Consider the following 142,170-nt stretch of genomic DNA (forward strand, 5'->3'; position numbering starts at 1 on the left):
CATAACGTAGGAGCTCCTGAGGGCACTGTGGCCTACCAACGATCCGACACACAAATCCGGTCAACAACCCACCTGAAGCAGCTGCGGCGGGGACTGGGTCCGAAGCGGTAGATCCTGATCCGCTTTTGGGGACGAACGGCGGCTGCAATCCGCACCGGCATCGTCTGACGCGGTTTGGCCTGCACTGGGGACGGCGGCACCGGACTGAAGTAAGCCTCCAGCCCCGGCGGAAGTGAGACCAGGCCGGCATACTGGTGGGGCAGACCCCCGGTGCCCAGCCGGCGCATCCGACCCACCCGCACCAGACACCAGACGTCCTCCGGGCGGTCGGAACCGGGCCTTGGGACGCAGCGGACACTGAGCCTGCCGGTGGGTGCCCCGTTGGAGGGGGAAGGGGTGTAGCCTCTCGGAGGCGGGCGACTGAAAGCACATCAGCGGACTGCGCCGGATGCCTTAGGGAGACGCGGTGCGGCTGCGGACTACAATATTTGGAACCGGACAGTGCAGTCGCTGGCCCCCCCCCCCCCTGAGATTGTCGGACAGCGAGGACTGGGGTCCGACCTGCGGAGGGACGCGGCGAGTGCCCCTGGGGGACTATTCAGCGCTTACTCAGTGGGGCAAGCTGACACGGCCGAGCAGCACTGCTCAGAGCTGCGGAGTCCGGGGTAAGCCAGAGAGCCAGAGGGAGACCTGGAGAGCCACGACTCTTCTCCGCAATAAGGACACCAATGTCAAGAGCGAAGGGGATCTGCAGTTCCTCTCGACCAGTGCAACAGACCTAAACCGCAAAACTAATTGCACAACATTAATAAGGAAAATACGATCTGAAAACATTAATGCTTTATGAAAACTGGACAATACAACGGTGCTCTTGCCACGTGCATTATAAGGCCTCTGTAACGCCCGGGACTAAGAGTTGGCTCTACGGGCACCCTGCTGAATCCCTGAACAGTCAGGCAACGAGCGTCCAGTAAGTACCCCGTAGCGACACACTAGAGCCGGGGGGTCCCGCCGGCGGACATCTTGGTGTTCGGACCGGACATTGCACGCTCCAGAGACGAAGGGAGTGTGGTGGCGCAACAGTGCACACGCATCCGGCGGCAATCCGAACGATATTGTCATCAAGCTGCACCGGGGCGACGGAGGGGCTGCTCGCAGTGAGACTAAGCCGGAGGGTCTCCTCCATCCGCGCGACAACACTTTCCTCCGTGGCACCCAACTCCGGACGCGGCCTCCTCCGTCGTCCAGGCACGGGAGGTTTGAGACCGTGTCTTGAGGACCTCCCGATATGACGGGGAAGACGAACAGGAGTGGCTCAACACAGGCCAAGCTAGACAAGTTTGCCTACAGTCAACATGCCAGATCCCAACCCGGCGGACGTACCTCCGCCGGGACAGCTCAGGAGGTGGATGAAACCGCAAAGGTAACGTTGGAGGACATCATGAGAACGCTGTCGGATGTCAAAACCACGGTTGGATCTATCTCGACTGAAGTCACACTGCTGCGAGCGGACTTTCAAAAAATGTCAGAAAGAGTGTCCCAGGTCGAGGTGGTGACGAAGTCCCTGGTGGAGGATACATCGGAGCTCCAAACGGCCATGGAACGGATGGAGAAGGTCACCAGGCTGCTGCAGGACAAGCTGGACGACCAAGAAGGACGCTCGCGAAGGAATAATGTGCGAATCCTTGGCCTTCCAGAGACGGAGGGTAAGGGAGCCATGGACCTCTACGTTGAGGATCTCATCAAGACCAAACTACAGCCGAAGGGGCTCTCCCACTTCTTCTCTGTGGAGAGGGCACACAGGGTCCCGGGCGGACCGCCCAAAACTGGTGCTGCTCCAAGGCCTGTGCTGGCGAGACTCTTCAATTTCAGGGACAGGGACGCCATCCTGCAGGCTGCGAGAGTCTCCCCCCCTGTCAAGATCCAGAACGCTACCTTGGCCTTCTTCCCGGACTACACGGCGGAGGTGGCCAGACGTCGCAAATCGTTCACGGAGGTTAAGAAAACGCTGAGGGACAGGGACCTTCCATACTCCATGTTATTCCCGGCCAAACTGAGGGTGGTCGCCGAGGGTAAGACTTGGTTTTTCGACAATCCGGAAGTGGCCCGGGACTGGCTCGACGGTTGGCGACGGACTGGACGACAACGTCGCACAAGCAGGGAACAGACCGAACACCGAAGCGGCAGCCAGCGGAATGTACAGAAGACTCCCTCACCGCGCCAAGACGGCACGGATGAAACTGATTTTGAGGCGTCGCAGAACCTCTTCGACTCGGGGCAGCCGGCCCCGGTTTAATGACTCTCTGTAGCGGACCAAGTCGAGCGGAAATGTTATGGACCTGGGTACCGCAGCAGCTGAGTAGGGTGGGCACAGCTGGTGCCTGTAAGGAACTCATCGACCCCACGAGAAAGTAAGGTGGTTGGGGAGGGACTAAAGCACTCTGCGAAGTTGGGGTCCCGGGCGGGGGTTTGTCCGGGGAGCAGGGGAGCAGGGAGGGGGGAAAGAGTTACAGTTGTGTTGTTCCTAAGAGGGACGGGTTGTTTTTTAAAGGTTACGAAATTGTTTGTTAGGAACGCATATGTACGGCCAAATACTACACCATGCCACTCGGGGGGCGTGTCGGTCCGCTTGACACAGTTGGGCACGAGGACGGAGGGGAGAAGTTGCTTTGTGCTATTCCCGCTGAGACTGTACCCATATAGGTATACACGATGTTTCCACCGTTATGGGATGCAATACACGCAGACAGGGGCCCCCGAGGCGTCTTTAGGCTCTTCACTGTGCGGTGGTGCAGCTACTGGACCACTGGTACCTCCTGAGTGCTCCATCTCGTACCTCATAGTCCCCAATGGCTAACAACATGGCACCACTAAGGGGAACGGAATCCACCGATACACAGTGCCCAACTCTGTCCTTGTTGTCCTGGAATGTACGGGGTTTGGGAGATAAGGTTAAGCGGGGGTTAGTATTGGCTGCTATTAAGCGACTGCGGCCTACCGTGGCTTTGCTGCAGGAAACTCACCTGGTAGGGGGGGCTGCAAAAGCGCTGGATAGACGGGGTTACAAAATGTGGGCTCATTCTGACTTCACGTCCGGTTCCAGGGGGTCCGGCATTCTACTAAAAAAGAACTCACAATTCATGCCTCTATCGTCCCAAACAGATGACCAAGGCTGCTTCGCGGCTGTGCATGGGCAATGGGAGGGGTCACTTTTTAATCTTGTGTCAGTATATATTCCTCCGGCATTGCACTCGGTACACCTCCCGAGACTAGGGGACTTCCTTCTGACTCTCCCGGAGGGTGAGGTTATCCTGGGGGGAGACTTCAACGCAGTCATGGACACGCAACTAGATAAACACCCACCACCGGCCCTGGCAGGGGGGGACACGTACCTGTGGCGGTTTGCAGTGGCCATGGGAATGACTGACATCTGGAGGCATTTGCACCCGGGCGCAAATCAATACACCTTTCTCTCTGCAGTGCATGGAAGCCTATCCCGCATCGACTACTTTCTGTCGATGGGCAGTGGCCTTCACCACGTAGATAACCTAGTGATACACCCTCGGGGTATCTCAGACCACTCGCCCCTCACACTAAACCTCACCATGCACACGAGAGCGCGCAAACGCATTTACCCCATTCATGCATCCTACTTTAAAGTTCCACAGGTCCGCAAGGCCCTTAAACGTGCCACAAAACATTACTTTCTTGAAAATGTGCACTCAGTACGCTCCTCAGCGACACTATGGGAAGCCTATAAGACGGTCCTGAGAGGGCAAGCAGTTAGCACGATAACCGGGTACAAGAGGCAACAATCCCAGGCACTGACTGCTTTAGAGGTGGCACTGAGAGAACGGACCACGGCTCATGAACTACACCCCTCTCCCTCCACCCTACACGCACTCACTCTCCAACAGCAGTTATATAACGACCATCTACGCGTGGTCGTTAAAGGATACATTACAGATACTCAAAATAGAATTTATGATGTGGGGGACAAAGCAGGGAAAATGCTAGCATGGCTAGATAAGCGTGAGACCACCTACAAGGGGATACAACGGCTCACGGACATGCATGGGGTGCCGCATTCAGATCCTAGGCGCATCACGGAGATACTAGCGGCCCACTTCCAACAAGTGTACACCCCGGAACGGATAGTCACATCTGAGACCGCAAGAGCTCTCTTGGCTCCAATTGAGGTCCAAACACTGTCACCAGAGGCATCAAGTGAATTGGAGGCAGATATCACTGTGGAGGAAATCCAACTGGCCATCCGGGCACTGAACCCAGGCAAGGCGATGGGACCGAATGGTATACCCATAGAATGGTACCAGGCGATGCCGGAGACCCTCAGTGTACATTTGTTGGGGATGTTCAGAGACAGTCTCGTAAAGGGCTCCCTTCCGCTGGACCAACGAGTGGCGACTATTGTGACAATTCCCAAGCCGGGTAAGCCGCCGGAGGACTGTTCCTCCTATCGACCCATTTCCCTACTAAACGCGGAAGTGAAAATCCTGGCTAAGCTCCTAGCTCAAAGGATTCTGCCCCATCTATCATCGATCATCCATCCGGATCAGTCCGGGTTTATGCCGCACAGAAACACGGCGTTAAACCTGCGACGACTACATGGGGTGCTGGCCAGGGCAGACGCCATTAACTCGCCAGCGGTGATTCTAACGCTTGACGCCAAAATGGCATTCGACCTGGTGGAGTGGGAATACTTGTTTGAGACGCTGACGCATATGGGCTTTGGCCCTCGTTTTCTTGCATGGGTCAGGCTGCTGTACACGGACCCAATGGCACACGTGGTGGCTAATGGCCATATTTCGCATGCATTCCCATTGGGCAGGGGCACGCGGCAGGGGTGCCCTCTGTCGCCCTTGCTGTTTGCCATCTCTCTGGAACCCCTTGCAACCCTCATACGAGCTTCACCCCTGGTCAAAGGCATAACATGGCCAGGGGGTTGGGAAGATCGGCTGTCGTTATATGCCGATGACATGCTAGTATACCTAACCGACCCCGATGAAGGCATACCAGCGTTGTTGCGCATCTGCGACACACACGGTAGTGTCTCAGGCTATACACTGAACTGGGCCAAGTCGGAAGTGTACGTTCTGCAGGGTCCAGCCCCGAACCTCGATAGTGCGTGCCCACTGAAGCGGGCGGGTACGTCCTTTAAATACCTAGGAATCCATGTCACTAGGGACCCGGCGGAATTCATGGATAAGAACCTGAATCCGCACCTGGTCCGGCTTAAACGAGATGTAGAATTTTGGTCGGGCCTACCGTTGACGCTCTTGGGCAGGGCGGCACTTTATAAGATGATGGCACTACCGCGGTTTTTATATGTCCTTGAGAACTCACCATATCATGTACCACCTAAGTTCTTCCAGAAAGTGGCGGCTCTGGTCTCCAACCTTCTATGGGGTAACCTCCCGGCACGAGTGGCACAATCAAAGCTACACAGAGACTGGTATAGCGGGGGTCTCGCACTACCGAATCTGAAATTGTACTACTGGGCGGCACACCTCAAGCCGATTAATCAGTGGATCCATGCGCCACATACTGACCCAGCATTTCATTCAGATAGGACACAACTGGGCGTGAATAGTTTGTTAGGTCCATTGTATGATAGCCGCAAGATACGGAAGCTACTAGGTCCCACGAAACTAACTGTTCAAATATGGCACACGGCGACGGCGGCCCTGGGTTGGAAGGGGAAGATAACCAAGATGACCCCGTTGTGGGACTCTCGAGCACTGGGCAATCTCAGAAACACCAAGGGGTTCGCACAATGGGACACGATTGGCGTCTCCACGGTAGGGGATCTGTGGGAGAGGGAGGATGTACTACCCTTTGCCCGACTACAAGAGCTGTATGATTTCAGTGACAGGGAACTTTACAGATACGTCCAAATCCGCCACGCACTGCTCACAATACTACCACCCGGCACACCTCTACCGGAGTCTTCTCCTCTGGAAGATCGCCTCCTCACTGACTACATGCTAGAGAAAGCGACGTCCCTCACATATCGTAAGTTGCTTAATAATACCCCAGATCCGACACTCCACCTAAAAGAGAAATGGGAGGGGGACATTCACGATATGGATGAACACGACTGGAACGCGGCACTTGAATCACCCAGGGTAGTGGGCATCTCTGCACGCATGAGACTAATACAATTTAAGATCCTCCACAGGGTTTACTACACGAGGACAGTGCTGCACCGCATACAGCGTGCGCCCCATCCTTACTGTTTGCGCGGATGCGGTGAGGAGGGCACATTCTTCCACACCATATGGGACTGTCCCAAAATCCAGGAGTACTGGAGACAAATACACCGCACACTCTCACAAACACTAGATCAATCCCTATTGCCTGACCCACGGAGGTGCTTACTGAATATATGGGAGCCTACTGACCTGTCCAGATATGAACAACTCTGGGTCACAGCAGGGGTCATGGTGGCGAAACGCGACTTAGCACAGCGTTGGGGGGCAGCAGACTTGCCGACTAGATCCCAGTGGTGCCGAACCATGGACAAAGTAATGTTAACCGAAAGGGCAATATATTATAGCCGAGCCTGCCCGGGGAAATGGAATAAGATTTGGCTAAAATGGAATGTATTTAGGGGAGATATTTGTGAGCCCTTGCCCGAGGACGACCAGGGCGACTCTGATGACGGAAGTGATGAGGATTGAGAAGGAGGGGAGTGGGGAGGTGGAGGCATGGGTGGGTTTCGGGCGGGGTGTGCCGTGTTGGGTCAGGCAGTGAGGGATAAGGTATTGCATGATGGACATGTTTGGGCACTAGGAAATGTGGTTCGACTTACTGTCCTCTGAAACGGCGCTCATAGCTTGCACTGTATTGTTTTGTAGCAGACCGTACTGTCATTCCTAACAGGTTAATGTTGCTAGTTTGTTGTTTTAAACAGAAAAAGCGAAAAATATCATCAAAACCGCATTTTCCGAATGTTTTATTTGCTACTACTGCACTTTTCAAACGCAGCATGTTTTGATAAATACTATTATGATCTTGGCTTAAATACGCATTCTACTGATGTAGGTTGTGAGTAACGATCTTACAATGGCGGCCGGCCCGCAGGGTTGTAGGCATTCCGCTGTGTAATGTGCAAAGTGCAATAAAGGTTTTGGGGAAAATTAAAAAAAAAAAAAAAAATTGTGTTTTTACTTCTTTTTTGGCACTGACCTGCATTATTGCCTTCCCACCGCAGCCGATTAGGTGCTGTCGGGGGGTTCTCCTCAGCCGCCATCTTAGAGGAGGATTTGGGTTGTCGGACCAGTTGCTCAGCCCTCCCGCCCTCATTAGGATAAAAGACGCGCTCCTGCCCACATGCGTAGACTAGCAGTTTGTTTATTCCTGAGGCGGAAGCTGGGAATGTAGCATAGCGGTGCGTTTTTAAAAATTGTGTTTTTACTTCTTTTTTGGCACTGACCTGCATTATTGCCTTCCCACCGCAGCCGATTAGGTGCTGTCGGGGGATTCTCCTCAGCCGCCATCTTAGGGGAGGATTTGGGTTGTGGGACCAGTTGCTCGGCCCTCCCGCCCTCATTAGGTAAAAGATGAGCTCCTGCCCTCTAGCGCAGACTAGCAGAGTTCGTTCATTCCTAAGGCGGAAGCCAGGAATGTAGCACAGCGGTACGCTTTTAAAAATTGTGTTTTTACTTCTTTTTTGGCACTGACCTGCATTATTGCCTTCCCACCGCAGCCGATTAGGTGCTGTCGGGGGGTTCTCCTCAGCCACTATCTTAGGGGAGGATTTGGGTTGTCGGACCAGTTGCTCGGCCCTCCCGCCCTCATTAGGATAAAAGACGCGCTCCTGCGTACGCGCGCAGACTAGCAGAGTTCGTTCAATCCTGAGGCGTTAGCCGGGAATGTAGCATAGCGGTACGCTTTTAAAAATTGTGTTTTTTCTTCTTTTTTGGCACTGACCTGCATTATTGCCTTCCCACCGCAGCCAATTAGGTGCTGTCGGGGCGTTCTTCTCAGCCGCCATCTTAGGGGAGGATTTGGGTTGTCGGACCAGTTGCTCGGCCCTCCCGCCCTCATTAGGATAAAAGACGCGCTCCTGCCCACTCGCGCAGACTAGCAAGGTTCGTTCATTCCTGAGGCGGAAGCCAGGAATGTAGCATGGCGGTACGCTTTTAAAAATTGTGTTTTTACTTCTTTTTTGGCACTGACCTGCATTATTGCCTTCCCACCGCAGCCGATTAGGTGCTGTCGGGGGGTTCTCCTCAGCCGCCATCTTAGGGGAGGATTTGGGTTGTCGGACCAGTTGCTCAACCCTCCCGCCCTCATTAGGATAAAAGACGCGCTCCTGCCAACATGCGCAGACTAGGAGAGTTTGTTTATTCCTGAGGTGGAAGCTGGGAATGTAGCATAGCGGTGCGCTTTTAAAAATTGTGTTTTTACTTCTTTTTTGGCACTGACCTGCATTATTGCCTTCCCACCGCAGCCGATTAGGTGCTGTCGGGGGGTTCTCCTCAGCCGCCATCTTAGGGGAGGATTTGGGTTGTGGGACCAGTTGCTCGGCCCTCCCTCCCTCATTAGGATAAAAGACGCGCTCCTGCCCAGGCGTGCAGACTAGCAGAGTTTGTTCATTCCTGAGGCGGAAGCCAGGAATGTAGCATAGCGGTACGCTTTTAAAAATTGTGTTTTTACTTCTTTTTTGGCACTGACCTGCATTATTGCCTTCCCACCGCAGCCGATTAGGTGCTGTCGGGGGGTTCTCCTCAGCCACCATCTTAGGGGAGGATTTGGGTTGTTGGACCAGTTGCTCGGCCCTCCAGCCCTCATTAGGATAAAAGACGCGCTCCTGCCTACGCGCGCAGACTAGCAGAGTTCGTTCATTCCTGAGGCGGAAGCCGGGAATGTAGAATAGCTGTACGCTTTTAAAAATTGTGTTTTTACTTCTTTTTTGGCACTGACCTGCATTATTGCCTTCCCACCGCAGCCGATTAGGTGCTGTCGGGGCGTTCTTCTCAGCCGCCATCTATGGGGAGGATATGGGTTGTCGGACCAGTTGCTCGGCCCTCCCGCCCTCATTAGGATAAAAGACGTGCTCCTGTCCACTCGCGCAGACTAGCAGAGTTCGTTCATTCCTGAGATGGAAGCCAGGAATGTAGCATGACGGTACGCTTTTAAAAATTGTGTTTTTACTTCTTTTTTGGCACTGACCTGCATTATTGCCTTCCCACCGCAGCCGATTAGGTGCTGTCGGGGGGTTCTCCTCAGCCGCCATCTTAGGGGAGGATTTGGGTTGTCGGACCAGTTGCTCAGCCCTCCGGCCCTCATTAGGATAAATGACGCGCTCCTGCCCACATGCGCAGACTAGCAGAGTTTGTTTATTCCTGAGGCAGTAGCTGGGAATGTAGCATGACGGTACGCTTTTAAAAATAGTGTTTTTACTTCTTTTTTGGCACTGACCTGCATTATTGCCTTCCCACCGCAGCCGATTAGGTGCTGTCGGGGGTTTCTCCTCAGCCACCATCTTAGGGGAGGATTTGGGTTGTCGGACCAGTTGCTCGGCCCTCCCACCCTCATTAGGATAAAAGACGCGCTCCTGCCTACGCGCGCAGACTAGCAGAGTTTGTTCATTCCTGAGGCGGAAGCCGGGAATGTAGCATAGCGGTACGCTTTTAAAAATTGTGTTTTTACTTCTTTTTTGGCACTGACCTGCATTATTGCCTTCCCACCGCAGCCGATTAGGTGCTGTCGGGGGGTTCTCTTCAGCCGCCATCTTAGGGGAGGATTTGGGTTGTGGGACCAGTTGCTCGGCCCTCCCGCCCTCATTAGGTAAAAGACGAGCTCCTGCTCATTAGCGCAGACTAGCAGAGTTCGTTCATTCCTGAGGCGGAAGCCAGGAATGTAGCATAGTGGTACGCTTTTAAAAAGTTGTGTTTTTACTTTTTTTTTGGCACTGACCTGCATTATTGCCTTCCCACCGCAGCCGATTAGGTGCTGTCGGGGCGTTCTTCTCAGCCGCCATCTTAGGGGAGAATATGGGTTGTCGGACCAGTTGCTCGGCCCTCCCGCCCTCATTATGATAAAAGACACGCTCCTGCCCACTCGCGCAGACTAGCAGAGTTCGTTCATTCCTGAGACGGAAGCCAGGAATGTAGCATGGCGGTACGCTTTTAAAAATTGTGTTTTTACTTCTTTTTTGGCACTGACCTGCATTATTGCCTTCCCACCGCAGCCGATTAGGTGCTGTCGGGGGGTTCTCCTCAGCCGCCATCTTAGAGGAGAATTTAGGTTGTCGGACCAGTTGCTCAGCCCTCCCGCCCTCATTAGGATAAAAGACGCGCTCCTGCCCACATGCGCAGACTAGCAGAGTTTGTTTATTCCTGAGGCGGAAGCTGGGAATGTAGCATAGCGGTGCGTTTTTAAAAATTGTGTTTTTACTTCTTTTTTGGCACTGACCTGCATTATTGCCTTCCCACCGCAGCCGATTAGGTGCTGTCGGGGGGTTCTCCTCAGCCGCCATCTTAGGGGAGGATTTGGGTTGTGGGACCAGTTGCTCGGCCCTCCCGCCCTCATTAGGTAAAAGACGAGCTCCTGCCCACTAGCGCAGACTAGCAGAGTTCGTTCATTCCTGAGGCAGAAGCCAGGAATGTAGCACAGCGGTACGCTTTTAAAAACTTGTGTTTTTACTTCTTTTTTGGCACTGACCTGTATTATTGCCTTCCCACCGCAGCCGATTAGGTGCTGTCGGGGGGTTCTCCTCAGCCACCATCTTAGGGGAGGATTTGGGTTGTCGGACCAGTTGCTCGGCCCTCCCGCCCTCATTGGGATAAAAGACGCGCTCCTGCCTACGCGCGCAGACTAGCAGAGTTCGTTCATTCCTGAGGCGGAAGCCGGGAATGTAGCATGGCGGTACGCTTTTAAAAATTGTGTTTTTACTTCTTTATTGGCACTGACCTGCATTATTGCCTTCCCACCGCAGCCGATTAGGTGCTGTCGGGGGGTTCTCCTCAGACGCCATCTTAGGGGAGGATTTGGGTTGTCGGACCAGTTGCTCAGCCCTCCCGCCCTCATTAGGATAAAAGACGCGCTCCTGCCCACATGCGCAGACTAGCAGAGTTTGTTTATTCCTGAGGCGGAAGCTGGGAATGTAGCATAGCGGTGCGCTTTTAAAAATTGTGTTTTTACTTCTTTTTTGGCACTGACCTGCATTATTGCCTTCCCACCGCAGCCGATTAGGTGCTGTCGGGGGGTTCTCCTCAGCCGCCATCTTAGGGGAGGATTTGGGTTGTGGGACCAGTTGCTCGGCCCTCCCGCACTCATTAGGTAAAAGACGAGCTCCTGCCCACTAGCGCAGACTAGCAGAGTTCGTTCATTCCTGAGGCGGAAGCCAGGAATGTAGCACAGCGGTACGCTTTTAAAAATTGTGTTTTTACTTCTTTTTTGGCACTGACCTGCATTATTGCCTTCCCACCGCAGCCGATTAGGTGCTGTCAGGGGGTTCTCCTCAGCCACTATCTTAGGGGAGGATTTGGGTTGTCGGACCAGTTGCTCGGCCCTCCCGCCGTCATTAGGATAAAAGACGCGCTCCTGCGTACGCGTGCAGACTAGCAGAGTTCGTTCATTCCTGAGGCGGAAGCCGAAAATGTAGCATAGCGGTACGCTTTAAAAATTGTGTTTTTACTTCTTTTTTGGCACTGACCTGCATTATTGCCTTCCCACCGCAGCCAATTAGGTGCTGTCGGGGCGTTCTTCTCAGCCGCCATCTTAGGGGAGGATTTGGGTTGTCGGACCAGTTGCTCGGCCCTCCCGCCCTCATTAGGATAAAAGACGCGCTCCTGCCCACTCGCGCAGACTAGCAGAGTTCGTTCATTCCTGAGGCAGAAGCCAGGAATGTAGCATGGCGGTACGCTTTTAAAAATTGTGTTTTTACTTCTTTTTTGACACTGACCTGCATTATTGCCTTCCCACCGCAGCCGATTAGGTGCTGTCGGGGGGTTCTCCTCAGCCGCCATCTTAGGGGAGGATTTGGGTTGTCGGACCAGTTGCTCAGCCCTCCCGCCCTCATTAGGATAAAAGACGCGCTCCTGCCCACATGCGCAGACTAGCAGAGTTTGTTTATTCCTGAGGCGGAAGCTGGCAATGTAGCATAGCGGTGCGCTTTTAAAAATTGTGTTTTTACTTCTTTTTTGGCACTGACCTGCATTATTGCCTTCCCACCGCAGCCGATTAGGTGCTGTCGGGGGGTTCTCCTCAGCCGCCATCTTAGGGGAGGATTTGGGTTGTGGGACCAGTTGCTCGGCCCTCCCTCCCTCATTAGGATAAAAGACGCGCTCCTGCCCACGCGTGCAGACTAGCAGAGTTCGTTCATTCCTGAGGCGGAAGCCGGGAATGTAGAAAGCGGTACGCTTTTAAAAATTGTGTTTTTACTTCTTTTTTGGCACTGACCTGCATTATTGCCTTCCCACCGCAGCTGATTAGGTGCTGTCGGGGCGTTCTTCTCAGCCGCCATCTTAGGGGAGGATATGGGTTGTCGGACCAGTTGCTCGGCCCTCCCGCCCTCATTAGGATAAAAGACGCGCTCCTGTCCACTCGCGCAGACTAGCAGAGTTCGTTCATTCCTGAGACGGAAGCCAGGAATGTAGCATGACGGTACGCTTTTAAAAATTGTGTTTTTACTTCTTTTTTGGCACTGACCTGCATTATTGCCTTTCCACCGCAGCCGATTAGGTGCTGTCGGGGCGTTCTTCTCAGCCGCCATCTTAGGGGAGGATATGGGTTGTCGGACCAGTTGCTCGGCCCTCCCGTCCTCATTAGGATAAAAGACGCGCTCCTGTCCACTTGCGCAGACTAGCAGAGTTTGTTCATTCCTGAGACGGAAGCCAGGAATGTAGCATGACGGTACGCTTTTAAAAATTGTGTTTTTACTTATTTTTTGGCACTGACCTGCATTATTGCCTTCCCACCGCAGCCGATTAGGTGCTGTCGAGGGTTTCTCCTCAGCCACTATCTTAGGGGAGGATTTGGGTTGTCGGACCAGTTGCTCGGCCCTCCCGCCCTCATTAGGATAAAAGACGCGCTCCTGCCTACGCGCGCAGACTAGCAGAGTTTGTTCATTCCTGAGGCGGAAGCCGGGAATGTAGCATAGCGGTACGCTTTTAAAAATTGTGTTTTGACTTCTTTTTTGGCACTGACCTGCATTATTGCCTTCCCACCGCAGCCGATTAGGTGAAGTCGGGGGTTTCTCCTCAGCCGCCATCTTAGGGGAGGATTTGGGTTGTGGGACCAGTTTCTCGGCCCTCCCGCCCTCATTAGGGAAAAGACGAGCTCCTGCTCACTAGCGCAGACTAGCAGAGTTCGTTCATTCCTGAGGCGGAAGCCAGGAATGTAGCATAGTGGTACGCTTTTAAAAAGTTGTGTTTTTACTTCTTTTTTTGGCACAGACCTGCATTATTGCCTTCCCACCGCAGCCGATTAGGTGCTGTCGGGGGGTTCTCCTCAGCCACCATCTTAGGGGAGGATTTGGGTTGTCGGACCAGTTGCTCGGCCCTCCCGCCCTCATTGGGATAAAAGACGCGCTCCTGCCTACGCGCGCAGACTAGCAGAGTTCGTTCATTCCTGAGGCGGAAGCCGGGAATGTAGAATGGCGGTACGCTTTTAAAAACTGTGTTTTTACTTCTTTATTGGCACTGACCTGCATTATTGCCTTCCCACCGCAGCCGATTAGGTGCTGTCGGGGGGGTTCTCCTCAGCCGCCATCTTAGGGGAGGATTTGGGTTGTCGGACCAGTTGCTCGCCCCTCCCGCCCTCATTAGGATAAAAGACGCTCTCCTGCCCACTCGCGCAGACTAGCAGAGTTCGTTCATTCCTGAGGCGGAAGCCAGGAATGTAGCATGGCGGTACGCTTTTAAAAATTGTGTTTTTACTTCTTTATTGGCACTGACCTGCATTATTGCCTTCCCACCGCAGCCGATTAGGTGCTGTCGGGGGGTTCTCCTCAGCCGCCATCTTAGAGGAGGATTTGGGTTGTCGGACCAGTTGCTCAGCCCTCCCGCCCTCATTAGGATAAAAGACACGCTCCTGCCCACATGCGCAGACTAGCAGAGTTTGTTTATTCCTGAGGCAGTAGCTGGGAATGTAGCATAGCAGTGCGCTTTTAAAAATTGTGTTTTTACTTCTTTTTTGGCACTGACCTGCATTATTGCCTTCCCACCGCAGCCGATTAGGTGCTGTCGGGGGGTTCTCCTCAGCCGCCATCTTAGAGGAGGATTTGGGTTGTCGGACCAGTTGCTCAGCCCTCCCGCCCTCATTAGGATAAAAGACGCGCTCCTGCCCACATGCGCAGACTAGCAGAGTTTGTTTATTCCTGAGGCGGAAGCTGGGAATGTAGCATAGCGGTGCGCTTTTAAAAATTGTGTTTTTACTTCTTTTTTGGCACTGACCTGCATTATTGCCTTCCCACCGCAGCCGATTAGGTGCTGTCGGGGGGTTCTCCTCAGCCGCCATCTTAGGGGAGGATTTGGGTTGTCGGACCAGTTGCTCGACCCTCCCGCCCTCATTAGGTAAAAGACGAGCTCCTGCCCACTAGCGCAAACTAGCAGAGTTCGTTCATTCCTGAGGCGGATGCCAGGAATGTAGCACAACGGTACGCTTTTAAAAATTGTGTTTTTACTTCTTTTTTGGCACTGACCTGCATTATTGCCTTCCCACCGCAGCCGATTAGGTGCTGTCGGGGGGTTCTCCTCAGCCACTATCTTAGGGGAGGATTTGGGTTGTCGGACCAGTTGCTCAACCCTCCCGCCCTCATTAGGATAAAAGACGCGCTCCTGCCCACATGCGCAGACTAGCAGAGTTTGTTTATTCCTGAGGTGGAAGCTGGGAATGTAGCATAGCGGTGCGCTTTTAAAAATTGTGTTTTTACTTCTTTTTTGGCACTGACCTGCATTATTGCCTTCCCACCGCAGCCGATTAGGTGCTGTCGGGGGGTTCTCCTCAGCCGCCATCTTAGGGGAGGATTTGGGTTGTGGGACCAGTTGCTCTGCCCTCCCTCCCTCATTAGGATAAAAGACGCGCTCCTGCCCACGCGTGCAGACTAGCAGAGTTTGTTCATTACTGAGGCGGAAGTCAGGAATGTAGCATAGCGGTACGCTTTTAAAAATTGTGTTTTTACTTCTTTTTTGGCACTGACCTGCATTATTGCCTTCCCACCGCAGCCGATTAGGTGCTTTCGGGGGGTTCTCCTCAGCCACTATCTTAGGGGAGGATTTGGGTTGTCGGACCAGTTGCTCGGCCCTCCCGCCCTCATTAGGATAAAAGACGCGCTCCTGCGTACGCGCGCAGACTAGCAGAGTTCGTTCATTCCTGAGGCGGAAGCCGAAAATGTAGCATAGCGGTACGCTTTTAAAAATTGTGTTTTTACTTCTTTTTTGGCACTGACCTGCATTATTGCCTTCCCACCGCAGCCAATTAGGTGCTGTCGGGGCGTTCTTCTCAGCCGCCATCTTAGGGGAGGATTTGGGTTGTCGGACCAGTTGCTCGGCCCTCCAGCCCTCATTAGGATAAAAGACGCGCTCCTGCCCACTCGCGCAGACTAGCAGAGTTCGTTCATTCCTGAGTCGGAAGCCAGGAATGTAGCATGGCAGTACGCTTTTAAAAATTGTGTTTTTACTTCTTTTTTGGCACTGACCTGCATTATTGCCTTCCCACCGCAGCCGATTAGGTGCTGTCGGGGGGTTCTCCTCAGCCACCATCTATGGGGAGGATTTGGGTTGTCGGACCAGTTGCTCAGCCCTCCCGCCCTCATTAGGATAAAAGACACGCTCCTGCCCACATGCGCATACTAGCAGAGTTTGTTTATTCCTGAGGCGGAAGCTGGGAATGTAGCATAGCGGTGCGCTTTTAAAAATTGTGTTTTTACTTCTTTTTTTGGCACTGACCTGCATTATTGCCTTCCCACCGCAGCCGATTAGGTGCTGTCGGGGGGTTCTCCTCAGCCGCCATCTTAGGGGAGGATTTGGGTTGTGGGACCAGTTGCTCGGCCCTCCCTCCCTCATTAGGATAAAAGACGCGCTCCTGCCCACGCGTGCAGACTAGCAGAGTTTGTTCATTCCTGAGGCGGAAGCCAGGAATGTAGCATAGCGGTACGCTTTTAAAAATTGTGTTTTTACTTCTTTTTTGGCACTGACCTGCATTATTGCCTTCCCACCGCAGCCGATTAGGTGCTGTCGGGGGGTTCTCCTCAGCCACCATCTTAGGGGAGGATTTGGGTTGTCGGACCAGTTGCTCGGCCCTCCCGCCCCCATTAGGTAAAAGACGAGCTCCTGCTCACTAGCGCAGACTAGCAGAGTTCGTTCATTCCTGAGGCGGAAGCCAGGAATGTAGCATGGCGGTACGCTTTTAAAAATTGTGTTTTTACTTCTTTATTGGCACTGACCTGCATTATTGCCTTCCCACCGCAGCCGATTAGGTGCTGTCGGGGGGTTCTCCTCAGCCGCCATCTTAGGGGAGGATTTGGGTTGTCGGACCAGTTGCTCGTCCCTCCCGCCCTCATTAGGATAAAAGACGCGCTCCTGCCCACTCGCGCAGACTAGCAGAGTTCGTTCATTCCTGAGGCGGAAGCCAGGAATGTAGCATGGCGGTACGCTTTTAAAAATTGTGTTTTTACTTCTTTATTGGCACTGAACTGCATTATTGCCTTCCCACCGCAGCCGATTAGGTGCTGTCGGGGGGTTCTCTTCAGCCGCCATCTTAGGGGAGGATTTGGGTTGTCGGACCAGTTGCTCAGCCCTCCCGCCCTCATTAGGATAAATGACGCGCTCCTGCCCACATGCGCAGACTAGCAGAGTTTGTTTATTCCTGAGGCAGTAGCTGGGAATGTAGCATAGCAGTGCGCTTTTAAAAATTGTGTTTTTACTTCTTTTTTGGCACTGACCTGCATTATTGCCTTCCCACCGCAGCCGATTAGGTGCTGTCGGGGCGTTCTTCTCAGCCGCCATCTTAGGGGAGAATATGGGTTGTCGGACCAGTTGCTCGGCCCTCCCGCCCTCATTATGATAAAAGACACGCTCCTGCCCACTCGCGCAGACTAGCAGAGTTCGTTCATTCCTGAGACGGAAGCCAGGAATGTAGCATGGCGGTACGCTTTTAAAAATTGTGTTTTTACTTCTTTTTTGGCACTGACCTGCATTATTGCCTTCCCACCGCAGCCGATTAGGTGCTGTCGGGGGGTTCTCCTCAGCCGCCATCTTAGAGGAGGATTTGGGTTGTCGGACCAGTTGCTCAGCCCTCCCGCCCTCATTAGGATAAAAGACGCGCTCCTGCCCACATACGCAGACTAGCAGAGTTTGTTTATTCCTGAGGCGGAAGCTGGGAATGTAGCATAGCGGTGCGCTTTTAAAAATTGTGTTTTTACTTCTTTTTTGGCACTGACCTGCATTATTGCCTTCCCACCGCAGCCGATTAGGTGCTGTCGGGGGGTTCTCCTCAGCCGCCATCTTAGGGGAGGATTTGGGTTGTGGGACCAGTTGCTCGGCCCTCCCGCCCTCATTAGGTAAAAGACGAGCTCCTGCCCTCTAGCGCAGACTAGCAGAGTTCGTTCATTCCTGAGGCGGAAGCCAGGAATGTAGCACAGCGGTACGCTTTTAAAAATTGTTTTTTTACTTCTTTTTTGGCACTGACCTGCATTATTGCCTTCCCAACGCAGCCGATTAGGTGCTGTCGGGGGGTTCTCCTCAGCCACTATCTTAGGGGAGGATTTGGGTTGTCGGACCAGTTGCTCGGCCCTCCCGCCCTCATTAGGATAAAAGACGCGCTCCTGCGTACGCGCGCAGACTAGCAGAGTTCGTTCATTCCTGAGGCGGAAGCCGGGAATGTAGCATAGCGGTACGCTTTTAAAAATTGTGTTTTTACTTCTATTTTGGCACTGACCTGCATTATTGCCTTCCCACCGCAGCCAATTAGGTGCTGTCGGGGCGTTCTTCTCAGCCGCCATCTTAGGGGAGGATTTGGGTTGTCGGACCAGTTGCTCGGCCCTCCCGCCCTCATTAGGATAAAAGACGCGCTCCTGCCCACTCGCGCAGACTAGCAGAGTTCGTTCATTCCTGAGGCGGAAGCCAGGAATGTAGCATGGCGGTACGCTTTTAAAGATTGTGTTTTTACTTCTTTTTTGGCACTGACCTGCATTATTGCCTTCCCACCGCAGCCGATTAGGTGCTGTCGGGGGGTTCTCCTCAGCCGCCATCTTAGGGGAGGATTTGGGTTGTCGGACCAGTTGCTCAACCCTCCCGCCCTCATTAGGATAAAAGACGCGCTCCTGCCCACATGCGCAGACTAGCAGAGTTTGTTTATTCCTGAGGTGGAAGCTGGGAATGTAGCATAGCGGTGCGCTTTTAAAAATTGTGTTTTTACTTCTTTTTTGGCACTGACCTGCATTATTGCCTTCCCACCGCAGCCGATTAGGTGCTGTCGGGGGGTTCTCCTCAGCCGCCATCTTAGGGGAGGATTTGGGTTGTGGGACCAGTTGCTCGGCCCTCCCTCCCTCATTAGGATAAAAGACACGCTCCTGCCCAGGCGTGCAGACTAGCAGAGTTTGTTCATTCCTGAGGCGGAAGCCAGGAATGTAGCATAGCGGTAGGCTTTTAAAAATTGTGTTTTTACTTCTTTTTTGGCACTGACCTGCATTATTGCCTTCCCACCGCAGCCGATTAGGTGCTGTCGGGGGGTTCTCCTCAGCCACCATCTTAGGGGAGGATTTGGGTTGTCGGACCAGTTGCTCGGCCCTCCAGCCCTCATTAGGATAAAAGACGCGCTCCTGCCTACGCGCGCAGACTAGCAGAGTTCGTTCATTCCTGAGGCGGAAGCCGGGAATGTAGAATAGCTGTACGCTTTTAAAAATTGTGTTTTTCCTCCTTTTTTGGCACTGACCTGCATTATTGCCTTCCCACCGCAGCCGATTAGGTGCTGTCGGGGCGTTCTTCTCAGCCGCCATCTTAGGGGAGGATATGGGTTGTCGGACCAGTTGCTCGGCCCTCCCGCCCTCATTAGGATAAAAGACGTGCTCCTGTCCACTCGCGCAGACTAGCAGAGTTCGTTCATTCCTGAGATGGAAGCCAGGAATGTAGCATGACGGTACGCTTTTAAAAATTGTGTTTTTACTTCTTTTTTGACACTGACCTGCATTATTGCCTTCCCACCGCAGCCGATTAGGTGCTGTCGGGGCGTTCTTCTCAGCCGCCATCTTAGGGGAGGATATGGGTTGTCGGACCAGTTGCTCGGCCCTCCCGCCCTCATTAGGATAAAAGACGCGCTCCTGTCCACTCGCGCAGACTAGCAGAGTTTGTTCATTCCTGAGACGGAAGCCAGGAATGTAGCATGACGGTACGCTTTTAAAAATAGTGTTTTTACTTCTTTTTTGGCACTGACCTGCATTATTGCCTTCCCACCGCAGCCGATTAGGTGCTGTCGGGGGTTTCTCCTCAGCCACCATCTTAGGGGAGGATTTGGGTCGTCGGACCAGTTGCTCGGCCCTCCCGCCCTCATTAGGATAAAAGACGCGCTCCTGCCTACGCGCGCAGACTAGCAGAGTTTGTTCATTCCTGAGGCGGAAGCCGGGAATGTAGCATAGCGGTACGCTTTTAAAAATTGTGTTTTGACTTCTTTTTTGGCACTGACCTGCATTATTGCCTTCCCACCGCAGCCGATTAGGTGCTGTCGGTGGGTTCTCCTCAGCCGCCATCTTAGGGGAGGATTTGGGTTGTGGGACCAGTTGCTCGGCCCTCCCGCCCTCATTAGGGAAAAGACGAGCTCCTGCTCACTAGCGCAGACTAGCAGAGTTCGATCATTCCTGAGGCGGAAGCCAGGAATGTAGCATAGTGGTACGCTTTTAAAAAGTTGTGTTTTTACTTTTTTTTTGGCACTGACCTGCATTATTGCCTTCCCACCGCAGCCGATTAGGTGCTGTCGGGGGGTTCTCCTCAGCCACCATCTTAGGGGAGGATTTGGGTTGTCGGACCAGTTGCTCGGCCCTCCCACCCTCATTGGGATAAAAGACGCGCTCCTGCCTACGCGCGCAGACTAGCAGAGTTCGTTCATTCCTGAGGCGGAAGCCGGGAATGTAGCATGGCGGTACGCTTTTAAAAATTGTGTTTTTACTTCTTTATTGGCACTGACCTGCATTATTGCCTTCCCACCGCAGCCGATTAGGTGCTGTCGGGGGGGTTCTCCTCAGCCGCCATCTTAGGGGAGGATTTGGGTTGTCGGACCAGTTGCTCGCCCCTCCCGCCCTCATTAGGATAAAAGACGCGCTCCTGCCCACTCGCGCAGACTAGCAGAGTTCGTTCATTCCTGAGGCGGAAGCCAAGAATGTAGCATGGCGGTACGCTTTTAAAAATTGTGTTTTTACTTCTTTATTGGCACTGACCTGCATTATTGCCTTCCCACCGCAGCCGATTAGGTGCTGTCGGGGGGTTCTCCTCAGCCGCCATCTTAGGGGAGGATTTGGGTTGTCGGACCAGTTGCTCAGCCCTCCCGCCCTCATTAGGATAAAAGACACGCTCCTGCCCACATGCGCAGACTAGCAGAGTTTGTTTATTCCTGAGGCAGTAGCTGGGAATGTAGCATAGCAGTGCGCTTTTAAAAATTGTGTTTTTACTTCTTTTTTGGCACTGACCTGCATTATTGCCTTCCCACCGCAGCCGATTAGGTGCTGTCGGGGGGTTCTCCTCAGCCGCCATCTTAGAGGAGGATTTGGGTTGTCGGACCAGTTGCTCAGCCCTCCCGCCCTCATTAGGATAAAAGACGTGCTCCTGCCCACATGCGCAGACTAGCAGAGTTTGTTTATTCCTGAGGCGGAAGCTGGGAATGTAGCATAGCGGTGCGCTTTTAAAAATTGTGTTTTTACTTCTTTTTTGGCACTGACCTGCATTATTGCCTTCCCACCGCAGCCGATTAGGTGCTGTCGGGGGGTTCTCCTCAGCCGCCATCTTAGGGGAGGATTTGGGTTGTCGGACCAGTTGCTCAGCCCTCCCGCCCTCATTAGGATAAAAGACACGCTCCTGCCCACATGCGCAGACTAGCAGAGTTTGTTTATTCCTGAGGCAGTAGCTGGGAATGTAGCATAGCAGTGCGCTTTTAAAAATTGTGTTTTTACTTCTTTTTTGGCACTGACCTGCATTATTGCCTTCCCACCGCAGCCGATTAGGTGCTGTCGGGGGGTTCTCCTCAGCCGCCATCTTAGAGGAGGATTTGGGTTGTCGGACCAGTTGCTCAGCCCTCCCGCCCTCATTAGGATAAAAGACGTGCTCCTGCCCACATGCGCAGACTAGCAGAGTTTGTTTATTCCTGAGGCGGAAGCTGGGAATGTAGCATAGCGGTGCGCTTTTAAAAATTGTGTTTTTACTTCTTTTTTGGCACTGACCTGCATTATTGCCTTCCCACCGGAGCCGATTAGGTGCTGTCGGGGGGTTCTCCTCAGCCGCCATCTTAGGGGAGGATTTGGGTTGTCGGACCAGTTGCTCGACCCTCCCGCCCTCATTAGGTAAAAGACGAGCTCCTGCCCACTAGCGCAAACTAGCAGAGTTCGTTCATTCCTGAGGCGGAAGCCAGGAATGTAGCACAACGGTACGCTTTTAAAAATTGTGTTTTTACTTCTTTTTTGGCACTGACCTGCATTATTGCCTTCCCACCGCAGCCGATTAGGTGCTGTCGGGGGGTTCTCCTCAGCCACTATCTTAGGGGAGGATTTGGGTTGTCGGACCAGTTGCTCAACCCTCCCGCCCTCATTAGGATAAAAGACGCGCTCCTGCCCACATGCGCAGACTAGCAGAGTTTGTTTATTCCTGAGGTGGAAGCTGGGAATGTAGCATAGCGGTGCGCTTTTAAAAATTGTGGTTTTACTTCTTTTTTGGCACTGACCTGCATTATTGCCTTCCCAACGCAGCCGATTAGGTGCTGTCGGGGGGTTCTCCTCAGCCGCCATCTTAGGGGAGGATTTGGGTTGTGGGACCAGTTGCTCTGCCCTCCCTCCCTCATTAGGATAAAAGACGCGCTCCTGCCCACGCGTGCAGACTAGCAGAGTTTGTTCATTACTGAGGCGGAAGCCAGGAATGTAGCATAGCGGTACGCTTTTAAAAATTGTGTTTTTACTTCTTTTTTGGCACTGACCTGCATTATTGCCTTCCCACCGCAGCCGATTTGGTGCTTTCAGGGGGTTCTCCTCAGCCACTATCTTAGGGGAGGATTTGGGTTGTCGGACCAGTTGCTCGGCCCTCCCGCCCTCATTAGGATAAAAGACGCGCTCCTGCGTACGCGCGCAGACTAGCAGAGTTCGTTCATTCCTGAGGCGGAAGCCGAAAATGTAGCATAGCGGTACGCTTTTAAAAATTGTGTTTTTACTTCTTTTTTGGCACTGACCTGCATTATTGCCTTCCCACCGCAGCCAATTAGGTGCTGTCGGGGCGTTCTTCTCAGCCGCCATCTTAGGGGAGGATTTGGGTTGTCGGACCAGTTGCTCGGCCCCCCCGCCCTCATTAGGATAAAAGACGCGCTCCTGCCCACTCGCGCGGACTAGCAGAGTTCGTTCATTCCTGAGGCGGAAGCCAGGAATGTAGCATGGCGGTACGCTTTTAAAAATTGTGTTTTTACTTCTTTTTTGGCACTGACCTGCATTATTGCCTTCCCACCGCAGCCGATTAGGTGCTGTCGGGGGGTTCTCATCAGCCGCCATCTTAGGGGAGGATTTGGGTTGTCGGACCAGTTGCTCAGCCCTCCCGCCCTCATTAGGATAAAAGACGCGCTCCTGTCCACTCGCGCAGACTAGCAGAGTTTGTTTATTCCTGAGGCGGAAGCTGGGAATGTAGCATAGCGGTGCGCTTTTAAAAATTGTGTTTTTACTTCTTTTTTGGCACTGACCTGCATTATTGCCTTCCCACCGCAGATGATTAGGTGCTGTCGGGGCGTTCTTCTCAGCCGCCATCTTAGGGGAGGATATGGGTTGTCGGACCAGTTGCTCGGCCCTCCCGCCCTCATTAGGATAAAAGACGCGCTCCTGTCCACTCGCGCAGACTAGCAGAGTTTGTTCATTCCTGAGACGGAAGCCAGGAATGTAGCATGACGGTACGCTTTTAAAAATTGTGTTTTTACTTCTTTTTTGGCACTGACCTGCATTATTGCCTTCCCACCGCAGCCGATTAGGTGCTGTCGGGGGTTTCTCCTCAGCCACCATCTTAGGGGAGGATTTGGGTTGTCGGACCAGTTGCTTGGCCCTCCCGCCCTCATTAGGATAAAAGACGCGCTCCTGCCTACGCGCGCAGACTAGCAGAGTTTGTTCATTCCTGAGGCGGAAGCCGGGAATGTAGCATAGCGGTACGCTTTTAAAAATTGTGTTTTTACTTCCTTTTTGGCACTGACCTGCATTATTGCCTTCCCACCGCAGCCGATTAGGTGCTGTCGGGGGGTTCTCCTCAGCCGCCATCTTAGGGGAGGATTTGGGTTGTGGGACCAGTTGCTCGGCCCTCCCGCCCCCTTTAGGTAAAAGACGAGCTCCTGCTCACTAGCGCAGACTAGCAGAGTTCGTTCATTCCTGAGGCGGAAGCCAGGAATGTAGCATGGCGGTACGCTTTTAAAAATTGTGTTTTTACTTCTTTATTGGCACTGACCTGCATTATTGCCTTCCCACCGCAGCCGATTAGGTGCTGTCGGGGGGTTCTCCTCAGCCGCCATCTTAGGGGAGGATTTGGGTTGTCGGACCAGTTGCTCGGCCCTCCCGTCCTCATTAGGATAAAAGACGCGCTCCTGTCCACTTGCGCAGACTAGCAGAGTTTGTTCATTCCTGAGACGGAAGCCAGGAATGTAGCATGACGGTACGCTTTTAAAAATTGTGTTTTTACTTCTTTTTTGGCACTGACCTGCATTATTGCCTTCCCACCGCAGCCGATTAGGTGCTGTCGGGGGTTTCTCCTCAGCCACCATCTTAGGGGAGGATTTGGGTTGTCGGACCAGTTGCTTGGCCCTCCCGCCCTCATTAGGATAAAAGACGCGCTCCTGCCTACGCGCGCAGACTAGCAGAGTTTGTTCATTCCTGAGGCGGAAGCCGGGAATGTAGCATAGCGGTACGCTTTTAAAAATTGTGTTTTTACTTCCTTTTTGGCACTGACCTGCATTATTGCCTTCCCACCGCAGCCGATTAGGTGCTGTCGGGGGGTTCTCCTCAGCCGCCATCTTAGGGGAGGATTTGGGTTGTGGGACCAGTTGCTCGGCCCTCCCGCCCCCTTTAGGTAAAAGACGAGCTCCTGCTCACTAGCGCAGACTAGCAGAGTTCGTTCATTCCTGAGGCGGAAGCCAGGAATGTAGCATGGCGGTACGCTTTTAAAAATTGTGTTTTTACTTCTTTATTGGCACTGACCTGCATTATTGCCTTCCCACCGCAGCCGATTAGGTGCTGTCGGGGGGTTCTCCTCAGCCGCCATCTTAGGGGAGGATTTGGGTTGTCGGACCAGTTGCTCGTCCCTCCCGCCCTCATTAGGATAAAAGACGCGCTCTTGCCCACTCGCGCAGACTAGCAGAGTTCGTTCATTCCTGAGGCGGAAGCCAGGAATGTAGCATGGCGGTACGCTTTTAAAAATTGTGTTTTTACTTCTTTATTGGCACTGACCTGCATTATTGCCTTCCCACCGCAGCCGATTAGGTGCTGTCGGGGGGTTCTCCTCAGCCGCCATCTTAGGGGAGGATTTGGGTTGTCGGACCAGTTGCTCAGCCCTCCCGCCCTCATTAGGATAAATGACGCGCTCCTGCCCACATGCGCAGACTAGCAGAGTTTGTTTATTCCTGAGGCAGTATCTGGGAATGTAGCATAGCAGTGCGCTTTTAAAAATTGTGTTTTTACTTCTTTTTTGGCACTGACCTGCATTATTGCCTTCCCACCGCAGCCGATTAGGTGCTGTCGGGGCGTTCTTCTCAGCCGCCATCTTAGGGGAGAATATGGGTTGTCGGACCAGTTGCTCGGCCCTCCCGCCCTCATTATGATAAAAGACACGCTCCTGCCCACTCGCGCAGACTAGCAGAGTTCGTTCATTCCTGAGACGGAAGCCAGGAATGTAGCATGGCGGTACGCTTTTAAAAATTGTGTTTTTACTTCTTTTTGGGCACTGACCTGCATTATTGCCTTCCCACCGCAGCCGATTAGGTGCTGTCGGGGGGTTCTCCTCAGCCGCCATCTTAGAGGAGGATTTGGGTTGTCGGACCAGTTGCTCAGCCCTCCCGCCCTCATTAGGATAAAAGACGCGCTCCTGCCCACATGCGCAGACTAGCAGAGTTTGTTTATTCCTGAGGCGGAAGCTGGGAATGTAGCATAGCGGTGCGCTTTTAAAAATTGTGTTTTTACTTCTTTTTTGGCACTGACCTGCATTATTGCCTTCCCACTGCAGCCGATTAGGTGCTGTCGGGGGGTTCTCCTCAGCCGCCATCTTAGGGGAGGATTTGGGTTGTGGGACCAGTTGCTCGGCCCTCCCGCCCTCATTAGGTAAAAGACGAGCTCCTGCCCTCTAGCGCAGACTAGCAGAGTTCGTTCATTCCTGAGGCGGAAGCCAGGAATGTAGCACAGCGGTACGCTTTTAAAAATTGTGTTTTTACTTCTTTTTTGGCACTGACCTGCATTATTGCCTTCCCACCGCAGCCGATTAGGTGCTGTCGGGGGGTTCTCCTCAGCCACTATCTTAGGGGAGGATTTGGGTTGTCGGACCAGTTGCTCGGCCCTCCCGCCCTCATTAGGATAAAAGACGCGCTCCTGCGTGCGCGCGCAGACTAGCAGAGTTCGTTCATTCCTGAGGCGGAAGCCGGGAATGTAGCATAGCGGTACGCTTTTAAAAATTGTGTTTTTACTTCTTTTTTGGCACTGACCTGCATTATTGCCTTCCCACCGCAGCCAATTAGGTGCTGTCGGGGCGTTCTTCTCAGCCGCCATCTTAGGGGAGGATTTGGGTTGTTGGACCAGTTGCTCGGCCCTCCCGCCCTCATTAGGATAAAAGACGCGCTCCTGCCCACTCGCGCAGACTAGCAGAGTTCGTTCATTCCTGAGGCGGAAGCCAGGAATGTAGCATGGCGGTACGCTTTTAAAAATTGTGTTTTTACTTCTTTTTTGGCACTGACCTGCATTATTGCCTTCCCACCGCAGCCGATTAGGTGCTGTCGGGGGGTTCTCCTCAGCCGCCATCTTAGGGGAGGATTTGGGTTTTGGGACCAGTTGCTCGGCCCTCCCTCCCTCATTAGGATAAAAGACGCGCTCCTGCCCAGGCGTGCAGACTAGCAGAGTTTGTTCATTCCTGAGGCGGAAGCCAGGAATGTAGCATAGCGGTAGGCTTTTAAAAATTGTGTTTTTACTTCTTTTTTGGCACTGACCTGCATTATTGCCTTCCCACCGCAGCTGATTAGGTGCTGTCGGGGGGTTCTCCTCAGCCACCATCTTAGGGGAGGATTTGGGTTGTCGGACCAGTTGCTCGGCTCTCCAGCCCTCATTAGGATAAAAGACGCGCTCCTGCCTACGCGCGCAGACTAGCAGAGTTCGTTCATTCCTGAGGCGGAAGCCGGGAATGTAGAATAGCTGTACGCTTTTAAAAATTGTGTTTTTACTTCTTTTTTGGCACTGACCTGCATTATTGCCTTCCCACCGCAGCCGATTAGGTGCTGTCGGGGGGTTCTCCTCAGCCGCCATCTTAGGGGAGGATTTGGGTTGTGGGACCAGTTGCTCGGCCCTCCCTCCCTCATTAGGATAAAAGACGCGCTCCTGCCCAGGCGTGCAGACTAGCAGAGTTTGTTCATTCCTGAGGCGGAAGCCAGGAATGTAGCATAGCGGTAGGCTTTTAAAAATTGTGTTTTTACTTCTTTTTTGGCACTGACCTGCATTATTGCCTTCCCACCGCAGCCGATTAGGTGCTGTCGGGGGGTTCTCCTCAGCCACCATCTTAGGGGAGGATTTGGGTTGTCGGACCAGTTGCTCGGCCCTCCAGCCCTCATTAGGATAAAAGACGCGCTCCTGCCTACGCGCGCAGACTAGCAGAGTTCGTTCATTCCTGAGGCGGAAGCCGGGAATGTAGAATAGCTGTACGCTTTTAAAAATTGTGTTTTTACTTCTTTTTTGGCACTGACCTGCATTATTGCCTTCCCACCGCAGCCGATTTGGTGCTTTCAGGGGGTTCTCCTCAGCCACTATCTTAGGGGAGGATTTGGGTTGTCGGACCAGTTGCTCGGCCCTCCCGCCCTCATTAGGATAAAAGACGCGCTCCTGCGTACGCGCGCAGACTAGCAGAGTTCGTTCATTCCTGAGGCGGAAGCCGAAAATGTAGCATAGCGGTACGCTTTTAAAAATTGTGTTTTTACTTCTTTTTTGGCACTGACCTGCATTATTGCCTTCCCACCGCAGCCAATTAGGTGCTGTCGGGGCGTTCTTCTCAGCCGCCATCTTAGGGGAGGATTTGGGTTGTCGGACCAGTTGCTCGGCCCCCCCGCCCTCATTAGGATAAAAGACGCGCTCCTGCCCACTCGCGCAGACTAGCAGAGTTCGTTCATTCCTGAGGCGGAAGCCAGGAATGTAGCATGGCGGTACGCTTTTAAAAATTGTGTTTTTACTTCTTTTTTGGCACTGACCTGCATTATTGCCTTCCCACCGCAGCCGATTAGGTGCTGTCGGGGGGTTCTCCTCAGCCGCCATCTTAGGGGAGGATTTGGGTTGTCGGACCAGTTGCTCAGCCCTCCCGCCCTCATTAGGATAAAAGACGCGCTCCTGTCCACTCGCGCAGACTAGCAGAGTTTGTTTATTCCTGAGGCGGAAGCTGGGAATGTAGCATAGCGGTGCGCTTTTAAAAATTGTGTTTTTACTTCTTTTTTGGCACTGACCTGCATTATTGCCTTCCCACCGCAGATGATTAGATGCTGTCGGGGCGTTCTTCTCAGCCGCCATCTTAGGGGAGGATATGGGTTGTCGGACCAGTTGCTCGGCCCTCCCGCCCTCATTAGGATAAAAGACGCGCTCCTGTCCACTCGCGCAGACTAGCAGAGTTTGTTCATTCCTGAGACGGAAGCCAGGAATGTAGCATGACGGTACGCTTTTAAAAATTGTGTTTTTACTTCTTTTTTGGCACTGACCTGCATTATTGCCTTCCCACCGCAGCCAATTAGGTGCTGTCGGGGGTTTCTCCTCAGCCACCATCTTAGGGGAGGATTTGGGTTGTCGGACCAGTTGCTTGGCCCTCCCGCCCTCATTAGGATAAAAGACGCGCTCCTGCCTACGCGCGCAGACTAGCAGAGTTTGTTCATTCCTGAGGCGGAAGCCGGGAATGTAGCATAGCGGTACGCTTTTAAAAATTGTGTTTTTACTTCCTTTTTGGCACTGACCTGCATTATTGCCTTCCCACCGCAGCCGATTAGGTGCTGTCGGGGGGTTCTCCTCAGCCGCCATCTTAGGGGAGGATTTGGGTTGTGGGACCAGTTGCTCGGCCCTCCCGCCCCCTTTAGGTAAAAGACGAGCTCCTGCTCACTAGCGCAGACTAGCAGAGTTCGTTCATTCCTGAGGCGGAAGCCAGGAATGTAGCATGGCGGTACGCTTTTAAAAATTGTGTTTTTACTTCTTTATTGGCACTGACCTGCATTATTGCCTTCCCACCACAGCCGATTAGGTGCTGTCGGGGGGTTCTCCTCAGCCGCCATCTTAGGGGAGGATTTGGGTTGTCGGACCAGTTGCTCGGCCCTCCCGTCCTCATTAGGATAAAAGACGCGCTCCTGTCCACTTGCGCAGACTAGCAGAGTTTGTTCATTCCTGAGACGGAAGCCAGGAATGTAGCATGACGGTACGCTTTTAAAAATTGTGTTTTTACTTCTTTTTTGGCACTGACCTGCATTATTGCCTTCCCACCGCAGCCGATTAGGTGCTGTCGGGGGTTTCTCCTCAGCCACCATCTTAGGGGAGGATTTGGGTTGTCGGACCAGTTGCTTGGCCCTCCCGCCCTCATTAGGATAAAAGACGCGCTCCTGCCTACGCGCGCAGACTAGCAGAGTTTGTTCATTCCTGAGGCGGAAGCCGGGAATGTAGCATAGCGGTACGCTTTTAAAAATTGTGTTTTTACTTCCTTTTTGGCACTGACCTGCATTATTGCCTTCCCACCGCAGCCGATTAGGTGCTGTCGGGGGGTTCTCCTCAGCCGCCATCTTAGGGGAGGATTTGGGTTGTGGGACCAGTTGCTCGGCCCTCCCGCCCCCTTTAGGTAAAAGACGAGCTCCTGCTCACTAGCGCAGACTAGCAGAGTTCGTTCATTCCTGAGGCGGAAGCCAGGAATGTAGCATGGCGGTACGCTTTTAAAAATTGTGTTTTTACTTCTTTATTGGCACTGACCTGCATTATTGCCTTCCCACCGCAGCCGATTAGGTGCTGTCGGGGGGTTCTCCTCAGCCGCCATCTTAGGGGAGGATTTGGGTTGTCGGACCAGTTGCTCGTCCCTCCCGCCCTCATTAGGATAAAAGACGCGCTCTTGCCCACTCGCGCAGACTAGCAGAGTTCGTTCATTCCTGAGGCGGAAGCCAGGAATGTAGCATGGCGGTACGCTTTTAAAAATTGTGTTTTTACTTCTTTATTGGCACTGACCTGCATTATTGCCTTCCCACCGCAGCCGATTAGGTGCTGTCGGGGGGTTCTCCTCAGCCGCCATCTTAGGGGAGGATTTGGGTTGTCGGACCAGTTGCTCAGCCCTCCCGCCCTCATTAGGATAAATGACGCGCTCCTGCCCACATGCGCAGACTAGCAGAGTTTGTTTATTCCTGAGGCAGTATCTGGGAATGTAGCATAGCAGTGCGCTTTTAAAAATTGTGTTTTTACTTCTTTTTTGGCACTGACCTGCATTATTGCCTTCCCACCGCAGCCGATTAGGTGCTGTCGGGGCGTTCTTCTCAGCCGCCATCTTAGGGGAGAATATGGGTTGTCGGACCAGTTGCTCGGCCCTCCCGCCCTCATTATGATAAAAGACACGCTCCTGCCCACTCGCGCAGACTAGCAGAGTTCGTTCATTCCTGAGACGGAAGCCAGGAATGTAGCATGGCGGTACGCTTTTAAAAATTGTGTTTTTACTTCTTTTTGGGCACTGACCTGCATTATTGCCTTCCCACCGCAGCCGATTAGGTGCTGTCGGGGGGTTCTCCTAAGCCGCCATCTTAGAGGAGGATTTGGGTTGTCGGACCAGTTGCTCAGCCCTCCCGCCCTCATTAGGATAAAAGACGCGCTCCTGCCCACATGCGCAGACTAGCAGAGTTTGTTTATTCCTGAGGCGGAAGCTGGGAATGTAGCATAGCGGTGCGCTTTTAAAAATTGTGTTTTTACTTCTTTTTTGGCACTGACCTGCATTATTGCCTTCCCACTGCAGCCGATTAGGTGCTGTCGGGGGGTTCTCCTCAGCCGCCATCTTAGGGGAGGATTTGGGTTGTGGGACCAGTTGCTCGGCCCTCCCGCCCTCATTAGGTAAAAGACGAGCTCCTGCCCTCTAGCGCAGACTAGCAGAGTTCGTTCATTCCTGAGGCGGAAGCCAGGAATGTAGCACAGCGGTACGCTTTTAAAAATTGTGTTTTTACTTCTTTTTTGGCACTGACCTGCATTATTGCCTTCCCACCGCAGCCGATTAGGTGCTGTCGGGGGGTTCTCCTCAGCCACTATCTTAGGGGAGGATTTGGGTTGTCGGACCAGTTGCTCGGCCCTCCCGCCCTCATTAGGATAAAAGACGCGCTCCTGCGTGCGCGCGCAGACTAGCAGAGTTCGTTCATTCCTGAGGCGGAAGCCGGGAATGTAGCATAGCGGTACGCTTTTAAAAATTGTGTTTTTACTTCTTTTTTGGCACTGACCTGCATTATTGCCTTCCCACCGCAGCCAATTAGGTGCTGTCGGGGCGTTCTTCTCAGCCGCCATCTTAGGGGAGGATTTGGGTTGTTGGACCAGTTGCTCGGCCCTCCCGCCCTCATTAGGATAAAAGACGCGCTCCTGCCCACTCGCGCAGACTAGCAGAGTTCGTTCATTCCTGAGGCGGAAGCCAGGAATGTAGCATGGCGGTACGCTTTTAAAAATTGTGTTTTTACTTCTTTTTTGGCACTGACCTGCATTATTGCCTTCCCACCGCAGCCGATTAGGTGCTGTCGGGGGGTTCTCCTCAGCCGCCATCTTAGGGGAGGATTTGGGTTTTGGGACCAGTTGCTCGGCCCTCCCTCCCTCATTAGGATAAAAGACGCGCTCCTGCCCAGGCGTGCAGACTAGCAGAGTTTGTTCATTCCTGAGGCGGAAGCCAGGAATGTAGCATAGCGGTAGGCTTTTAAAAATTGTGTTTTTACTTCTTTTTTGGCACTGACCTGCATTATTGCCTTCCCACCGCAGCCGATTAGGTGCTGTCGGGGGGTTCTCCTCAGCCACCATCTTAGGGGAGGATTTGGGTTGTCGGACCAGTTGCTCGGCTCTCCAGCCCTCATTAGGATAAAAGACGCGCTCCTGCCTACGTGCGCAGACTAGCAGAGTTCGTTCATTCCTGAGGCGGAAGCCGGGAATGTAGAATAGCTGTACGCTTTTAAAAATTGTGTTTTTACTTCTTTTTTGGCACTGACCTGCATTATTGCCTTCCCACCGCAGCCGATTAGGTGCTGTCGGGGGGTTCTCCTCAGCCGCCATCTTAGGGGAGGATTTGGGTTGTGGGACCAGTTGCTCGGCCCTCCCTCCCTCATTAGGATAAAAGACGCGCTCCTGCCCAGGCGTGCAGACTAGCAGAGTTTGTTCATTCCTGAGGCGGAAGCCAGGAATGTAGCATAGCGGTAGGCTTTTAAAAATTGTGTTTTTACTTCTTTTTTGGCACTGACCTGCATTATTGCCTTCCCACCGCAGCCGATTAGGTGCTGTCGGGGGGTTCTCCTCAGCCACCATCTTAGGGGAGGATTTGGGTTGTCGGACCAGTTGCTCGGCCCTCCAGCCCTCATTAGGATAAAAGACGCGCTCCTGCCTACGCGCGCAGACTAGCAGAGTTCGTTCATTCCTGAGGCGGAAGCCGGGAATGTAGAATAGCTGTACGCTTTTAAAAATTGTGTTTTTACTTCTTTTTTGGCACTGACCTGCATTATTGCCTTCCCACCGCAGCCGATTAGGTGCTGTCGGGGCGTTCTTCTCAGCCGCCATCTTAGGGGAGGATATGGGTTGTCGGACCAGTTGCTCGGCCCTCCCGCCCTCATTAGGATAAAAGACGTGCTCCTGTCCACTCGCGCAGACTAGCAGAGTTTGTTCATTCCTGAGATGGAAGCCAGGAATGTAGCATGACGGTACGCTTTTAAAAATTGTGTTTTTACTTCTTTTTTGGCACTGACCTGCATTATTGCCTTCCCACCGCAGCCGATTAGGTGCTGTCGGGGCGTTCTTCTCAGCCGCCATTTTAGGGGAGGATATGGGTTGTCGGACCAGTTGCTCGGCCCTCCCGCCCTCATTAGGATAAAAGACGCGCTCCTGTCCACTCGCGCAGACTAGCAGAGTTTGTTCATTCCTGAGACGGAAGCCAGGAATGTAGCATGACGGTACGCTTTTAAAAATAGTGTTTTTACTTCTTTTTTGGCACTGACCTGCATTATTGCCTTCCCACCGCAGCCGATTAGGTGCTGTCGGGGGTTTCTCCTCAGCCACCATCTTAGGGGAGGATTTGGGTCTTCGGACCAGTTGCTCGGCCCTCCCGCCCTCATTAGGATAAAAGACGCGCTCCTGCCTACGCGCGCAGACTAGCAGAGTTTGGTCATTCCTGAGGCGGAAGCCGGGAATGTAGCATAGCGGTACGCTTTTAAAAATTGTGTTTTTACTTCTTTTTTGGCACTGACCTGCATTATTGCCTTCCCACAGCAGCCCATTAGGTGCTGTCGGGGGGTTCTCTTCAGCCGCCATCTTAGGGGAGGATTTGGGTTGTGGGACCAGTTGCTCGGCCCTCCCGCCCTCATTAGGTAAAAGACGAGCTCCTGCTCATTAGCGCAGACTAGCAGAGTTCGTTCATTCCTGAGGCGGAAGCCAGGAATGTAGCATAGTGGTACGCTTTTAAAAAGTTGTGTTTTTACTTTTTTTTTGGCACTGACCTGCATTATTGCCTTCCCACCGCAGCCGATTAGGTGCTGTCGGGGCGTTCTTCTCAGCCGCCATCTTAGGGGAGAATATGGGTTGTCGGACCAGTTGCTCGGCCCTCCCGCCCTCATTATGATAAAAGACACGCTCCTGCCCACTCGCGCAGACTAGCAGAGTTTGTTCATTCCTGAGACGGAAGCCAGGATTGTAGCATGGCGGTACGCTTTTAAAAATTGTGTTTTTACTTCTTTTTTGGCACTGACCTGCATTATTGCCTTCCCACCGCAGCCGATTAGGTGCTGTCGGGGGGTTCTCCTCAGCCGCCATCTTAGAGGAGGATTTAGGTTGTCGGACCAGTTGCTCAGCCCTCCCGCCCTCATTAGGATAAAAGACGCGCTCCTGCCCACATGCGCAGCCTAGCAGAGTTTGTTTATTCCTGAGGCGGAAGCTGGGAATGTAGCATAGCGGTGCGTTTTTAAAAATTGTGTTTTTACTTCTTTTTTGGCACTGACCTGCATTATTGCCTTCCCACCGCAGCCGATTAGGTGCTGTCGGGGGGTTCTCCTCAGCCGCCATCTTAGGGGAGGATTTGGGTTGTGGGACCAGTTGCTCGGCCCTCCCGCCCTCATTAGGTAAAAGACGAGCTCCTGCCCACTAGCGCAGACTAGCAGAGTTCGTTCATTCCTGAGGCGGAAGCCAGGAATGTAGCACAGCGGTACGCTTTTAAAAATTGTGTTTTTACTTCTTTTTTGGCACTGACTTGCATTATTGCCTTCCCACCGCAGCCGATTAGGTGCTGTCGGAGGGTTCTCCTCAGCCACTATCTTAGGGGAGGATTTGGGTTGTCGGACCAGTTGCTCGGCCCTCCCGCCCTCATTAGGATAAAAGACGCGCTCCTGCGCACGCGCGCAGACTAGCAGAGTTCGTTCATTCCTGAGGCGGAAGCCGGGAATGTAGCATAGCGGTACGCTTTTAAAAATTGTGTTTTTACTTCTTTTTTGGCACTGACCTGCATTATTGCCTTCCCACCGCAGCCAATTAGGTGCTGTCAGGGCGTTCTTCTCAGCTGCCATCTTAGGGGAGGATTTGGGTTGTCGGACCAGTTGCTCGGCCCTCCCGCCCTCATTAGGATAAAAGACGCGCTCCTGCCCACTCGCGCAGACTAGCAGAGTTCGTTCATTCCTGAGGCGGAAGCCAGGAATGTAGCATGGCGGTACGCTTTTAAAAATTGTGTTTTTACTTCTTTTTTGGCACTGACCTGCATTATTGCCTTCCCACCGCAGCCGATTAGGTGCTGTCGGGGGGTTCTCCTCAGCCGCCATCTTAGGGGAGGATTTGGGTTGTCGGACCAGTTGCTCAGCCCTCCCGCCCTCATTAGGATAAAGGACGCGCTCCTGCCCACATGCGCAGACTAGCAGAGTTTGTTTATTCCTGAGGCGAAAGCTGGGAATGTAGCATAGCGGTGCGCTTTTAAAAATTGTGTTTTTACTTCTTTTTTGGCACTGACCTGCATTATTGCCTTCCCACCGCAGCCGATTAGGTGCTGTCGGGGGGTTCTCCTCAGCCGCCATCTTAGGGGAGGATTTGGGTTGTGGGACCAGTTGCTCGGCCCTCCCTCCCTCATTAGGATAAAAGAGGCGCTCCTGCCCACGCGTGCAGACTAGCAGAGTTTGTTCATTCCTGAGGCGGAAGCCAGGAATGTAGCATAGAGGTACGCTTTTAAAAATTGTGTTTTTACTTCTTTTTTGGCAATGACCTGCATTATTGCCTTCCCACCGCAGCCGATTAGGTGCTGTCGGGGGTTTCTCCTCAGCCACCATCTTAGGGGAGGATTTGGGTTGTCGGACCAGTTGCTCGGCCCTCCAGCCCTCATTAGGATAAAAGACGCGCTCCTGCCTACGCGCGCAGACTAGCAGAGTTCGTTCATTCCTGAGGCGGAAGCCGGGAATGTAGAATAGCGGTACGCTTTTAAAAATTGTGTTTTTACTTCTTTTTTGGCACTGACCTGCATTATTGCCTTCCCACCGCAGCCGATTAGGTGCTGTCGGGGCGTTCTTCTCAGCCGCCATCTTAGGGGAGGATATGGGTTGTCGGACCAGTTGCTCGGCCCTCCCGTCCTCATTAGGATAAAAGACGCGCTCCTGTCCACTCGCGCAGACTAGCAGGGTTTGTTCATTCCTGAGGCGGAAGCCGGGAATGTAGCATGACGGTACGCTTTTAAAAATTGTGTTTTTACTTCTTTTTTGGCACTGACCTGCATTATTGCCTTCCCACCGCAGCTGATTAGGTGCTGTCGGGGCGTTCTTCTCAGCCGCCATCTTAGGGGAGGATATGGGTTGTCGGACCAGTTGCTCGGCCCTCCCGTCCTCATTAGGATAAAAGACGCGCTCCTGTCCACTTGCGCAGACTAGCAGAGTTTGTTCATTCTTGAGACGGAAGCCAGGAATGTAGCATGACGGTACGCTTTTAAAAATTGTGTTTTTACTTCTTTTTTGGCACTGACCTGCATTATTGCCTTCCCACCGCAGCCGATTAGGTGCTGTCGGGGGTTTCTCCTCAGCCACCATCTTAGGGGAGGATTTGGGTTGTCGGACCAGTTGCTCGGCCCTCCCGCCCTCATTAGGATAAAAGACGCGCTCCTGCCTACGCGCGCAGACTAGCAGAGTTTGTTCATTCCTGAGGCGGAAGCCGGGAATGTAGCATAGCGGTACGCTTTTAAAAATTGTGTTTTTACTTCTTTTTTGGCACTGACCTGCATTATTGCCTTCCCACCGCAGCCGATTAGGTGCTGTCGGGGGTTTCTCCTCAGCCACCATCTTAGGGGAGGATTTGGGTTGTCGGACCAGTTGCTCGGCCCTCCAGCCCTCATTAGGATAAAAGACGCGCTCCTGCCTACGCGCGCAGACTAGCAGAGTTCGTTCATTCCTGAGGCGGAAGCCGGGAATGTAGAATAGCGGTACGCTTTTAAAAATTGTGTTTTTACTTCTTTTTTGGCACTGACCTGCATTATTGCCTTCCCACCGCAGCCGATTAGGTGCTGTCGGGGCGTTCTTCTCAGCCGCCATCTTAGGGGAGGATATGGGTTGTCGGACCAGTTGCTCGGCCCTCCCGTCCTCATTAGGATAAAAGACGCGCTCCTGTCCACTCGCGCAGACTAGCAGGGTTTGTTCATTCCTGAGGCGGAAGCCGGGAATGTAGCATGACGGTACGCTTTTAAAAATTGTGTTTTTACTTCTTTTTTGGCACTGACCTGCATTATTGCCTTCCCACCGCAGCTGATTAGGTGCTGTCGGGGCGTTCTTCTCAGCCGCCATCTTAGGGGAGGATATGGGTTGTCGGACCAGTTGCTCGGCCCTCCCGTCCTCATTAGGATAAAAGACGCGCTCCTGTCCACTTGCGCAGACTAGCAGAGTTTGTTCATTCCTGAGACGGAAGCCAGGAATGTAGCATGACGGTACGCTTTTAAAAATTGTGTTTTTACTTCTTTTTTGGCACTGACCTGCATTATTGCCTTCCCACCGCAGCCGATTAGGTGCTGTCGGGGGTTTCTCCTCAGCCACCATCTTAGGGGAGGATTTGGGTTGTCGGACCAGTTGCTCGGCCCTCCCGCCCTCATTAGGATAAAAGACGCGCTCCTGCCTACGCGCGCAGACTAGCAGAGTTTGTTCATTCCTGAGGCGGAAGCCGGGAATGTAGCATAGCGGTACGCTTTTAAAAATTGTGTTTTTACTTCTTTTTTGGCACTGACCTGCATTATTGCCTTCCCACCGCAGCCGATTAGGTGCTGTCGGGGGGTTCTCCTCAGCCGCCATCTTAGGGGAGGATTTGGGTTGTGGGGCCAGTTGCTCGGCCCTCCCGCCCTCATTAGGTAAAAGACGAGCTCCTGCTCACTAGCGCGGACTAGCAGAGTTCGTTCATTCCTGAGGCGGAAGCCAGGAATGTAGCATAGTGGTACGCTTTTAAAAAGTTGTGTTTTTACTTTTTTTTTGGCACTGACCTGCATTATTGCCTTCCCACCGCAGCCGATTAGGTGCTGTCGGGGGGTTCTCCTCAGCCACCATCTTAGGGGAGGATTTGGGTTGTCGGACCAGTTGCTCGGCCCTCCCTCCCTCATTGGGATAAAAGACGCGCTCCTGCCTACGCGCGCAGACTAGCAGAGTTCGTTCATTCCTGAGGCGGAAGCCGGGAATGTAGCATGGCGGTACGCTTTTAAAAATTGTGTTTTTACTTCTTTATTGGCACTGACCTGCATTATTGCCTTCCCACCGCAGCCGATTAGGTGCTGTCGGTGCGTTCTTCTCAGCCGCCATCTTAGGGGAGGATATGGGTTGTCGGACCAGTTGCTCGGCCCTCCCGTCCTCATTAGGATAAAAGACGCGCTCCTGTCCACTCGCGCAGACTAGCAGAGTTTGTTCATTCCTCAGGCGGAAGCCGGGAATGTAGCATGACGGTACGCTTTTAAAAATTGTGTTTTTACTTCTTTTTTGGCACTGACCTGCATTATTGCCTTCCCACCGCAGCTGATTAGGTGCTGTCGGGGCGTTCTTCTCAGCCGCCATCTTAGGGGAGGATATGGGTTGTCGGACCAGTTGCTCGGCCCTCCCGTCCTCATTAGGATAAAAGACGCGCTCCTGTCCACTTGCGCAGACTAGCAGAGTTTGTTCATTCCTGAGACGGAAGCCAGGAATGTAGCATGACGGTACGCTTTTAAAAATTGTGTTTTTACTTCTTTTTTGGCACTGACCTGCATTATTGCCTTCCCACCGCAGCCGATTAGGTGCTGTCGGGGGGTTCTCCTCAGCCACTATCTTAGGGGAGGATTTGGGTTGTCGGACCAGTTGCTCGGCCCTCCCGCCCTCATTGGGATAAAAGACGCGCTCCTGCCTACGCGCGCAGACTAGCAGAGTTCGTTCATTCCTGAGGCGGAAGCCGGGAATGTAGCATAGCGGTACGCTTTTAAAAATTGTGTTTTTACTTCTTTTTTGGCACTGACCTGCATTATTGCCTTCCCACCGCAGCCAATTAGGTGCTGTCAGGGCGTTCTTCTCAGCTGCCATCTTAGGGGAGGATTTGGGTTGTCGGACCAGTTGCTCGGCCCTCCCGCCCTCATTAGGATAAAAGACGCGCTCCTGCCTACGCGCGCAGACTAGCAGAGTTTGTTCATTCCTGAAGCGGAAGCCGGGAATGTAGCATAGCGGTACGCTTTTAAAAATTGTGTTTTTACTTCTTTTTTGGCACTGACCTGCATTATTGCCTTCCCACCGCAGCCGATTAGGTGCTGTCGGGGGGTTCTCCTCAGCCGCCATCTTAGGGGAGGATTTGGGTTGTGGGGCCAGTTGCTCGGCCCTCCCGCCCTCATTAGGTAAAAGACGAGCTCCTGCTCACTAGCGCGGACTAGCAGAGTTCGTTCATTCCTGAGGCGGAAGCCAGGAATGTAGCATAGTGGTACGCTTTTAAAAAGTTGTGTTTTTACTTTTTTTTTGGCACTGACCTGCATTATTGCCTTCCCACTGCAGCCGATTAGGTGCTGTCGGGGGGTTCTCCTCAGCCACCATCTTAGGGGAGGATTTGGGTTGTCGGACCAGTTGCTCGGCCCTCCCGCCCTCATTGGGATAAAAGACGCGCTCCTGCCTACGCGCGCAGACTAGCAGAGTTCGTTCATTCCTGAGGCGGAAGCCGGGAATGTAGCATGGCGGTACGCTTTTAAAAATTGTGTTTTTACTTCTTTATTGGCACTGACCTGCATTATTGCCTTCCCACCGCAGCCGATTAGGTGCTGTCGGGGCGTTCTTCTCAGCCGCCATCTTAGGGGAGGATATGGGTTGTCGGACCAGTTGCTCGGCCCTCCCGTCCTCATTAGGATAAAAGACGCGCTCCTGTCCACTCGCGCAGACTAGCAGAGTTTGTTCATTCCTGAGGCGGAAGCCGGGAATGTAGCATGACGGTACGCTTTTAAAAATTGTGTTTTTACTTCTTTTTTGGCACTGACCTGCATTATTGCCTTCCCACCGCTGCTGATTAGGTGCTGTCGGGGGGTTCTCCTCAGCCGCCATCTTAGGGGAGGATTTGGGTTGTCGGACCAGTTGCTCGCCCCTCCCGCCCTCATCAGGATAAAAGACGCGCTCATGTCCACTCGCGCAGACTAGCAGAGTTTGTTCATTCCTGAGACGGAAGCCAGGAATGTAGCATGACGGTACGCTTTTAAAAATAGTGTTTTTACTTCTTTTTTGGCACTGACCTGCATTATTGCCTTCCCACCGCAGCCGATTAGGTGCTGTCGGGGCGTTCTTCTCAGCCGGCATCTTAGGGGAGAATATGGGTTGTCGGACCAGTTGCTTTGCCCTCCCGCCCTCATTATGATAAAAGACACGCTCCTGCCCACTCGCGCAGACTAGCAGAGTTCGTTCATTCCTGAGACGGAAGCCAGGAATGTAGCATGGCGGTACGCTTTTAAAAATTGTGTTTTTACTTCTTTTTTGGCACTGACCTGCATTATTGCCTTCCCACCGGAGCCGATTAAGTGCTGTCGGGGGGTTCTCCTCAGCCGCCATCTTAGAGGAGGATTTGGGTTGTCGGACCAGTTGCTCAGCCCTCCCGCCCTCATTAGGATAAAAGACGCGCTCCTGCCCACATGCGCAGACTAGCAGAGTTTGTTTATTCCTGAGGTGGAAGCTGGGAATGTAGCATAGCGGTGCGCTTTTAAAAATTGTGTTTTTACTTCTTTTTTGGCACTGACCTGCATTATTGCCTTCCCACAGCAGCCGATTAGGTGCTGTCGGGGGGTTCTCCTCAGCCGCCATCTTAGGGGAGGATTTGGGTTGTGGGACCAGTTGCTCGGCCCTCCCGCCCTCATTAGGTAAAAGACGAGCTCCTGCCCACTAGCGCAGACTAGCAGAGTTCGTTCATTCCTGAGGCGGAAGCCAGGAATGTAGCACAGCGGTACGCTTTTAAAAATTGTGTTTTTACTTCTTTTTTTGGCACTGACCTGCATTATTGCCTTCCCACCGCAGCCGATTAGGTGCTGTCGGGGGGTTCTCCTCAGCCACCATCTTAGGGGAGGATTTGGGTTGTCGGACCAGTTGCTCGGCCCTCCAGCCCTCATTAGGATAAAAGACGCGCTCCTGCCTACGCGCGCAGACTAGCAGAGTTCGTTCATTCCTGAGGCGGAAGCCGGGAATGTAGAATAGCTGTACGCTTTTAAAAATTGTGTTTTTACTTCTTTTTTGGCACTGACCTGCATTATTGCCTTCCCACCGCAGCCGATTAGGTGCTGTCGGGGCGTTCTTCTCAGCCGCCATCTTAGGGGAGGATATGGGTTGTCGGACCAGTTGCTCGGCCCTCCCGCCCTCATTAGGATAAAAGACGTGCTCCTGTCCACTCGCGCAGACTAGCAGAGTTCGTTCATTCCTGAGATGGAAGCCAGGAATGTAGCATGACGGTACGCTTTTAAAAATTGTGTTTTTACTTCTTTTTTGGCACTGACCTGCATTATTGCCTTCCCACCGCAGCCGATTAGGTGCTGTCGGGGCGTTCTTCTCAGCCGCCATCTTAGGGGAGGATATGGGTTGTCGGACCAGTTGCTCGGCCCTCCCGCCCTCATTAGGATAAAAGACGCGCTCCTGTCCACTCGCGCAGACTAGCAGAGTTTGTTCATTCCTGAGACGGAAGCCAGGAATGTAGCATGACGGTACGCTTTTAAAAATAGTGTTTTTACTTCTTTTTTGGCACTGACCTGCATTATTGCCTTCCCACCGCAGCCGATTAGGTGCTGTCGGGGGTTTCTCCTCAGCCACCATCTTAGGGGAGGATTTGGGTTGTCGGACCAGTTGCTCGGCCCTCCCGCCCTCATTAGGATAAAAGACGCGCTCCTGCCTACGCGCGCAGACTAGCAGAGTTTGTTCATTCCTGAGGCGGAAGCCGGGAATGTAGCATAGCGGTACGCTTTTAAAAATTGTGTTTTTACTTCTTTTTTGGCACTGACCTGCATTATTGCCTTCCCACCGGAGCCGATTAGGTGCTGTCGGGGGGTTCTCTTCAGCCGCCATCTTAGGGGAGGATTTGGGTTGTGGGACCAGTTGCTCGGCCCTCCCGCCCTCATTAGGTAAAAGACGAGCTCCTGCTCATTAGCGCAGACTAGCAGAGTTCGTTCATTCCTGAGGCGGAAGCCAGGAATGTAGCATAGTGGTACGCTTTTAAAAAGTTGTGTTTTTACTTTTTTTTTGGCACTGACCTGCATTTTTGCCTTCCCACCGCAGCCGATTAGGTGCTGTCGGGGCGTTCTTCTCAGCCGCCATCTTAGGGGAGAATATGGGTTGTCGGACCAGTTGCTCGGCCCTCCCGCCCTCATTATGTTAAAAGACACGCTCCTGCCCACTCGCGCAGACTAGCAGAGTTCGTTCATTCCTGAGACGGAAGCCAGGAATGTAGCATGGCGGTACGCTTTTAAAAATTGTGTTTTTACTTCTTTTTTGGCACTGACCTGCATTATTGCCTTCCCACCGCAGCCGATTAGGTGCTGTCGGGGGGTTCTCCTCAGCCGCCATCTTAGAGGAGGATTTAGGTTGTCGGACCAGTTGCTCAGCCCTCCCGCCCTCATTAGGATAAAAGACGCGTTCCTGCCCACATGCGCAGACTAGCAGAGTTTGTTTATTCCTGAGGCGGAAGCTGGGAATGTAGCATAGCGGTGCGTTTTTAAAAATTGTGTTTTTACTTCTTTTTTGGCACTGACCTGCATTATTGCCTTCCCACCGCAGCCGATTAGGTGCTGTCGGGGGGTTCTCCTCAGCCGCCATCTATGGGGAGGATTTGGGTTGTGGGACCAGTTGCTCGGCCCTCCCGCCCTCATTAGGTAAAAGACGAGCTCCTGCCCACTAGCGCAGACTAGCAGAGTTCGTTCATTCCTGAGGCGGAAGCCAGGAATGTAGCACAGCGGTACGCTTTTAAAAATTGTGTTTTTACTTCTTTTTTGGCACTGACCTGCATTATTGCCTTCCCACCGCAGCAGATTAGGTGCTGTCGGGGGGTTCTCCTCAGCCACTATCTTAGGGGAGGATTTGGGTTGTCGGACCAGTTGCTCGGCCCTCCCGCCCTCATTAGGATAAAAGACGCGCTCCTGCGCACGCGCGCAGACTAGCAGAGTTCGTTCATTCCTGAGGCGGAAGCCGGGAATGTAGCATAGCGGTGATGAAGCAAAGCTTCGCATATTTTGCGGCTTGCCGAAATCAAGAACCTCATTTATGTGTAATAAGGTAACCCGTGTATGTTTTACTAACGTTTATATTAAGTTTGAGTAAAGTTTGAGACGCTTGCCTATGTGTATTTCTAATGAAATTAATCCATGTCCTCTAAAAATGGCCGCCGCTTGTATTTTAGTTACTGCGCATGCGTCAGCCACACTCACGTGTCCTGACGCGTCTGCAGAAGTGGAGGGAAAGTTATGCGCATGCGTAATTCATAGCTGTGCTTGTCATGTGGTACTGCTCGTGCCACTGCTCTTGTATTTCGTCTAAATGTAGCTAACATTTAAATTGCATAAGATTATTTCTTGATGATGAGTTGAAAGTACAAACCCTGTGATGTGTTTTCATAATGACATTATTATGTATTAATTTGTTTTCGCTTACTTTTCATGTACCGCGGGCAATGGGGGTCTGAGTGAGAGGAGAGCCATATTGGAGGTCCCTTCTGCGCCTGTGCGACATTCGGCAGCACGAGGGACCTTGGCTGATGGAACATAGCCAGCTGGCAGTGATGGGCGAGATGCTCCTGAGAAAGTCACCTCTGCCCTGCGAGAACAGCGAATGTGGCTTCTTATATGTTACAATGTATTGATGTGCTACTGTTAGCTCATGGGAACCCAAACATGCTAGGCGGTCCCAAAATATGTAAATGAAGGCTTCAAATCGCATATTGTGATTGGTGTGTTACCCAAATCCTACCTTAGGACCAATCGAAATTGAGGGATTCTGACACTTTGCAACATTGGGGGGTGGTACACTGTCCCAAAACTGTATATCTACCCTGGGTTCACCTAGTGAACCGTCCGACTTGTCTGGTTTAGCTGACCTGTCACTGACCCAACGCACTCAATAGGTGACTGAAAATACAGAGAGCTGCGGAGCACTCTGTCCGAATTTGACCATAGACTAAGGTTTTACTGAACCTTATAGTGCTGGCAAGGCACTTAGCTGGGAGTTCGCTGACCCAATCGGGGTCTTGATCGATATCTGCAGAGCGGGTGGAGCGCAGGCGTTGCTTCCTAACTGTGGGTTCCGGTCCTGTCCTGAAGAGGGTCCTGTCCTGAGGGTTTGCTGTCCTGTCCTGAGGTCCTGTCCTGACTCTTATTCCGAGGGTATCCTGTCCTGTCCTGGGTGTCCATTCTGCACCTGCTGTCCTTTGAGGGGTATCCTTCCTTGAGGGTTTCCTGACTTTAACTGACCCGTGGCCAGGGTTTGGTTTCCACACCTTTCTAGGTAAATACTGCTCCGAAATCTCTTGAAATTCTTGCACCTTCTGAATTTCTAACTTTTGCTTCAATAAAGTTCAACATTGCAAATGTGATATTTTCCATGCCTTTCCGCAACTATTGAAAGTCATTTAAATTTTGTAAAGTTATTTCTATGTCTTCTCATTTGTTAGAAATTATATTTTGCATAGCAGTGTGTCATTTCCTGATATGGTCTAGAACTTCGTTGCCTAGGTTGTTCAAAGGCCCTTTCACCTTAAGTGAAGCGTGTTATTCATTATAAGTTCTTCTATAATCACACACACTTAGTCTATCACTGTTTAGATAATACTGACTTGCATAAGTATCTTTTCTCGTTACATTTTATTAGTACTTGATGATTACTCTGCCATTATTTCTTTATGCATATGTGATTTACATTATCTTGGTTATTGATTGCCTTATTTTACTGTATCTCATGCAAGAAAATACTGAACTTTAGATAAACATTTTAAAACTTCCAGTTGTCCGTGGTCATTTACACAGTATTTGAATATTATTGGTTGGGTTTGTATTTTGTTGCCTTTCCTTTACAGCTAGCTCCCTGATTCATTGTGGTCATTAGGCACCTGCATCGGTGGATGGCAAGTCGGGTGCACTGAGAATTGGTAGCAGGGAACACACACACACCAAATTGGTAGAGCTCGTGAAGTCACCTGATCGATGTATATGGTGATTAGAAAAGTATATGGGCCCTGAAGCCGGAAACGGCGAAAACTATTGGTCGGGTGGCCTCGCGCGCTCTAGCAGTTTTTCTGGTAGATCAGAGGATGGTTAGGGACTAGTTGAGAGTAAGGCAGGGACTAGTTAGGCTAGTTAAGTCGGAAGCTGCTATTATATTAATGCTGCTACAAGAGCGGCTGTTCTGAGGGAACTGATCACTCTCTTGTGAATACGCTGCTGAAATTTATGAATTACTGTATTGTCATTATTCTTGTTCTTATATTGTTATATGTACTAATCAATGCATTTGTAAATTGACTTGTTAAGTGTTGTCCGAACTCCCCGGGGAATTGAAAGGGCAAGTGGTGAATAGAATCCATTGTCCTGAGGTCACAGGTTCGAGGAAAGTTAGGTGCAGGTTAGGATAACCGGGAAGCACTAACTAGGGTTTTCTGAATACATGTGTGAATAAATGACAGTAACGGGGTTCATTGGCAAAATTCCCATAGTGGCGTAACCTAGTAAGGGTCACATCGGAAGAGTAGCAGGTTCCTCGGAGCTAGCGTGAAAGCAGAGGGGTCCGCTGAGAAACCTTAAACTCGGAACATATCCCGGAAAGAAGTGGATGAGTTTAGGGGAATAACAGGTTCACCGATGCTAGAGTGAAGGGTAGGCGGAAGAGATCTGCCCGCAGCAAGTGAAAAGTAAATGGAAGTAGTTTACTTGCAGTAATAGAATTCTATCTCTGTCTAGACACTTGAGCACTGTGGCGAATGTGTATTTGTTGTAAAATAACCAAGCACTGAGCACTTTAAAAGTAAGAAAGTTTCCGTTACCTTGTGAAGGGAGGGAGTCAGTCGAGAAGCGCCTCTGACGTCACTCTGTGCCGCGCTGGGATTGGTAGAAACAGCGGGCGGGTAGCGGAGCTGAAATTGTAAAGGAGGGGTGAGCGCCGGAGCGTGGGAACTGTCTCACGAAGGGGCCGCGCACCCATTGGCAGAGCTTATTTTGTGTCGCGCACCCATTGGTTGCACGAATTTTCTGAAACGCATTCTGATTGGAGGTAGTTTGTAAACAAAGTTAGCGCAGAAGTCGTATGTGGCACTCGCGGACTACAGAGACGCGACCTGATCCAAGGCATCTAGGGTTTGAAAGGGATCAGTGGAAGGCTAACAGATACGATATTATGTACGGAACCAAGAGAAAAATGTCCCTTGTAAATAAGGTGAAAAATTATTTTAAAACGGACAAACCCATTAAATCTAGGGAAGGTGTTCTTGTCCCAGCACCCAATACTCCTGCCTCATTCATGATGTTTGACCGAGGGTACAATACCTGTGTGTGGCTGGAGAATTGGGTGAAGTACACAAAAGATGACGGAGTATTGGCTTTTCCGTTAGATGGTACTTTCAATGGTAGGATCTTATTTAATTTAAGAACCCGAATGAATGAACTGCATCCCAGACCGAGACTAACGCAGTATGAAGCATTAGAGGAATGGGAGATTGAGGCTTTTGAAAGAGAAAGACCCCGAATGGACAAGGGTTTGACCAAGTGGTACCCCAGGCTGAAACAGGAGTCCAGGGATAAAAGGATGAAACAGTGGAGGCAGAGCATGATTGTTGAGGGTCTGTTTCCCATGATGCCGGCATGTCATAACCCTGCAGCGGGTGGGAAAAGTACTGAAAAATGTAAGCATTGGGGGGCCCTAGGGGATTCAGATGATGAACTAATAGATGACATCTGTACCAGAAGTCCGCCACCTTACAATGAGGGAACCCGACCTTCCAGTGTAGGAGATGTTCCCCGACGCCCCTTCCAAAAGGAAGAAGACAGGTCCCTGGGACTGGGAGGGGGTGGTCAAGTATTACCCTATCCTGAGAAACCCGAACTGGCGGAAACAAGGGATATATATCCCAAAGTGCCCGCAAGTCAGGAAGAAAAATATTCACGTACAAAAACTTTTTTCCCCAGACCCTTGTATGAAAGCGAAGAGAAACCATCGAATTCAGGACTGCCTTTTGTTCAACCTCCATATGGGGAAGAGCGCAGGTCCTTTAATACTGGAACTTTATTCCCGAAGCCAAATTATGGTGGAGGACCAAGTGAAACGCATCCTACTGCCCCGAGTTTTACTCCTCCGCCTACTGCCCCGAGTTTTACTCCTCCATTGACCCCACAGATATTACATGACACAACTCTAAGAAGGGTACTAGTGGAAAAGGAGCAAGAGGCTCTAGCTAGACAAAGAACAGAAATAATTCAGAAAATTTCTCAGATAAATACCAGTCCTGAGGCATTGACTATTCCAGTAACTATTGGACCGGTGGTCCCGTTATACGGAAATGGTCAGGGAAATCCGATTACTCCAGTCATGACCCCAGTCATAGCAACCCCGAGACAGGAACCGATCATCATAGATGATCAGTCCAGTGAGTGCGAGTCTGAAGTTGCATTCTTGGAATTGCCAAACAAACAGACCGCAAAGGGAACACAGCTGAGGTATAACCCTTTTAATGCAAAGGAAATTAAATTAGAGACAGCAACAGGTACTAGGAATGTCTCTCTGGTAACTCCGGATGAAATTGAGAGTTGGAGTCGTGAATTAGAAAAGCAGACTCCGCAAACAAAGCCTTTAGACCTCTACAAGCTGAGGGTTGAAATAGAAGAATTAATGGCAGGAAATGTGGGGTTGAATAGATTGAATACCTACTCTGAGGAAGAATTGTCGTTCATATGTAAAAGCTTTACAAGGAACACCAGGGTGCTCCATGAAAAACTGACCGAAACAGCAATTAGTATGGGGGTAGATATCTCAAAATCCAAGCCCTTACAGAAACCGTACAGAGCAGACTTCTCAGACAAGGATATAGAACACCTGAATGTGGCAGGAAAGAAGCTACAGATTAAAGAATTAATGGGGGTACTGCAGAAATGGGGAGATGTGGAAAAATGGAGAAGCAGGTGGGCGAAAAAGAGGGAAGAGGTTCGCTCCCGACAAGTGACTCCCGAGTTTGCTTTAAGAGAGGTAGAAAAACCTGAGCAGTTATGCCCCATGCGCGAAGTTCCAGGAGGGAAATATGTGCATGTCCCCTGGTCTAGACAGGATATTGTGTCCTTCACGAACGATTTTCCAAAATTAAGAGAGAAACCAGTTGACTGGTACCGGCAGGTGGAGAGGTTCGTGAAGGTACAGAAATGTCTGTGGAAAGACCTGGATGGGTTTTTCGACATTGTGGTTCCAGTAGATTTATGGACCCAGTGTAAAATAAACATAAATTGGCCCAGTGAAGAGTATCCCAGAGACAAGGTCACAGGGGAGCCATCAAAGGAAGTCATGCGAAAATATGAGCAGGTAATTCAGCACTTGAAAGAAAAGGTGCCCGCCAAGGAAACTGATTGGACAAAAATAGATAGAACAACACAGGAAAGGGACGAGACAGTGCATTCCTTCTATGAGAGGTTATTGCAGGTATTTAAAACATACAGTGGTATTGACAACATCGACCTGAAGGATATGACACACTTTATTTACAGGTTTGTAAATGGTTTAAGACCTGAAATTTGTCAGTGGATAAAAGACAATAAAATCTGTTGGCATACTAAGAAAATGGATGAGGTCCTGCGGTACGCTAAGTACTGCGAGGACGAGATGGCAGAAAAGAAAAAGGCCCTTAAGGAGAAGGTTATGTGGGCTCAGGTGAAGCTCGCAGAACAGCAGGAAAAACAATTGAGTAACATGGTTAAAAATGCTGAGAACAAAAGTCCTGGGGGAGGGGGTGGAGGAAAGCCCCGGCCCAAATTTAGCAGGGAAGAGGCTATGAAAAAATTTCCCTGCCATCAGTGCGGCGAAATTGGACACTGGCGAAACGAGTGTCCCCAATTAGTCGATGTTAATGAGACAACTCCTGATTTAATTCCACAGACGCAGAAAGAAAGACCAAGAAAGACTCAACCCCAGGTAAAAACAGTTCAGGTGCCTCGAGCACCCAAACAGGTATACAGGGGAAGACAGGGAGAAAATGAAGAGATAGAGGTTTGGGAAAGCGGGGAGAACAGAAATACAGCAACTTCGCAGTATCTGCTGAATGATACCTTCCTTTGTAATGATCAGGACTGACGGGGCCTGAGAGGGGAGGACGAGGAGTGCGTACTTGGCGCTTCCTTGCCGGTAGACCAGTCTGGACCATATATTGAAGGAAAGGTTGACGGAAATGATGTCACCTTTCTGTTGGACACTGGCGCTACCCGTTCTACTGTAAGAACAGTGGACGTTCCAAACCTGCCCCTCTCGGGAGAAAACATCCAAGTAGTAGGTGTATCTAATCAATTGATTAGTACTCCTGTTACCGAACCAATGGAGATTTCAATTGGAAATTTTAAACAGATGCATAGATTTGTAGTCTGTGACACCAGTCCAGTAAATTTACTGGGACGTGATTTGCTGTGTAAAATGAACTGTACCATCTTTTGCACACCAAAGGGTGTCGAAATACAGACCCCAGATGAAGACGGCATTTATAAATTATTATTGCTTAGACCTGACTCAGAAATTAAAAGATTGACCCTGCAGGACTTGCCCCAAGAACTCCAGGAAGCCGTAAAGCCAGAAGTGTGGGATTTCACTGGAAAAGATGTGGGTTTGATGAAAGATGTGGACCCCATACAAATAGCCATCAAGGACAATGCAGTATATCCTAACACTAGGCCCTACCGAATGAATGCTGAAGTGAAAGCAGGTGTCACTCTGGAGATACAAAAATTATTGGAAGGAAACATCATACAAGAAGTGATGAGCAGCCCATGCAACTCACCGATTATGGGCATCAAAAAGCCTAGTGGCAAGTATAGGGTAGTGCAGGACCTGAGAAAGGTTAACAAGATTGTAGTTCCTTGCTGCCCTATTGTCCCGAACCCTGCAGTAATTCTGTACCAGATTCCTTGGGATGCTGAGTGGTTCACTGTGATTGATTTGTGTCATGCATTCTTTTCGATACCCCTGCACCCCGACAGCAAATTTCTTTTCTCATTTGCCTTCGAGGGTCACGTGTATTGTTGGAACCGGGTCCCTCAAGGGTATACAGAGAGCCCCTCTATCTTTAATCAGATCTTGAAGAAATGTCTAGAGACTTTGACCTTACCTGGGAACTCTGTATTAGTACAGTACATAGACGACCTTCTATTGGCGTCTAAAAGTCACAGAGACTGTGTAGTTGACACCATTGCTCTCCTAAATCACCTGTGTGAGAAAGGGCATAAAGTGTCCCCTGACAAACTACAGTTCTGTGCGAAATCAGTGAAATATCTGGGACACCAGATAGAAAAGGGTGTCAGAAAAGTAACTTCAGAAAGAGTGAGAATAATTCAAAAGATGCAGTTGCCCCGTACTCAAAAGGAAGTCAGAATGTTCCTGGGTGTATTAGGGTACTGCAGGCAGTGGATTCTGGGATTTGCAGCCTTAGCCAGGCCCTTGATAAAAATGACCACGAGAGGAATGCCAGATGTTGTGCAGTGGGACGATGAAAGTCTAATGGCTTTCACCAGATTGAAAAACTGTCTGTGTACAGCCCCTGCATTGGGAATGCCAGATTATTCAAAAGAGTTTGCCCTTTTCTGTGACACTCGCGATAATTGCGCATTGTCAGTCCTGACTCAAGAACATGGCACAACCAGGAGGCCTGTGGCCTATTTCTCTGCCACACTGGACCCAGTAGCTGCTGGGTTACCAGGCTGTCTAAAAGCAGTAGCTGCTACCTGTGCAAGTTTGGAGCAGAGTGAGTCCATTGTCATGGGACATCCTGTGACCGTGTATGTTTCACATGGAGTGGTAATCCTATTGACCAGAACTAAAACACAGTATCTCACCCCTAGTCGGCTGACTAAATACGAGAGGATTCTTGTGGGTGCAGCAAATGTGAGCATTGTTAGGTGCGGTATTCTGAACCCTGCCACCTTACTTCCTGACCCCTCGGAAATGGAAGGTAGGGATGATGATGAACATGATTGTATTGATCTGACAGAGTTCAGTACCAAGCCACGCCCAGACATAAAAGAAGTACCATTGCCGGAGCATGATAAAGAACTATTTGTGGATGGTTCCTGTCTAAGACATGAATTAGGAGGCTTGAGTGCTGCTTATGCAGTAGTATCTTTTGAAAAAATTGAACAAGCAGGCTATCTATATAACATCAAGTCTGCACAAGTAGCCGAATTGATAGCCATGATAATGGCTTGCAAAATTGGGAAGGACTTACGCATAACAGTGTATACTGACAGTCAGTACTGTTATGGCGTTGTGCATGACTTTGGCCAATTATGGATGCAGAGGGAATTCATGACTTCCTCAGGTACTCCCATTCGGAATGCAAAGGTTGTTCATGACCTTTTAGAGGCCATCCAGTTGCCCAAAGAACTGGCAGTGGTAAAATGTGCTGCTCATCAAAGGAGCATGGACAGAGTATCACTGGGAAACGATTATGCTGATCGAGTGGCTCAATGGTGTGCCAAAGATCGATATATTATAAATCCAAAACGAGGGGGGCCAGGAACCAGCTGCCAGCTTCAGGTGTTTGAGGAAGTGCCTACATGGGATGAGGTGAGAGAGTGGCAGGAGTCGGCTCCTTGGCAAGAAAGAGAGAAATGGAAGGAGGATGGATGTAGACCGAGACGTGTGGATGGTGTCATCATAGGTCCAACTGGTATGCCTGTGTTACCCCGACACTTGCTTGGCACAATGGCAAGATTAATACATGAAGGATCACACATTGGTAGGGATGCCATGATTCTGGTATTTCAACAGACTTGGTACAGCAAGAAATTCAGGAAGGTAGCAGAGTCCCTCTGCCAGAGGTGCCTGTCATGTCAACAGATGAACCCAGGCAAGAGGACAATGGTTGAACTGAGCAAGATTGGGAGGTCAGGGGGTCCCTTTATAAAAATACAGGTTGATTTCATCACCATGCCCCGTTGTGAAGGGAAACGATATGTCCTTGTCATTGTTTGTGTATTTTCAAAATGGGTAGAAGCTTACCCTACTCCCAAGAGTGACGCACTGACAGTAGCAAAGTGTTTACTAAAAGAGCTGATACCTAGGTTCGGAATACCATACATTATTGAATCAGACCAAGGTGGACATTTCCACAATGAAATAATGGCTGAACTGTGTAAGGCCTTTGGGATAAGGCAGAAACTTCATTGTGCATACCATCCAGAGGCTTCTGGAATAGTGGAACAAGTAAATGGAACTATCAAAAACAGACTAGCAAAGCTGACAGATGCTACTGGCATGAACTGGGTGAAGGCCCTGCCCCTGGTCCTGATGGGACTAAGAAGTGTTCCAGACCGCAAGACAGGCCTAAGTCCCCATGAAATCATTATGGGAAGAGTGATGAGACAAGCATGGGTGCCAGGAAGCAAACTGTTGAGTATTACTGATGATTTGGTGCTTGAATACTGCAGAAGATTGGGTGACCAAGTGCGTTCTATCTCTCGCCAGATTGGAGACGACGGCATCCTTAATCCAACGACTCCTCTCCACAACTTGGTTCCAGGAGACTGGGTCAAAATAAAGAAGCACACTCGATCAAGCTGTCTGGCACCCAGGTGGGGAAAGAAGCGCCAAGTAATCCTGGTGACAACCACTGCAGTGAAAGTCGCAGGTGTTCCCCAGTGGATCCACGCCGGACACACCCAGAAGGTATTGCCAGACAAAGGATTTGAAGAACCAGGGCAACCAGCAGAGGACCCTGAAGAAGCCAGACCAGTAGCAACTGACAACGAGCAGCCCAGCACCAGTCAGGTTGCAGGAACAGCAGACGTTGGCCCAGGAGTAGTTGACTGCGAACTGCCAAGAAACCAGCCTGCTGAAGAAGTCCAGGAAACTGAGCCAGGAGTAGCTGAAGACGAGCTGCCAAGCATATGGCCAGAAGAATGGATACCGATGATTGATCTGACCGAAGATCCTATCAGAACAAGAGAACGACTTAGTGAAGGTAGAGAGTGGACTAGTCAGGAAAAGCAAGGCACAGGCGAAGAACCTCAGCCACTTGAGATCCAAATCAAAACTGAGGAAGGAGAAGGTCAGACAGGGACAGAGCACGTGATTGATACAGATCCAGTGAATAAGACTGAACAAATATCCGATACTGAGCAAGTACCTGATACTGAACAAGTACCTGAGACTGAACAAGTACCTGATATTGAACAAGTGCAGGATACAGAGCAAGTGTTCGATACTCCTCCATTAACTCCTGATGTGGATAAGGGACAGACTAGACATAGAGTAATAGTTCGAGCAGAAGAAAATCAAGAGATCGAAGTGCTTGAACAGGATCAGATAGGGTTAGAAAAACGGGTTCAGGAAACAGAAACAGAAACAGAAACAGAGACAATTGAAAGCCAAAAACAAAATATTCCTGAACAAGGCCAGATTAGCAACCAGGCAGAAGAATTTGATGCTAGCCCTGGAACTAGTCAGATAAGGGAAGTAGGAGAAGAAAGTGGAGAAGAATTACCACAAGATAAAGAGAACAAGAGAATAAGAAAAGAAAGTGAAGTCCAAGTACCGGCTAAGAGACTAAAGAAAAGAAACAACCTTGAGCCTAGGTTTGTAAAAAGACTGAGACTAAGGATAAAGACAGTGGAAGAAAAACGTGCAGAAGCAAGAAGAAGTGCACGAATAGCAGAGCAAGAAGAAGACTCTTCCAAAAGAAGGAGTGAGCGAATAAAAAGACAAAACAAAAAGTACAAGTCTCCTGAATGGACACTGGTTTTGGAGGAGCTTGAAGATCTTGATATAACTGACGTGAGTGACGGAGAACCTGTCCCAGAGTACTCAGCTGAAGAGGAAGACGAGCCACCGTGAATTTGCACAAAGTAAGCTAATTGTGTAAAGCAACAAAGAGGGGTTCAAGAGACTCCTTCTGAGCTAAAATGTCTGATTCAACAGTGAATGGTAGACCTAGTTGCAGCCGTTTTAAGACGTGTTGCAAGGTGTGTATATGTAGTATAGTAGTACTGATAGTTATCTGGATAGGATTAACAATTTTCATTCCCTTTGCTGTAAGTAAAGATACTAACATTGTCCCTACTGAAGTTGTAAATACTGACAGTGAGGAGCTGACAACACAGAGTGTAGAAAGACATGAGAGAGCATTGAGACAAACTAAACGAGACTTAGAAGCATCAGATGAGAAAGGACTACATTATCATGGCATGAAGAACAGGACACATTTAAATGTTTTCGCAAACTTGTTAATACACTATGTAGAGACTATGGAAATTGAGGATTGCTATGTCTGCATGAAGCTACCTACTTCGGTGGCTGAAGGCGTGACATACCATCATCTGCCATTAACTTATGGAATTTCCTGTAGCATTTTAGCTAGTTTATTTTACAAAAGGGGACCGTTACAGTATTATTACTCTAACAATGACGTGATCTTTTCTGAACTACCTATACGTGGGAACTTGAATCCTGTACATACCAAAACTGACACCATAAGATATATGGGAGACTACTTTCTGACTATAGGGAACATTGACATAGCAGACGCACACAGAGATAACTTGACTTGTTCTTTGCGTGAGCAGGAAAAGATGTTCCTGAACATGGCAGAGAAAAGGAGAATTAAAATTCAGAAGAAGGCTAATGACGAAAGTCAGAAAAAGCCAAAATGGGCAGAAAACATGGAAGGCACCTCATCTGGTGGAGCGGGTCCTGCTCTGTTGCTGGATTTTGAAAAGAAAGGCAAGCTATGTCTTCACCGCGAGAAGACTAGCTATTATAATAATGTTTTCATTGGTTCCAGTGAATGCGAACATAATTACAAGGTAATTGGAGGTTGGGGTTTCAAAAATGGGTCAGAGCCTGTGTTTCCTGGAATTTATTATATTTGTGGGGACAAGGCTTATTTCAAATTGCCGGATCACTGGTATGGAAGCTGCTACTTTGGCATTGTCTTCCCGAAAATATACCATGTGAATGGGAAAGCTGGAAGCAATGAAGATACTAATGGCTTAGTGCGTAGTAAAAGAGAAAGTATAGGTGAAATTATGGGTAGTATTTTCAGTGCACTGATACCTGGAGTGGGAGTGGTTCTGAACACTCATAGAATTTGCAAATTGTCTACTATAGTAGATGTGCTGTCTACTGAAACAGCTCATGGATTCCTGCTGGTCAATACTGAAATGGTTGCGATCAGATCAATGGTTTTACAAAATCGACTTGCTCTTGACACCTTATTAGCGAAAGAGGGCGGAGTCTGCCGGATGTTGAAGGCGCAACATTGTTGCACTTATATTCCGGACAAAAGTGTACAGATCAAAAGATATGTGAGAAACATTACTAATTTGGCAAAGGAACTCAAACCACTCGAGGTTGATAGTGCCTGGAAGAGACTGGTAGATGGTCTCTCAAATGTAGGTCATTGGCTTGCTGGCATAGGTAAAAGCTTATTATTCAAAATTCTGATGCCAATTGGTATTATAGGTCTTATTATACTTTCCATTTTCTTATGCTGTAAATACCGCAAGCGCACCAGAAAGCACGAGGTTAATGCAAGAGGGGTGAAACGAAGTGTGGATGAGATTGAATTAGAGGAAGTGAATGATCAGATATACAAAAAGGTGAAGACTTCTCACCCTGCTAAAACTGAAAGAGAAAAGCTAGAACGGTTGCTGGAAGAAATAGAACTTTATAAAGTGTGAAAGAAAGTTGGCATCTGGTTCCATTATAATTTGTGATGATAGTAGATATCATCAAAGAGGGGATTGATGAAGCAAAGCTTCGCATATTTTGCGGCTTGCCGAAATCAAGAACCTCATTTATGTGTAATAAGGTAACCCGTGTATGTTTTACTAACGTTTATATTAAGTTTGAGTAAAGTTTGAGACGCTTGCCTATGTGTATTTCTAATGAAATTAATCCATGTCCTCTAAAAATGGCCGCCGCTTGTATTTTAGTTACTGCGCATGCGTCAGCCACACTCACGTGTCCTGACGCGTCTGCAGAAGTGGAGGGAAAGTTATGCGCATGCGTAATTCATAGCTGTGCTTGTCATGTGGTACTGCTCGTGCCACTGCTCTTGTATTTCGTCTAAATGTAGCTAACATTTAAATTGCATAAGATTATTTCTTGATGATGAGTTGAAAGTACAAACCCTGTGATGTGTTTTCATAATGACATTATTATGTATTAATTTGTTTTCGCTTACTTTTCATGTACCGCGGGCAATGGGGGTCTGAGTGAGAGGAGAGCCATATTGGAGGTCCCTTCTGCGCCTGTGCGACATTCGGCAGCACGAGGGACCTTGGCTGATGGAACATAGCCAGCTGGCAGTGATGGGCGAGATGCTCCTGAGAAAGTCACCTCTGCCCTGCGAGAACAGCGAATGTGGCTTCTTATATGTTACAATGTATTGATGTGCTACTGTTAGCTCATGGGAACCCAAACATGCTAGGCGGTCCCAAAATATGTAAATGAAGGCTTCAAATCGCATATTGTGATTGGTGTGTTACCCAAATCCTACCTTAGGACCAATCGAAATTGAGGGATTCTGACACTTTGCAACATTGGGGGGTGGTACACTGTCCCAAAACTGTATATCTACCCTGGGTTCACCTAGTGAACCGTCCGACTTGTCTGGTTTAGCTGACCTGTCACTGACCCAACGCACTCAATAGGTGACTGAAAATACAGAGAGCTGCGGAGCACTCTGTCCGAATTTGACCATAGACTAAGGTTTTACTGAACCTTAAAGTGCTGGCAAGGCACTTAGCTGGGAGTTCGCTGACCCAATCGGGGTCTTGATCGATATCTGCAGAGCGGGTGGAGCGCAGGCGTTGCTTCCTAACTGTGGGTTCCGGTCCTGTCCTGAAGAGGGTCCTGTCCTGAGGGTTTGCTGTCCTGTCCTGAGGTCCTGTCCTGACTCTTATTCCGAGGGTATCCTGTCCTGTCCTGGGTGTCCATTCTGCACCTGCTGTCCTTTGAGGGGTATCCTTCCTTGAGGGTTTCCTGACTTTAACTGACCCGTGGCCAGGGTTTGGTTTCCACACCTTTCTAGGTAAATACTGCTCCGAAATCTCTTGAAATTCTTGCACCTTCTGAATTTCTAACTTTTGCTTCAATAAAGTTCAACATTGCAAATGTGATATTTTCCATGCCTTTCCGCAACTATTGAAAGTCATTTAAATTTTGTAAAGTTATTTCTATGTCTTCTCATTTGTTAGAAATTATATTTTGCATAGCAGTGTGTCATTTCCTGATATGGTCTAGAACTTCGTTGCCTAGGTTGTTCAAAGGCCCTTTCACCTTAAGTGAAGCGTGTTATTCATTATAAGTTCTTCTATAATCACACACACTTAGTCTATCACTGTTTAGATAATACTGACTTGCATAAGTATCTTTTCTCGTTACATTTTATTAGTACTTGATGATTACTCTGCCATTATTTCTTTATGCATATGTGATTTACATTATCTTGGTTATTGATTGCCTTATTTTACTGTATCTCATGCAAGAAAATACTGAACTTTAGATAAACATTTTAAAACTTCCAGTTGTCCGTGGTCATTTACACAGTATTTGAATATTATTGGTTGGGTTTGTATTTTGTTGCCTTTCCTTTACAGCTAGCTCCCTGATTCATTGTGGTCATTAGGCACCTGCATCGGTGGATGGCAAGTCGGGTGCACTGAGAATTGGTAGCAGGGAACACACACACACCAAATTGGTAGAGCTCGTGAAGTCACCTGATCGATGTATATGGTGATTAGAAAAGTATATGGGCCCTGAAGCCGGAAACGGCGAAAACTATTGGTCGGGTGGCCTCGCGCGCTCTAGCAGCGGTACGCTTTTAAAAATTGTGTTTTTACTTCTTTTTTGGCACTGACCTGCATTATTGCCTTCCCACCGCAGCCAATTAGGTGCTGTCGGGGCGTTCTTCTCAGCTGCCATCTTAGGGGAGGATTTAGGTTGTCGGACCAGTTGCTCGGCCCTCCCGCCCTCATTAGGATAAAAGACGCGCTCCTGCCCACTCGCGCAGACTAGCAGAGTTCGTTCATTCCTGAGGCGGAAGCCAGGAATGTAGCATGGCGGTACGCTTTTAAAAATTGTGTTTTTACTTCTTTTTTGGCACTGACCTGCATTATTGCCTTCCCACCGCAGCCGATTAGGTGCTGTCGGGGGGTTCTCCTCAGCCGCCATCTTAGGGGAGGATTTGGGTTGTCGGACCAGTTGCTCAGCCCTCCCGCCCTCATTAGGATAAAAGACGCGCTCCTGCCCACATGCGCAGACTAGCAGAGTTTGTTTAATCCTGAGGCGGAAGCTGGGAATGTAGCATAGCGGTGCGCTTTTAAAAATTGTGTTTTTACTTCTTTTTTGGCACTGACCTGCATTATTGCCTTCCCACCGCAGCCGATTAGGTGCTGTCGGGGGGTTCTCCTCAGCCGCCATCTTAGGGGAGGATTTGGGTTGTGGGACCAGTTGCTCGGCCCTCCCTCCCTCATTAGGATAAAAGAGGCGCTCCTGCCCACGCGTGCAGACTAGCAGAGTTTGTTCATTCCTGAGGCGGAAGCCAGGAATGTAGCATAGTGGTACGCTTTTAAAAATTGTGTTTTTACTTCTTTTTTAGCAATGACCTGCATTATTGCCTTCCCACCGCAGCCGATTAGGTGCTGTCGGGGGTTTCTCCTCAGCCACCATCTTAGGGGAGGATTTGGGTTGTCGGACCAGTTGCTCGGCCCTCCAGCCCTCATTAGGATAAAAGACGCGCTCCTGCCTACGCGCGCAGACTAGCAGAGTTCGTTCATTCCTGAGGCGGAAGCCGGGAATGTAGAATAGCGGTACGCTTTTAAAAATTGTGTTTTTACTTCTTTTTTGGCACTGACCTGCATTATTGCCTTCCCACCGCAGCCGATTAGGTGCTGTCGGGGGGTTCTCCTCAGCCGCCATCTTAGGGGAGAATTTGGGTTGTCGGACCAGTTGCTCAGCCCTCCCGCCCTCATTAGGATAAAAGACGCGCTCCTGCCCACATGCGCAGACTAGCAGAGTTTGTTTATTCCTGAGGCGGAAGCTGGGAATGTAGCATAGCGGTGCGCTTTTAAAAATTTCGTTTTTACTTCTTGTTTGGCACTGACCTGCATTATTGCCTTCCCACAGCAGCCGATTAGGTGCTGTCGGGGGGTTCTCCTCAGCCGCCATCTTAGGGGAGGATTTGGGTTGTGGGACCAGTTGCTCGGCCCTCCCGCCCTCATTAGGTAAAAGACGAGCTCCTGCCCACTAGCGCAGACTAGCAGAGTTCGTTCATTCCTGAGGCGGAAGCCAGGAATGTAGCACAGCGGTACGCTTTTAAAAATTGTGTTTTTACTTCTTTTTTTGGCACTGACCTGCATTATTGCCTTCCCACCGCAGCCGATTAGGTGCTGTCGGGGGGTTCTCCTCAGCCACCATCTTAGGGGAGGATTTGGGTTGTCGGACCAGTTGCTCGGCCCTCCAGCCCTCATTAGGATAAAAGACGCGCTACTGCCTACGCGCGCAGACTAGCAGAGTTCGTTCATTCCTGAGGCGGAAGCCGGGAATGTAGAATAGCTGTACGCTTTTAAAAATTGTGTTTTTACTTCTTTTTTGGCACTGACCTGCATTATTGCCTTCCCACCGCAGCCGATTAGGTGCTGTCGGGGCGTTCTTCTCAGCCGCCATCTTAGGGGAGGATATGGGTTGTCGGACCAGTTGCTCGGCCCTCCCGCCCTCATTAGGATAAAAGACGTGCTCCTGTCCACTCGCGCAGACTAGCAGAGTTCGTTCATTCCTGAGATGGAAGCCAGGAATGTAGCATGACGGTACGCTTTTAAAAATTGTGTTTTTACTTCTTTTTTGGCACTGACCTGCATTATTGCCTTCCCACCGCAGCCGATTAGGTGCTGTCGGGGCGTTCTTCTCAGCCGCCATCTTAGGGGAGGATATGGGTTGTCGGACCAGTTGCTCGGCCCTCCCGCCCTCATTAGGATAAAAGACGCGCTCCTGTCCACTCGCGCAGACTAGCAGAGTTTGTTCATTCCTGAGACGGAAGCCAGGAATGTAGCATGACGGTACGCTTTTAAAAATAGTGTTTTTACTTCTTTTTTGGCACTGACCTGCATTATTGCCTTCCCACCGCAGCCGATTAGGTGCTGTCGGGGGTTTCTCCTCAGCCACCATCTTAGGGGAGGATTTGGGTTGTCGGACCAGTTGCTCGGCCCTCCCGCCCTCATTAGGATAAAAGACGCGCTCCTGCCTACGCGCGCAGACTAGCAGAGTTTGTTCATTCCTGAGGCGGAAGCCGGGAATGTAGCATAGCGGTACGCTTTTAAAAATTGTGTTTTTACTTCTTTTTTGGCACTGACCTGCATTATTGCCTTCCCACCGCAGCCGATTAGGTGCTGTCGGGGGGTTCTCTTCAGCCGCCATCTTAGGGGAGGATTTGGGTTGTGGGACCAGTTGCTCGGCCCTCCCGCCCTCATTAGGTAAAAGACGAGCTCCTGCTCATTAGCGCAGACTAGCAGAGTTCGTTCATTCCTGAGGCGGAAGCCAGGAATGTAGCATAGTGGTACGCTTTTAAAAAGTTGTGTTTTTACTTTTTTTTTGGCACTGACCTGCATTTTTGCCTTCCCACCGCAGCCGATTAGGTGCTGTCGGGGCGTTCTTCTCAGCCGCCATCTTAGGGTAGAATATGGGTTGTCGGACCAGTTGCTCGGCCCTCCCGCCCTCATTATGATAAAAGACACGCTCCTGCCCACATGCGCAGACTAGCAGAGTTTGTTTATTCCTGAGGCGGAAGCTGGGAATGTAGCATAGCGGTGCGTTTTTAAAAATTGTGTTTTTACTTCTTTTTTGGCACTGACCTGCATTATTGCCTTTCCACCGCAGCCGATTAGGTGCTGTCGGGGGGTTCTCCTCAGCCGCCATCTTAGAGGAGGATTTAGGTTGTCGGACCAGTTGCTCAGCCCTCCCGCCCTCATTAGGATAAAAGACGCGCTCCTGCCCACATGCGCAGACTAGCAGAGTTTGTTTATTCCTGAGGCGGAAGCTGGGAATGTAGCATAGCGGTGCGTTTTTAAAAATTGTGTTTTTACTTCTTTTTTGGCACTGACCTGCATTATTGCCTTCCCACCGCAGCCGATTAGGTGCTGTCGGGGGGTTCTCCTCAGCCGCCATCTTAGGGGAGGATTTGGGTTGTGGGACCAGTTGCTCGGCCCTCCCGCCCTCATTAGGTAAAAGACGAGCTCCTGCCCACTAGCGCAGACTAGCAGAGTTCGTTCATTCCTGAGGCGGAAGCCAGGAATGTAGCACAGCGGTACGCTTTTAAAAATTGTGTTTTTACTTCTTTTTTGGCACTGACCTGCATTATTGCCTTCCCACCGCAGCAGATTAGGTGCTGTCGGGGGGTTCTCCTCAGCCACTATCTTAGGGGAGGATTTGGGTTGTCGGACCAGTTGCTCGGCCCTCCCGCCCTCATTAGGATAAAAGACGCGCTCCTGCGCACGCGCGCAGACTAGCAGAGTTCGTTCATTCCTGAGGCGGAAGCCGGGAATGTAGCATAGCGGTACGCTTTTAAAAATTGTGTTTTTACTTCTTTTTTGGCACTGACCTGCATTATTGCCTTCCCACCGCAGCCAATTAGGTGCTGTCGGGGCGTTCTTCTCAGCTGCCATCTTAGGGGAGGATTTAGGTTGTCGGACCAGTTGCTCGGCCCTCCCGCCCTCATTAGGATAAAAGACGCGCTCCTGCCCACTCGCGCAGACTAGCAGAGTTCGTTCATTCCTGAGGCGGAAGCCAGGAATGTAGCATGGCGGTACGCTTTTAAAAATTGTGTTTTTACTTCTTTTTTGGCACTGACCTGCATTATTGCCTTCCCACCGCAGCCGATTAGGTGCTGTCGGGGGGTTCTCCTCAGCTGCCATCTTAGGGGAGGATTTGGGTTGTCGGACCAGTTGCTCAGCCCTCCCGCCCTCATTAGGATAAAAGACGCGCTCCTGCCCACATGCGCAGACTAGCAGAGTTTGTTTAATCCTGAGGCGGAAGCTGGGAATGTAGCATAGCGGTGCGCTTTTAAAAATTGTGTTTTTACTTCTTTTTTGGCACTGACCTGCATTATTGCCTTCCCACCGCAGCCGATTAGGTGCTGTCGGGGGGTTCTCCTCAGCCGCCATCTTAGGGGAGGATTTGGGTTGTGGGACCAGTTGCTCGGCCCTCCCTCCCTCATTAGGATAAAAGAGGCGCTCCTGCCCACGCGTGCAGACTAGCAGAGTTTGTTCATTCCTGAGGCGGAAGCCAGGAATGTAGCATAGTGGTACGCTTTTAAAAATTGTGTTTTTACTTCTTTTTTAGCACTGACCTGCATTATTGCCTTCCCACCGCAGCCGATTAGGTGCCGTCGGGGCGTTCTTCTCAGCCGCCATCTTAGGGGAGGATATGGGTTGTCGGACCAGTTGCTCGGCCCTCCCGTCCTCATTAGGATAAAAGACGCGCTCCTGCGTACGCGCGCAGACTAGCAGAGTTTGTTCATTCATGAGACGGAAGCCAGGAATGTAGCATGACGGTACGCTTTTAAAAATTGTGTTTTTACTTCTTTTTTGGCACTGACCTGCATTATTGCCGTCCCACCGCAGCCGATTAGGTGCTGTCGGGGCGTTCTTCTCAGCCGCCATCTTAGGGGAGGATATGGGTTGTCGGACCAGTTGCTCGGCCCTCCCGTCCTCATTAGGATAAAAGACGCGCTCCTGTCCACTCGCGCAGACTAGCAGAGTTTGTTCATTCCTGAGGCGGAAGCCGGGAATGTAGAATAGCGGTACGCTTTTAAAAATTGTGTTTTTACTTCTTTTTTGGCACTGACCTGCATTATTGCCTTCCCACCGCAGCTGATTAGGTGCTGTCGGGATGTTCTTCTCAGCCGCCATCTTAGGGGAGGATATGGGTTGTCGGACCAGTTGCTCGGCCCTCCCGTCCTCATTAGGATAAAAGACGCGCTCCTGCGCACGCGCGCAGACTAGCAGAGTTCGTTCATTCCTGAGGCGGAAGCCGGGAATGTAGCATAGCGGTACGCTTTTAAAAATTGTGTTTTTACTTCTTTTTTGGCACTGACCTGCATTATTGCCTTCCCACCGCAGCCAATTAGGTGCTGTCGGGGCGTTCTTCTCAGCTGCCATCTTAGGGGAGGATTTGGGTTGTCGGACCAGTTGCTCGGCCCTCCCGCCCTCATTAGGATAAAAGACGCGCTCCTGCCCACTCGCGCAGACTAGCAGAGTTCGTTCATTCCTGAGGCGGAAGCCAGGAATGTAGCATGGCGGTACGCTTTTAAAAGTTGTGTTTTTACTTCTTTTTTGGCACTGACCTGCATTATTGCCTTCCCACCGCAGCCGATTAGGTGCTGTCGGGGGGTTCTCCTCAGCCGCCATCTTAGGGGAGGATTTGGGTTGTCGGACCAGTTGCTCAGCCCTCCCACCCTCATTAGGATAAAAGACGCGCTCCTGCCCACATGCGCAGACTAGCAGAGTTTGTTTATTCCTGAGGCGGAAGATGGGAATGTAGCATAGCGGTGCGCTTTTAAAAATTGTGTTTTTACTTCTTTTTTGGCACTGACCTGCATTATTGCCTTCCCACCGCAGCCGATTAGGTGCTGTCGGGGGGTTCTCCTCAGCCGCCATCTTAGGGGAGGATTTGGGTTGTGGGACCAGTTGCTCGGCCCTCCCTCCCTCATTAGGATAAAAGAGGCGCTCCTGCCCACGCGTGCAGACTAGCAGAGTTTGTTCATTCCTGAGGCGGAAGGCAGGAATGTAGCATAGCAGTACGCTTTTAAAAATTGTGTTTTTACTTCTTTTTTGGCAATGACCTGCATTATTGCCTTCCCACCGCAGCCGATTAGGTGCTGTCGGGGGTTTCTCCTCAGCCACCATCTTAGGGGAGGATTTGGGTTGTCGGACCAGTTGCTCGGCCCTCCAGCCCTCATTAGGATAAAAGACGTGCTCCTGCCTACGCGCGCAGACTAGCAGAGTTCGTTCATTCCTGAGGCGGAAGCCGGGAATGTAGAATAGCGGTACGCTTTTAAAAATTGTGTTTTTACTTCTTTTTTGGCACTGACCTGCATTATTGCCTTCCCACCGCAGCCGATTAGGTGCTGTCGGGGCGTTCTTCTCAGCCGCCATCTTAGGGGAGGATATGGGTTGTCGGACCAGTTGCTCGGCCCTACCGTCCTCATTAGGATAAAAGACGCGCTCCTGCGTACGCGCGCAGACTAGCAGAGTTTGTTCATTCCTGAGACGGAAGCCAGGAATGTAGCATGACGGTACGCTTTTAAAAATTGTGTTTTTACTTCTTTTTTGGCACTGACCTGCATTATTGCCTTCCCACCGCAGCCGATTAGGTGCTGTCGGGGCGTTCTTCTCAGCCGCCATCTTAGGGGAGGATATGGGTTGTCGGACCAGTTGCTCGGCCCTCCCGTCCTCATTAGGATAAAAGACGCGCTCCTGTCCACTCGCGCAGACTAGCAGAGTTTGTTCATTCCTGAGGCGGAAGCCGGGAATGTAGAATAGCGGTACGCTTTTAAAAATTGTGTTTTTACTTCTTTTTTGGCACTGACCTGCATTATTGCCTTCCCACCGCAGCTGATTAGGTGCTGTCGGGGCGTTCTTCTCAGCCGCCATCTTAGGGGAGGATATGGGTTGTCGGACCAGTTGCTCGGCCCTCCCGTCCTCATTAGGATAAAAGACGCGCTCCTGTCCACTTGCGCAGACTAGCAGAGTTTGTTCATTCCTGAGACGGAAGCCAGGAATGTAGCATGACGGTACGCTTTTAAAAATTGTGTTTTTACTTCTTTTTTGGCACTGACCTGCATTATTGCCTTCCCACCGCAGCCGATTAGGTGCTGTCGGGGGTTTCTCCTCAGCCACCATCTTAGGGGAGGATTTGGGTTGTCGGACCAGTTGCTCGGCCCTCCCGCCCTCATTAGGATAAAAGACGCGCTCCTGCCTACGCGCGCAGACTAGCAGAGTTTGTTCATTCCTGAGGCGGAAGCCGGGAATGTAGCATAGCGGTACGCTTTTAAAAATTGTGTTTTTACTTCTTTTTTGGCACTGACCTGCATTATTGCCTTCCCACCGCAGCCGATTAGGTGCTGTCGGGGGGTTCTCCTCAGCCGCCATCTTAGGGGAGGATTTGGGTTGTGGGGCCAGTTGCTCGGCCCTCCGGCCCTCATTAGGTAAAAGACGAGCTCCTGCTCACTAGCGCGGACTAGCAGAGTTCGTTCATTCCTGAGGCGGAAGCCAGGAATGTAGCATAGTGGTACGCTTTTAAAAAGTTGTGTTTTTACTTTTTTTTTGTCACTGACCTGCATTATTGCCTTCCCACCGCAGCCGATTAGGTGCTGTCGGGGGGTTCTCCTCAGCCACCATCTTAGGGGAGGATTTGGGTTGTCGGACCAGTTGCTCGGCCCTCCCGCCCTCATTGGGATAAAAGACGCGCTCCTGCCTACGCGCGCAGACTAGCAGAGTTCGTTCATTCCTGAGGCGGAAGCCGGGAATGTAGCATGGCGGTACGCTTTTAAAAATTGTGTTTTTACTTCTTTATTGGCACTGACCTGCATTATTGCCTTCCCACCGCAGCCGATTAGGTGGTGTCGGGGGGTTCTCCTCAGCCGCCATCTTAGGGGAGGATTTGGGTTGTCGGACCAGTTGCTCGCCCCTCCCGCCCTCATTAGGATAAAAGACGCGCTCCTGCCCACTCGCGCAGACTAGCAGAGTTCGTTCATTCCTGAGATGGAAGCCAGGAATGTAGCATGACGGTACGCTTTTAAAAATTGTGTTTTTACTTCTTTTTTGGCACTGACCTGCATTATTGCCTTCCCACCACAGCCGATTAGGTGCTGTCGGGGCGTTCTTCTCAGCCGCCATCTTAGGGGAGGATATGGGTTGTCGGACCAGTTGCTCGGCCCTCCCGCCCTCATCAGGATAAAAGACGCGCTCCTGTCCACTCGCGCAGACTAGCAGAGTTTGTTCATTCCTGAGACGGAAGCCAGGAATGTAGCATGATGGTACGCTTTTAAAAATAGTGTTTTTACTTCTTTTTTGGCACTGACCTGCATTATTGCCTTCCCACCGCAGCCGATTAGGTGCTGTCGGGGCGTTCTTCTCAGCCGCCATCTTAGGGGAGAATATGGGTTGTCGGACCAGTTGCTTGGCCCTCCCGCCCTCATTATGATAAAAGACACGCTCCTGCCCACTCGCGCAGACTAGCAGAGTTCGTTCATTCCTGAGACGGAAGCCAGGAATGTAGCATGGCGGTACGCTTTTAAAAATTGTGTTTTTACTTCTTTTTTGGCACTGACCTGCATTATTGCCTTCCCACCGCAGCCGATTAGGTGCTGTCGGGGGGTTCTCCTCAGCCGCCATCTTAGAGGAGGATTTGGGTTGTAGGACCAGTTGCTCAGCCCTCCCGCCCTCATTAGGATAAAAGACGCGCTCCTGCCCACATGCGCAGACTAGCAGAGTTTGTTTATTCCTGAGGCGGAAGCTGGGAATGTAGCATAGCGGTGCGCTTTTAAAAATTGTGTTTTTACTTCTTTTTTGGCACTGACCTGCATTATTGCCTTCCCACAGCAGCCGATTAGGTGCTGTCGGGGGGTTCTCCTCAGCCGCCATCTTAGGGGAGGATTTGGGTTGTGGGACCAGTTGCTCGGCCCTCCCGCCCTCATTAGGTAAAAGACGAGCTCCTGCCCACTAGCGCAGACTAGCAGAGTTCGTTCATTCCTGAGGCGGAAGCCAGGAATGTAGCACAGCGGTACGCTTTTAAAAATTGTGTTTTTACTTCTTTTTTGGCACTGACCTGCATTATTGCCTTCCCACCGCAGCAGATTAGGTGCTGTCGGGGGGTTCTCCTCAGCCACTATCTTAGGGGAGGATTTGGGTTGTCGGACCAGTTGCTCGGCCCTCCCGCCCTCATTAGGATAAAAGACGCGCTCCTGCGCACGCGCGCAGACTAGCAGAGTTCGTTCATTCCTGAGGCGGAAGCCGGGAATGTAGCATAGCGGTACGCTTTTAAAAATTGTGTTTTTACTTCTTTTTTGGCACTGACCTGCATTATTGCCTTCCCACCGCAGCCAATTAGGTGCTGTCGGGGCGTTCTTCTCAGCTGCCATCTTAGGGGAGGATTTAGGTTGTCGGACCAGTTGCTCGGCCCTCCCGCCCTCATTAGGATAAAAGACGCGCTCCTGCCCACTCGCGCAGACTAGCAGAGTTCGTTCATTCCTGAGGCGGAAGCCAGGAATGTAGCATGGCGGTACGCTTTTAAAAATTGTGTTTTTACTTCTTTTTTGGCACTGACCTGCATTATTGCCTTCCCACCGCAGCCGATTAGGTGCTGTCGGGGGGTTCTCCTCAGCCGCCATCTTAGGGGAGGATTTGGGTTGTCGGACCAGTTGCTCAGCCCTCCCGCCCTCATTAGGATAAAAGACGCGCTCCTGCCCACATGCGCAGACTAGCAGAGTTTGTTTAATCCTGAGGCGGAAGCTGGGAATGTAGCATAGCGGTGCGCTTTTAAAAATTGTGTTTTTACTTCTTTTTTGGCACTGACCTGCATTATTGCCTTCCCACCGCAGCCGATTAGGTGCTGTCGGGGGGTTCTCCTCAGCCGCCATCTTAGGGGAGGATTTGGGTTGTGGGACCAGTTGCTCGGCCCTCCCTCCCTCATTAGGATAAAAGAGGCGCTCCTGCCCACGCGTGCAGACTAGCAGAGTTTGTTCATTCCTGAGGCGGAAGCCAGGAATGTAGCATAGTGGTACGCTTTTAAAAATTGTGTTTTTACTTCTTTTTTAGCACTGACCTGCATTATTGCCTTCCCACCACAGCCGATTAGGTGCCGTCGGGGCGTTCTTCTCAGCCGCCATCTTAGGGGAGGATATGGGTTGTCGGACCAGTTGCTCGGCCCTCCCGTCCTCATTAGGATAAAAGACGCGCTCCTGCGTACGCGCGCAGACTAGCAGAGTTTGTTCATTCATGAGACGGAAGCCAGGAATGTAGCATGACGGTACGCTTTTAAAAATTGTGTTTTTACTTCTTTTTTGGCACTGACCTGCATTATTGCCGTCCCACCGCAGCCGATTAGGTGCTGTCGGGGCGTTCTTCTCAGCCGCCATCTTAGGGGAGGATATGGGTTGTCGGACCAGTTGCTCGGCCCTCCCGTCCTCATTAGGATAAAAGACGCGCTCCTGTCCACTCGCGCAGACTAGCAGAGTTTGTTCATTCCTGAGGCGGAAGCCGGGAATGTAGAATAGCGGTACGCTTTTAAAAATTGTGTTTTTACTTCTTTTTTGGCACTGACCTGCATTATTGCCTTCCCACCGCAGCTGATTAGGTGCTGTCGGGATGTTCTTCTCAGCCGCCATCTTAGGGGAGGATATGGGTTGTCGGACCAGTTGCTCGGCCCTCCCGTCCTCATTAGGATAAAAGACGCGCTCCTGCGCACGCGCGCAGACTAGCAGAGTTTGTTCATTCCTGAGGCGGAAGCCGGGAATGTAGCATAGCGGTACGCTTTTAAAAATTGTGTTTTTACTTCTTTTTTGGCACTGACCTGCATTATTGCCTTCCCACCGCAGCCAATTAGGTGCTGTCGGGGCGTTCTTCTCAGCTGCCATCTTAGGGGAGGATTTGGGTTGTCGGACCAGTTGCTCGGCCCTCCCGCCCTCATTAGGATAAAAGACGCGCTCCTGCCCACTCGCGCAGACTAGCAGAGTTCGTTCATTCCTGAGGCGGAAGCCAGGAATGTAGCATGGCGGTACGCTTTTAAAAGTTGTGTTTTTACTTCTTTTTTGGCACTGACCTGCATTATTGCCTTCCCACCGCAGCCGATTAGGTGCTGTCGGGGGGTTCTCCTCAGCCGCCATCTTAGGGGAGGATTTGGGTTGTCGGACCAGTTGCTCAGCCCTCCCACCCTCATTAGGATAAAAGACGCGCTCCTGCCCACATGCGCAGACTAGCAGAGTTTGTTTATTCCTGAGGCGGAAGATGGGAATGTAGCATAGCGGTGCGCTTTTAAAAATTGTGTTTTTACTTCTTTTTTGGCACTGACCTGCATTATTGCCTTCCCACCGCAGCCGATTAGGTGCTGTCGGGGGGTTCTCCTCAGCCGCCATCTTAGGGGAGGATTTGGGTTGTGGGACCAGTTGCTCGGCCCTCCCTCCCTCATTAGGATAAAAGAGGCGCTCCTGCCCACGCGTGCAGACTAGCAGAGTTTGTTCATTCCTGAGGCGGAAGGCAGGAATGTAGCATAGCAGTACGCTTTTAAAAATTGTGTTTTTACTTCTTTTTTGGCAATGACCTGCATTATTGCCTTCCCACCGCAGCCGATTAGGTGCTGTCGGGGGTTTCTCCTCAGCCACCATCTTAGGGGAGGATTTGGGTTGTCGGACCAGTTGCTCGGCCCTCCAGCCCTCATTAGGATAAAAGACGCGCTCCTGCCTACGCGCGCAGACTAGCAGAGTTCGTTCATTCCTGAGGCGGAAGCCGGGAATGTAGAATAGCGGTACGCTTTTAAAAATTGTGTTTTTACTTCTTTTTTGGCACTGACCTGCATTATTGCCTTCCCACCGCAGCCGATTAGGTGCTGTCGGGGCGTTCTTCTCAGCCGCCATCTTAGGGGAGGATATGGGTTGTCGGACCAGTTGCTCGGCCCTACCGTCCTCATTAGGATAAAAGACGCGCTCCTGCGTACGCGCGCAGACTAGCAGAGTTTGTTCATTCCTGAGACGGAAGCCAGGAATGTAGCATGACGGTACGCTTTTAAAAATTGTGTTTTTACTTCTTTTTTGGCACTGACCTGCATTATTGCCTTCCCACCGCAGCCGATTAGGTGCTGTCGGGGCGTTCTTCTCAGCCGCCATCTTAGGGGAGGATATGGGTTGTCGGACCAGTTGCTCGGCCCTCCCGTCCTCATTAGGATAAAAGACGCGCTCCTGTCCACTCGCGCAGACTAGCAGAGTTTGTTCATTCCTGAGGCGCAAGCCGGGAATGTAAAATAGCGGTACGCTTTTAAAAATTGTGTTTTTACTTCTTTTTTGGCACTGACCTGCATTATTGCCTTCCCACCGCAGCTGATTAGGTGCTGTCGGGGCGTTCTTCTCATCCGCCATCTTAGGGGAGGATATGGGTTGTCGGACCAGTTGCTCGGCCCTCCCGTCCTCATTAGGATAAAAGACGCGCTCCTGTCCACTTGCGCAGACTAGCAGAGTTTGTTCATTCCTGAGACGGAAGCCAGGAATGTAGCATGACGGTACGCTTTTAAAAATTGTGTTTTTACTTCTTTTTTGGCACTGACCTGCATTATTGCCTTCCCACCGCAGCCGATTAGGTGCTGTCGGGGGTTTCTCCTCAGCCACCATCTTAGGGGAGGATTTGGGTTGTCGGACCAGTTGCTCGGCCCTCCCGCCCTCATTAGGATAAAAGACGCGCTCCTGCCTACGCGCGCAGACTAGCAGAGTTTGTTCATTCCTGAGGCGGAAGCCGGGAATGTAGCATAGCGGTACGCTTTTAAAAATTGTGTTTTTACTTCTTTTTTGGCACTGACCTGCATTATTGCCTTCCCACCGCAGCCGATTAGGTGCTGTCGGGGGGTTCTCCTCAGCCGCCATCTTAGGGGAGGATTTGGGTTGTGGGGCCAGTTGCTCGGCCCTCCCGCCCTCATTAGGTAAAAGACGAGCTCCTGCTCACTAGCGCGGACTAGCAGAGTTCGTTCATTCCTGAGGCGGAAGCCAGGAATGTAGCATAGTGGTACGCTTTTAAAAAGTTGTGTTTTTACTTTTTTTTTGGCACTGACCTGCATTATTGCCTTCCCACCGCAGCCGATTAGGTGCTGTCGGGGGGTTCTCCTCAGCCACCATCTTAGGGGAGGATTTGGGTTGTCGGACCAGTTGCTCGGCCCTCCCGCCCTCATTGGGATAAAAGACGCGCTCCTGCCTACGCGCGCAGACTAGCAGAGTTCGTTCATTCCTGAGGCGGAAGCCGGGAATGTAGCATGGCGGTACGCTTTTAAAAATTGTGTTTTTACTTCTTTATTGGCACTGACCTGCATTATTGCCTTCCCACCGCAGCCGATTAGGTGGTGTCGGGGGGTTCTCCTCAGCCGCCATCTTAGGGGAGGATTTGGGTTGTCGGACCAGTTGCTCGCCCCTCCCGCCCTCATTAGGATAAAAGACGCGCTCCTGCCCACTCGCGCAGACTAGCAGAGTTCGTTCATTCCTGAGATGGAAGCCAGGAATGTAGCATGACGGTACGCTTTTAAAAATTGTGTTTTTACTTCTTTTTTCGCACTGACCTGCATTATTGCCTTCCCACCACAGCCGATTAGGTGCTGTCGGGGCGTTCTTCTCAGCCGCCATCTTAGGGGAGGATATGGGTTGTCGGACCAGTTGCTCGGCCCTCCCGCCCTCATCAGGATAAAAGACGCGCTCCTGTCCACTCGCGCAGACTAGCAGAGTTTGTTCATTCCTGAGACGGAAGCCAGGAATGTAGCATGACGGTACGCTTTTAAAAATAGTGTTTTTACTTCTTTTTTGGCACTGACCTGCATTATTGCCTTCCCACCGCAGCCGATTAGGTGCTGTCGGGGCGTTCTTCTCAGCCGCCATCTTAGGGGAGAATATGGGTTGTCGGACCAGTTGCTTGGCCCTCCCGCCCTCATTATGATAAAAGACACGCTCCTGCCCACTCGCGCAGACTAGCAGAGTTCGTTCATTCCTGAGACGGAAGCCAGGAATGTAGCATGGCGGTACGCTTTTAAAAATTGTGTTTTTACTTCTTTTTTGGCACTGACCTGCATTATTGCCTTCCCACCGCAGCCGATTAGGTGCTGTCGGGGGGTTCTCCTCAGCCGCCATCTTAGAGGAGGATTTGGGTTGTCGGACCAGTTGCTCAGCCCTCCCGCCCTCATTAGGATAAAAGACGCGCTCCTGCCCACATGCGCAGACTAGCAGAGTTTGTTTATTCCTGAGGCGGAAGCTGGGAATGTAGCATAGCGGTGCGCTTTTAAAAATTGTGTTTTTACTTCTTTTTTGGCACTGACCTGCATTATTGCCTTCCCACAGCAGCCGATTAGGTGCTGTCGGGGGGTTCTCCTCAGCCGCCATCTTAGGGGAGGATTTGGGTTGTGGGACCAGTTGCTCGGCCCTCCCGCCCTCATTAGGTAAAAGACGAGCTCCTGCCCACTAGCGCAGACTAGCAGAGTTCGTTCATTCCTGAGGCGGAAGCCAGGAATGTAGCACAGCGGTACGCTTTTAAAAATTGTGTTTTTACTTCTTTTTTGGCACTGACCTGCATTATTGCCTTCCCACCGCAGCCGATTAGGTGCTGTCGGGGGGTTCTCCTCAGCCACCATCTTAGGGGAGGATTTGGGTTGTCGGACCAGTTGTTCGGCCCTCCAGCCCTCATTAGGATAAAAGACGCGCTCCTGCCTATGCGCGCAGACTAGCAGAGTTCGTTCATTCCTGAGGCGGAAGCCGGGAATGTAGAATAGCTGTACGCTTTTAAAAATTGTGTTTTTACTTCTTTTTTGGCACTGACCTGCATTATTGTCTTCCCACCGCAGCCGATTAGGTGCTGTCGGGGCGTTCTTCTCAGCCGCCATCTTAGGGGAGGATATGGGTTGTCGGACCAGTTGCTCGGCCCTCCCGCCCTCATTAGGATAAAAGACGTGCTCCTGTCCACTCGCGCAGACTAGCAGAGTTCGTTCATTCCTGAGATGGAAGCCAGGAATGTAGCATGACGGTACGCTTTTAAAAATTGTGTTTTTACTTCTTTTTTGGCACTGACCTGCATTATTGCCTTCCCACCTCAGCCGATTAGGTGCTGTCGGGGCGTTCTTCTCAGCCGCCATCTTAGGGGAGGATATGGGTTGTCGGACCAGTTGCTCGGCCCTCCCGCCCTCATTAGGATAAAAGACGCGCTCCTGTCCACTCGCGCAGACTAGCAGAGTTTGTTCATTCCTGAGACGGAAGCCAGGAATGTAGCATGACGGTACGCTTTTAAAAATAGTGTTTTTACTTCTTTTTTGGCACTGACCTGCATTATTGCCTTCCCACCGCAGCCGATTAGGTGCTGTCGGGGGTTTCTCCTCAGCCACCATCTTAGGGGAGGATTTGGGTTGTGGGACCAGTTGCTCGGCCCTCCCGCCCTCATTAGGTAAAAGACGAGCTCCTGCTCATTAGCGCAGACTAGCAGAGTTCGTTCATTCCTGAGGCGGAAGCCAGGAATGTAGCATAGTGGTACGCTTTTAAAAAGTTGTGTTTGTACTTTTTTTTTGGCACTGACCTGCATTATTGCCTTCCCACCGCAGCCGATTAGGTGCTGTCGGGGCGTTCTTCTCAGCCGCCATCTTAGGGGAGAATATGGGTTGTCGGACCAGTTGCTCGGCCCTCCCGCCCTCATTATGATAAAAGACACGCTCCTGCCCACTCGCGCAGACTAGCAGAGTTCGTTCATTCCTGAGACGGAAGCCAGGAATGTAGCATGGCGGTACGCTTTTAAAAATTGTGTTTTTACTTCTTTTTTGGCACTGACCTGCATTATTGCCTTCCCACCGCAGCCGATTAGGTGCTGTCGGGGGGTTCTCCTCAGCCGCCATCTTAGAGGAGGATTTAGGTTGTCGGACCAGTTGCTCAGCCCTCCCGCCCTCATTAGGATAAAAGACGCGCTCCTGCCCACATGCGCAGACTAGCAGAGTTTGTTTATTCCTGAGGCGGAAGCTGGGAATGTAGTATAGCGGTGCGTTTTTAAAAATTGTGTTTTTACTTCTTTTTTGGCACTGACCTGCATTATTGCCTTCCCACCGCAGCCGATTAGGTGCTGTCGGGGGGTTCTCCTCAGCCGCCATCTTAGGGGAGGATTTGGGTTGTGGGACCAGTTGCTCGGCCCTCCCGCCCTCATTAGGTAAAAGACGAGCTCCTGCCCACTAGCGCAGACTAGCAGAGTTCGTTCATTCCTGAGGCGGAAGCCAGGAATGTAGCACAGCGGTACGCTTTTAAAAATTGTGTTTTTACTTCTTTTTTGGCACTGACCTGCATTATTGCCTTCCCACCGCAGCCGATTAGGTGCTGTCGGGGGGTTCTCCTCAGCCACTATCTTAGGGGAGGATTTGGGTTGTCGGACCAGTTGCTCGGCCCTCCCGCCCTCATTAGGATAAAAGACGCGCTCCTGCGCACGCGCGCATACTAGCAGAGTTCGTTCATTCCTGAGGCGGAAGCCGGGAATGTAGCATAGCGGTACGCTTTTAAAAATTGTGTTTTTACTTCTTTTTGGGCACTGACCTGCATTATTGCCTTCCCACCGCAGCCAATTAGGTGCTGTCGGGGCGTTCTTCTCAGCTGCCATCTTAGGGGAGGATTTGGGTTGTCGGACCAGTTGCTCGGCCCTCCTGCCCTCATTAGGATAAAAGACGCGCTCCTGCCCACTCGCGCAGACTAGCAGAGTTCGTTCATTCCTGAGGCGGAAGCCAGGAATGTAGCATGGCGGTACGCTTTTAAAAATTGTGTTTTTACTTCTTTTTTGGCACTGACCTGCATTATTGCCTTCCCACCGCAGCCGATTAGGTGCTGTCGGGGGGTTCTCCTCAGCCGCCATCTTAGGGGAGGATTTGGGTTGTCGGACCAGTTGCTCAGCCCTCCCGCCCTCATTAGGATAAAAGACGCGCTCCTGCCCACATGCGCAGACTAGCAGAGTTTGTTTATTCCTGAGGCGGAAGCTGGGAATGTAGCATAGCGGTGCGCTTTTAAAAATTGTGTTTTTACTTCTTTTTTGGTAATGACCTGCATTATTGCCTTCCCACCGCAGCCGATTAGGTGCTGTCTGGGGTTTCTCCTCAGCCACCATCTTAGGGGAGGATTTGGGTTGTCGGACCAGTTGCTCGGCCCTCCAGCCCTCATTAGGATAAAAGACGCGCTCCTGCCTACGCGCGCAGACTAGCAGAGTTCGTTCATTCCTGAGGCGGAAGCCGGGAATGTAGAATAGCGGTACGCTTTTAAAAATTGTGTTTTTACTTCTTTTTTGGCACTGACCTGCATTATTGCCTTCCCACCGCAGCGGATTAGGTGCTGTCGGGGCGTTCTTCTCAGCCGCCATCTTAGGGGAGGATATGGGTTGTCGGACCAGTTGCTCGGCCCTCCCGTCCTCATTAGGATAAAAGACGCGCTCCTGCGTACGCGCGCAGACTAGCAGAGTTTGTTCATTCATGAGACGGAAGCCAGGAATGTAGCATGACGGTACGCTTTTAAAAATTGTGTTTTTACTTCTTTTTTGGCACTGACCTGCATTATTGCCTTCCCACCGCAGCCGATTAGGTGCTGTCGGGGCGTTCTTCTCAGCCGCCATCTTAGGGGAGGATATGGGTTGTCGGACCAGTTGCTCGGCCCTCCCGTCCTCATTAGGATAAAAGACGCGCTCCTGTCCACTCGCGCAGACTAGCAGAGTTTGTTCATTCCTGAGGCGGAAGCCGGGAATGTAGAATAGCGGTACGCTTTTAAAAATTGTGTTTTTACTTCTTTTTTGGCACTGACCTGCATTATTGCCTTCCCATAGCAGCTGATTAGGTGCTGTCGGGGCGTTCTTCTCAGCCGCCATCTTAGGGGAGGATATGGGTTGTCGGACCAGTTGCTCGGCCCTCCCGTCCTCATTAGGATAAAAGACGCGCTCCTGTCCACTTGCGCAGACTAGCAGAGTTTGTTCATTCCTGAGACGGAAGCCAGGAATGTAGCATGACGGTACGCTTTTAAAAATTGTGTTTTTACTTTTTTTTTGGCACTGACCTGCATTATTGCCTTCCCACCGCAGCCGATTAGGTGCTGTCGGGGGTTTCTCCTCAGCCACCATCTTAGGGGAGGATTTGGGTTGTCGGACCAGTTGCTCGGCCCTCCCGCCCTCATTAGGATAAAAGACGCGCTCCTGCCTACGCGCGCAGACTAGCAGAGTTTGTTCATTCCTGAGGCGGAAGCCGGTAATGTAGCATAGCGGTACGCTTTTAAAAATTGTGTTTTTACTTCTTTTTTGGCACTGACCTGCATTATTGCCTTCCCACCGCAGCCGATTAGGTGCTGTCGGGGGGTTCTCCTCAGCCGCCATCTTAGGGGAGGATTTGGGTTGTGGGGCCAGTTGCTCGGCCCTCCCGCCCTCATTAGGTAAAAGACGAGCTCCTGCTCACTAGCGCGGACTAGCAGAGTTCGTTCATTCCTGAGGCGGAAGCCGGGAATGTAGCATGGCGGTACGCTTTTAAAAATTGTGTTTTTACTTCTTTATTGGCACTGACCTGCATTATTGCCTTCCCACCGCAGCCGATTAGGTGCTGTCGGGGGGTTCTCCTCAGCCGCCATTTTAGGGGAGGATTTGGGTTGTCGGACCAGTTGCTCGCCCCTCCCGCCCTCATTAGGATAAAAGACGCGCTCCTGCCCACTCGCGCAGACTAGCAGAGTTCGTTCATTCCTGAGATGGAAGCCAAGAATGTAGCATGACAGTGCGCTTTTAAAAATTGTGTTTTTACTTCTTTTTTGGCACTGACCTGCATTATTGCCTTCCCACCGCAGCCGATTAGGTGCTGTCGGGGCTTTCTTCTCAGCCGCCATCTTAGGGGAGGATATGGGTTGTCGGACCAGTTGCTCGGCCCTCCCGCCCTCATCAGGATAAAAGACGCGCTCCTGTCCACTCGCGCAGACTAGCAGAGTTTGTTCATTCCTGAGACGGAAGCCAGGAATGTAGCATGACGGTACGCTTTTAAAAATAGTGTTTTTACTTCTTTTTTGGCACTGACCTGCATTATTGCCTTCCCACCGCAGCCGATTAGGTGCTGTCGGGGGTTTCTCCTCAGCCACCATCTTAGGGGAGGATTTGGGTTGTCGGACCAGTTGCTCGGCCCTCCCGCCCTCATTAGGATAAAAGACGCGCTCCTGCCTAAGCGCGCAGACTAGCAGAGTTTGTTCATTCCTGAGACGGAAGCCAGGAATGTAGCATGGCGGTACGCTTTTAAAAATTGTGTTTTTACTTCTTTATTGGCACTGACCTGCATTATTGCCTTCCCACCGCAGCCGATTAGGTGCTGTCGGGGGGTTCTCCTCAGCCGCCATCTTAGGGGAGGATTTGGGTTGTCGGACCAGTTGCTCAGCCCTCCCGCCCTCATTAGGATAAAAGACGCGCTCCTGCCCACATGCGCAGACTAGCAGAGTTTGTTTATTCCTGAGGCAGTAGCTGGGAATGTAGCATAGCAGTGCGCTTTTAAAAATGGTTTTTTTACTTCTTTTTTGGCACTGACCTGCATTATTGCCTTCCCACCGCAGCCGATTAGGTGCTGTCGGGGCGTTCTTCTCAGCCGCCATCTTAGGGGAGAATATGGGTTGTCGGACCAGTTGCTTGGCCCTCCCGCCCTCATTATGATAAAAGACACGCTCCTGCCCACTCGCGCAGACTAGCAGAGTTCGTTCATTCCTGAGACGGAAGCCAGGAATGTAGCATGGCGGTACGCTTTTAAAAATTGTGTTTTTACTTCTTTTTTGGCACTGACCTGCATTATTGCCTTCCCACCGCAGCCGATTAGGTGCTGTCGGGGGGTTCTCCTCAGCCGCCATCTTAGAGGAGGATTTGGGTTGTCGGACCAGTTGCTCAGCCCTCCCGCCCTCATTAGGATAAAAGACGCGCTCCTGCCCACATGCGCAGACTAGCAGAGTTTGTTTATTCCTGAGGCGGAAGCTGGGAATGTAGCATAGCGGTGCGCTTTTAAAAATTGTGTTTTTACTTCTTTTTTGGCATTGACCTGCATTTTTGCCTTCCCACAGCAGCCGATTAGGTGCTGTCGGGGGGTTCTCCTCAGCCGCCATCTTAGGGGAGGATTTGGGTTGTGGGACCAGTTGCTCGGCCCTCCCGCCCTCATTAGGTAAAAGACAAGCTCCTGCCCACTAGCGCAGACTAGCAGAGTTCGTTCATTCCTGAGGCGGAAGCCAGGAATGTAGCACAGCGGTACGCTTTTAAAAATTGTGTTTTTACTTCTTTTTTGGCACTGACCTGCATTATTGCCTTCCCACTTCAGCCGATTAGGTGCTGTCGGAGGGTTCTCCTCAGCCACTATCTTAGGGGAGGGTTTGGGTTGTCGGACCAGTTGCTCGGCCCTCCCGCCCTCATTAGGATAAAAGACGCGCTCCTGCGTACGCGCGCAGACTAGCAGAGTTCGTTCATTCCTGAGGCGGAAGCCAGGAATGTAGCACAGCGGTACGCTTTTAAAAATTGTGTTTTTACTTCTTTTTTGGCACTGACCTGCATTATTGCCTTCCCACCGCAGCCGATTAGGTGCTGTCGGGGGGTTCTCCTCAGCCGCCATCTTAGGGGAGGATTTGGGTTGTGGGGCCAGTTGCTCGGCCCTCCCGCCCTCATTAGGTAAAAGACGAGCTCCTGCTCACTAGCGCGGACTAGCAGAGTTCGTTCATTCCTGAGGCGGAAGCCGGGAATGTAGCATGGCGGTACGCTTTTAAAAATTGTGTTTTTACTTCTTTATTGGCACTGACCTGCATTATTGCCTTCCCACCGCAGCCGATTAGGTGCTGTCGGGGGGTTCTCCTCAGCCGACATTTTAGGGGAGGATTTGGGTTGTCGGACCAGTTGCTCGCCCCTCCCGCCCTCATTAGGATAAAAGACGCGCTCCTGCCCACTCGCGCAGACTAGCAGAGTTCGTTCATTCCTGAGATGGAAGCCAGGAATGTAGCATGACAGTGCGCTTTTAAAAATTGTGTTTTTACTTCTTTTTTGGCACTGACCTGCATTATTGCCTTCCCACCGCAGCCGATTAGGTGCTGTCGGGGCTTTCTTCTCAGCCGCCATCTTAGGGGAGGATATGGGTTGTCGGACCAGTTGCTCGGCCCTCCTGCCCTCATCAGGATAAAAGACGCGCTCCTGTCCACTCGCGCAGACTAGCAGAGTTTGTTCATTCCTGAGACGGAAGCCAGGAATGTAGCATGACGGTACGCTTTTAAAAATAGTGTTTTTACTTCTTTTTTGGCACTGACCTGCATTATTGCCTTCCCACCGCAGCCGATTAGGTGCTGTCGGGGGGTTCTCCTCAGCCGCCATCTTAGGGGAGGATTTGGGTTGTCGGACCAGTTGCTCAGCCCTCCCGCCCTCATTAGGATAAAAGACGCGCTCCTGCCTACGCGCGCAGACTAGCAGAGTTTGTTCATTCCTGAGACGGAAGCCAGGAATGTAGCATGGCGGTACGCTTTTAAAAATTGTGTTTTTACTTCTTTATTGGCACTGACCTGCATTATTGCCTTCCCACCGCAGCCGATTAGGTGCTGTCGGGGGGTTCTCCTCAGCCGCCATCTTAGGGGAGGATTTGGGTTGTCGGACCAGTTGCTCAGCCCTCCCGCCCTCATTAGGATAAAAGACGCGCTCCTGCCCACATGCGCAGACTAGCAGAGTTTGTTTATTCCTGAGGCAGTAGCTGGGAATGTAGCATAGCAGTGCGCTTTTAAAAATTGTTTTTTTACTTCTTTTTTGGCACTGACCTGCATTATTGCCTTCCCACCGCAGCCGATTAGGTGCTGTCGGGGCGTTCTTCTCAGCCGCCATCTTAGGGGAGAATATGGGTTGTCGGACCAGTTGCTTGGCCCTCCCGCCCTCATTATGATAAAAGACACGCTCCTGCCCACTCGCGCAGACTAGCAGAGTTCGTTCATTCCTGAGACGGAAGCCAGGAATGTAGCATGGCGGTACGCTTTTAAAAATTGTGTTTTTACTTCTTTTTTGGCACTGACCTGCATTATTGCCTTCCCACCGCAGCCGATTAGGTGCTGTCGGGGGGTTCTCCTCAGCCGCCATCTTAGAGGAGGATTTGGGTTGTCGGACCAGTTGCTCAGCCCTCCCGCCCTCATTAGGATAAAAGACGCGCTCCTGCCCACATGCGCAGACTAGCAGAGTTTGTTTATTCCTGAGGCGGAAGCTTAGAATGTAGCATAGCGGTGCGCTTTTAAAAATTGTGTTTTTACTTCTTTTTTGGCACTGACCTGCATTTTTGCCTTCCCACAGCAGCCGATTAGGTGCTGTCGGGGGGTTCTCCTCAGCCGCCATCTTAGGGGAGGATTTGGGTTGTGGGACCAGTTGCTCGGCCCTCCCGCCCTCATTAGGTAAAAGACGAGCTCCTGCCCACTAGCGCAGACTAGCAGAGTCCGTTCATTCCTGAGGCGGAAGCCAGGAATGTAGCACAGCGGTACGCTTTTAAAAATTGTGTTTTTACTTCTTTTTTGGCACTGACCTGCATTATTGCGTTCCAACCGCAGCCGATTAGGTGCTGTCGGGGGGTTCTCCTCAGCCACTATCTTAGGGGAGGATTTGGGTTGTCGGACCAGTTGCTCGGCCCTCCCGCCCTCATTAGGATAAAAGACGCGCTCCTGCCCACTCGCGCAGACTAGCAGAGTTCGTTCATTCCTGAGGCGGAAGCCAGGAATGTAGCATGGCGGTACGCTTTTAAAAATTTTGTTTTGACTTCTTTTTTGGCACTGACCTGCATTATTGCCTTCCCACCGCAGCCGATTAGGTGCTGTCGGGGGGTTCTCCTCAGCCGCCATCTTAGGGGAGGATTTGGGTTGTCGGACCAGTTGCTCAACCCTCCCGCCCTCATTAGGATAAAAGACGCGCTCCTGCCCACATGCGCAGACTAGCAGAGTTTGTTTGTACCTGAGGTGGAAGCTGGGAATGTAGCATAGCGGTGCGCTTTTAAAAATTGTGTTTTTACTTCTTTTTTGGCACTGACCTGCATTATTGCCTTCCCACCGCAGCCGATTAGGTGCTGTCGGGGGGTTCTCCTCAGCCGCCATCTTAGGGGAGGATTTGGGTTGTGGGACCAGTTGCTCGGCCCTCCCTCCCTCATTAGGATAAAAGACGCGCTCCTGCCCACGCGTGCAGACTAGCAGAGTTTGTTCATTCCTGAGGCGGAAGCCAGGAATGTAGCATAGCGGTACGCTTTTAAAAATTGTGTTTTTACTTCTTTTTTGGCACTGACCTGCATTATTGCCTTCCCACCGCAGCCGATTAGGTGCTGTCGGGGGGTTCTCCTCAGCCACCATCTTAGGGGAGGATTTGGGTTGTCGGACCAGTTGCTCGGCCCTCCAGCCCTCATTAGGATAAAAGACGCGCTCCTGCCTACGCGCGCAGACTAGCAGAGTTCGTTCATTCCTGAGGCGGAAGCCGGGAATGTAGAATAGCTGTACGCTTTTAAAAATTGTGTTTTTACTTCTTTTTTGGCACTGACCTGCATTATTGCCTTCCCACCGCAGCCGATTAGGTGCTGTCGGGGCGTTCTTCTCAGCCGCCATCTTAGGGGAGGATATGGGTTGTCGGACCAGTTGCTCGGCCCTCCCGCCCTCATTAGGATAAAAGACGCGCTCCTGTCCAATCGCGCAGACTAGCAGAGTTCGTTCATTCCTGAGATGGAAGCCAGGAATGTAGCATGGCGGTACGCTTTTAAAAATTGTGTTTTTACTTCTTTTTTGGCACTGACCTGCATTATTGCCTTCCCACCGCAGCCGATTAGGTGCTGTCGGGGGGTTCTCCTCAGCCGCCATCTTAGGGGAGGATTTGGGTTGTCGGACCAGTTGCTCAGCCCTCCCGCCCTCATTAGGATAAAAGACGCGCTCCTGCCCACATGCGCAGACTAGCAGAGTTTGTTCATTCCTGAGGCAGAAGCCGGGAATGTAGCATAGCGGTACGCTTTTAAAAATTGTGTTTTTACTTCTTTTTTGGCACTGACCTGCATTATTGCCTTCCCACGGCAGCCGATTAGGTGCTGTCGGGGGGTTCTCCTCAGCCGCCATCTTAGGGGAGGATTTGGGTTGTGGGACCAGTTGCTCGGCCCTCCCGCCCTCATTAGGTAAAAGACGCGCTCCTGCCTCCGCGCGCAGACTAGCAGAGTTCGTTCAATCCTGAGGCGGAAGCCGGGAATGTAGAATAGCGGTACGCTTTTAAAAATTGTGTTTTTACTTCTTTTTTGGCACTGACCTGCATTATTGCCTTCCCACCGCAGCCGATTAGGTGCTGTCGGGGCGTTCTTCTCAGCCGCCATCTTAGGGGAGGATATGGGTTGTCAGACCAGTTGCTCGGCCCTCCCGTCCTCATTAGGATAAAAGACGCGCTCCTGCATACGCGCGCAGACTAGCAGAGTTTGTTCATTCCTGAGACGGGAGCCAGGAATGTAGCATGACGGTACGCTTTTAAAAATTGTGTTTTTACTACTTTTTTGGCACTGACCTGCATTATTGCCTTCCCACCGCAGCCGATTAGGTGCTGTCGGGGCGTTCTTCTCAGCCGACATCTTAGGGGAGGATATGGGTTGTCGGACCAGTTGCTCGGCCCTCCCGCCCTCATTAGGTAAAAGACGAGCTCCTGCTCACTAGCGCAGACTAGCAGAGTTTGTTCATTCCTGAGGCGGAAGCCAGAAATGTAGCATAGTGGTACGCTTTTAAAAAGTTGTGTTTTTACTTTTTTTTTGGCACTGACCTGCATTATTGCCTTCCCACCGCAGCCGATTAGGTGCTGTCGGGGGGTTCTCCTCAGCCACCATCTTAGGGGAGGATTTGGGTTGTCGGACCAGTTGCTCGGCCCTCCCGCCCTCATTGGGATAAAAGACGCGCTCCTGCCTACGCGCGCAGACTAGCAGAGTTCGTTCATTCCTGAGGCGGAAGCCGGGAATGTAGCATGGCGGTACGCTTTTAAAAATTGTGTTTTTACTTCTTTATTGGCACTGACCTGCATTATTGCCTTCCCACCGCAGCCGATTAGGTGCTGTCGGGGGGTTCTCCTCAGCCGCCATCTTAGGGGAAGATTTGGGTTGTCGGACCAGTTGCTCGGCCCTCCCGCCCTCATTAGGATAAAAGACGTGCTCCTGCCCACTCGCGCAGACTAGCAGAGTTCGTTCATTCCTGAAGCGGATGCCAGGAATGTAGCATAGCGGTACGCTTTTAAAAATTGTGTTTTTACTTCTTTTTTGGCACTGACCTGCATTATTGCCTTCCCACCGCAGCCGATTAGGTGCTGTCGGGGCGTTCTTCTCAGCCGCCATCTTAGGGGAGAATATGGGTTGTAGGACCAGTTGCTCGGCCCTCCCGCCCTCATTATGATAAAAGACACGCTCCTGCCCACTCGCGCAGACTAGCAGAGTTCGTTCATTCCTGAGACGGAAGCCAGGAATGTAGCATGGCGGTACGCTTTTAAAAATTGTGTTTTTACTTCTTTTTTGGCACTGACCTGCATTATTGCCTTCCCACCGCAGCAGATTAGGTGCTGTCAGGGGGTTCTCCTCAGCCGCCATCTTAGAGGAGCATTTGGGTTGTCGGACCAGTTGCTCAGCCCTCCCGCCCTCATTAGGATAAAAGACGCGCTCCTGCCCACATGCGCAGACTAGCAGAGTTTATTTATTCCTGAGGCGGAAGCTGGGAATGTAGCATAGCGGTGCGCTTTTAAAAATGTGTTTTTACTTCTTTTTTGGCACTGACCTGCATTATTGCCTTCCCACCGCAGCCGATTAGGTGCTGTCGGGGGGTTCTCCTCAGCCGCCATCTTAGGGGAGGATTTGGGTTGTGGGACCAGTTGCTCGGCCCTCCCGCCCTCATTAGGTAAAAGACGAGCTCCTGCCCACTAGCGCAGACTAGCAGAGTTCGTTCATTCCTGAGGCGGAAGCCAGGAATGTAGCACAGCGGTACGCTTTTAAAAATTGTGTTTTTACTTCTTTTTTGGCACTGACCTGCATTATTGCCTTCCCACCGCAGCCGATTAGGTGCTGTCGGGGGGTTCTCCTCAGCCACTATCTTAGGGGAGGATTTGGGTTGTCGGACCAGTTGCTCGGCCCTCCCGCACTCATTAGGATAAAAGACGCGCTCCTGCGTACGCGCGCAGACTAGCAGATTTCGTTCATTCCTGAGGCGGAAGCCGGGAATGTAGCATAGCGGTACGCTTTTAAAAATTGTGTTTTTACTTCTTTTTTGGCACTGACCTGCATTATTGCATTCCCACCGCAGCCAATTAGGTGCTGTCGGGGCGTTCTTCTCAGCCGCCATCTTAGGGGAGGATTTGGGTTGTCGGACCAGTTGCTCGGCCCTCCCGCCCTCATTAGGATAAAAGACGCGCTCCTGCCCACTCGCGCAGACTAGCAGAGTTCGTTCATTCCTGAGGCGGAAGCCAGGAATGTAGCATGGCGGTACGCTTTTAAAAATTGTGTTTTTACTTCTTTTTTGGCACTGACCTGCATTATTGCCTTCCCACCGCAGCCGATTAGGTGCTGTCGGGGGGTTCTCCTCAGCCGCCATCTTAGGGGAGGATTTGGGTTGTCGGACCAGTTGCTCAACCCTCCCGCCCTCATTAGGATAAAAGACGCGCTCCTGCCCACATGCGCAGACTAGCAGAGTTTGTTTATTCCTGTGGCGGAAGCTGGGAATGTAGCATAGCGGTGCGCTTTTAAAAATTGTGTTTTTACTTCTTTTTTGGCACTGACCTGCATTATTGCCTTCCCACTGCAGCCGATTAGGTGCTGTCGGGGGGTTCTCCTCAGCCGCCATCTTAGGGGAGGATTTGGGTTGTGGGACCAGTTGCTCGGCCCTCCCTCCCTCATTAGGATAAAAGACGCGCTCCTGCCCACGCGTGCAGACTAGCAGAGTTTGTTCATTCCTGAGGCGGAAGCCAGGAATGTAGCATAGCGGTACGCTTTTAAAAATTGTGTTTTTACTTCTTTTTTGGCACTGACCTGCATTATTGCCTCCCCACCGCAGCTGATTAGGTGCTGTCGGGGCGTTCTTCTCAGCCGCCATCTTAGGGGAGGATATGGGTTGTCGGACCAGTTGCTCGGCCCTCCCGCCCTCATTAGGATAAAAGACGCGCTCCTGTCCGCTCGCGCAGACTAGCAGAGTTCGTTCATTCCTGAGACGGAAGCCAGGAATGTAGCATGACGGTACGCTTTTAAAAATTGTGTTTTTACTTCTTTTTTGGCACTGACCTGCATTATTGCCTTCCCAACGCAGCCGATTAGGTGCTGTCAGGGGGTTCTTCTCAGCCGCCATCTTAGGGGAGGATATGGGTTGTCAGACCAGTTGCTCGGCCCTCCCGCCCTCATTAGGATAAAAGACGCGCTCCTGTCCACTCGCGCAGACTAGCAGAGTTTGTTCATTTCTGAAGCGGATGCCAGGAATGTAGCATAGCGGTACGCTTTTAAAAGTTGTGTTTTTACTTTTTTTTTGGCACTGACCTGCATTATTGCCTTCCCACCGCAGCCGATTAGGTGCTGTCGGGGGGTTCTCCTCAGCCACCATCTTAGGGGAGGATTTGGGTTGTCGGACCAGTTGCTCGGCCCTCCCGCCCTCATTGGGATAAAAGACGCGCTCCTGCCTACGCGCGCAGACTAGCAGAGTTCGTTCATTCCTGAGGCGGAAGCCGGGAATGTAGCATGGCGGTACGCTTTTAAAAATTGTGTTTTTACTTCTTTATTGGCACTGACCTGCATTATTGCCTTCCCACCGCAGCCGATTAGGTGCTGTCGGGGGGTTCTCCTCAGCCGCCATCTTAGGGGAAGATTTGGGTTGTCGGACCAGTTGCTCGGCCCTCCCGCCCTCATTAGGATAAAAGACGTGCTCCTGCCCACTCGCGCAGACTAGCAGAGTTCGTTCATTCCTGAAGCGGATGCCAGGAATGTAGCATAGCGGTACGCTTTTAAAAATTGTGTTTTTACTTCTTTTTTGGCACTGACCTGCATTATTGCCTTCCCACCGCAGCCGATTAGGTGCTGTCGGGGCGTTCTTCTCAGCCGCCATCTTAGGGGAGAATATGGGTTGTAGGACCAGTTGCTCGGCCCTCCCGCCCTCATTATGATAAAAGACACGCTCCTGCCCACTCGCGCAGACTAGCAGAGTTCGTTCATTCCTGAGACGGAAGCCAGGAATGTAGCATGGCGGTACGCTTTTAAAAATTGTGTTTTTACTTCTTTTTTGGCACTGACCTGCATTATTGCCTTCCCACCGCAGCAGATTAGGTGCTGTCAGGGGGTTCTCCTCAGCCGCCATCTTAGAGGAGCATTTGGGTTGTCGGACCAGTTGCTCAGCCCTCCCGCCCTCATTAGGATAAAAGACGCGCTCCTGCCCACATGCGCAGACTAGCAGAGTTTATTTATTCCTGAGGCGGAAGCTGGGAATGTAGCATAGCGGTGCGCTTTTAAAAAATGTGTTTTTACTTCTTTTTTGGCACTGACCTGCATTATTGCCTTCCCACCGCAGCCGATTAGGTGCTGTCGGGGGGTTCTCCTCAGCCGCCATCTTAGGGGAGGATTTGGGTTGTGGGACCAGTTGCTCGGCCCTCCCGCCCTCATTAGGTAAAAGACGAGCTCCTGCCCACTAGCGCAGACTAGCAGAGTTCGTTCATTCCTGAGGCGGAAGCCAGGAATGTAGCACAGCGGTACGCTTTTAAAAATTGTGTTTTTACTTCTTTTTTGGCACTGACCTGCATTATTGCCTTCCCACCGCAGCCGATTAGGTGCTGTCGGGGGGTTCTCCTCAGCCACTATCTTAGGGGAGGATTTGGGTTGTCGGACCAGTTGCTCGGCCCTCCCGCACTCATTAGGATAAAAGACGCGCTCCTGCGTACGCGCGCAGACTAGCAGATTTCGTTCATTCCTGAGGCGGAAGCCGGGAATGTAGCATAGCGGTACGCTTTTAAAAATTGTGTTTTTACTTCTTTTTTGGCACTGACCTGCATTATTGCCTTCCCACCGCAGCCAATTAGGTGCTGTCGGGGCGTTCTTCTCAGCCGCCATCTTAGGGGAGGATTTGGGTTGTCGGACCAGTTGCTCGGCCCTCCCGCCCTCATTAGGATAAAAGACGCGCTCCTGCCCACTCGCGCAGACTAGCAGAGTTCGTTCATTCCTGAGGCGGAAGCCAGGAATGTAGCATGGCGGTACGCTTTTAAAAATTGTGTTTTTACTTCTTTTTTGGCACTGACCTGCATTATTGCCTTCCCACCGCAGCCGATTAGGTGCTGTCGGGGGGTTCTCCTCAGCCGCCATCTTAGGGGAGGATTTGGGTTGTCGGACCAGTTGCTCAACCCTCCCGCCCTCATTAGGATAAAAGACGCGCTCCTGCCCACATGCGCAGACTAGCAGAGTTTGTTTATTCCTGTGGCGGAAGCTGGGAATGTAGCATAGCGGTGCGCTTTTAAAAATTGTGTTTTTACTTCTTTTTTGGCACTGACCTGCATTATTGCCTTCCCACTGCAGCCGATTAGGTGCTGTCGGGGGGTTCTCCTCAGCCGCCATCTTAGGGGAGGATTTGGGTTGTGGGACCAGTTGCTCGGCCCTCCCTCCCTCATTAGGATAAAAGACGCGCTCCTGCCCACGCGTGCAGACTAGCAGAGTTTGTTCATTCCTGAGGCGGAAGCCAGGAATGTAGCATAGCGGTACGCTTTTAAAAATTGTGTTTTTACTTCTTTTTTGGCACTGACCTGCATTATTGCCTCCCCACCGCAGCTGATTAGGTGCTGTCGGGGCGTTCTTCTCAGCCGCCATCTTAGGGGAGGATATGGGTTGTCGGACCAGTTGCTCGGCCCTCCCGCCCTCATTAGGATAAAAGACGCGCTCCTGTCCGCTCGCGCAGACTAGCAGAGTTCGTTCATTCCTGAGACGGAAGCCAGGAATGTAGCATGACGGTACGCTTTTAAAAATTGTGTTTTTACTTCTTTTTTGGCACTGACCTGCATTATTGCCTTCCCACCGCAGCCGATTAGGTGCTGTCAGGGGGTTCTTCTCAGCCGCCATCTTAGGGGAGGATATGGGTTGTCAGACCAGTTGCTCGGCCCTCCCGCCCTCATTAGGATAAAAGACGCGCTCCTGTCCACTCGCGCAGACTAGCAGAGTTTGTTCATTTCTGAGACGGAAGCCAGGAATGTAGCATGACGGTACGCTTTTAAAAATTTAGTTTTTACTTCTTTTTTGGCACTGACCTGCATTATTGCCTTCCCACCGCAGCCGATTAGGTGCTGTCCAGGGTTTCTCCTCAGCCACCATCTTAGGGGAGGATTTGGTTTGTCGGACCAGTTGCTCGGCCCTCCCGCCCTCATTAGGATAAAAGACGCGCTCCTGCCTACGCGCGCAGACTAGCAGAGTTTGGTCATTCCTGAGGCAGAAGCCGGGAATGTAGCATAGCGGTACGCTTTTAAAAATTGTGTTTTTACTTCTTTTTTGGCACTGACCTGCATTATTGCCTTCCCACCGCAGCCGATTAGGTGCTGTCGGGGGGTTCTCCTCAGCCGCCATCTTAGGGGAGGATTTGGGTTGTGGGACCAGTTGCTCGGCCCTCCCGCCCTTCATTAGGTAAAAGACGAGCTCCTGCTCACTAGCGCAGACTAGCAGAGTTCGTTCATTCCTGAGGCGGAAGCCAGGAATGTAGCATTGTGGTACGCTTTTAAAAAGTTGTGTTTTTACTTTTTTTTTGGCACTGACCTGCATTATTGCCTTCCCACCGCAGCCGATTAGGTGCTGTCGGGGGGTTCTCCTCAGCCGCCATCTTAGGGCAGGATTTGGGTTGTCGGACCAGTTGCTCGGCCCTCCCGCCCTCATTAGGAAAAAAAACGCGCTACTGCCCACTCACGCAGACTAGCAGAGTTCGTTCATTCCTGAGGCGGAAGCCAGGAATGTAGCATGGCGGTACGCTTTTAAAAATTGTGTTTTTACTTCTTTATTGGCACTGACCTGCATTATTGCCTTCCCACCGCAGCCGATTAGGTGCTGTCGGGGGGTTCTCCTCAGCCGCCATCTTAGGGGAGGATTTGGGTTGTCGGACCAGTTGCTCAGCCCTCCCGCCCTCATTAGGATAAAAGACGCGCTCCTGCCCACATGCGCAGACTAGCAGAGTTTGTTTATTCCTGAGGCAGAAGCTGGGAATGTAGCATAGCAGTGCGCTTTTAAAAATTGTGTTTTTACTTCTTTTTTGGCACTGACCTGCATTATTGCCTTCCCACCGCAGCCGATTAGGTGCTGTCGGGGGGGTTCTCCTCAGCCGCCATCTTAGGGGAGGATTTGGGTTGTGGGACCAGTTGCTCGGCCCTCCCTCCCCCATTAGGATAAAAGACGCGCTCCTGCCCACGCGTGCAGACTAGCAGAGTTTGTTCATTCCTGAGGCGGAAGCCAGGAATGTAGCATAGCGGTACGCTTTTAAAAATTGTGTTTTTACTTCTTTTTTGGCACTGACCTGCATTATTGCCTTCCCACCACAACCGATTAGGTGCTGTTGGGGGGTTCTCCTCAGCCACCATCTTAGGGGAGGATTTGGGTTGTCGGACCAGTTGCTCGGCCCTCCCGCCCTCATTAGGATAAAAGACGCGCTCCTGCCTACTCGCGCAGACAAGCAGAGTTCGTTCATTCCTGAGGCGGAAGCCGGGAATGTAGCATAGCGGTACACTTTTAAAAATTGTGTTTTTACTTCTTTTTTGGCACTGACCTGCATTATTGCCTTCCCACCGCAGCCGATTAGGTGCTGTCGGGGCGTTCTTCTCAGCCGCCATCTTAGGGGAGGATATGGGTTGTCGGACCAGTTGCTCGGCCCTCCCGCCCTCATTAGTATAAAAGATGCGCTTCTGCCCACTCGCGCAGACTAGCAGAGTTTGTTCATTCCTGAGACGGAAGCCAGGAATGTAGCATGGCGGTACACTTTTAAAAAATGTGTTTTTTCTTCTTTTTTGGCACTGACCTGCATTATTGCCTTCCCACCGCAGCCGATTAGGTGCTGTTGGGGGGGTTCTCCTCAGCCACCATCTTAGGGGAGGATTTGGGTTGTCGGACCAGTTGCTCGGCCCTCCCGCCCTCATTAGGATAAAAGACGCGCTCCTGCCTACGCGCGCAGACTAGCAGAGTTCGTTCATTCCTGAGGCGGATGCCAGGAATGTAGCATAGCGGTACGCTTTTAAAAATTGTGTTTTTACTTCTTTTTTAGCAATGACCTGCATTATTGCCTTCCCACCGCAGCCGATTAGGTGCTGTCGGGGGTTCACCTCAGCCGCCATCTTAGGGGAGGATTTGGGTTGTCGGACCAGTTGCTCGGCCCTCCCGCCCTCATTAGGATAAAAGACGCGCTCCTGCCCACTCGCGCAGACTAGCAGAGTTCGTTCATTCCTGAGGCGGATGCCAGGAATGTAGCATAGCGGTACGCTTTTAAAAATTGTGTTTTTACTTCTTTTTTGGCACTGACCTGCATTATTGCCTTCCCACCGCAGCCGATTAGGTGCTGTCGGGGCGTTCTTCTCAGCCGCCATCTTAGGGGAGAATATGGGTTGTAGGACCAGTTGCTCGGCCCTCCCGCCCTCATTATGATAAAAGACACGCTCCTGCCCACTCGCGCAGACTAGCAGAGTTCGTTCATTCCTGAGACGGAAGCCAGGAATGTAGCATGGCGGTACGCTTTTAAAAATTTTGTTTTTACTTCTTTTTTGGCACTGACCTGCATTATTGCCTTCCCACCGCAGCCGATTAGGTGCTGTCAGGGGGTTCTCCTCAGCCGCCATCTTAGAGGAGCATTTGGGTTGTCGGACCAGTTGCTCAGCCCTCCCGCCCTCATTAGGATAAAAGACGCGCTCCTGCCCACATGCGCAGACTAGCAGAGTTTGTTTATTCCTGAGGCGGAAGCTGGGAATGTAGCATAGCGGTGCGCTTTTAAAAATTGTGTTTTTACTTCTTTTTTGGCACTGACCTGTATTATTGCCTTCCCACCGCAGCCGATTAGGTGCTGTCGGGGGGTTCTCCTCAGCCGCCATCTTAGGGGAGGATTTGGGTTGTCGGACCAGTTGCTCAACCCTCCCGCCCTCATTAGGATAAAAGATAAGCTCCTGCCCACATGTGCAGACTAGCAGAGTTTGTTTATTCCTGAGGCGGAAGCTGGGAATGTAGCATAGCGGTGCGCTTTTAAAAATTGTGTTTTTACTTCTTTTTTGGCACTGACCTGCATTATTGCCTTCCCACTGCAGGCGATTAGGTGCTGTCGGGGGGTTCTCCTCAGCCGCCATCTTAGGGGAGGATTTGGGTTGTGGGACCAGTTGCTCGGCCCTCCCTCCCTCATTAGGATAAGAGACGCGCTCCTGCCCACGCGTGCAGACTAGCAGAGTTTGTTCATTCCTGAGGCGGAAGCTGGGAATGTAGCATAGCGGTACGCTTTTAAAAATTTTGTTTTTACTTCTTTTTTGGCACTGACCTGCATTATTGCCTTCCCACCGCAGCCGATTAGGTGCTGTCAGGGGGTTCTCCTCAGCCGCCATCTTAGAGGAGCATTTGGGTTGTCGGACCAGTTGCTCAGCCCTCCCGCCCTCATTAGGATAAAAGACGCGCTCCTGCCCACATGCGCAGACTAGCAGAGTTTGTTTATTCCTGAGGCGGAAGCTGGGAATGTAGCATAGCGGTGCGCTTTTAAAAATTGTGTTTTTACTTCTTTTTTGGCACTGACCTGTATTATTGCCTTCCCACCGCAGCCGATTAGGTGCTGTCGGGGGGTTCTCCTCAGCCGCCATCTTAGGGGAGGATTTGGGTTGTCGGACCAGTTGCTCAACCCTCCCGCCCTCATTAGGATAAAAGATAAGCTCCTGCCCACATGTGCAGACTAGCAGAGTTTGTTTATTCCTGAGGCGGAAGCTGGGAATGTAGCATAGCGGTGCGCTTTTAAAAATTGTGTTTTTACTTCTTTTTTGGCACTGACCTGCATTATTGCCTTCCCACTGCAGGCGATTAGGTGCTGTCGGGGGGTTCTCCTCAGCCGCCATCTTAGGGGAGGATTTGGGTTGTGGGACCAGTTGCTCGGCCCTCCCTCCCTCATTAGGATAAGAGACGCGCTCCTGCCCACGCGTGCAGACTAGCAGAGTTTGTTCATTCCTGAGGCGGAAGCCAGGAATGTAGCATAGCGGTACGCTTTTAAAAATTGTGTTTTTACTTCTTTTTTGGCACTGACCTGCATTATTGCCTTCCCACCGCAGCCGATTAGGTGCTGTCGGGGGGTTCTCCTCAGCCATCATCTTAGGGGAGGATTTGGGTTGTCGGACCAGTTGCTCGGCCCTCCAGCCCTCATTAGGATAAAAGACGCGCTCCTGCCTACGCGCGCAGACTAGCAGAGTTCGTTCATTCCTGAGGCGGAAGCCGGGAATGTAGAATAGAGGTACGCTTTTAAAAATTGTGTTTTTACTTCTTTTTTGGCACTGACCTGCATTATTGCCTTCCCACCGCAGCTGATTAGGTGCTGTCGGGGCGTTCTTCTCAGCCGCCATCTCAGGGGAGGATATGGGTTGTCGGACCAGTTGCTCGGCCCTCCCGCCCTCATTAGGATAAAAGACGCGCTCCTGTCCGCTCGCGCAGACTAGCAGAGTTCGTTCATTCCTGAGACGGAAGCCAGGAATGTAGCATGACGGTACGCTTTTAAAAATTGTGTTTTTACTTCTTTTTTGGCACTGACCTGCATTATTGCCTTCCCACCGCAGCCGATTAGGTGCTGTCGGGGGGTTCTTCTCAGCCGCCATCTTAGGGGAGGATATGGGTTGTCGGACCAGTTGCTCGGCCCTCCCGCCCTCATTAGGATAAAAGACGCGCTCCTGTCCACTCGCGCAGACTAGCAGAGTTTGTTCATTTCTGAGACGGAAGCCAGGAATGTAGCATGACGGTACGCTTTTAAAAATTGTGTTTTTACTTCTTTTTTGGCACTGACCTGCATTATTGCCTTCCCACCGCAGCCGATTAGGTGCTGTCCGGGGTTTCTCCTCAGCCACCATCTTAGGGGAGGATTTGGGTTGTCGGACCAGTTGCTCGGCCCTCCCGCCCTCATTAGGATAAAAGACGCGCTCCTGCCCACGCGCGCAGACTAGCAGAGTTTGGTCATTCCTGAGGCGGAAGCCAGGAATGTAGCATAGCGGTACGCTTTTAAAAATTGTGTTTTTACTTCTTTTTTGGCACTGACCTGCATTATTGCCTTCCCACCGCAGCCGATTAGGTGCTGTCGGGGGGTTCTCCTCAGCCGCCATCTTAGGGGAGGATTTGGGTTGTGGGACCAGTTGCTCGGCCCTCCCGCCCTTCATTAGGTAAAAGACGAGCTCCTGCTCACTAGCGCAGACTAGCAGAGTTCGTTCATTCCTGAGGCGGAAGCCAGGAATGTAGCATAGTGGTAAGCTTTTAAAAAGTTGTGTTTTTACTTTTTTTTTGGCACTGACCTGCATTATTGCCTTCCCACCGCAGCCGATTAGGTGCTGTCGGGGGGTTCTCCTCAGCCACCATCTTAGGGGAGGATTTGGGTTGTCGGACCAGTTGCTCGGCCCTCCCGCCCTCATTGGGATAAAAGACGCGCTCCTGCCTACGCGCGCAGACTAGCAGAGTTCGTTCATTCCTGAGGCGGAAGCCGGGAATGTAGCATGGCGGTACGCTTTTAAAAATTGTGTTTTTACTTCTTTATTGGCACTGACCTGCATTATTGCCTTCCCACCGCAGCCGAATAGGTGCTGTCGGGGGGTTCTCCTCAGCCACCATCTTAGGGGAGGATTTGGGTTGTCGGACCAGTTGCTCGGCCCTCCCGCCCTCATTAGGATAAAAGACGCGCTCCTGCCCACTCGCGCAGACTAGCAGAGTTCGTTCATTCCTGAGGCGGAAGCCAGGAATGTAGCATGGCGGTACGCTTTTAAAAATTGTGTTTTTACTTCTTTATTGGCAGTGACCTGCATTATTGCCTTCCCACCGCAGCCGATTAGGTGCTGTCGGGGGGTTCTCCTCAGCCGCCATCTTAGGGGAGGATTTGGGTTGTCGGACCAGTTGCTCAGCCCTCCCGCCCTCATTAGGATAAAAGACGCGCTCCTGCCCACATGCGCAGACTTGCAGAGTTTGTTTATTCCTGAGGCAGAAGCTGGGAATGTAGCATAGCAGTGCGCTTTTAAAAATTGTGTTTTTACTTCTTTTTTGGCACTGACCTGCATTATTGCCTTCCCACCGCAGCCGATTAGGTGCTGTCGGGGGGGTTCTCCTCAGCCGCCATCTTAGGGGAGGATTTGGGTTGTGGGACCAGTTGCTCGGCCCTCCCTCCCCCATTAGGATAAAAGACGCGCTCCTGCCCACGCGTGCAGACTAGCAGAGTTTGTTCATTCCTGAGGCGGAAGCCAGGAATGTAGCATAGCGGTACGCTTTTAAAAATTGTGTTTTTACTTCTTTTTTGGCACTGACCTGCATTATTGCCTTCCGACCACAACCGATTAGGTGCTGTTGGGGGGTTCTCCTCAGCCACCATCTTAGGGGAGGGTTTGGGTTGTCGGACCAGTTGCTCGGCCCTCCCGCCCTCATTAGGATAAAAGACGCGCTCCTGCCTACTCGCGCAGACAAGCAGAGTTCATTCATTCCTGAGGCGGAAGCCGGGAATGTAGCATAGCGGTACACTTTTAAAAATTGTGTTTTTACTTCTTTTTTGGCACTGACCTGCATTATTGCCTTCCCACCGCAGCCGATTAGGTGCTGTCGGGGCGTTCTTCTCAGCCGCCATCTTAGGGGAGGATATGGGTTGTCGGACCAGTTGCTCGGCCCTCCCGCCCTCATTAGTATAAAAGACGCGCTTCTGCCCACTCGCGCAGACTAGCAGAGTTCGTTCTTTCCTGAGACGGAAGCCAGGAATGTAGCATGGCGGTACACTTTTAAAAAATGTGTTTTTTCTTCTTTTTTGGCACTGCCCTGCATTATTGCCTTCCCACCGCAGCCGATTAGGTGCTGTTGGGGGGGTTCTCCTCAGCCACCATCTTAGGGGAGGATTTGGGTTGTCGGACCAGTTGCTCAGCCCTCCCGCCCTCATTAGGATAAAAGACGCGCTCCTGCCCACATGCGCAGACTAGCAGAGTTTGTTTATTCCTGAGGCGGAAGCTGGGAATGTAGCATAGCGGTGCGCTTTTAAAAAATGTGTTTTTACTTCTTTTTTGGCACTGACCTGCATTATTGCCTTCCCACCGCAGCCGATTAGGTGCTGTTGGGGGGTTCTCCTCAGCCGCCATCTTAGGGGAGGATTTGGGTTGTGGGACCAGTTGCTCGGCCCTCCCGCCCTCATTAGGTAAAAGACGAGCTCCTGCCCACTAGCGCAGACTAGCAGAGTTTGTTCATTCCTGAGGCGGAAGCCAGGAATGTAGCACAGCGGTACGCTTTTAAAAATTGTGTTTTTACTTCTTTTTTGGCCCTGACCTGCATTATTGCCTTCCCACCGCAGCCGATTAGGTGCTGTTGGGGGGGTCTCCTCAGCCACCATCTTAGGGGAGGATTTGGGTTGTCGGACCAGTTGCTCGGCCCTCCCGCCCTCATTAGGATAAAAGACGCGCTCCTGCCTACGCGCGCAGACTAACAGAGTTCGTTCATTCCTGAGGCGGAAGCCGGGAATGTAGCATAGCGGTACGCTTTTAAAAATTGTGTTTTTACTTCTTTTTTGGCACTGACCTGCATTATTGCCTTCCCACCGCAGCCGATTAGGTGCTGTCGGGGCGTTCTTCTCAGCCGCCATCTTAGGGGAGGATATGGGTTGTCGGACCAGTTGCTCGGCCCTCCCGCCCTCATTAGGATTAAAGACGCGCTCCTGCCCACTCACGCAGACTAGCAGAGTTCGTTCATTCCTGAGACGGAAGCCAGGAATGTAGCATGGCGGTACGCTTTTAAAAATTGTGTTTTTACTTCTTTTTTGGCACTGACCTGCATTATTGCCTTCCCACCGCAGCCGATTAGGTGCTGTCGGGGCGTTCTTCTCAGCCGCCATCTTAGGGGAGGATTTGGGTTGTCGGACGAGTTGCTCGGCCCTCCCGCCCTCATTGGGATAAAAGACGCGCTCCTGCCTACGCGCGCAGACCAGCAGAGTTCGTTCGTTCCTGAGGCGGAAGCCGGGAATGTAGCATGGCGGTACGCTTTTAAAAATTGTGTTTTTACTTCTTTATTGGCACTGACCTGCATTATTGCCTTCCCACCGCAGCCGATTAGGTGCTGTCGGGGGGTTCACCTCAGCCGCCATCTTAGGGGAGGATTTGGGTTGTCGGACCAGTTGCTCGGCCCTCCCGCCCTCATTAGGATAAAAGACGCGCTCCTGCCCACTCGCGCAGACTAGCAGAGTTCGTTCATTCCTGAGGCGGATGCCAGGAATGTAGCATAGCGGTACGCTTTTAAAAATTGTGTTTTTACTTCTTTTTTGGCACTGACCTGCATTATTGCCTTCCCACCGCAGCCGATTAGGTGCTGTCGGGGCGTTCTTCTCAGCCGCCATCTTAGGGGAGAATATGGGTTGTAGGACCAGTTGCTCGGCCCTCCCGCCCTCATTATGATAAAAGACACGCTCCTGCCCACTCGCGCAGACTAGCAGAGTTCGTTCATTCCTGAGACGGAAGCCAGGAATGTAGCATGGCGGTACGCTTTTAAAAATTGTGTTTTTACTTCTTTTTTGGCACTGACCTGCATTATTGCCTTCCCACCGCAGCCGATTAGGTGCTGTCAGGGGGTTCTCCTCAGCCGCCATCTTAGAGGAGCATTTGGGTTGTCGGACCAGTTGCTCAGCCCTCCCGCCCTCATTAGGATAAAAGACGCGCTCCTGCCCACATGCGCAGACTAGCAGAGTTTGTTTATTCCTGAGGCGGAAGCTGGGAATGTAGCATAGCGGTGCGCTTTTAAAAATTGTGTTTTTACTTCTTTTTTGGCACTGACCTGCATTATTGCCTTCCCACCGCAGCCGATTAGGTGCTGTCGGGGGGTTCTCCTCAGCCATCATCTTAGGGGAGGATTTGGGTTGTCGGACCAGTTGCTCGGCCCTCCAGCCCTCATTAGGATAAAAGACGCGCTCCTGCCTACGCGCGCAGACTAGCAGAGTTCGTTCATTCCTGAGGCGGAAGCCGGGAATGTAGAATAGAGGTACGCTTTTAAAAATTGTGTTTTTACTTCTTTTTTGGCACTGACCTGCATTATTGCCTTCCCACCGCAGCTGATTAGGTGCTGTCGGGGCGTTCTTCTCAGCCGCCATCTTAGGGGAGGATATGGGTTGTCGGACCAGTTGCTCGGCCCTCCCGCCCTCATTAGGATAAAAGACGCGCTCCTGTCCGCCCGCGCAGACTAGCAGAGTTCGTTCATTCCTGAGACGGAAGCCAGGAATGTAGCATGACGGTACGCTTTTAAAAATTGTGTTTTTACTTCTTTTTTGGCACTGACCTGCATTATTGCCTTCCCACCGCAGCCGATTAGGTGCTGTCGGGGGGTTCTTCTCAGCCGCCATCTTAGGGGAGGATATGGGTTGTCGGACCAGTTGCTCGGCCCTCCCGCCCTCATTAGGATAAAAGACGCGCTCCTGTCCACTCGCGCAGGCTAGCAGAGTTTGTTCATTTCTGAGACGGAAGCCAGGAATGTAGCATGACGGTACGCTTTTAAAAATTGTGTTTTTACTTCTTTTTTGGCACTGACCTGCATTATTGCCTTCCCACCGCAGCCGATTAGGTGCTGTCCGGGGTTTCTCCTCAGCCACCATCTTAGGGGAGGATTTGGGTTGTCGGACCAGTTGCTCGGCCCTCCCGCCCTCATTAGGATAAAAGACGCGCTCCTGCCCACGCGCGCAGACTAGCAGAGTTTGGTCATTCCTGAGGCGGAAGCCAGGAATGTAGCATAGCGGTACGCTTTTAAAAATTGTGTTTTTACTTCTTTTTTGGCACTGACCTGCATTATTGCCTTCCCACCGCAGCCGATTAGGTGCTGTCGGGGGGTTCTCCTCAGCCGCCATCTTAGGGGAGGATTTGGGTTGTGGGACCAGTTGCTCGGCCCTCCCGCCCTTCATTAGGTAAAAGACGAGCTCCTGCTCACTAGCGCAGACTAGCAGAGTTCGTTCATTCCTGAGGCGGAAGCCAGGAATGTAGCATAGTGGTAAGCTTTTAAAAAGTTGTGTTTTTACTTTTTTTTTGGCACTGACCTGCATTATTGCCTTCCCATCGCAGCCGATTAGGTGCTGTCGGGGGGTTCTCCTCAGCCACCATCTTAGGGGAGGATTTGGGTTGTCGGACCAGTTGCTCGGCCCTCCCGCCCTCATTGGGATAAAAGACGCGCTCCTGCCTACGCGCGCAGACTAGCAGAGTTCGTTCATTCCTGAGGCGGAAGCCGGGAATGTAGCATGGCGGTACGCTTTTAAAAATTGTGTTTTTACTTCTTTATTGGCACTGACCTGCATTATTGCCTTCCCACCGCAGCCGAATAGGTGCTGTCGGGGCGTTCTCGTCACCCGCCATCTTAGGGTAGGATTTGGGTTGTCGGACCAGTTGCTCGGCCCTCCCGCCCTCATTAGGATAAAAGACGCGCTCCTGCCCACTCGCGCAGACTAGCAGAGTTCGTTCATTCCTGAGGCGGAAGCCAGGAATGTAGCATGGCGGTACGCTTTTAAAAATTGTGTTTTTACTTCTTTATTGGCACTGACCTGCATTATTGCCTTCCCACCGCAGCCGAATAGGTGCTGTCGGGGGGTTCTCCTCAGCCGCCATCTTAGGGGAGGATTTGGGTTGTCGGACCAGTTGCTCAGCCCTCCCGCCCTCATTAGGATAAAAGACGCGCTCCTGCCCACATGCGCAGACTAGCAGAGTTTGTTTATTCCTGAGGCAGAAGCTGGGAATGTAGCATAGCAGTGCGCTTTTAAAAATTGTGTTTTTACTTCTTTTTTGGCACTGACCTGCATTATTGCCTTCCCACCGCAGCCGATTAGGTGCTGTCGGGGGGGTTCTCCTCAGCCGCCATCTTAGGGGAGGATTTGGGTTGTGGGACCAGTTGCTCGGCCCTCCCTCCCCAATTAGGATAAAAGACGCGCTCCTGCCCACGCGTGCAGACTAGCAGAGTTTGTTCATTCCTGAGGCGGAAGCCAGGAATGTAGCATAGCGGTACGCTTTTAAAAATTGTGTTTTTACTTCTTTTTTGGCAATGACCTGCATTATTGCCTTCCCACCACAACCGATTAGGTGCTGTTGGGAGGTTCTCCTCAGCCACCATCTTAGGGGAGGATTTGGGTTGTCGGACCAGTTGCTCGGCCCTCCCGCCCTCATTAGGATAAAAGACGCGCTCCTGCCTACTCGCGCAGACAAGCAGAGTTCATTCATTCCTGAGGCGGAAGCCGGGAATGTAGCATAGCGGTACACTTTTAAAAATTGTGTTTTTACTTCTTTTTTGGCACTGACCTGCATTATTGCCTTCTCACCGCAGCCGATTAGGTGCTGTCGGGGCGTTCTTCTCAGCCGCCATCTTAGGGGAGGATATGGGTTGTCGGACCAGTTGCTCGGCCCTCCCGCCCTCATTAGTATAAAAGACGCGCTTCTGCCCACTCGCGCAGACTAGCAGAGTTCGTTCATTCCTGAGACGGAAGCCAGGAATGTAGCATGGCGGTACACTTTTAAAAAATGTGTTTTTTCTTCTTTTTTGGCACTGCCCTGCATTATTGCCTTCCCACCGCAGCCGATTAGGTGCTGTTGGGGGGGTTCTCCTCAGCCACCATCTTAGGGGAGGATTTGGGTTGTCGGACCAGTTGCTCGGCCCTCCCGCCCTCATTAGGATAAAAGACGCGCTCCTGCCTACGCGAGCAGACTAACAGAGTTCGTTCATTCCTGAGGCGGAAGCCGGGAATGTAGCATGGCGGTACGCTTTTAAAAATTGTGTTTTTACTTCTTTTTTGGCACTGACCTGCATTATTTCCTTCCCACTGCAGCCGATTAGGTGCTGTCGGGGCGTTCTTCTCAGCCGCCATCTTAGGGGAGGATATGGGTTGTCGGACCAGTTGCTCGGCCCTCCCACCCTCATTAGGATTAAAGACGCGCTCCTGCCCACTCACGCAGACTAGCAGAGTTCGTTCATTCCTGAGACGGAAGCCAGGAATGTAGCATGGCGGTACGCTTTTAAAAATTGTGTTTTTACTTCTTTTTTGGCACTGACCTGCATTATTGCCTTCCCACCGCAGCCGATTAGGTGCTGTCGGGGGGTTCTCCTCAGCCGTCATCTTAGGGGAGGATTTGGGTTGTCGGACCAGTTGCTCAGCCCTCCTGCCCTCATTAGGATAAAAGACGCGCTCCTGCCCACATGCGCAGACTAGCAGAGTTTGTTCATTCCTGAGGCGGAAGCTGGGAATGTAGCATAGCGGTGCGCTTTTAAAAATTGTGTTTTTACTTCTTTTTTGGCACTGACCTGCATTATTGCCTTCCCACTGCAGCCGATTAGGTGCGGTTGGGGGGGTTCTCCTCAGCCGCCATTTTGGGGAGGATTTGGGTTGTCGGACCAGTTGCTCGGCCCTCCCGCCCTCATTAGGATAAAAGACACGCTCCTGCCCACTCGCGCAAACTAGCAGAGTTCGTTCATTCCTGAGACGGAAGCCAGGAATGTAGCATGGCGGTACGCTTTTAAAAATTGTGTTTTTACTTCTTTTTTGGCACTGACCTGCATTATTGCCTTCCCACCGCAGCCGATTAGGTGCTGTCAGGGGGTTCTCCTCAGCCGCCATCTTAGAGGAGGATTTGGGTTGTCGGACCAGTTGCTCAGCCCTCCCGCCCTCATTAGGATAAAAGACGCGCTCCTGCCCACATGCGCAGACTAGCAGAGTTTGTTTATTCCTGAGGCGGAAGCTGGGAATGTAGCATAGCGGTGCGCTTTTAAAAATTGTGTTTTTACTTCTTTTTTGGCACTGACCTGCATTATTGCCTTCCCACTGCAGCCGATTAGGTGCTGTCGGGGGGTTCTCCTCAGCCGCCATCTTAGGGGAGGATTTGGGTTGTGGGACCAGTTGCTCGGCCCTCCCGCCCTCATTAGGTAAAAGACGAGCTCCTGCCCACTAGCGCAGACTAGCAGAGTTCGTTCATTCCTGAGGCGGAAGCCAGGAATGTAGCACAGCGGTACGCTTTTAAAAATTGTGTTTTTACTTCTTTTTTGGCACTGACCTGCATTATTGCCTTCCCACCGCAGCCGATTAGGTGCTGTCGGGGGGTTCTCCTCAGCCACTATCTTAGGAGAGGATTTGGGTTGTCGGACCAGTTGCTCGGCCCTCCCGCACTCATTAGGATAAAAGACGCGCTCCTGCGTACGCGCGCAGACTAGCAGAGTTCGTTCATTCCTGAGGCGGAAGCCGGGAATGTAGCATAGCGGTACGCTTTTAAAAATTGTGTTTTTACTTCTTTTTTGGCACTGACCTGCATTATTGCCTTCCCACCGCAGCCAATTAGGTGCTGTCGGGGCGTTCTTCTCAGCCGCCATCTTAGGGGAGGATTTGGGTTGTCGGACCAGTTGCTCGGCCCTCCCGCCCTCATTAGGATAAAAGACGCGCTCCTGCCCACTCGCGCAGACTAGCAGAGTTCGTTCATTCCTGAGGCGGAAGCCAGGAATGTAGCATGGCGGTACGCTTTTAAAAATTGTGTTTTTACTTCTTTTTTGGCACTGACCTGCATTATTGCCTTCCCACCGCAGCCGATTAGGTGCTGTCGGGGGGTTCTCCTCAGCCGCCATCTTAGGGGAGGATTTGGGTTGTCGGACCAGTTGCTCAACCCTCCCGCCCTCATTAGGATAAAAGACGCGCTCCTGCCCACATGCGCAGACTAGCAGAGTTTGTTTATTCCTGAGGCGGAAGCTGGGAATGTAGCATAGCGGTGCGCTTTTAAAAATTGTGTTTTTACTTCTTTTTTGGCACTGACCTGCATTATTGCCTTCCCACTGCAGCCGATTAGGTGCTGTCGGGGGGTTCTCTTCAGCCGCCATCTTAGGGGAGGATTTGGGTTGTGGGACCAGTTGCTCGGCCCTCCCTCCCTCATTAGGATAAAAGACGCGCTCCTGCCCACGCGTGCAGACTAGCAGAGTTTGTTCATTCCTGAGGCGGAAGCCAGGAATGTAGCATAGCGGTACGCTTTTAAAAATTGTGTTTTTACTTCTTTTTTGGCACTGACCTGCATTATTGCCTTACCACCGCAGCCGATTAGGTGCTGTCGGGGGGTTCTCCTCAGCCACCATCTTAGGGGAGGATTTGGGTTGTCGGACCAGTTGCTCGGCCCTCCAGCCGTCATTAGGATAAAAGACGCGCTCCTGCCTACGCGCGCAGACTAGCAGAGTTCGTTCATTCCTGCGGCGGAAGCCGGGAATGTAGAATAGAGGTACGCTTTTAAAAATTGTGTTTTTACTTTTTTTTTGGCACTGACCTGCATTATTGCCTTCCCACCGCAGCCGATTAGGTGCTGTCGGGGCGTTCTTCTCAGCCGCCATCTTAGGGGAGGATATGGGTTGTCGGACCAGTTGCTCGGCCCTCCCGCCCTCATTAGGATAAAAGAAGCGCTCCTGTCCACTCGCGCAGACTAGCAGAGTTCGTTCATTCCTGAGATGGAAGCCAGGAATGTAGCATGACGGTACGCTTTTAAAAATTGTGTTTTTACTTCTTTTTTGGCACTGACCTGCATTATTGCCTTCCCACCGCAGCCGATTAGGTGCTGTCCGGGGTTTCTCCTCAGCCACCATCTTAGGGGAGGATTTGGGTTGTCGGACCAGTTGCTCGGCCCTCCCGCCCTCATTAGGATAAGAGACGCGCTCCTGCCTACGCGCGCAGACTAGCAGAGTTTGTTCATTCCTGAGGCGGAAGCCGGGAATGTAGCATAGCGGTACGCTTTTAAAAATTGTGTTTTTACTTCTTTTTTGGCACTGACCTGCATTATTGCCTTCCCACCGCAGCCGATTAGGTGCTGTCGGGGGGTTCTCCTCAGCCGCCATCTTAGGGGAGGATTTGGGTTGTGGGACCAGTTGCTCGGCCCTCCCGCCATTCATTAGGTAAAAGACGAGCTCCTGCTCACTAGCGCAGACTAGCAGAGTTCGTTCATTCCTGAGGCGGAAGCCAGGAATGTAGCATAGTGGTACGCTTTTAAAAAGTTGTGTTTTTACTGTTTTTTTTGGCACTGACCTGCATTATTGCCTTCCCACCGCAGCCGATTAGGTGCTGTCGGGGGGTTCTCCTCAGCCACCATCTTAGGGGAGGATTTGGGTTGTCGGACCAGTTGCTCGGCCCTCCCGCCTTCATTGGGATAAAAGACGCGCTCCTGCCTACGCGCGCAGACTAGCAGAGTTCGTTCATTCCTGAGGCGGAAGCCGGGAATGTAGCATGGCGGTACGCTTTTAAAAATTGTGTTTTTACTTCTTTATTGATACTGACCTGCATTATTGCCTTCCCATCGCAGCCGATTAGATGCTGTCGGGGGGTTCTCCTCAGTCGCCATCTTAGGGGAGGATTTGGGTTGTCGGACCAGTTGCTCGGCCCTCCCGCCCTCATTAGGATAAAAGACGCGCTCCTGCCCACTCGCGCAGACTAGCAGAGTTCGTTCATTCCTGAGGCGGAAGCCAGGAATGTAGCACAGCGGTACGCTTTTAAAAATTGTGTTTTTACTTCTTTTTTGGCACTGACCTGCATTATTGCCTTCCCACCGCAGCCGATTAGGTGCTGTCGGGGGGTTCTCCTCAGCCACTATCTTAGGGGAGGATTTGGGTTGTCGGACCAGTTGCTCGGCCCTCCGCACTCATTGCGTACGCGCGCAGACTAGCAGAGTTCGTTCATTCCTGAGAAGGGTTCTCCTCAGCCGCCATCTTAGGGGAGGATTTGGGTTGTCGGACCAGTTGCTCAGCCCTCCCGCCCTCATTAGGATAAAAGACGCGCTCCTGCCCACATGCGCAGACTAGCAGAGTTTGTTTATTCCTGAGGCGGAAGCTGGGAATGTAGCATAGCGGTGCGCTTTTAAAAATTGTGTTTTTACTTCTTTTTTGGCACTGACCTGCATTATTGCCTTCCCACTGCAGCCGATTAGGTGCTGTCGGGGGGTTCTCCTCAGCCGCCATCTTAGGGGAGGATTTGGGTTGTGGGACCAGTTGCTCGGCCCTCCCTCCCTCATTAGGATAAAAGACGCGCTCCTGCCCACTCGCGCAGACTAGCAGAGTATGTTCATTCCTGAGACGGAAGCCAGGAATGTAGCATGGCGGTACACTTTTAAAAAATTTGTTTTTACTTCTTTTTTGGCACTGACCTGCATTATTGCCTTCCCACCGCAGCCGATTAGGTGCTGTTGGGGGGGTTCTCCTCAGCCACCATCTTAGGGGAGGATTTGGGTTGTCGGACCAGTTGCTCGGCCCTCCCGCCCTCATTAGGATAAAAGACGCGCTCCTGCCCACTCGCGCAGACTAGCAGAGTTCGTTCATTCCTGAGGCGGAAGCCAGGAATGTAGCACAGCGGTACGCTTTTAAAAATTGTGTTTTTACTTCTTTTTTGGCACTGACCTGCATTATTGCCTTCCCACCGCAGCCGATTAGGTGCTGTCGGGGGGTTCTCCTCAGCCACTATCTTAGGGGAGGATTTGGGTTGTCGGACCAGTTACTCGGCCCTCCGCACTCATTGCGTACGCGCGCAGACTAGCAGAGTTCGTTCATTCCTGAGAAGGGTTCTCCTCAGCCGCCATCTTAGGGGAGGATTTGGGTTGTCGGACCAGTTGCTCAGCCCTCCCGCCCTCATTAGGATAAAAGACGCGCTCCTGCCCACATGCGCAGACTAGCAGAGTTTGTTTATTCCTGAGGCGGAAGCTGGGAATGTAGCATAGCGGTGCGCTTTTAAAAATTGTGTTTTTACTTCTTTTTTGGCACTGACCTGCTTTATTGCCTTCCCACTGCAGCCGATTAGGTGCTGTCGGGGGGTTCTCCTCAGCCGCCATCTTAGGGGAGGATTTGGGTTGTGGGACCAGTTGCTCGGCCCTCCCTCCCTCATTAGGATAAAAGACGCGCTCCTGCCCACGCGTGCAGACTAGCAGAGTTTGTTCATTCCTGAGGCGGAAGCCAGGAATGTAGCATAGCGGTACGCTTTTAAAAATTGTGTTTTTACTTCTTTTTTGGCACTGACCTGCATTATTGCCTTACCACCGCAGCCGATTAGGTGCTGTCGGGGGGTTCTCCTCAGCCACCATCTTAGGGGAGGATTTGGGTTGTCGGACCAGTTTCTCGGCCCTCCAGCCGTCATTAGGATAAAAGACGCGCTCCTGCCTACGCGCGCAGACTAGCAGAGTTCGTTCATTCCTGCGGCGGAAGCCGGGAATGTAAAATAGAGGTACGCTTTTAAAAATTGTGTTTTTACTTCTTTTTTGGCACTGACCTGCATTATTGCCTTCCCACCGCAGCCGATTAGGTGCTGTCGGGGCGTTCTTCTCAGCCGCCATCTTAGGGGAGGATATGGGTTGTCGGACCAGTTGCTCGGCCCTCCCGCCCTCATTAGGATAAAAGACGCGCTCCTGTCCACTCGCGCAGACTAGCAGAGTTCGTTCATTCCTGAGACGGAAGCCAGGAATGTAGCATGACGGTACGCTTTTAAAAATTGTGTTTTTACTTCTTTTTTGGCACTGACCTGCATTATTGCCTTCCCACCGCAGCCGATTAGGTGCTGTCCGGGGTTTATCCTCAGCCACCATCTTAGGGGAGGATTTGGGTTGTCGGACCAGTTGCTCGGCCCTCCCGCCCTCATTAGGATAAAAGACGCGCTCCTGCCTACGCGCGCAGACTAGCAGAGTTTGTTCATTCCTGAGGCGGAAGCCGGGAATGTAGCATAGCGGTACGATTTTAAAAATTGTGTTTTTACTTCTTTTTTGGCACTGACCTGCATTATTGCCTTCCCACCGCAGCCGATTAGGTGCTGTCGGGGGGTTCTCCTCAGCCGCCATCTTAGGGGAGGATTTGGGTTGTGGGACCAGTTGCTCCGCCCTCCCGCCATTCATTAGGTAAAAGACGAGCTCCTGCTCACTAGCGCAGACTAGCAGAGTTCGTTCATTCCTGAGGCGGAAGCCAGGAATGTAGCATAGTGGTACGCTTTTAAAAAGTTGTGTTTTTACATTTTTTTTGGCACTGACCTGCATTATTGCCTTCCCACCGCAGCCGATTAGGTGCTGTCGGGGGGTTCTCCTCAGCCACCATCTTAGGGGAGGATTTGGGTTGTCGGACCAGTTGCTCGGCCCTCCCGCCTTCATTGGGATAAAAGACGCGCTCCTGCCTACGCGCGCAGACTAGCAGAGTTCGTTCATTCCTGAGGCGGAAGCCGGGAATGTAGCATGGCGGTCCGCTTTTAAAAATTGTGTTTTTACTTCTTTATTGATACTGACCTGCATTATTGCCTTCCCATCGCAGCCGATTAGGTGCTGTCGGGGGGTTCTCCTCAGCCGCCATCTTTGGGGAGGATTTGGGTTGTCGGACCAGTTGCTCGGCCCTCCCGCCCTCATTAGGATAAAAGACGCGCTCCTGCCCACTCGCGCAGACTAGCAGAGTTCGTTCATTCCTGAGGCGGAAGCCAGGAATGTAGCATGGCGGTACGCTTTTAAAAATTGTGTTTTTACTTCTTTATTGGCACTGACCTGCATTATTGCCTTCCCACCGCAGCCGATTAGGTGCTGTCGGGGGGTTCTCCTCAGCCGCCATCTTAGGGGAGGATTTGGGTTTGGGTTGTCGGACCAGTTGCTCAGCCCTCCCGACCTCATTAGGATAAAAGACGCGCTCCTGCCCACATGCGCAGACTAGCAGAGTTTGTTCATTCCTGAGGCGGAAGCTGGGAATGTAGCATAGCGGTGCGCTTTTAAAAATTGTGTTTTTACTTCTTTTTTGGCACTGACCTGCATTATTGCCTTCCCACTGCAGCCGATTAGGTGCTGTTGGGGGGGTTCTCCACAGCCGCCATCTTTGGGGAGGATTTGGGTTGTCGGACCAATTGCTCGGCCCTCCCGCCCTCATTAGTATAAAAGACGCGCTTCTGCCCACTCGCGCAGACTAGCAGAGTATGTTCATTCCTGAGACGGAAGCCAGGAATGTAGCATGGCGGTACACTTTTAAAAAATTTGTTTTTACTTCTTTTTTGGCACTGACCTGCATTATTGCCTTCCCACCGCAGCCGATTAGGTGCTGTTGGGGGGGTTCTCCTCAGCCACCATCTTAGGGGAGGATTTGGGTTGTCGGACCAGTTGCTCGGCCCTCCCGCCCTCATTAGGATAAAAGACGCGCGCCTGCCTATGCGCGCAGACTAACAGAGTTCGTTCATTCCTGAGGCGGAAGCCGGGAATGTAGCATAGCGGTACGCTTTTAAAAAATGTGTTTTTACTTCTTTTTTGGCACTGACCTGCATTATTGCCTTCCCACCGCAGCCGATTAGGTGCTGTCCGGGGTTTATCCTCAGCCACCATCTTAGGGGAGGATTTGGGTTGTCGGACCAGTTGCTCGGCCCTCCCGCCCTCATTAGGATAAAAGACGCGCTCCTGCCTACGCGCGCAGACTAGCAGAGTTTGTTCATTCCTGAGGCGGAAGCCGGGAATGTAGCATAGCGGTACGCTTTTAAAAATTGTGTTTTTACTTCTTTTTTGGCACTGACCTGCATTATTGCCTTCCCACCGCAGCCGATTAGGTGCTGTCGGGGGGGGGTTCTCCTCAGCCGCCATCTTAGGGGAGGATTTGGGTTGTCGGACCAGTTGCTCGGCCCTCCCGCCCTCATTAGGATAAAAGACGCGCTCCTGCCCACTCGCGCAGACTAGCAGAGTTCGTTCATTCCTGAGGCGGAAGCCAGGAATGTAGCATGGCGGTACGCTTTTAAAAATTGTGTTTTTACTTCTTTTTTGGCACTGACCTGCATTATTGCCTTCCCACCGCAGCCGATTAGGTGCTGTCGGGGGGTTCTCCTCAGCTGCCATCTTAGGGGAGGATTTGGGTTGTCGGACCAGTTGCTCAACCCTCCCGCCCTCATTAGGATAAAAGACGCGCTCCTGCCCACATGCGCAGACTAGCAGAGTTTGTTTATTCCTGAGGCGGAAGCTGGGAATGTAGCATAGCGGTGCGCTTTTAAAAATTGTGTTTTTACTTCTTTTTTGGCACTGACCTGCATTATTGCCTTCCCACTGCAGCCGATTAGGTGCTGTCGGGGGGTTCTCCTCAGCCGCCATCTTAGGGGAGGATTTGGGTTGTGGGACCAGTTGCTCGGCCCTCCCTCCCTCATTAGGATAAAAGACGCGCTCCTGCCCACGCGTGCAGACTAGCAGAGTTTGTTCATTCCTGAGGCGGAAGCCAGGAATGTAGCATAGCGGTACGCTTTTAAAAATTGTGTTTTTACTTCTTTTTTGGCACTGACCTGCATTATTGCCTTACCACCGCAGCCGATTAGGTGCTGTCGGGGGGTTCTCCTCAGCCACCATCTTAGGGGAGGATTTGGGTTGTCAGACCAGTTGCTCGGCCCTCCAGCCGTCATTAGGATAAAAGACGCGCTCCTGCCTACGCGCGCAGACTAGCAGAGTTCGTTCATTCCTGCGGCGGAAGCCGGGAATGTAGAATAGAGGTACGCTTTTAAAAATTGTGTTTTTACTTTTTTTTTGGCACTGACCTGCATTATTGCCTTCCCACCGCAGCCGATTAGGTGCTGTCGGGGCGTTCTTCTCAGCCGCCATCTTAGGGGAGGATATGGGTTGTCGGACCAGTTGCTCGGCCCTCCCGCCCTCATTAGGATAAAAGAAGCGCTCCTGTCCACTCGCGCAGACTAGCAGAGTTCGTTCATTCCTGAGATGGAAGCCAGGAATGTAGCATGACGGTACGCTTTTAAAAATTGTGTTTTTACTTCTTTTTTGGCACTGACCTGCATTATTGCCTTCCCACCGCAGCCGATTAGGTGCTGTCCGGGGTTTCTCCTCAGCCACCATCTTAGGGGAGGATTTGGGTTGTCGGACCAGTTGCTCGGCCCTCCCGCCCTCATTAGGATAAGAGATGCGCTCCTGCCTACGCGCGCAGACTAGCAGAGTTTGTTCATTCCTGAGGCGGAAGCCGGGAATGTAGCATAGCGGTACGCTTTTAAAAATTGTGTTTTTACTTCTTTTTTGGCACTGACCTGCATTATTGCCTTCCCACCGCAGCCGATTAGGTGCTGTCGGGGGGTTCTCCTCAGCCGCCATCTTAGGGGAGGATTTGGGTTGTGGGACCAGTTGCTCGGCCCTCCCGCCATTCATTAGGTAAAAGACGAGCTCCTGCTCACTAGCGCAGACTAGCAGAGTTCGTTCATTCCTGAGGCGGAAGCCAGGAATGTAGCATAGTGGTACGCTTTTAAAAAGTTGTGTTTTTACTTTTTTTTTGGCACTGACCTGCATTATTGCCTTCCCACCGCAGCCGATTAGGTGCTGTCGGGGGGTTCTCCTCAGCCACCATCTTAGTGGAGGATTTGGGTTGTCGGACCAGTTGCTCGGCCCTCCCGCCTTCATTGGGATAAAAGACGCGCTCCTGCCTACGCGCGCAGACTAGCAGAGTTCGTTCATTCCTGAGGCGGAAGCCGGGAATGTAGCATGGCGGTACGCTTTTAAAAATTGTGTTTTTACTTCTTTATTGATACTGACCTGCATTATTGCCTTCCCATCGCAGCCGATTAGATGCTGTCGGGGGGTTCTCCTCAGTCGCCATCTTAGGGGAGGATTTGGGTTGTCGGACCAGTTGCTCGGCCCTCCCGCCCTCATTAGGATAAAAGACGCGCTCCTGCCCACTCGCGCAGACTAGCAGAGTTCGTTCATTCCTGAGGCGGAAGCCAGGAATGTAGCACAGCGGTACGCTTTTAAAAATTGTGTTTTTACTTCTTTTTTGGCACTGACCTGCATTATTGCCTTCCCACCGCAGCCGATTAGGTGCTGTCGGGGGGTTCTCCTCAGCCACTATCTTAGGGGAGGATTTGGGTTGTCGGACCAGTTGCTCGGCCCTCCGCACTCATTGCGTACGCGCGCAGACTAGCAGAGTTCGTTCATTCCTGAGAAGGGTTCTCCTCAGCCGCCATCTTAGGGGAGGATTTGGGTTGTCGGACCAGTTGCTCAGCCCTCCCGCCCTCATTAGGATAAAAGACGCGCTCCTGCCCACATGCGCAGACTAGCAGAGTTTGTTTATTCCTGAGGCGGAAGCTGGGAATGTAGCATAGCGGTGCGCTTTTAAAAATTGTGTTTTTACTTCTTTTTTGGCACTGACCTGCATTATTGCCTTCCCACTGCAGCCGATTAGGTGCTGTCGGGGGGTTCTCCTCAGCCGCCATCTTAGGGGAGGATTTGGGTTGTGGGACCAGTTGCTCGGCCCTCCCTCCCTCATTAGGATAAAAGACGCGCTCCTGCCCACGCGTGCAGACTAGCAGAGTTTGTTCATTCCTGAGGCGGAAGCCAGGAATGTAGCATAGCGGTACGCTTTTAAAAATTGTGTTTTTACTTCTTTTTTGGCACTGACCTGCATTATTGCCTTACCACCGCAGCCGATTAGGTGCTGTCGGGGGGTTCTCCTCAGCCACCATCTTAGGGGAGGATTTGGGTTGTCGGACCAGTTTCTCGGCCCTCCAGCCGTCATTAGGATAAAAGACGCGCTCCTGCCTACGCGCGCAGACTAGCAGAGTTCGTTCATTCCTGCGGCGGAAGCCGGGAATGTAAAATAGAGGTACGCTTTTAAAAATTGTGTTTTTACTTCTTTTTTGGCACTGACCTGCATTATTGCCTTCCCACCGCAGCCGATTAGGTGCTGTCGGGGCGTTCTTCTCAGCCGCCATCTTAGGGGAGGATATGGGTTGTCGGACCAGTTGCTCGGCCCTCCCGCCCTCATTAGGATAAAAGACGCGCTCCTGTCCACTCGCGCAGACTAGCAGAGTTCGTTCATTCCTGAGACGGAAGCCAGGAATGTAGCATGACGGTACGCTTTTAAAAATTGTGTTTTTACTTCTTTTTTGGCACTGACCTGCATTATTGCCTTCCCACCGCAGCCGATTAGGTGCTGTCCGGGGTTTATCCTCAGCCACCATCTTAGGGGAGGATTTGGGTTGTCGGACCAGTTGCTCGGCCCTCCCGCCCTCATTAGGATAAAAGACGCGCTCCTGCCTACGCGCGCAGACTAGCAGAGTTTGTTCATTCCTGAGGCGGAAGCCGGGAATGTAGCATAGCGGTACGCTTTTAAAAATTGTGTTTTTACTTCTTTTTTGGCACTGACCTGCATTATTGCCTTCCCACCGCAGCCGATTAGGTGCTGTCGGGGGGTTCTCCTCAGCCGCCATCTTAGGGGAGGATTTGGGTTGTGGGACCAGTTGCTCCGCCCTCCCGCCATTCATTAGGTAAAAGACGAGCTCCTGCTCACTAGCGCAGACTAGCAGAGTTCGTTCATTCCTGAGGCGGAAGCCAGGAATGTAGCATAGTGGTACGCTTTTAAAAAGTTGTGTTTTTACATTTTTTTTGGCACTGACCTGCATTATTGCCTTCCCACCGCAGCCGATTAGGTGCTGTCGGGGGGTTGTCCTCAGCCACCATCTTAGGGGAGGATTTGGGTTGTCGGACCAGTTGCTCGGCCCTCCCGCCTTCATTGGGATAAAAGACGCGCTCCTGCCTACGCGCGCAGACTAGCAGAGTTCGTTCATTCCTGAGGCGGAAGCCGGGAATGTAGCATGGCGGTACGCTTTTAAAAATTGTGTTTTTACTTCTTTATTGATACTGACCTGCATTATTGCCTTCCCATCGCAGCCGATTAGGTGCTGTCGGGGGGTTCTCCTCAGCCGCCATCTTTTGGGAGGATTTGGGTTGTCGGACCAGTTGCTCGGCCCTCCCGCCCTCATTAGGATAAAAGACGCGCTCCTGCCCACTCGCGCAGACTAGCAGAGTTCGTTCATTCCTGAGGCGGAAGCCAGGAATGTAGCATGGCGGTACGCTTTTAAAAATTGTGTTTTTACTTCTTTATTGGCACTGACCTGCATTATTGCCTTCCCACCGCAGCCGATTAGGTGCTGTCGGGGGGTTCTCCTCAGCCGCCATCTTAGGGGAGGATTTGGGTTTGGGTTGTCGGACCAGTTGCTCAGCCCTCCCGCCCTCATTAGGATAAAAGACGCGCTCCTGCCCACATGCGCAGACTAGCAGAGTTTGTTCATTCCTGAGACGGAAGCCAGGAATGTAGCATGGCGGTACACTTTAAAAAAATTTTTTTTTACTTCTTTTTTGGCACTGACCTGCATTATTGCCTTCCCACCGCAGCCGATTAGGTGCTGTTGGGGGGGTTCTCCTCAGCCACCATCTTAGGGGAGGATTTGGGTTGTCGGACCAGTTGCTCGGCCCTCCCGCCCTCATTAGGATAAAAGACGCGCGCCTGCCTACGCGCGCAGACTAACAGAGTTCGTTCATTCCTGAGGCGGAAGCCGGGAATGTAGCATAGCGGTACGCTTTTAAAAATTGTGTTTTTACTTCTTTTTTGGCACTGACCTGCATTATTGCCTTCCCACCGCAGCCGATTAGGTGCTGTCCGGGGTTTATCCTCAGCCACCATCTTAGGGGAGGATTTGGGTTGTCGGACCAGTTGCTCGGCCCTCCCGCCCTCATTAGGATAAAAGACGCGCTCCTGCCTACGCGCGCAGACTAGCAGAGTTTGTTCATTCCTGAGGCGGAAGCCGGGAATGTAGCATAGCGGTACGCTTTTAAAAATTGTGTTTTTACTTCTTTTTTGGCACTGACCTGCATTATTGCCTTCCCACCGCAGCCGATTAGGTGCTGTCGGGGGGTTCTCCTCAGCCGCCATCTTAGGGGAGGATTTGGGTTGTGGGACCAGTTGCTCGGCCCTCCCGCCATTCATTAGGTAAAAGACGAGCTCCTGCTCACTAGCGCAGACTAGCAGAGTTCGTTCATTCCTGAGGCGGAAGCCAGGAATGTAGCATAGTGGTACGCTTTTAAAAAGTTGTGTTTTTACTTTTTTTTGGCACTGACCTGCATTATTGCCTTCCCACCGCAGCCGATTAGGTGCTGTCGGGGGGTTCTCCTCAGCCACCATCTTAGGGGAGGATTTGGGTTGTCGGACCAGTTGCTCGGCCCTCCCGCCTTCATTGGGATAAAAGACGCGCTCCTGCCTACGCGCGCAGACTAGCAGAGTTCGTTCATTCCTGAGGCGGAAGCCGGGAATGTAGCATGGCGGTACGCTTTTAAAAATTGTGTTTTTACTTCTTTATTGATACTGACCTGCATTATTGCCTTCCCATCGCAGCCGATTAGGTGCTGTCGGGGGGTTCTCCTCAGCCGCCATCTTTGGGGAGGATTTGGGTTGTCGGACCAGTTGCTCGGCCCTCCCGCCCTCATTAGGATAAAAGACGCGCTCCTGCCCACTCGCGCAGACTAGCAGAGTTCGTTAATTCCTGAGGCGGAAGCCAGGAATGTAGCATGGCGGTACGCTTTTAAAAATTGTGTTTTTACTTCTTTATTGGCACTGACCTGCATTATTGCCTTCCCACCGCAGCCGATTAGGTGCTGTCGGGGGGTTCTCCTCAGCCGCCATCTTAGGGGAGGATTTGGGTTTGGGTTGTCGGACCAGTTGCTCAGCCCTCCCGCCCTCATTAGGATAAAAGACGCGCTCCTGCCCACATGCGCAGACTAGCAGAGTTTGTTCATTCCTGAGGCGGAAGCTGGGAATGTAGCATAGCGGTGCGCTTTTAAAAATTGTGTTTTTACTTCTTTTTTGGCACTGACCTGCATTATTGCCTTCCCACTGCAGCCGATTAGGTGCTGTTGGGGGGGTTCTCCTCAGCCGCCATCTTTGGGGAGGATTTGGGTTGTCGGACCAATTGCTCGGCCCTCCCGCCCTCATTAGTATAAAAGACGCGCTTCTGTCCACTCGCGCAGACTAGCAGAGTTCGTTCATTCCTGAGACGGAAGCCAGGAACGTAGCATGGCGGTACACTTTTAAAAAATTTGTTTTTACTTCTTTTTTGGCACTGACCTGCATTATTGCCTTCCCACCGCAGCCGATTAGGTGCTGTTGGGGGGGTTCTCCTCAGCCACCATCTTAGGGGAGGATTTGGGTTGTCGGACCAGTTGCTCGGCCCTCCCGCCCTCATTAGGATAAAAGACGCGCGCCTGCCTACGCGCGCAGACTAACAGAGTTCGTTCATTCCTAAGCCGGAAGCCGGGAATGTAGCATAGCGGTACGTTTTTAAAAATTGTGTTTTTACTTCTTTTTTGGCACTGACCTGCATTATTGCCTTCCCACCGCAGCCGATTAGGTGCTGTCCGGGGTTTATCCTCAGCCACCATCTTAGGGGAGGATTTGGGTTGTCGGACCAGTTGCTCGGCCCTCCCGCCCTCATTAGGATAAAAGACGCGCTCCTGCCTACGCGCGCAGACTAGCAGAGTTTGTTCATTCCTGAGGCGGAAGCCGGGAATGTAGCATAGCGGTACGCTTTTAAAAATTGTGTTTTTACTTCTTTTTTGGCACTGACCTGCATTATTGCCTTCCCACCGCAGCCGATTAGGTGCTGTCGGGGGGTTCTCCTCAGCCGCCATCTTAGGGGAGGATTTGGGTTGTGGGATCAGTTGCTCGGCCCTCCCGCCATTCATTAGGTAAAAGACGAGCTCCTGCTCACTAGCGCAGACTAGCAGAGTTCGTTCATTCCTGAGGCGGAAGCCAGGAATGTAGCATAGTGGTACGCTTTTAAAAAGTTGTGTTTTTACTTTTTTTTTGGCACTGACCTGCATTATTGCCTTCCCACCGCAGCCGATTAGGTGCTGTCGGGGGGTTCTCCTCAGCCACCATCTTAGGGGAGGATTTGGGTTGTCGGACCAGTTGCTCGGCCCTCCCGCCTTCATTGGGATAAAAGACGCGCTCCTGCCTACGCGCGCAGACTAGCAGAGTTCGTTCATTCCTGAGGCGGAAGCCGGGAATGTAGCATGGCGGTACGCTTTTAAAAATTGTGTTTTTACTTCTTTATTGATACTGACCTGCATTATTGCCTTCCCATCGCAGCCGATTAGGTGCTGTCGGGGGGTTCTCCTCAGCCGCCATCTTTGGGGAGGATTTGGGTTGTCGGACCAGTTGCTCGGCCCTCCCGCCCTCATTAGGATAAAAGACGCGCTCCTGCCCACTCGCGCAGACTAGCAGAGTTCGTTCATTCCTGAGGCGGAAGCCAGGAATGTAGCATGGCGGTACGCTTTTAAAAATTGTGTTTTTACTTCTTTATTGGCACTGACGTGCATTATTGCCTTCCCACCGCAGCCGATTAGGTGCTGTCGGGGGGTTCTCCTCAGCCGCCATCTTAGGGGAGGATTTGGGTTTGGGTTGTCGGACCAGTTGCTCAGCCCTCCCGCCCTCATTAGGATAAAAGACGCGCTCCTGCCCACATGCGCAGACTAGCAGAGTTTGTTCATTCCTGAGGCGGAAGCTGGGAATGTAGCATAGCGGTGCGCTTTTAAAAATTGTGTTTTTACTTCTTTTTTGGCACTGACCTGCATTATTGCCTTCCCACTGCAGCCGATTAGGTGCTGTTGGGGGGGTTCTCCTCAGCCGCCATCTTTGGGGAGGATTTGGGTTGTCGGACCAATTGCTCGGCCCTCCCGCCCTCATTAGTATAAAAGACGCGCTTCTGCCCTCTCGCGCAGACTAGCAGAGTTCGTTCATTCCTGAGACGGAAGCCAGGAATGTAGCATGGCGGTACACTTTGAAAAAATTTGTTTTTACTTCTTTTTTGGCACTGACCTGCATTATTGCCTTCCCACCGCAGCCGATTAGGTGCTGTTGGGGGGGTTCTCCTCAGCCACCATCTTAGGGGAGGATTTGGGTTGTCGGACCAGTTGCTCGGCCCTCCCGCCCTCATTAGGATAAAAGACGCGCGCCTGCCTACGCGCGCAGACTAACAGAGTTCGTTCATTCCTGAGGCGGAAGCCGGGAATGTAGCATAGCGGTACGCTTTTAAAAATTGTGTTTTTACTTCTTTATTGGCACTGACCTGCATTATTGCCTTCCCACCGCAGCCGATTAGGTGCTGTCGGGGGGTTCTCCTCAGCCGCCATCTTAGGGGAGGATTTGGGTTTGGGTTGTCGGACCAGTTGCTCAGCCCTCCCGCCCTCATTAGGATAAAAGACGCGCTCCTGCCCACATGCGCAGACTAGCAGAGTTTGTTCATTCCTGAGGCGGAAGCTGGGAATGTAGCATAGCGGTGCGCTTTTAAAAATTGTGTTTTTACTTCTTTTTTGGCACTGACCTGCATTATTGCCTTCCCACTGCAGCCGATTAGGTACTGTTGGGGGGGTTCTCCTCAGCCGCCATCTTTGGGGAGGATTTGGGTTGTCGGACCAATTGCTCGGCCCTCCCGCCCTCATTAGTATAAAAGACGCGCTTCTGTCCACTCGCGCAGACTAGCAGAGTTCGTTCATTCCTGAGACGGAAGCCAGGAACGTAGCATGGCGGTACACTTTTAAAAAATTTGTTTTTACTTCTTTTTTGGCACTGACCTGCATTATTGCCTTCCCACCGCAGCCGATTAGGTGCTGTTGGGGGGGTTCTCCTCAGCCACCATCTTAGGGGAGGATTTGGGTTGTCGGACCAGTTGCTCGGCCCTCCCGCCCTCATTAGGATAAAAGACGCGCGCCTGCCTACGCGCGCAGACTAACAGAGTTCGTTCATTCCTGAGGCGGAAGCCGGGAATGTAGCATAGCGGTACGTTTTTAAAAATTGTGTTTTTACTTCTTTTTTGGCACTGACCTGCATTATTGCCTTCCCACCGCAGCCGATTAGGTGCTGTCCGGGGTTTATCCTCAGCCACCATCTTAGGGGAGGATTTGGGTTGTCGGACCAGTTGCTCGGCCCTCCCGCCCTCATTAGGATAAAAGACGCGCTCCTGCCTACGCGCGCAGACTAGCAGAGTTTGTTCATTCCTGAGGCGGAAGCCGGGAATGTAGCATAGCGGTACGCTTTTAAAAATTGTGTTTTTACTTCTTTTTTGGCACTGACCTGCATTATTGCCTTCCCACCGCAGCCGATTAGGTGCTGTCGGGGGGTTCTCCTCAGCCGCCATCTTAGGGGAGGATTTGGGTTGTGGGATCAGTTGCTCGGCCCTCCCGCCATTCATTAGGTAAAAGACGAGCTCCTGCTCACTAGCGCAGACTAGCAGAGTTCGTTCATTCCTGAGGCGGAAGCCAGGAATGTAGCATAGTGGTACGCTTTTAAAAAGTTGTGTTTTTACTTTTTTTTTGGCACTGACCTGCATTATTGCCTTCCCACCGCAGCCGATTAGGTGCTGTCGGGGGGTTCTCCTCAGCCACCATCTTAGGGGAGGATTTGGGTTGTCGGACCAGTTGCTCGGCCCTCCCGCCTTCATTGGGATAAAAGACGCGCTCCTGCCTACGCGCGCAGACTAGCAGAGTTCGTTCATTCCTGAGGCGGAAGCCGGGAATGTAGCATGGCGGTACGCTTTTAAAAATTGTGTTTTTACTTCTTTATTGATACTGACCTGCATTATTGCCTTCCCATCGCAGCCGATTAGGTGCTGTCGGGGGGTTCTCCTCAGCCGCCATCTTTGGGGAGGATTTGGGTTGTCGGACCAGTTGCTCGGCCCTCCCGCCCTCATTAGGATAAAAGACGCGCTCCTGCCCACTCGCGCAGACTAGCAGAGTTCGTTCATTCCTGAGGCGGAAGCCAGGAATGTAGCATGGCGGTACGCTTTTAAAAATTGTGTTTTTACTTCTTTATTGGCACTGACCTGCATTATTGCCTTCCCACCGCAGCCGATTAGGTGCTGTCGGGGGGTTCTCCTCAGCCGCCATCTTAGGGGAGGATTTGGGTTTGGGTTGTCGGACCAGTTGCTCAGCCCTCCCGCCCTCATTAGGATAAAAGACGCGCTCCTGCCCACATGCGCAGACTAGCAGAGTTTGTTCATTCCTGAGGCGGAAGCTGGGAATGTAGCATAGCGGTGCGCTTTTAAAAATTGTGTTTTTACTTCTTTTTTGGCACTGACCTGCATTATTGCCTTCCCACTGCAGCCGATTAGGTGCTGTTGGGGGGGTTCTCCTCAGCCGCCATCTTTGGGGAGGATTTGGGTTGTCGGACCAATTGCTCGGCCCTCCCGCCCTCATTAGTATAAAAGACGCGCTTCTGCCCTCTCGCGCAGACTAGCAGAGTTCGTTCATTCCTGAGACGGAAGCCAGGAATGTAGCATGGCGGTACACTTTTAAAAAATTTGTTTTTACTTCTTTTTTGGCACTGACCTGCATTATTGCCTTCCCACCGCAGCCGATTAGGTGCTGTTGGGGGGGTTCTCCTCAGCCACCATCTTAGGGGAGGATTTGGGTTGTCGGACCAGTTGCTCGGCCCTCCCGCCCTCATTAGGATAAAAGACGCGCGCCTGCCTACGCGCGCAGACTAACAGAGTTCGTTCATTCCTGAGGCGGAAGCCGGGAATGTAGCATAGCGGTACGCTTTTAAAAATTGTGTTTTTACTTCTTTTTTGGCACTGACCTGCATTATTGCCTTCCCACCGCAGCCGATTAGGTGCTGTTGGGGGGGTTCTCCTCAGCCACCATCTTAGGGGAGGATTTGGGTTGTCGGACCAGTTGCTCGGCCCTCCCGCCCTCATTAGGATAAAAGACGCGCGCCTGCCTACGCGCGCAGACTAACAGAGTTCGTTCATTCCTGAGAAGGAAGCCAGGAATGTAGCATGGCGGTACGCTTTTAAAAATTGTGTTTTTACTTCTTTTTTGGCACTGACCTGCATTATTGCCTTCCCACCGCAGCCGATTAGGTGCTGTCGGGGGGTTCTCCTCAGCCGTCATCTTAGGGGAGGATTTGGGTTGTCGGACCAGTTGCTCAGCCCTCCTGCCCTCATTAGGATAAAAGACGCGCTCCTGCCCACATGCGCAGACTAGCAGAGTTTGTTCATTCCTGAGGCGGAAGCTGGGAATGTAGCATAGCGGTGCGCTTTTAAAAATTGTGTTTTTACTTCTTTTTTGGCACTGACCTGCATTATTGCCTTCCCACTGCAGCCGATTAGGTGCTGTTGGGGGGGGTTCTCCTCAGCCGCCATCTTTGGGGAGGATTTGGGTTGTCGGACCAGTTGCTCGGCCCTCCCGCCCTCATTAGGATAAAAGACACGCTCCTGCCCACTCGCGCAGACTAGCAGAGTTCGTTCATTCCTGAGACGGAAGCCTGGAATGTAGCATGGCGGTACGCTTTTAAAAATTGTGTTTTTACTTCTTTTTTGGCACTGACCTGCATTATTGCCTTCCCACCGCAGCCGATTAGGTGCTGTCAGGGGGTTCTCCTCAGCCGCCATCTTAGAGGAGGATTTGGGTTGTCGGACCAGTTGCTCAGCCCTCCCGCCCTCATTAGGATAAAAGACGCGCTCCTGCCCACATGCGCAGACTAGCAGAGTTTGTTTATTCCTGAGGCGGAAGCTGGGAATGTAGCATAGCGGTGCGCTTTTAAAAATTGTGTTTTTACTTCTTTTTTGGCACTGACCTGCATTATTGCCTTCCCACTGCAGCCGATTAGGTGCTGTCGAGTGTTCTCCTCAGCCGCCATCTTAGGGGAGGATTTGGGTTGTGGGACCAGTTGCTCGGCCCTCCCGCCCTCATTAGGTAAAAGACGAGCTCCTGCCCACTAGCGCAGACTAGCAGAGTTCGTTCATTCCTGAGGCGGAAGCCAGGAATGTAGCACAGCGGTACGCTTTTAAAAATTGTGTTTTTACTTCTTTTTTGGCACTGACCTGCATTATTGCCTTCCCACCGCAGCCGATTAGGTGCTGTCGGGGGGTTCTCCTCAGCCACCATCTTAGGGGAGGATTTGGGTTGTCGGACCAGTTGCTCGGCCCTCCCGCCTTCATTGGGATAAAAGACGCGCTCCTGCCTACGCGCGCAGACTAGCAGAGTTCGTTCATTCCTGAGGCGGAAGCCAGGAATGTAGCATGGCGGTACGCTTTTAAAAATTGTGTTTTTACTTCTTTATTGATACTGACCTGCATTATTGCCTTCCCATCGCAGCCGATTAGGTGCTGTCGGGGGGTTCTCCTCAGCCGCCATCTTTGGGGAGGATTTGGGTTGTCGGACCAGTTGCTCGGCCCTCCCGCCCTCATTAGGATAAAAGACGCGCTCCTGCCCACTCGCGCAGACTAGCAGAGTTCGTTCATTCCTGAGGTGGAAGCCAGGAATGTAGCATGGCGGTACGCTTTTAAAAATTGTGTTTTTACTTCTTTATTGGCACTGACCTGCATTATTGCCTTCCCACCGCAGCCGATTAGGTGCTGTCGGGGGGTTCTCCTCAGCCGCCATCTTAGGGGAGGATTTGGGTTTGGGTTGTCGGACCAGTTGCTCAGCCCTCCCGCCCTCATTAGGATAAAAGACGCGCTCCTGCCCACATGCGCAGACTAGCAGAGTTTGTTCATTCCTGAGGCGGAAGCTGGGAATGTAGCATAGCGGTGCGCTTTTAAAAATTGTGTTTTTACTTCTTTTTTGGCACTGACCTGCATTATTGCCTTCCCACTGCAGCCGATTAGGTGCTGTTGGGGGGGTTCTCCACAGCCGCCATCTTTGGGGAGGATTTGGGTTGTCGGACCAATTGCTCGGCCCTCCCGCCCTCATTAGTATAAAAGACGCGCTTCTGCCCACTCGCGCAGACTAGCAGAGTTCGTTCATTCCTGAGACGGAAGCCAGGAATGTAGCATGGCGGTACACTTTTAAAAAATTTGTTTTTACTTCTTTTTTGGCACTGACCTGCATTATTGCCTTCCCACCGCAGCCAATTAGGTGCTGTTGGGGGGGTTCTCCTCAGCCACCATCTTAGGGGAGGATTTGGGTTGTCGGACCAGTTGCTCGGCCCTCCCGCCCTCATTAGGATAAAAGACGCGCGCCTGCCTACGCGCGCAGACTAACAGAGTTCGTTCATTCCTGAGGCGGAAGCCGGGAATGTAGCATAGCGGTACGCTTTTAAAAATTGTGTTTTTACTTCTTTTTTGGCACTGACCTGCATTATAGCCTTCCCACCGCAGCCGATTAGGTGCTGTCCGGGGTTTATCCTCAGCCACCATCTTAGGGGAGGATTTGGGTTGTCGGACCAGTTGCTCGGCCCTCCCGCCCTCATTAGGATAAAAGACGCGCTCCTGCCTACGCGCGCAGACTAGCAGAGTTTGTTCATTCCTGAGGCGGAAGCCGGGAATGTAGCATAGCGGTACGCTTTTAAAAATTGTGTTTTTACTTCTTTTTTGGCACTGACCTGCATTATTGTCTTCCCACCGCAGCCGATTAGGTGCTGTCGGGGGGTTCTCCTCAGCCGCCATCTTAGGGGAGGATTTGGGTTGTGGGATCAGTTGCTCGGCCCTCCCGCCATTCATTAGGTAAAAGACGAGCTCCTGCTCACTAGCGCAGACTAGCAGAGTTCGTTCATTCCTGAGGCGGAAGCCAGGAATGTAGCATAGTGGTACGCTTTTAAAAAGTTGTGTTTTTACTTTTTTTTTGGCACTGACCTGCATTATTGCCTTCCCACCGCAGCCGATTAGGTGCTGTCGGGGGGTTCTCCTCAGCCACCATCTTAGGGGAGGATTTGGGTTGTCGGACCAGTTGCTCGGCCCTCCCGCCTTCATTGGGATAAAAGACGCGCTCCTGCCTACGCGCGCAGACTAGCAGAGTTCGTTCATTCCTGAGGCGGAAGCCGGGAATGTAGCATGGCGGTACGCTTTTAAAAATTGTGTTTTTACTTCTTTATTGATACTGACCTGCATTATTGCCTTCCCATCGCAGCCGATTAGGTGCTGTCGGGGGGTTCTCCTCAGCCGCCATCTTTGGGGAGGATTTGGGTTGTCGGACCAGTTGCTCGGCCCTCCCGCCCTCATTAGGATAAAAGACGCGCTCCTGCCCACTCGCGCAGACTAGCAGAGTTCGTTCATTCCTGAGGCGGAAGCCAGGAATGTAGCATGGCGGTACGCTTTTAAAAATTGTGTTTTTACTTCTTTATTGGCACTGACCTGCATTATTGCCTTCCCACCGCAGCCGATTAGGTGCTGTCGGGGGGTTCTCCTCAGCCGCCATCTTAGGGGAGGATTTGGGTTTGGGTTGTCGGACCAGTTGCTCAGCCCTCCCGCCCTCATTAGGATAAAAGACGCGCTCCTGCCCACATGCGCAGACTAGCAGAGTTTGTTCATTCCTGAGGCGGAAGCTGGGAATGTAGCATAGCGGTGCGCTTTTAAAAATTGTGTTTTTACTTCTTTTTTGGCACTGACCTGCATTATTGCCTTCCCACTGCAGCCGATTAGGTGCTGTTGGGGGGGTTCTCCTCAGCCGCCATCTTTGGGGAGGATTTGGGTTGTCGGACCAATTGCTCGGCCCTCCCGCCCTCATTAGTATAAAAGACGCGCTTCTGCCCTCTCGCGCAGACTAGCAGAGTTCGTTCATTCCTGAGACGGAAGCCAGGAATGTAGCATGGCGGTACACTTTTAAAAAATTTGTTTTTACTTCTTTTTTGGCACTGACCTGCATTATTGCCTTCCCACCGCAGCCGATTAGGTGCTGTTGGGGGGGTTCTCCTCAGCCACCATCTTAGGGGAGGATTTGGGTTGTCGGACCAGTTGCTCGGCCCTCCCGCCCTCATTAGGATAAAAGACGCGCGCCTGCCTACGCGCGCAGACTAACAGAGTTCGTTCATTCCTGAGGCGGAAGCCGGGAATGTAGCATAGCGGTACGCTTTTAAAAATTGTGTTTTTACTTCTTTATTGGCACTGACCTGCATTATTGCCTTCCCACCGCAGCCGATTAGGTGCTGTCGGGGGGTTCTCCTCAGCCGCCATCTTAGGGGAGGATTTGGGTTTGGGTTGTCGGACCAGTTGCTCAGCCCTCCCGCCCTCATTAGGATAAAAGACGCGCTCCTGCCCACATGCGCAGACTAGCAGAGTTTGTTCATTCCTGAGGCGGAAGCTGGGAATGTAGCATAGCGGTGCGCTTTTAAAAATTGTGTTTTTACTTTTTTTTTGGCACTGACCTGCATTATTGCCTTCCCACTGCAGCCGATTAGGTGCTGTTGGGGGGGTTCTCCTCAGCCGCCATCTTTGGGGAGGATTTGGGTTGTCGGACCAATTGCTCGGCCCTCCCGCCCTCTTTAGTATAAAAGACGCGCTTCTGTCCACTCGCGCAGACTAGCAGAGTTCGTTCATTCCTGAGACGGAAGCCAGGAACGTAGCATGGCGGTACACTTTTAAAAAATTTGTTTTTACTTCTTTTTTGGCACTGACCTGCATTATTGCCTTCCCACCGCAGCCGATTAGGTGCTGTTGGGGGGGTTCTCCTCAGCCACCATCTTAGGGGAGGATTTGGGTTGTCGGACCAGTTGCTCGGCCCTCCCGCCCTCATTAGGATAAAAGACGCGCGCCTGCCTACGCGCGCAGACTAACAGAGTTCGTTCATTCCTGAGGCGGAAGCCGGGAATGTAGCATAGCGGTACGTTTTTAAAAATTGTGTTTTTACTTCTTTTTTGGCACTGACCTGCATTATTGCCTTCCCACCGCAGCCGATTAGGTGCTGTCCGGGGTTTATCCTCAGCCACCATCTTAGGGGAGGATTTGGGTTGTCGGACCAGTTGCTCGGCCCTCCCGCCCTCATTAGGATAAAAGACGCGCTCCTGCCTACGCGCGCAGACTAGCAGAGTTTGTTCATTCCTGAGGCGGAAGCCGGGAATGTAGCATAGCGGTACGCTTTTAAAAATTGTGTTTTTACTTCTTTTTTGGCACTGACCTGCATTATTGCCTTCCCACCGCAGCCGATTAGGTGCTGTCGGGGGGTTCTCCTCAGCCGCCATCTTAGGGGAGGATTTGGGTTGTGGGATCAGTTGCTCGGCCCTCCCGCCATTCATTAGGTAAAAGACGAGCTCCTGCTCACTAGCGCAGACTAGCAGAGTTCGTTCATTCCTGAGGCGGAAGCCAGGAATGTAGCATAGTGGTACGCTTTTAAAAAGTTGTGTTTTTACTTTTTTTTTGGCACTGACCTGCATTATTGCCTTCCCACCGCAGCCGATTAGGTGCTGTCGGGGGGTTCTCCTCAGCCACCATCTTAGGGGAGGATTTGGGTTGTCGGACCAGTTGCTCGGCCCTCCCGCCTTCATTAGGATAAAAGACGCGCTCCTGCCTACGCGCGCAGACTAGCAGAGTTTGTTCATTCCTGAGGCGGAAGCCGGGAATGTAGCATAGCGGTACGCTTTTAAAAATTGTGTTTTTACTTCTTTTTTGGCACTGACCTGCATTATTGCCTTCCCACCGCAGCCGATTAGGTGCTGTCGGGGGGTTCTCCTCAGCCGCCATCTTAGGGGAGGATTTGGGTTGTGGGATCAGTTGCTCGGCCCTCCCGCCATTCATTAGGTAAAAGACGAGCTCCTGCTCACTAGCGCAGACTAGCAGAGTTCGTTCATTCCTGAGGCGGAAGCCAGGAATGTAGCATAGTGGTACGCTTTTAAAAAGTTGTGTTTTTACTTTTTTTTTGGCACTGACCTGCATTATTGCCTTCCCACCGCAGCCGATTAGGTGCTGTCGGGGGGTTCTCCTCAGCCACCATCTTAGGGGAGGATTTGGGTTGTCGGACCAGTTGCTCGGCCCTCCCGCCTTCATTGGGATAAAAGACGCGCTCCTGCCTACGCGCGCAGACTAGCAGAGTTCGTTCATTCCTGAGGCGGAAGCCGGGAATGTAGCATGGCGGTACGCTTTTAAAAATTGTGTTTTTACTTCTTTATTGATACTGACCTGCATTATTGCCTTCCCATCGCAGCCGATTAGGTGCTGTCGGGGGGTTCTCCTCAGCCGCCATCTTTGGGGAGGATTTGGGTTGTCGGACCAGTTGCTCGGCCCTCCCGCCCTCATTAGGATAAAAGACGCGCTCCTGCCCACTCGCGCAGACTAGCAGAGTTCGTTCATTCCTGAGGCGGAAGCCAGGAATGTAGCATGGCGGTACGCTTTTAAAAATTGTGTTTTTACTTCTTTATTGGCACTGACCTGCATTATTGCCTTCCCACCGCAGCCGATTAGGTGCTGTCGGGGGGTTCTCCTCAGCCGCCATCTTAGGGGAGGATTTGGGTTTGGGTTGTCGGACCAGTTGCTCAGCCCTCCCGCCCTCATTAGGATAAAAGACGCGCTCCTGCCCACATGCGCAGACTAGCAGAGTTTGTTCATTCCTGAGGCGGAAGCTGGGAATGTAGCATAGCGGTGCGCTTTTAAAAATTGTGTTTTTACTTCTTTTTTGGCACTGACCTGCATTATTGCCTTCCCACTGCAGCCGATTAGGTGCTGTTGGGGGGGTTCTCCTCAGCCGCCATCTTTGGGGAGGATTTGGGTTGTCGGACCAATTGCTCGGCCCTCCCGCCCTCATTAGTATAAAAGACGCGCTTCTGCCCTCTCGCGCAGACTAGCAGAGTTCGTTCATTCCTGAGACGGAAGCCAGGAATGTAGCATGGCGGTACACTTTTAAAAAATTTGTTTTTACTTCTTTTTTGGCACTGACCTGCATTATTGCCTTCCCACCGCAGCCGATTAGGTGCTGTTGGGGGTGGTTCTCCTCAGCCACCATCTTAGGGGAGGATTTGGGTTGTCGGACCAGTTGCTCGGCCCTCCCGCCCTCATTAGGATAAAAGACGCGCGCCTGCCTACGCGCGCAGACTAACAGAGTTCGTTCATTCCTGAGGCGGAAGCCGGGAATGTAGCCTAGCGGTACGCTTTTAAAAATTGTGTTTTTACTTCTTTATTGGCACTGACCTGCATTATTGCCTTCCCACAGCAGCCGATTAGGTGCTGTCGGGGGGTTCTCCTCAGCCGCCATCTTAGGGGAGGATTTGGGTTTGGGTTGTCGGACCAGTTGCTCAGCCCTCCCGCCCTCATTAGGATAAAAGACGCGCTCCTGCCCACATGCGCAGACTAGCAGAGTTTGTTCATTCCTGAGGCGGAAGCTGGGAATGTAGCATAGCGGTGCGCTTTTAAAAATTGTGTTTTTACTTTTTTTTTGGCACTGACCTGCATTATTGCCTTCCCACTGCAGCCGATTAGGTGCTGTTGGGGGGGTTCTCCTCAGCCGCCATCTTTGGGGAGGATTTGGGTTGTCGGACCAATTGCTCGGCCCTCCCGCCCTCTTTAGTATAAAAGACGCGCTTCTGTCCACTCGCGCAGACTAGCAGAGTTCGTTCATTCCTGAGACGGAAGCCAGGAACGTAGCATGGCGGTACACTTTTAAAAAATTTGTTTTTACTTCTTTTTTGGCACTGACCTGCATTATTGCCTTCCCACCGCAGCCGATTAGGTGCTGTTGGGGGGGTTCTCCTCAGCCACCATCTTAGGGGAGGATTTGGGTTGTCGGACCAGTTGCTCGGCCCTCCCGCCCTCATTAGGATAAAAGACGCGCGCCTGCCTACGCGCGCAGACTAACAGAGTTCGTTCATTCCTGAGGCGGAAGCCGGGAATGTAGCATAGCGGTACGTTTTTAAAAATTGTGTTTTTACTTCTTTTTTGGCACTGACCTGCATTATTGCCTTCCCACCGCAGCCGATTAGGTGCTGTCCGGGGTTTATCCTCAGCCACCATCTTAGGGGAGGATTTGGGTTGTCGGACCAGTTGCTCGGCCCTCCCGCCCTCATTAGGATAAAAGACGCGCTCCTGCCTACGTGCGCAGACTAGCAGAGTTTGTTCATTCCTGAGGCGGAAGCCGGGAATGTAGCATAGCGGTACGCTTTTAAAAATTGTGTTTTTACTTCTTTTTTGGCACTGACCTGCATTATTGCCTTCCCACCGCAGCCGATTAGGTGCTGTCGGGGGGTTCTCCTCAGCCGCCATCTTAGGGGAGGATTTGGGTTGTGGGATCAGTTGCTCGGCCCTCCCGCCATTCATTGGGTAAAAGACGAGCTCCTGCTCACTAGCGCAGACTAGCAGAGTTCGTTCATTCCTGAGGCGGAAGCCAGGAATGTAGCATAGTGGTACGCTTTTAAAAAGTTGTGTTTTTACTTTTTTTTTGGCACTGACCTGCATTATTGCCTTCCCACCGCAGCCGATTAGGTGCTGTCGGGGGGTTCTCCTCAGCCACCATCTTAGGGGAGGATTTGGGTTGTCGGACCAGTTGCTCGGCCCTCCCGCCTTCATTAGGATAAAAGACGCGCTCCTGCCTACGCGCGCAGACTAGCAGAGTTTGTTCATTCCTGAGGCGGAAGCCGGGAATGTAGCATAGCGGTACGCTTTTAAAAATTGTGTTTTTACTTCTTTTTTGGCACTGACCTGCATTATTGCCTTCCCACCGCAGCCGATTAGGTGCTGTCGGGGGGTTCTCCTCAGCCGCCATCTTAGGGGAGGATTTGGGTTGTGGGATCAGTTGCTCGGCCCTCCCGCCATTCATTAGGTAAAAGACGAGCTCCTGCTCACTAGCGCAGACTAGCAGAGTTCGTTCATTCCTGAGGCGGAAGCCAGGAATGTAGCATAGTGGTACGCTTTTAAAAAGTTGTGTTTTTACTTTTTTTTTGGCACTGACCTGCATTATTGCCTTCCCACCGCAGCCGATTAGGTGCTGTCGGGGGGTTCTCCTCAGCCACCATCTTAGGGGAGGATTTGGGTTGTCGGACCAGTTGCTCGGCCCTCCCGCCTTCATTGGGATAAAAGACGCGCTCCTGCCTACGCGCGCAGACTAGCAGAGTTCGTTCATTCCTGAGGCGGAAGCCGGGAATGTAGCATGGCGGTACGCTTTTAAAAATTGTGTTTTTACTTCTTTATTGATACTGACCTGCATTATTGCCTTCCCATCGCAGCCGATTAGGTGCTGTCGGGGGGTTCTCCTCAGCCGCCATCTTTGGGGAGGATTTGGGTTGTCGGACCAGTTGCTCGGCCCTCCCGCCCTCATTAGGATAAAAGACGCGCTCCTGCACACTCGCGCAGACTAGCAGAGTTCGTTCATTCCTGAGGCGGAAGCCAGGAATGTAGCATGGCGGTACGCTTTTAAAAATTGTGTTTTTACTTCTTTATTGGCACTGACCTGCATTATTGCCTTCCCACCGCAGCCGATTAGGTGCTGTCGGGGGGTTCTCCTCAGCCGCCATCTTAGGGGAGGATTTGGGTTTGGGTTGTCGGACCAGTTGCTCAGCCCTCCCGCCCTCATTAGGATAAAAGACGCGCTCCTGCCCACATGCGCAGACTAGCAGAGTTTGTTCATTCCTGAGGCGGAAGCTGGGAATGTAGCATAGCGGTGCGCTTTTAAAAATTGTGTTTTTACTTCTTTTTTGGCACTGACCTGCATTATTGCCTTCCCACTGCAGCCGATTAGGTGCTGTTGGGGGGGTTCTCCTCAGCCGCCATCTTTGGGGAGGATTTGGGTTGTCGGACCAATTGCTCGGCCCTCCCGCCCTCATTAGTATAAAAGACGCGCTTCTGCCCTCTCGCGCAGACTAGCAGAGTTCGTTCATTCCTGAGACGGAAGCCAGGAATGTAGCATGGCGGTACACTTTTAAAAAATTTGTTTTTACTTCTTTTTTGGCACTGACCTGCATTATTGCCTTCCCACCGCAGCCGATTAGGTGCTGTTGGGGGGGTTCTCCTCAGCCACCATCTTAGGGGAGGATTTGGGTTGTCGGACCAGTTGCTCGGCCCTCCCGCCCTCATTAGGATAAAAGACGCGCGCCTGCCTACGCGCGCAGACTAACAGAGTTCGTTCATTCCTGAGGCGGAAGCCGGGAATGTAGCATAGCGGTACGCTTTTAAAAATTGTGTTTTTACTTCTTTTTTGGCACTGACCTGCATTATTGCCTTCCCACCGCAGCCGATTAGGTGCTGTCGGGGCGTTCTTCTCAGCCGCCATCTTAGGGGAGGATATGGGTTGTCGGACCAGTTGCTCGGCCCTCCCGCCCTCATTAGGATTAAAGACGCGCTCCTGCCCACTCACGCAGACTAGCAGAGTTCGTTCATTCCTGAGAAGGAAGCCAGGAATGTAGCATGGCGGTACGCTTTTAAAAATTGTGTTTTTACTTCTTTTTTGGCACTGACCTGCATTATTGCCTTCCCACCGCAGCCGATTAGGTGCTGTCGGGGGGTTCTCCTCAGCCGTCATCTTAGGGGAGGATTTGGGTTGTCGGACCAGTTGCTCAGCCCTCCTGCCCTCATTAGGATAAAAGACGCGCTCCTGCCCACATGCGCAGACTAGCAGAGTTTGTTCATTCCTGAGGCGGAAGCTGGGAATGTAGCATAGCGGTGCGCTTTTAAAAATTGTGTTTTTACTTCTTTTTTGGCACTGACCTGCATTATTGCCTTCCCACTGCAGCCGATTAGGTGCAGTTGGGGGGGGTTCTCCTCAGCCGCCATCTTTGGGGAGGATTTGGGTTGTCGGACCAGTTGCTCGGCCCTCCCGCCCTCATTAGGATAAAAGACACGCTCCTGCCCACTCGCGCAGACTAGCAGAGTTCGTTCATTCCTGAGACGGAAGCCTGGAATGTAGCATGGCGGTACGCTTTTAAAAATTGTGTTTTTACTTCTTTTTTGGCACTGACCTGCATTATTGCCTTCCCACCGCAGCCGATTAGGTGCTGTCAGGGGGTTCTCCTCAGCCGCCATCTTAGAGGAGGATTTGGGTTGTCGGACCAGTTGCTCAGCCCTCCCGCCCTCATTAGGATAAAAGACGCGCTCCTGCCCACATGCGCAGACTAGCAGAGTTTGTTTATTCCTGAGGCGGAAGCTGGGAATGTAGCATAGCGGTGCGCTTTTAAAAATTGTGTTTTTACTTCTTTTTTGGCACTGACCTGCATTATTGCCTTCCCACCGCAGCCGATTAGGTGCTGTCGGGGGGTTCTCCTCAGCCACCATCTTAGGGGAGGATTTGGGTTGTCGGACCAGTTGCTCGGCCCTCCCGCCTTCATTGGGATAAAAGACGCGCTCCTGCCTACGCGCGCAGACTAGCAGAGTTCGTTCATTCCTGAGGCGGAAGCCGGGAATGTAGCATGGCGGTACGCTTTTAAAAATTGTGTTTTTACTTCTTTATTGATACTGACCTGCATTATTGCCTTCCCATCGCAGCCGATTAGGTGCTGTCGGGGGGTTCTCCTCAGCCGCCATCTTTGGGGAGGATTTGGGTTGTCGGACCAGTTGCTCGGCCCTCCCGCCCTCATTAGGATAAAAGACGCGCTCCTGCCCACTCGCGCAGACTAGCAGAGTTCGTTCATTCCTGAGGCGGAAGCCAGGAATGTAGCATGGCGGTACGCTTTTAAAAATTGTGTTTTTACTTCTTTATTGGCACTGACCTGCATTATTGCCTTCCCACCGCAGCCGATTAGGTGCTGTCGGGGGGTTCTCCTCAGCCGCCATCTTAGGGGAGGATTTGGGTTTGGGTTGTCGGACCAGTTGCTCAGCCCTCCCGCCCTCATTAGGATAAAAGACGCGCTCCTGCCCACATGCGCAGACTAGCAGAGTTTGTTCATTCCTGAGGCGGAAGCTGGGAATGTAGCATAGCGGTGCGCTTTTAAAAATTGTGTTTTTACTTCTTTTTTGGCACTGACCTGCATTATTGCCTTCCCACTGCAGCCGATTAGGTGCTGTTGGGGGGGTTCGCCACAGCCGCCATCTTTGGGGAGGATTTGGGTTGTCGGACCAATTGCTCGGCCCTCCCGCCCTCATTAGTATAAAAGACGCGCTTCTGCCCACTCGCGCAGACTAGCAGAGTTCGTTCATTCCTGAGACGGAAGCCAGGAATGTAGCATGGCGGTACACTTTTAAAAAACTTAGTTTTTACTTCTTTTTTGGCACTGACCTGCATTATTGCCTTCCCACCGCAGCCGATTAGGTGCTGTTGGGGGGGTTCTCCTCAGCCACCATCTTAGGGGAGGATTTGGGTTGTCGGACCAGTTGCTCGGCCCTCCCGCCCTCATTAGGATAAAAGACGCGCGCCTGCCTACGCGCGCAGACTAACAGAGTTCGTTCATTCCTGAGGCGGAAGCCGGGAATGTAGCATAGCGGTACGCTTTTAAAAATTGTGTTTTTACTTCTTTTTTGGCACTGACCTGCATTATTGCCTTCCCACCGCAGCCGATTAGGTGCTGTCCGGGGTTTATCCTCAGCCACCATCTTAGGGGAGGATTTGGGTTGTCAGACCAGTTGCTCGGCCCTCCCGCCCTCATTAGGATAAAAGACGCGCTCCTGCCTACGCGCGCAGACTAGCAGAGTTTGTTCATTCCTGAGGCAAAAGCCGGGAATGTAGCATAGCGGTACGCTTTTAAAAATTGTGTTTTTACTTCTTTTTTGGCACTGACCTGCATTATTGCCTTCCCACCGCAGCCGATTAGGTGCTGTCGGGGGGTTCTCCTCAGCCGCCATCTTAGGGGAGGATTTGGGTTGTGGGACCAGTTGCTCGGCCCTCCCGCCATTCATTAGGTAAAAGACGAGCTCCTGCTCACTAGCGCAGACTAGCAGAGTTCGTTCATTCCTGAGGCGGAAGCCAGGAATGTAGCATAGTGGTACGCTTTTAAAAAGTTGTGTTTTTACTTTTTTTTTGGCGCTGACCTGCATTATTGCCTTCCCACCGCAGCCGATTAGGTGCTGTCGGGGGGTTCTCCTCAGCCACCATCTTAGGGGAGGATTTGGGTTGTCGGACCAGTTGCTCGGCCCTCCCGCCTTCATTGGGATAAAAGACGCGCTCCTGCCTACGCGCGCAGACTAGCAGAGTTCGTTCATTCCTGAGGCGGAAGCCGGGAATGTAGCATGGCGGTACGCTTTTAAAATTGTGTTTTTACTTCTTTATTGATACTGACCTGCATTATTGCCTTCCCATCGCAGCCGATTAGGTGCTGTCGGGGGGTTCTCCTCAGCCGCCATCTTTGGGGAGGATTTGGGTTGTCGGACCAGTTGCTCGGCCCTCCCGCCCTCATTAGGATAAAAGACGCGCTCCTGCCCACTCGCGCAGACTAGCAGAGTTCGTTCATTCCTGAGGCGGAAGCCAGGAATGTAGCATGGCGGTACGCTTTTAAAAATTGTGTTTTTACTTCTTTATTGGCACTGACCTGCATTATTGCCTTCCCACCGCAGCCGATTAGGTGCTGTCGGGGGGTTCTCCTCAGCCGCCATCTTAGGGGAGGATTTGGGTTTGGGTTGTCGGACCAGTTGCTCAGCCCTCCCGCCCTCATTAGGATAAAAGACGCGCTCCTGCCCAAATGCGCAGACTAGCAGAGTTTGTTCATTCCTGAGGCGGAAGCTGGGAATGTAGCATAGCGGTGCGCTTTTAAAAATTGTGTTTTTACTTCTTTTTTGGCACTGACCTGCATTATTGCCTTCCCACTGCAGCCGATTAGGTGCTGTTGGGGGGGTTCTCCTCAGCCGCCATCTTTGGGGAGGATTTGGGTTGTCGGACCAATTGCTCGGCCCTCCCGCCCTCATTAGTATAAAAGACGCGCTTCTGCCCACTCGCGCAGACTAGCAGAGTTCGTTCATTCCTGAGACGGAAGCCAGGAATGTAGCATGGCGGTACACTTTTAAAAAATTTGTTTTTACTTCTTTTTTGGCACTGACCTGCATTATTGCCTTCCCACCACAGCCGATTAGGTGCTGTTGGGGGGGTTCTCCTCAGCCACCATCTTAGGGGAGGATTTGGGTTGTCGGACCAGTTGCTCGGCCCTCCCGCCCTCATTAGGATAAAAGACGCGCGCCTACCTACGCGCGCAGACTAACAGAGTTCGTTCATTCCTGAGGCGGAAGCCGGGAATGTAGCATAGCGGTACGCTTTTAAAAATTGTGTTTTTACTTCTTTTTTGGCACTGACCTGCATTATTGCCTTCCCACCGCAGCCGATTAGGTGCTGTCCGGGGTTTATCCTCAGCCACCATCTTAGGGGAGGATTTGGGTTGTCGGACCAGTTGCTCGGCCCTCCCGCCCTCATTAGGATAAAAGACGCGCTCCTGCCTACGCGCGCAGACTAGCAGAGTTTGTTCATTCCTGAGGCGGAAGCCGGGAATGTAGCATAGCGGTACGCTTTTAAAAATTGTGTTTTTACTTCTTTTTTGGCACTGACCTGCATTATTGCCTTCCCACCGCAGCCGATTAGGTGCTGTCGGGGGGTTCTCCTCAGCCGCCATCTTAGGGGAGGATTTGGGTTGTGGGACCAGTTGCTCGGCCCTCCCGCCTTCATTGGGATAAAAGACGCGCTCCTGCCTACGCGCGCAGACTAGCAGAGTTCGTTCATTCCTGAGGCGGAAGCCGGGAATGTAGCATGGCGGTACGCTTTTAAAAATTGTGTTTTTACTTCTTTATTGATACTGACCTGCATTATTGCCTTCCCATCGCAGCCGATTAGGTGCTGTCGGGGGGTTCTCCTCAGCCGCCATCTTTGGGGAGGATTTGGGTTGTCGGACCAGTTGCTCGGCCCTCCCGCCCTCATTAGGATAAAAGACGCGCTCCTGCCCACTCGCGCAGACTAGCAGAGTTCGTTCATTCCTGAGGCGGAAGCCAGGAATGTAGCATGGCGGTACGCTTTTAAAAATTGTGTTTTTACTTCTTTATTGGCACTGACCTGCATTATTGCCTTCCCACCGCAGCCGATTAGGTGCTGTCGGGGGGTTCTCCTCAGCCGCCATCTTAGGGGAGGATTTGGGTTTGGGTTGTCGGACCAGTTGCTCAGCCCTCCCGCCCTCATTAGGATAAAAGACGCGCTCCTGCCCACATGCGCAGACTAGCAGAGTTTGTTCATTCCTGAGGCGGAAGCTGGGAATGTAGCATAGCGGTGCGCTTTTAAAAATTGTGTTTTTACTTCTTTTTTGGCACTGACCTGCATTATTGCCTTCCCACTGCAGCCGATTAGGTGCTGTTGGGGGGGTTCTCCTCAGCCGCCATCTTTGGGGAGGATTTGGGTTGTCGGACCAATTGCTCGGCCCTCCCGCCCTCATTAGTATAAAAGACGCGCTTCTGCCCACTCGCGCAGACTAGCAGAGTTCGTTCATTCCTGAGACGGAAGCCAGGAACGTAGCATGGCGGTACACTTTTAAAAAATTTGTTTTTACTTCTTTTTTGGCACTGACCTGCATTATTGCCTTCCCACCGCAGCCGATTAGGTGCTGTTGGGGGGGTTCTCCTCAGCCACCATCTTAGGGGAGGATTTGGGTTGTCGGACCAGTTGCTCGGCCCTCCCGCCCTCATTAGGATAAAAGACGCGCGCCTGCCTACGCGCGCAGACTAACAGAGTTCGTTCATTCCTGAGGCGGAAGCCGGGAATGTAGCATAGCGGTACGCTTTTAAAAATTGTGTTTTTACTTCTTTTTTGGCACTGACCTGCATTATTGCCTTCCCACCGCAGCCGATTAGGTGCTGTCCGGGGTTTATCCTCAGCCACCATCTTAGGGGAGGATTTGGGTTGTCGGACCAGTTGCTCGGCCCTCCCGCCCTCATTAGGATAAAAGACGCGCTCCTGCCTACGCGCGCAGACTAGCAGAGTTTGTTCATTCCTGAGGCGGAAGCCGGGAATGTAGCATAGCGGTACGCTTTTAAAAATTGTGTTTTTACTTCTTTTTTGGCACTGACCTGCATTATTGCCTTCCCAACGCAGCCGATTAGGTGCTGTCGGGGGGTTCTCCTCAGCCGCCATCTTAGGGGAGGATTTGGGTTGTGGGATCAGTTGCTCGGCCCTCCCGCCATTCATTAGGTAAAAGACGAGCTCCTGCTCACTAGCGCAGACTAGCAGAGTTCGTTCATTCCTGAGGCGGAAGCCAGGAATGTAGCATAGTGGTACGCTTTTAAAAAGTTGTGTTTTTACTTTTTTTTTGGCACTGACCTGCATTATTGCCTTCCCACCGCAGCCGATTAGGTGCTGTCGGGGGGTTCTCCTCAGCCACCATCTTAGGGGAGGATTTGGGTTGTCGGACCAGTTGCTCGGCCCTCCCGCCTTCATTGGGATAAAAGACGCGCTCCTGCCTACGCGCGCAGACTAGCAGAGTTCGTTCATTCCTGAGGCGGAAGCCGGGAATGTAGCATGGCGGTACGCTTTTAAAAATTGTGTTTTTACTTCTTTATTGATACTGACCTGCATTATTGCCTTCCCATCGCAGCCGATTAGGTGCTGTCGGGGGGTTCTCCTCAGCCGCCATCTTTGGGGAGGATTTGGGTTGTCGGACCAGTTGCTCGGCCCTCCCGCCCTCATTAGGATAAAAGACGCGCTCCTGCCCACTCGCGCAGACTAGCAGAGTTCGTTCATTCCTGAGGCGGAAGCCAGGAATGTAGCATGGCGATACGCTTTTAAAAATTGTGTTTTTACTTCTTTATTGGCACTGACCTGCATTATTGCCTTCCCACCGCAGCCGATTAGGTGCTGTCGGGGGGTTCTCCTCAGCCGCCATCTTAGGGGAGGATTTGGCTTTGGGTTGTCGGACCAGTTGCTCATCCCTCCCGCCCTCATTAGGATAAAAGACGCGCTCCTGCCCACATGCGCAGACTAGCAGAGTTTGTTCATTCCTGAGGCGGAAGCTGGGAATGTAGCATAGCGGTGCGCTTTTAAAAATTGTGTTTTTACTTCTTTTTTGGCACTGACCTGCATTATTGCCTTCCCACTGCAGCCGATTAGGTGCTGTTGGGGGGGTTCTCCTCAGCCGCCATCTTTGGGGAGGATTTGGTTTGTCGGACCAATTGCTCGGCCCTCCCGCCCTCATTAGTATAAAAGACGCGCTTCTGCCCACTCGCGCAGACTAGCAGAGTTCGTTCATTCCTGAGACGGAAGCCAGGAATGTAGCATGGCGGTACACTTTTAAAAAATTTGTTTTTACTTCTTTTTTGGCACTGACCTGCATTATTGCCTTCCCACCGCAGCCGATTAGGTGCTGTTGGGGGGGTTCTCCTCAGCCACCATCTTAGGGGAGGATTTGGGTTGTCGGACCAGTTGCTCGGCCCTCCCGCCCTCATTAGGATAAAAGACGCGCGCCTGCCTACGCGCGCAGACTAACAGAGTTCGTTCATTCCTGAGGCGGAAGCCGGGAATGTAGCATAGCGGTATGCTTTTAAAAATTGTGTTTTTACTTCTTTTTTGGCACTGACCTGCATTATTGCCTTCCCACCGCAGCCGATTAGGTGCTGTCGGGGCGTTCTTCTCAGCCGCCATCTTTGGGGAGGATATGGGTTGTCGGACCAGTTGCTAGGCCCTCCCGCCCTCATTAGGATTAAAGACGCGCTCCTGCCCACTCACGCAGACTAGCAGAGTTCGTTCATTCCTGAGAAGGAAGCCAGGAATGTAGCATGGCGGTACGCTTTTAAAAATTGTGTTTTTACTTCTTTTTTGGCACTGACCTGCATTATTGCCTTCCCACTGCAGCCGATTAGGTGCTGTTGGAGGGTTCTCCTCAGCCGCCATCTTAGGGGAGGATTTGGGTTGTGGGACCAGTTGCTCGGCCCTCCCTCCCTCATTAGGATAAAAGACGTGCTCCTGCCCACGCGTGCAGACTAGCAGAGTTTGTTCATTCCTGAGGTGGAAGCCAGGAATGTAGCATAGCGGTACGCTTTTAAAAATTGTGTTTTTACTTCTTTTTTGGCACTGACCTGCATTATTGCCTTACCACCGCAGCCGATTAGGTGCTGTCGGGGGGTTCTCCTCAGCCACCATCTTAGGGGAGGATTTGGGTTGTCGGACCAGTTGCTCGGCCCTCCAGCCGTCATTAGGATAAAAGACGCGCTCCTGCCTACGCGCGCAGACTAGCAGAGTTCGTTCATTCCTGCGGCGGAAGCCGGGAATGTAGAATAGAGGTACGCTTTTAAAAATTGTGTTTTTACTTCTTTTTTGGCACTGACCTGCATTATTGCCTTCCCACCGCAGCCGATTAGGTGCTGTCCGGGGTTTCTCCTCAGCCACCATCTTAGGGGAGGATTTGGGTTGTCGGACCAGTTGCTCGGCCCTCCCGCCCTCATTAGGATAAAAGACGCGCTCCTGCCTACGCGCGCTGACTAGCAGAGTTTGTTCATTCCTGAGGCGGAAGCCGGGAATGTAGCATAGCGGTACGCTTTTAAAAATTGTGTTTTTACTTCTTTTTTGGCACTGACCTGCATTATTGCCTTCCCACCGCAGCCGATTAGGTGCTGTCGGGGGGTTCTCCTCAGCCGCCATCTTAGGGGAGGATTTGGGTTGTGGGACCAGTTGCTCGGCCCTCCCGCCATTCATTAGGTAAAAGACGAGCTCCTGCTCACTAGCGCAGACTAGCAGAGTTCGTTCATTCCTGAGGCGGAAGCCAGGAATGTAGCATAGTGGTACGCTTTTAAAAAGTTGTGTTTTTACTTTTTTTTGGGACTGACATGCATTATTGCCTTCCCACCACAGCCGATTAGGTGCTGTCGGGGGGTTCTCCTCAGCCACCATCTTAGGGGAGGATTTGGGTTGTCGGACCAGTTGCTCGGCCCTCCCGCCTTCATTGGGATAAAAGACGCGCTCCTGCCTACGCGCGCAGACTAGCAGAGTTCGTTCATTCCTGAGGCGGAAGCCGGGAATGTAGCATGGTGGTACGCTTTTAAAAATTGTGTTTTTACTTCTTTATTGATACGGACCTGCATTATTGCCTTCCCACCGCAGCCGATTAGGTGCTGTCGGGGGGTTCTCCTCAGCCGCCATCTTAGGGGAGGATTTGGGTTGTCGGACCAGTTGCTCGGCCCTCCCGCCCTCATTAGGATAAAAGACGCGCTCCTGCCCACATGCGCAGACTAGTGAGTTTGTTTATTCCTGAGGCAGAAGCTGGGAATGTAGCATAGCAGTGCGCTTTTAAAAATTGTGTTTTTACTTCTTTTTTGGCACTAACCTGCATTATTGCCTTCCCACCGCAGCCGATTAGGTGCTGTCGGGGGGTTCTCCTCAGCTGTCATCTTAGGGGAGGATTTGGGTTGTCGGACCAGTTGCTCAGCCCTCCTGCCCTCATTAGGATAAAAGACGCGCTCCTGCCCACATGCGCAGACTAGCAGAGTTTGTTCATTCCTGAGGCGGAAGCTGGGAATGTAGCATAGCGGTGCGCTTTTAAAAATTGTGTTTTTACTTCTTTTTTGGCACTGACCTGCATTATTGCCTTCCCACCGCAGCCGATTAGGTGCTGTTGGGGGGGTTCTCCTCAGCCACCATCTTAGGGGAGGATTTGGGTTGTCGGACCAGTTGCTCGGCCCTCCCGCCCTCATTAGGATAAAAGACACGCGCCTGCCTACGCGCGCAGACTAACAGAGTTCGTTCATTCCTGAGGCGGAAGCCGGGAATGTAGCATAGCGATACGCTTTTAAAAATTGTGTTTTTACTTCTTTTTTGGCACTGACCTGCATTATTGCCTTCCCACCGCAGCCGATTAGGTGCTGTCGGGGCGTTCTTCTCAGCCGCCATCTTAGGGGAGGATATGGGTTGTCGGACCAGTTGCTCGGCCCTCCCGCCCTCATTAGGATTAAAGACGCGCTCCTGCCCACTCACGCAGACTAGCAGAGTTCGTTCATTCCTGAGAAGGAAGCCAGGAATGTAGCATGGCGGTACGCTTTTAAAAATTGTGTTTTTACTTCTTTTTTGGCACTGACCTGCATTATTGCCTTCCCACCGCAGCCGATTAGGTGCTGTCGGGGGGTTCTCCTCAGCCGTCATCTTAGGGGAGGATTTGGGTTGTCGGACCAGTTGCTCAGCCCTCCTGCCCTCATTAGCATAAAAGACGCGCTCCTGCCCACATGCGCAGACTAGCAGAGTTTGTTCATTCCTGAGGCGGAAGCTGGGAATGTAGCATAGCGGTGCGCTTTTAAAAATTGTGTTTTCACTTCTTTTTTGGCACTGACCTGCATTATTGCCTTCCCACTGCAGCCGATTAGGTGCAGTTGGGGGGGTTCTCCTCAGCCGCCATCTTTGGGGAGGATTTGGGTTGTCGGACCAGTTGCTCGGCCCTCCCGCCCTCATTAGGATAAAAGACACGCTCCTGCCCACTCGCGCAGACTAGCAGAGTTCGTTCATTCCTGAGACGGAAGCCAGGAATGTAGCATGGCGGTACGCTTTTAAAAATTGTGTTTTTACTTCTTTTTTGGCACTGACCTGCATTATTGCCTTCCCACCGCAGCCGATTAGGTGCTGTCAGGGGGTTCTCCTCAGCCGCCATCTTAGAGGAGGATTTGGGTTGTCGGACCAGTTGCTCAGCCCTCCCGCCCTCATTAGGATAAAAGACGCGCTCCTGCCCACATGCGCAGACTAGCAGAGTTTGTTTATTCCTGAGGCGGAAGCTGGGAATGTAGCATAGCGGTGCGCTTTTAAAAATTGTGTTTTTACTTCTTTTTTGGCACTGACCTGCATTATTGCCTTCCCACCGCAGCCGATTAGGTGCTGTCGAGGGTTCTCCTCAGCCGCCATCTTAGGGGAGGATTTGGGTTGTGGGACCAGTTGCTCGGCCCTCCCGCCCTCATTAGGTAAAAGACGAGCTCCTGCCCACTAGCGCAGACTAGCAGAGTTCGTTCATTCCTGAGGCGGAAGCCAGGAATGTAGCACAGCGGTACGCTTTTAAAAAGTTGTGTTTTTACTTCTTTATTGGCACTGACCTGCATTATTGCCTTCCCACCGCAGCCGATTAGGTGCTGTCGGGGGGTTCTCCTCAGCCGTCATCTTAGGGGAGGATTTGGGTTTGGGTTGTCGGACCAGTTGCTCAGCCCTCCCGCCCTCATTAGGATAAAAGACGCGCTCCTGCCCACATGCGCAGACTAGTGAGTTTGTTTATTCCTGAGGCAGAAGCTGGGAATGTAGCATAGCAGTGCGCTTTTAAAAATTGTGTTTTTACTTCTTTTTTGGCACTGACCTGCATTATTGCCTTCCCACCGCAGCCGATTAGGTGCTGTCGGGGGGTTCTCCTCAGCCGTCATCTTAGGGGAGGATTTGGGTTGTCGGACCAGTTGCTCAGCCCTCCTGCCCTCATTAGGATAAAAGACGCGCTCCTGCCCACATGCGCAGACTAGCAGAGTTTGTTCATTCCTGAGGCGGAAGCTGGGAATGTAGCATAGCGGTGCGCTTTTAATAATTGTGTTTTTACTTCTTTTTTGGCACTGACCTGCATTATTGCCTTCCCACTGCAGCCGATTAGGTGCTGTTGGGGGGGTTCTCCTCAGCCGCCATCTTTGGGGAGGATTTGGGTTGTCGGACCAGTTGCTCGGCCCTCCCGCCCTCATTAGTATAAAAGACGCGCTTCTGCCCACTCGCGCAGACTAGCAGAGTTCGTTCATTCCTGAGACGGAAGCCAGGAATGTAGCATGGCGGTACACTTTTAAAAAATGTGTTTTTACTTCTTTTTTGGCACTGACCTGCATTATTGCCTTCCCACCGCAGCCGATTAGGTGCTGTCGGGGCGTTCTTCTCAGCCGCCATCTTAGGGGAGGATATGGGTTGTCGGACCAGTTGCTCGGCCCTCCCGCCCTCATTAGGATTAAAGACGCGCTCCTGCCCACTCACGCAGACTAGCAGAGTTCGTTCATTCCTGAGAAGGAAGCCAGGAATGTAGCATGGCGGTACGCTTTTAAAAATTGTGTTTTTACTTCTTTTTTGGCACTGACCTGCATTATTGCCTTCCCACCGCAGCCGATTAGGTGCTGTCGGGGGGTTCTCCTCAGCCGTCATCTTAGGGGAGGATTTGGGTTGTCGGACCAGTTGCTCAGCCCTCCTGCCCTCATTAGGATAAAAGACGCGCTCCTGCCCACATGCGCAGACTAGCAGAGTTTGTTCATTCCTGAGGCGGAAGCTGGGAATGTAGCATAGCGGTGCGCTTTTAAAAATTGTGTTTTCACTTCTTTTTTGGCACTGACCTGCATTATTGCCTTCCCACTGCAGCCGATTAGGTGCAGTTGGGGGGGTTCTCCTCAGCCGCCATCTTTGGGGAGGATTTGGGTTGTCGGACCAGTTGCTCGGCCCTCCCGCCCTCATTAGGATAAAAGACACGCTCCTGCCCACTCGCGCAGACTAGCAGAGTTCGTTCATTCCTGAGACGGAAGCCAGGAATGTAGCATGGCGGTACGCTTTTAAAAATTGTGTTTTTACTTCTTTTTTGGCACTGACCTGCATTATTGCCTTCCCACCGGAGCCGATTAGGTGCTGTCAGGGGGTTCTCCTCAGCCGCCATCTTAGAGGAGGATTTGGGTAGTCGGACCAGTTGCTCAGCCCTCCTGCCCTCATTAGGATAAAAGACGCGCTCCTGCCCACATGCGCAGACTAGCAGAGTTTGTTTCTTCCTGAGGCGGAAGCTGGGAATGTAGCATAGCGGTGCGCTTTTAAAAATTGTGTTTTTACTTCTTTTTTGGCACTGACCTGCATTATTGCCTTCCCACCGCAGCCGATTAGGTGCTGTCGAGGGTTCTCCTCAGCCGCCATCTTAGGGGAGGATTTGGGTTGTGGGACCAGTTGCTCGGCCCTCCCGCCCTCATTAGGTAAAAGACGAGCTCCTGCCCACTAGCGCAGACTAGCAGAGTTCGTTCATTCCTGAGGCGGAAGCCAGGAATGTAGCACAGCGGTACGCTTTTAAAAATTGTGTTTTTACTTGATTTTTGGCACTGACCTGCATTATTGCCTTCCCACCGCAGCCGATTAGGTGCTGTCGGGGGGTTCTCCTCAGCCACTATCTTAGGGGAGGATTTGGGTTGTCGGACCAGTTGCTCGGCCCTCCCGCACTCATTAGGATAAAAGACGCGCTCCTGCGTACGCGCGCAGACTAGCAGAGTTCGTTCATTCCTGAGGCGGAAGCCGGGAATGTAGCATAGCGGTACGCTTTTAAAAATTGTGTTTTTTCTTCTTTTTTGGCACTGACCTGCATTATTGCCTTCCCACCGCAGCCAATTAGGTGCTGTCGGGGCATTCTTCTCAGCCGCCATCTTAGGGGAGGATTTGGGTTGTCGGACCAGTTGCTCGTCCCTCCCGCCCTCATTAGGATAAGAGACGCCCTCCTGCCCACTCGCGCAGACTAGCAGAGTTCGTTCATTCCTGAGGCGGAAGCCAGGAATGTAGAATGGCGGTACGCTTTTAAAAATTGTGTTTTTACTTCTTTTTTGGCACTGACCTGCATTATTGCCTTCCCACCGCAGCCGATTAGGTGCTGTCGGGGGGTTCTCCTCAGCCGCCATCTTAGGGGAGGATTTGGGTTGTCGGACCAGTTGCTCAACCCTCCCGCCCTCATTAGGATAAAAGACGCGCTCCTGCCCACATGCGCAGACTAGCAGAGTTTGTTTATTCCTGAGGCGGAAGCTGGGAATATAGCATAGCGGTGCGCTTTTAAAAATTGTGTTTTTACTTCTTTTTTGGCACTGACCTGCATTATTGCCTTCCCACCGCAGCCGATTAGGTGCTGTCGGGGGGTTCTCCTCAGCCACCATCTTAGGGGAGGATTTGGGTTGTCGGACCAGTTGCTCGGCCCTCCCTCCCTCATTAGGATAAAAGACGCGCCCCTTGCCACGCGTGCAGACTAGCAGAGTTTGTTCATTCCTGAGGCGGAAGCCAGGAATGTAGCATAGCGGTACGCTTTTAAAAATTGTGTTTTTACTTCTTTTTTGGCACTGACCTGCATTATTGCATTCCCACCGCAGCCGATTAGGTGCTGTCGGGGGGTTCTCCTCAGCCACCATCTTAGGGGAGGATTTGGGTTGTCGGACCAGTTGCTCGGCCCTTCAGCCCTCATTAGGATAAAAGACGCGCTCCTGCCTACGCGCGCAGACTAGCAGAGTTCGTTCATTCCTGAGGCGGAAGCCGGGAATGTAGAATAGAGGTACGCTTTTAAAAATTGTGTTTTTACTTCTTTTTTGGCACTGACCTGCATTATTGCCTTCCCACCGCAGCCGATTAGGTGCTGTCGGGGCGTTCTTCTCAGCCGCCATCTTAGGGGAGGATATGGGTTGTCGGACCAGTTGCTCGGCCCTCCCGCCCTCATTAGGATAAAAGACGCGCTCCTGTCCACTCGCGCAGACTAGCAGAGTTCGTTCATTCCTGAGACGGAAGCCAGGAATGTAGCATGACGGTACGCTTTTAAAAATTGTGTTTTTACTTCTTTTTTGTCACTGACCTGCATTATTGCCTTCCCACCGCAGCCGATTAGGTGCTGTCCGGGGTTTCTCCTCAGCCACCTTCTTAGGGGAGGATTTGGGTTGTCGGACCAGTTGCTCGGCCCTCCCGCCCTCATTAGGATAAAAGA

The sequence above is a fragment of the Lissotriton helveticus genome, chromosome 12 (assembly GCF_964261635.1).
Source record: "Lissotriton helveticus chromosome 12, aLisHel1.1, whole genome shotgun sequence".
Lineage (NCBI taxonomy): Eukaryota > Metazoa > Chordata > Amphibia > Caudata > Salamandridae > Lissotriton > Lissotriton helveticus.